Source organism: Heterodontus francisci, chromosome 13 (genome assembly GCF_036365525.1).
Source record: "Heterodontus francisci isolate sHetFra1 chromosome 13, sHetFra1.hap1, whole genome shotgun sequence".
NCBI classification, from domain to species: domain Eukaryota; kingdom Metazoa; phylum Chordata; class Chondrichthyes; order Heterodontiformes; family Heterodontidae; genus Heterodontus; species Heterodontus francisci.
Window position 1 is genome coordinate 56,733,962 of NC_090383.1, and position 144,179 is coordinate 56,878,140.

The 144,179-nt window shown below is 44.9% G+C and overlaps 1 protein-coding gene across 1 annotated transcript; it reads left to right on the forward strand.

The window, feature by feature from the left end:
* The first annotated feature begins 2,369 nt into the window (after positions 1-2,369).
* fam161a (FAM161 centrosomal protein A) lies at positions 2,370-114,129 on the forward strand. Its single transcript, XM_068045803.1, has 8 exons — positions 2,370-2,595; positions 18,423-18,679; positions 60,202-61,356; positions 86,300-86,467; positions 88,686-88,785; positions 89,675-89,844; positions 92,391-92,481; positions 113,827-114,129. The coding sequence occupies exons 1-8, from the start codon at positions 2,428-2,430 to the stop codon at positions 114,028-114,030; spliced, it is 2,313 nt and encodes a 770-aa protein (XP_067901904.1). The 5' UTR covers positions 2,370-2,427; the 3' UTR covers positions 114,031-114,129.
* Positions 114,130-144,179: the final 30,050 nt, after the last annotated feature.

Consider the following 144,179-nt stretch of genomic DNA (forward strand, 5'->3'; position numbering starts at 1 on the left):
CTGCAGAATTCCAAGGTGCAGAGGGATCTTGGTGTTCTAGTGCATGAGTCACAAAAAGTTAGTATGCAGGTACAGCAGGTAATAAAGAAGGCTAATGAAATGCTATCCTTTATTACGAGAGGAATTGAAAATAAAAGTAGGGATGTTATGCTTTAGTTATACAGGGCATTGGTGAGACCACATCTCGAATACTGTGTGCGGTTTTGGTCTCCCTATTTAAGGATGTAAATGCATTGGAGACGGTTCAGAGTAGGTTTACTAGATTGATACCTGGAATGGACATAAGTCCGAGTGTATCAGGCCTGTGTCCTCAGTACCTTGCTCTACGGCAGCGAGGCCTGGACAACGTATGCCAGCCAAGAGCGACGTCTCAATTCATTCCATCTTCGCTGCCTTCGGAGAATACTTGGCATCAGGTGGCAGGACTACATCTCCAACACAGAAGTCCTTGAAGCGGCCAACACCCCCAGCTTATACACACTACTGAGTCAGCAGCGCTTGAGATGGCTTGGCCATGTGAGCCGCATGGAAGATGGCAGGATCCCCAAAGACACATTGTACAGCGAGCTCGCCACTGGTATCAGACCCACCGGCCGTCCATGTCTCCGCTATAAAGACGTCTGCAAACGCGACATGAAATCGTGTGACATTGATCACAAGTCGTGGGAGTCAGTTGCCAGCATTCGCCAGAGCTGGCGGGCAGCCATAAAGACAGGGCTAAATTGTGGCGAGTCGAAGAGACTTAGTAGTTGGCAGGAAAAAAGACAGAGGTGCAAGGGGAGAGCCAACTGTGCAACAGCCCCGACAAACAAATTTCTCTGCAGCACCTGTGGAAGAGCCTGTCACTCCAGAATTGGCCTTTATAGCCACTCCAGGCGCTGCTTCACAAACCACTGACCACCTCCAGGCGCGTATCCATTGTCTCTCGAGATTAGGAGGCCCAAAAGAAAAGAACCTGGAATGAGCAGATTGTCTTATGAGGAAAGGTTGGACAGACTGGGCTTGTTTTCACTGGAGTTTAGAAGAGTGAGGGGAGACTTGATTGAAGTTTATAAGATCCTGAATGGTCTTGACAAGGTGGATGTGGAAAGAATGTTTCCTCTTGTGGATGAGTCCAGAACGAGGGGGCACTGTTTTAAAATCGGGTGTCGCCCTTTTAGGACAGAGATAAGGAGAATGTTTTTTTCTCTCAGAGAGTTGTGCGACTTTGGAACTCTGCCTCAGAAGGTAGTGGGGGGGGGGAGGGGTCATTGAATATTTTTAAAGCAGAGGTAGATAGATTCTTGTTAGGCAAGGGAATCAAGGGTTATCGGGGGTAGATGGGAGTGTGGAATTCGAAACACAAACAGATCTTATTGAATGATGGAGCAGGCTGGAGGGGCCGAATGGCCTACTTCTGCTCCTAATTTGTATGACCCCATCTCACTTTGACCATAACATTGTAAAGTGACACTTGCCAAACTTGTTGTTTGGGTGTCAATTTGAATTAGGATTCCAGATCTGTACGGGTAAAGGAAAAACTCCTGCTTGTGTCAATTTCACTTCACTTTTTTTAGACAGATTGTTTGTTTGCAATGAAGCTCCAATGTCTTTTTGTTGAATTTTTGATTGAGTATTGATTTACCAGCAAGTAACCAAATGTTGGTCATTACTTATATTTATATAGTGCCTTTAATGTAGTAAAATGTTCCAAACGGCTTCCAAGGAGCATTATCAAACAAAATTTGACACTGAGCCACATAATAAGATATTAGGGCCGATGACTAAAAGCCTAATCAAAGTGGTAGATTTTAAGGAGCGTCTTAAAGGAGTAAAGAGAGGCAGCGAGGTCTGGAAAGGGAATTTCAGACCTTAAGTATGGCTGCCAGTGATGGCGTGATTAAATGAGGATGCTCAACAGGTCAGAATCAGAGGAGCACAGATATTTCAGTAAACTGGAGGAGATTACAGAGCTAGAGACAGGTGAGATCATGGAGGAATTTGAAAAAAAGAATGAGAATTTTAAAATTGAAGTGTTGCTTAGCTGGGAGCCTATGTCGGTCAGAGAGAGCAGGAACGATGGGTAAACGGAACTTAGTGCGAGTTGGAACAAAAGCAGCAGAATTTAGATGACGTGATTCTGCGCTGATTGCTTGCGAAGGCTATGGAGGAGCAACTATACCTGACAGCAACTTGCCCTCGCCAGAAGTTGCTGTCAGTTTCACGGGTAATAACGGCGACACGGACAGTTTCGTCGTCGTTACAATTGCAAATTCCAAGCCAACGTCTTTTCTGCCTTTTTTTCTGTAGAGGAATGGAAAATAGGCAGCGTTCGAAAAATCGCGCTTTAAAGACTACGGTCTTGGCCCTGGGAGCGATCCGTAGTATTTATTCCCGTCCCGCAACCGTTATTCAGACTCGTGGTGGCGGTTTAACGGCACAGCCGGGATGCAGACGTCCTGTCCGCATAAAAACTCGATCCTCCTCACCTCCTGTATCAAAACCCCTGTTAACCCAAAGACCAGAATACCCATTACTCTGTACGAGAGAGAGGAGGCCCAAGCTCTCGTAATGACCGGCCGCCACCAGCTACCTGATAGCAGCACTGATGAGGAGGTAAACTGGGGGCGGGGCTGGTCCGAAACGCCTGTGTTGTAGTAACGACGCAGGGCGGCTGCGTTGTCAATGACAACGGATGCTTGGAGCTTGAGCTCGACAGCAGCATTGCCAAGTATCAGTATTTGTGGTAGTGTTAGAAATCCATTTACTTTTAAGAATGAAAATTGTTCAAGTAAGTTTTAAATTTTAAAGCAACGTATGCGAACGGCAGAGTTGGTTTGGAAAAGTTTTATCTAAATGTCTGGCTTGGCTGTGTCCCGTCGACAAAAATATTTGTTTTAATCCACCTTCCTTTCAAAGGAAGAGTTAGCACTCCATCTTTGCATTTTTTAAAATCCTGACAGTTGGGTCTTATGGAATTTCAATGCTTATTCTGACTTCAGTTGGCAGTAATCAAACGTAATTTGTATCCGTAATGGTGACGTTTTGATCAAGAATGTAGCTAGAAATTTTCACAATGATGCGTGTTCATTGAATGTGGCATTTCTTGCAGATTTGTTCCATGTAATTCTACTCACACGTCAAGGACGCTGAGTACTGCATCAGCACAAACGATAACCCAAAAAAGAGGCAGATATATACTTTACAAACAAATGCCAGTGAGTGATCTTAAGGCTTCCCTGAGATCATGGGAGGCAGTGGCCTAGTGGTAATGTCACTGGACTAGCAATCCAGAGGCCCCGGCTAATGCTCTGGCAATGGGGGCACGGGTTCAAATCTCACCATGGCAGCTGGTGGAATTTAAATTCAATTAATAAATAGAGTGAATAATAAATAAAAACTACCAAATGGCTAGAGACAAGTCTAAAATGAATGAAACTGAACAGACTACCCGACATCAACCTAGGCACCGGAAGCGACCCAGTCCTGTCAACCCTGCAAAGTCCTCCTTACTAAATTGGGAGAGCTGTCCCACAGACTAGTCAAGCAACAGCCTGACACAGTCATACTCACAGAATCATACCTTACAGACACTGTCACAGACACCACCATCACCACTGACAGATCTGACTCATCACAGGTGGCAGCACAGTGGTCAGGAGGGAGTTGCCCTGGGAATCCTCAACATTGCCTCTGGAGCCCACGATGTCTCATGGCGTCATGTCAAACATGGGCATGGAAACCTCCTGCTGATTACCACCTACTGCCCCCCCTCTGCTGATGAAACCATACTCCTCCATGTTGAACACCACTTGGGAAAAACACTGAGGTTGCCAAAGGCACAGAATATACTTTGGGGTACTTCAATGTCCATCACCAAGAGCGGCTCGGTAGCACCACTACCGACCAAGCAAGTCCCAAAGTATATAGCTGTGAGACTGGGCCGGCAGCTAAGAAGAGGGAAAAACCTACTTGACCTCGCCCTCACCAATCTACTTGTTGCAGCTGCATCTATCCATGACAGTATTGGTAGGAATGACCACCGCACAGTCCTTGTGGAGATGAAGTCCCGTCTTCACATTGAGGGTACTCATCATCATGCTGTGTGGCACTACCACTGTGTTAAATGAGATAGATTTCGAGTAGATCTAGCAACTCAAAACTGGGCATCCGTGAGGCGCTGTGGGTCATTCAGCAGCAGTAGAACTGTATTCAACCACAATCTATAATCTCATGGCCCAGCATATCCCCCACTCTACCATTACCATCAAGCTGGGGGATCAACCTGGTTCAGTGAAGAGTGCAGGAGGGCATGCCAGGAACAGCACCAGGCATTCCTAAAATGAGCTGTCAACCTGTGAAGCTACAATGCAGGAGTACAGGTAGAAGCATCATGCAATAGACAGAGCTAAGCAATCCCACAACCAACAGATTAGATCTAAGCTCTGCAGGCCTGCCACATCTAGTCGTGAATCGTGGTGGACAATTAAACACCTAACAGGAGGAGAAGGCTCCACAAATAACACCATCCTCAACAATGGGGGAGCCCAGCACATCAGTGCAAAAGAAAAGGCTGAAGTATTTGCAACCATTTTCAACCAGAAGTGCTGAGTGGATGATTCATCTCAGCCTCCTCCTGAGGTCCCCATAATCACAGATGCCAGTCTTCAGCCAATCCGGTTCACTTCACATGATATCAAGAAACAGCTGAAGGCACTGGATACCGCAAAGGCTACGGGCCCTGACAATATTCCAGCAATAGTACTGAGGACTTGTGCTCCAGAATTGGCCGTGCCACTAGCCAAGCTGTTGCAGTGCAGCTACAACACTAGTGGCATCTACCCGACCATGTGGAAAATTGTCCAGGCATGTCCTGTACACAAAAATCAGGACAAATCCAACCCGGTCAATTACTGCCCCATCAGTCTACTCTCGATCATCAGCAAAGTGATGGAAGGTGTCGTCGACAGTGCTACAAGCAGCATTTACTCAGCAATAACCTGCTTACTGATGCTCAGTTTGGGTTCTGCCAGGACCACTCGGCTCCTGACTTCTTTACAGCCTTGGTCCAAAAATGGATAAAAGAGCTGAACTTCAGAGGTGAGGTGAAAGTGATTGTCCTTGTCATCAAGCCAGCATTTGACTAAGTGTGACATCAAGGAGCCCGAGCAAATCTGGCGTCAATGGGAATAAAGAGGAAATTTCTCCACTGGTTGGAATCATACCTCGCACAAAGGAAGTTGGTTGTGATTTGTTGGAGGTCAATCATCTTAGTCCCAGGACATCACTGGGACACCATCACTTGCAAGTTCCTCTCTGAGCCACACACCATCCTGACTTGGAACTATATCGTCTTTCCTCACTGTCGCTAGATCAAAATCCTGGAACTCCCTTCCGAACACCACTGTGGGTGTACCTACAGCACATGGACTGCAGCAGGTCAAGAAGGCGGCTCACCACCACTTTCTCAAGGGCAATTAGGGATGTGCAATAAATGCTGTCCTAGCCAGTGATGCCCACATCCCGTGAAAAGAATAATAAAAAAGTGCTTGGTTGTGAAATGATTAATTGTGTCATTTAAGCCTTTGATTAGATGACTGCCAGATAAATTCCTGTTTGCTTAGTTCGGTGTATTATCCTCTGAGAAGATTGAGGATTTAAGCCAGGACAGTTGGGTTCAGTTACTGTGGGTTAAGGAGTGGGTAAAATCATCCGCAGTTCCCATTCATGTGTATGGGTTTTAGTTCAATCATTCCATTTTTTGGAATATTTTTGTTTAAGCATTGATGGCAATGAAGTGACATGAGTAGAAACGTAGCCATTGTGTCAGTATTCATACACAACTGCTGCTGAAAGATCACTTCCTTAAAGATTCAGCTTTAGTAGCCCTGACATTAGTACTCTAAATAAAAGTGGTTCAAAAATTGAGTGAAGCAAAATAATGTTGGAAATAATCAAAATTGTCTCCAAGTGACTTTTAAAATGTATTCTAACGGTATGATTTCTCCTATTTTAAACTCATTATCAAGAAACTAGTTAACTATCATATATGATAAATTGTTATTGAATAGTCATGCAACAACAACTTTATAAATCTTATAAACCTTTATAACTCACTGGCTAGAGCTCAGATAGAGGATTGTGTCCAATTTACAAGATCCAAGAACTGAAATGTTATAACAGGAAAATGTTTCTGCTTCTGGGGAGTCCAAAACTAGAACGCATAAATATAAGATAGTCACTAATAAATCTGAATTCAGGAGAAACTTATTTTCTAAGAGAGTGGTTAGAATGTGGAACTTGCTACCACCTGTAGTGGTTGAGGTGAATAACACAGATGCATTTAAGGAAAAGCTAGATACATACACGAGGGAGAAAGGAATAGAAGGTTATGTTGACAGGGTTCAATCAAGTAGAGTGGAGGAGGCTTGTGTGGAGCATAAACACTATCATTGACTAGTTGGGTGATATGGCCTGTTTCTGTGCTGTATATTCTATGTCATTCTTTACTTTTTACTTTACACTTTAGGAAAGATGTCGAGGCCTAGGAGAGGATGCAGAGAACATTTACCAGGGATGAGGGAATTCAGTTATGTGGAGAGGCTAGAGAAGTTGGGATTGTTTTCCTTTAGAGCAAAGAAGGTTAAGTGGAGATTTAACAGAGGTGTTCAAAATTATGAGGGGTTTTGATGGAATAGATAAGGATGAACTGTTTCCGCTGACAGGAGGGTCAGTGACTAGAGGACACAGATTAAGATAATTGCCAAAAAAAAAAGCCGGGGGGAAATGAGGAGAAAATTTTAACTCAGCAAGTTGTTATGATCTGGAATGTATTGCCTGAAAGGATGGTGGCGCAGATACAGTAGTGACTTTCAAAAGGGAATTAAATGTAGAATTGAAAAGAAAGTATTTGCAGGGCTATGGGGAAAAAGCAGGGGACTGGAACTAATTGGATAGCTCTTTCAGAGGGCTGGCACAAGCATGATGGGCTGAATGGCCTCCTTCTATGATATTATTCTATGATTATATGAACTTGCATTTATATAGCACATCCACCATGGTAAAACATTTCCAGATGTTTCACAGAAGCATGGTGAGACAAAAAATTAGCACTGAATCAATGAACAAGGAGATTCAGGCAGGTGACCAAAGGAGAGGGATTTGAAGGAGCTTATTGAAGGAGAGAGAAGCTTGGGGCCTAAATGGCTGAAGGCATGACCACCAATGGTGGTGTGAAAGAAGTGAAGGATGCACAAGAGGACAGAATTAGAAAACCATAGAGTTCTCAGAGGGTTGTAGGCAATGTTCCCTCGAAGCTGTGCAGTCACGCAGTAACCCGAAAGTTCCTGCGAAACTGCACACAGGTCAGCCCTTTAAGTTACCGCGTGTGAGTGTGTAAGTACATTTAAAGGGTCTGTGTAAGTACATTTAAAGGGTCTGCTCACTTAAAAGAATCAGCCACCTCTACAAAATAATTACAGGGTATGTTGGTCATAGGGCTGGAGAAGGTTACAAAGATAAAGGGGGTGATGAGGAGGGAGGTGAGGCCAGAGAAGATTTTAACATGAGGATGAGAATTTTAAAATCAAAGCGTTGGTTGATCGGAAGTCAATGTAGGTTGGAGAGCACGATAGGTGAACATAACATGCTGCAAGTTAGGACATGGGCAGTAGAGTTTCACATTGAGAAACGCAGACGACAGCTGCTACCAATTGTTATTGTTCAGACAGAATTTGTTAATCTTCTTAGTGTGGCTTTAACTAATAATAGAAATCGTGTTTGAGAAGGAGAGAATGAAAAATGGTTTGTAGTTTTTCTTAGTGAGTTACTCCTATTCATTTCACAACATATAGCATGTGGTTGAATTATCTAAATTTAATTTTGATTATAAATCCTGTACATTTACTCCGGTTACCACATGGTTGTTTTTTTATCGTTGTATTATCCAATTCTCAGTCAGGATTTCCCACTTTTTTAATAGGCTCTGCTAGGAGAAATGGTTGTGCGAATAGAAGCCAAAACAATGGAAATATGAATCGATATTTTACGAGCTGTTTCTACAAATAAATACTTCATTTTTTTCCATACTTTACAATATTGCTACTTTCAGTTCAAGCATTCCAGTAGGTGCAGTTCAGAAATTAATTCAAGGGTCAATTCCCCAAAGCATAATTTATTTGATCCCAGTGCTATGCTGTTTGCTTTTATTTGGTGCAATGTGCTCTTAAAGAGAAAAAAAATGATACTGCTGTAAGAGATCAACTATTCCACTCATTCCCCTGGATAAATTGGCTGCTGTCAAACCACAGACTAGGTTTGTAAAGCTTATTTTTGTTTTATTCATTCATGGGTTGTGGGCATCACTGGCTAGGATACTGCATTTATTGCCCATCCCTAATTGCCCTTGAGAAGGTGGTGGTGAGCTGTCTTCTTGAACCACTGCAGTCCATGTGAGGTAGGTACATCCACAGTGCTGTTAGGTAGGGAGTTCCAGATTTTGACCCAGCGACAGTGAAGGAACGGTGCTATAGTTCCAAGTCAGGATGGTGTGCGACTTGGAGGGGAACTTGCAGGTGGTGGTTTTCCCATGCATTTGCTGCCCTTGTCCTTCTTGTTAGTAGAGGTCGCGGGTTTGGAAGGTTCTGTCTAAGGAGCCTTGGTGCGTTGCTACAGTGCATCTTGTAGATGGTACACACTGCGGCCACTGTGCGTCGGTGGTGGAGGGAGTGAATGTTTGTGGATAGGGTGCCAATTAAGCGAGCTGCTTTGTCCTGGATGATGTTGAGCTTCTTGAGTGTTGTTGGAGCTGCACCCATCCAGGTGAGTGGAGGGTATTCCATCACACTCCTGACTTGTGCCTTGCAGATGGTGGACAGGCTTTGGGGAGTCAGGAGGTGAGTTACTCGCCGCAGAATTCCTAGCTTCTGACCTGTTCTTGTAGCCACAGTATTTATATGGCTACTCCAGTTCAGTTTATGGTCAATGGTAGCCCCTAGGATGTTGATAGTGGGGGATTCAGCGATGGTAATGCCATTGAATGTCAAGGGGAGACGGTTAAATTCTCTCTTGTTGGCGATGGTCGTTGCCTGGCACTTGTGTGGCACGAATGTTACTTGCCACTTATCAGCCCAAGCCTGGATATTGGCCAGATCTTGCTGCATTTCTACATGGACTGCTTCAGTATCTGAGGAGTCGCGAATTGTGCTGAACATTGTGCAATCATCAGCGAACATCCCCACTTCTGACCTTATGATTGAAGGAAGGTCATTGATGAAGCAGCTGAAGATGGTTGGGCCTAGGACACTACCCTGAGGAACTCCTGCAGGGATGTCCTGGAGCTGAGATGACCTCAGACAACCACAACCATCTTCCTTTTTGCACTAGGTATGATTCCAAGAGGCAGAGAGTTTTCCCCCGATTCCCATTGACTTCAGTTTTGCTAGAGCTCCTTGATGCCATACTCGGTCAAATGCTGCCTTGATGTCAAGGGCAGTCATTCTCACCTCACAAATCACATTCCTGCTCACATTTTAAGAATATCTGGTTCTTAATGGACTTGGGTATCGAGGGAATGTTTTCAAAGTTTGCAGATGACACAAATCTTGGAAAAATAACTCCAATTGTGTAAATGATATCAGTTTGCCTCAGGTGCAATACTAGTAATAGTATAAAAGCAAATTTACTACAAATGTTAGAAATCTGAAATAAAAACAAAAAATGCGAAAAAATACTCAGCAGGTCTGGCAGCATCTGTGGAGAGAGGAACAGAGTTAAAGTTTCAAGTCAATGACCTTCCATCAATATAATATACTGCATGAGTTAATTGTGTAATGCAATGGTGGGTTTCTGATTTCAACCTTCTCTTTAACTCTAGAAGGTGGGGAAGTCTATACCATGAACAACTTCATAGTTACTGTCGTTGTCGCTCTGAATTGGCATGGAAGAGTATTTGACGAGACAGGATATATCGCCTTACCACTTCTCTTGACTTGAAGTATTCCAAATATATGGAATGGACCATATTTTGGATTTTTTGGGAACCAATAAAACTTTGCCAGTAAGTTTTTAAATAGTTGTCTGGACTGGGATTTAGATCAGGTTACAGAAAATGAGAATCTAGTGCAGCACTTGCCACCTGTTAATTATATGTTTTGCTTTGTAATGCACTATCATCTGGTTTCTGTTCTTTCAGCTTTCTGCTGGAAGAGCAGATGGTGTGGACTGCTCGTGGCTATTGGATATCGGTCAACAGCAGGTGCACTCAAGAGGATAAATCCTGTTGATGACTTATGATCCTCCTCTAAAGCTGTTCATATGGAAATAGAAAAGTTCAAATCATAGTATCATGGAATGGTTACAACACAGAAGTAAGCCATTCAGCCCATCGAGTCTGTGCCAGCTCTCTGCAAGAGCAGTTCAGCTCGTCCCTTTCCCCGTAACCCTGCAGATTTTTTATGTTCAGATGCTTAACCAAATCCCTTTTGAAAGCCACAATTGAATCTATTCCCACCACCCTCTCGGGCAGTGCATTCCAGATTCTAACCACTGGCTGTGTAAAAATGTTTTCTTATGTTGCCTTTGGTTTTTTTGTCACCCACCTTAAATCTCTGTCCTCTGTTTCTCGACCCCACCACCAAAGGGAACAGTTTCTATCTGCTCTGTTTAGACTCCTCATGATTTTGAACACCTTTAACAAATCTCCACTTAACCTTCTCCTCTAAGGAGAACAACCCCAACTTCTCCAATCTATCCTTGTAACCTGGCTTCTTTTCTCTGCTGTAAACTATCTTCTTAAATTCCTCTCCCCTGTCTGCTCCATCTTTACCTCCAACAATAAGTGCAAAAAGCTCATGGACTTCTTTGTCACTAAGATCAAGACCATCCGATCAGCTGCGTCCCATCTTTCCACTAGCCCACCTGGCCAAACTTCCACTAATGCTCCTCCCTGCCCTAGCCCTGAACTCTTACTCTTGTTTCTCTCCTATCTTCCTTCATGCCCTGTTTGAGCTCATTTTATTCATGAGACCCACCTCCTGCTCCCTCGATCTTGTTCCCACTAAACTGTTGATCATTGACAAAGGTAAGCTTTCCCTTCTTGACCTGTCTGCAGCCTTTGACATGGTTGACCACACCTTCCTTCTCCAACGCCTCTCCACTGTCGTCCAGCTAGGTGGGACTGCTCTAACCTGATTCCATTCTTATCTGTCTAATTGGAGCCAGAGAATCACTTGCAATGGCTTCTCTTCCTGCTCCCGCACTATTACATCTGATGTGCTCCAAGGATCTATCCTTGGCTCCCTCCTATTTCTTATCTACATGCTGCCCCTTGGTGACATCATCCGAAAGAACAGTGTTAGTTTTCACATGTATGCTGACGACACCCAGCTCTGCCTCACCACCACCTCTCTTGAATCGTCTACTGTTGCTGAACTATCAGACTGCTTATCTGACATCCAGTACTGGATGAGCAGAAATTTCCTCCAATTAAATACTGGGAAGACTGAAGTCATCGTTTTCGGTCCCGGCTCTAAACTCGTATTCCCTCGCAACTGATTCCATCCCTCTCCCTGGCAACAATCTGAGATTAAGCCAGTCTGTTTGCAACCTTAGTGTCACATTTGACCCAGAGATGAACTTCAGACCTCATATTCATGCCATCACTAAGACTGCTTATTTCCACCTCTGTAACATCGCCCAACTTTATCCCTGTCTTAGATCATCTGTTGCTGAAACCCTCATTCTTGCCTTTGTTACCACTAGACTTGACTATTCCAATGCACTCCAGGCTGGTCTGCCACGTTCTACCCTCTGTAAACTTGAGATCATCCAAAACTCTGCTGCCCATGTCTTTACTCGCACCAAGTCCTGTTCACTTATCACCCCTATTTCGCTGACCTACATTGGCTGCTGGTCAAGCAATGTCTTGATTTTAAAATGCTCATCCTTGCTTTCAAATCCCTTCATGGCCACGCCCTCCCTATCCCTGTAATCTACTCCAGCCACACAACCCAATGAGTTATCTAAACTGTTCTAATTCTGGCCTCTTGAGCATCCCCAATTTTATTCGCTGTACCATTGGTGGCCGCGCCTTCAGTTGCCTATGCTCTAAGTTCTGGAATACTCTCCCTACATTCTCTCCATCTCTCTACCTCACTTTCCTCCTTTAAGAGACTTCTTAAAACCTACCTCTTTGACCAAGCTTTTGGTCATCTGACCTAATATCTCCTTATGTGGCTCGGTGTCATACTTTGTTTTATAATGCTCTTGTGAAGAGCCTTGGGATGTTTCTTCATGAATCAGTGCACCCTGAGTTGTCCCAGCACCTGCCATTTATGGTTCTTTCCTTCCATATTAAGTTACAGTCCACCTTTACCCTTTTGATTGGTCAGGTATGACCTCACCTTTTATACATTGTTTGTTACAGATTACTCCAGAAACGACCCTACCCTCTGTACATTGTCTCTGCAGACAGCTTGATGGCCCAAGTAATTGTCACACAATGGGGAATGTTCTTTAATAAAAACAATGGGGAATGTTCTTTGTCCACATCAACATTCCAGCCTTGAATGGTCTCTGAATATCTTTATTTACATTATCATCTTTGTGGGGCCTACAAATCTATCCCTTATTGTCACTGAGTCTGTCTTAATTGAAATGCAGAATGGGCAGTTATCAAGACATCCAGTCTCATAGCAAAGTTATTTCTGCTATTGTCGGGACAGTAAACACCGTCTCCCCACTAGAGTATACAAATGTACATTTCACCTTTAACATTTTGATTCTAAACACAAAATCTATAATTTAGTTTTAATCTAATACATTGATACATAAGAACATAAGAGTTAGGAGCAATTCATTTCCCTCGAGCCCCTTGAGCCTGCTCCGCCATTCAATACCTTCATGGCTGATCTCATCTTGGCCTCAACTCCACTTTCCTGCCCGTTCTCCATAACCCTTCAACCCATTTCTAATTAAAAATCTGTCTATCTCCTCCTTAAATTTACCCAGTGTCCTGGCATCCACCGCACTCTGGGGTGGTGAATTCCACAGATTCACGACCCTTTGAGAGAAGTAATTTCTCCTCATCTCTGTTTTAAATCTGCTACCCCTTATCCTAAAACTATGATCTCTCGTTCTAGATTGCCCCACAAGAGGAAACATCCTCTCTATGTCTACTTTGTCACTCCCCTTAATCATCTTGTATACCTCAATTAGATATCCTCTCATTCTTCTAAACCCCAGAGAGTAAAGGCCCAAACTGCTCAATCTCTCTTCATAAGACATGCGCCCCATCTCTGGAATCATATACAAAGTATAACTAATCCCGAGCATAATCACAACATCACTTAAAATTATTCTACTTACAACCTCACATGAGACGCTATGTTTTAATCAGGCCATAATTTACATTGATTCATCCAACAGATAAAACATGGCAGAGTGCCATACCAGGCCCCCATCTGCCAAGAATGAGACACATTAATTTTGTCATGAACATTGATTTTAAACTGTTACTGGAGTGAAGAAAGGATTTGTTAAACAGATCAGTCATGGCAGGAAAAGACATTTTCATATTAACAGCAGTGTTTGGAAGGAAAAAGCAGCCATTCCCTGACACATTTAACCCACAATGGATTTTTAATCACCAGACGTTGAAGGTGGGGGAGCTTGCATTCCAGGTTGACTGCTAAGATGGCCGAATACAGAAACAAAACTGCTGGGAAACCTGAGTTTTTTGAATTTGTACTAGCAGTTTGGGCAGAAAGCAGAATGCTCCTGGACTGAGAAGATCTCTCCTGTCTGCCTGCTCCCATCTCTTTCTCACAAGCCTCTGAATCCACAGAAGAAACATGAACCCCAAGAGAGAAAAGTCTGCTACAGCGAACAAGGTTAAAGAAGAGTACTGGGTCCCAACAAAAAGCAAGATCTACCTACAAGCAAGGACTCTACAGTGAGCTCGAGGACCCGTAACAAAAACTCTTCAGATATTGCCTCAAACTTTTTCCACGTTCTTTCTTCTGCTTTTTTCTGTCTCTATTTGCATGTGTGTATCACGTATGCATGCTAGCGTGGTTGTGTCGTGTATCCGTAGACGTCAACTGAATTAGAGGTTAAGTTTAATAAATTTCAACTTTTCTTCTTTAAACTTAAGAAAGCCTGTTTGGGCTGGTTTCTTTGCCTTATAATTGGAAAGCGGTGAACAAGGATTCACCAAGGAGGATTTAGAAACACGGTGTGTTTAAAATTAAATCCTGTTACGGTAAGACCAGGTGAAGGCTGAGAGGGACCCCTAGACATCTTTCTCACCTGGTCGTAACACAGAGGTTAACGCCTTAGTTCCTACATGGCCGAGGTAGTTCTGGGGACTGCCTCCTTTTCCTTGCCCCATAGTAATATCATGGCATAAGCCATGATTAGCAACCCACGGACAATGAGGACGCTACGTAGAAAGTGCATCAGTAATGGTGACCATGAAACTACTAGATTGCTGGAAAATCCCATCCGGTTCACTAATGTCCTTTAGGAAAGGAAATCTGTGGTCCTTACCAGTCTGTTCTATATGGGTCTCCAGACCCTCAACCACGTGGTTGACCCCAGCTGTCCTCTGAAATGGCCTAGCAAGTCGCTCAGTTGTATCAAACCACTACAAAAAAGTCTAATAATAAAACTGACCACCCAGCATCAGGCTAGGCACTGAACACGACAAAAGCGCACCCAGCACAGTCAAGCCTGCAAAGTCCTCCTCACTAACGGCTGGGGCATGTGCCAAAATGGGGAGAGCTGTCCCACAGCCTAGTCAAGCAACAGTCTGATATAGTCGGATTCACAAAATCATACCTTTCATCCAACGTACCAGACTTCTCCATCACATCCTTTGAGTATGTCCTGTTCCACCAGCAGGCCAAACCCACCGCCGATGGCAACACAGTAGCATACAGTCGGGAGGGAGTGGCCCTTGGAGTCATCAACATTGACTCTGGACACTACGAAGTCTCATGGCAAGAAAATGTCCTGCTGATTACCACCTACTGCCCTCCCACAGCTGAAGAATCAGTACCCCTCCATGTTGAACACCAATTGGAAGAAGCACTGAGGGTAGCAAGGGCACAGAATGTACTCTAGATGGGGGACTTCAACGTCCATCACCAAGAGTGGCTCAGTAACCCCACTATTGGCCGAGTCCTCAAGGACATAGCTGTCAGACTGGGTCAGCGAAAAGTAGTGAGGGAACTAACACAAGGGAAAAACCTATTTGAACTCATCCTCAGCAGTCTACCTGTGACGGATCCATCTGTTTATGACAGTATTGGTTGGAGTGACCAAACAAGACGAAGTCCCGTCTCCACACTGAGGATATCCTCCATTGTTTTTTTTGTGACACTACCACCATGCTAAATGGAATAAATTCATAACAGATCTAGCAGCTCAAAACTGGGCATCCATGAGGTGCTGTTGGCCATCAGCAGCTGCAGAATTGTATCCCACCACAATCTGTAATCTCATGGCCCTATATATATATATATATATATATATAATATATATATATATATATATATATATATATCTCACTCTACCATTACCATCAAGCCAGGGGATCAACCCTGCTTCAAATGAGAAGTATAGGAGAGCATGCTAAGAGAAGTACCAGGTGTACCTAAAATTATGGTGCCAGCCTGGTGAAGCTACAGTACAGGACCACATGCATGCTAAACAATGGATGCAACATGCAATGGACAGATCTAAGCAATCCCAAAACCAATGGATCAGATCAAAGCTCTGAAGTCCTGTGACATCCAGTGGTGAGTGATGTTGGGCAATTAAACAATTAATGGGAGAAGGAGGCTCCATGAACTTCCCCATCCTCAATTATGGCAGAGCCCAGCACATGACTGAAAATGGGTAGGCTGACCTATTTGTAACCATCTTCAATCAGAAATGCCGAGTAAATGATCCATCTCTGCCTCTTCCTGAGGTCCACACCATCACAGATGCTAGTTTTCAGCCAATTCGGTTCACTCTATGTGATAACAAGAAGCAGCTGTGCGCACTGGATACAGCAAAGGCTATGGACCCCAACAACGTCCCGGCTGTAGTGTTGTAAACCTGTGTTCCAAAACTGCTGCACCCCTAGACAATCTGTTCCAGTACAACCTGAAACACCAGCATCTACCTGACAAAATGGAAAATTGCCCAGGTATGTCATGTTCACAAAAAGCAGGAAAAATCCAATCCAGGCAATTATGGCCCCATCAGTCTACTCTCAATCATCAGCAAAGTGATGGATGGTGTTGTCGACTGTGCTATCAAGTGGCACTTACTCACCAATGACCTGCTCACTGATGCTCAGCTCAGATTCTGCCAGGACCACTTGGCTCCAGATCTCATTACAGATTTGGTCCAACCATGGGCAAAAGAGCTGAATTCCAGAGGTGAGGCGAGAATGACTGCCTTTGACATCAAGGCAGCTTTTGATCAAGTGTTGCATGAAGGAGCCCTAGTAAAATTGAAGTCAATGGGAATTGGGAGGAAAACTCTTCACTGGCTGGAGTCTTACCTAGCATAGCTGGAATCATACCTAGCACAAAGGAAGATGGTTGTAGTTGGTGGAAGCCAATCATCTCCACCCCAGGACATAGCTGCAGGAGTTCCTCAAGCCAGTGTCCTAGGCCCAACCATCTTCAGCTGCTTCATCCATGACCTTCCCTGTATCATAAGGACAGGAGTGGGAATATTTGCTGATGATTGCACAGCATTTGCAACTCTTCAGGTAATGAACTAGTCTGTGCCTAAATACAGCAAGACCTGATAACATTCATGCTTGAGCTGATAAGTGGCAAGTAACATATTTGGCACATAACATACATGCCATACAAGTGGCAGGCAGTGCAGAGGGTCTAGCCACCTCATTTTAACATTCAATGGCAATACCATCACTGATTCCCCCACCATTCCTGGGGATCACCATTAACCAGAAACTTAACTGGAACTGCTGCATAAATATTGTGGCTACAAGAGATCAGAGGCTAAGTATTCTGTGGCAAGTGACTGTCACTTCCTGACTCCCCAAGTCTTTCTACCATCTACAGGGCACAAGTCAGGAGTGTGATGGAATACAGTCCACTTGCCTGTATGAGTGCAGCTCCCACAATGCTCAAGAAGCTCAACAGCATCCAAGACAAAGCAGCCTGCTTGATTGGCACCCCATCCCCCACCTTAAACATCCACTCCCTCCACCACCAGCGCACAGTGGCAGCAGTGTGGACCATTTACAAGATGCATTGCCGAAGCTCGCCAAGGCTTCTTCAATGGCACATCCCAAATCCGCGACCTCCACCGGCTAGCAGGATAAGGGCAGCAGATGCATGGGAACACCACCACCTCCAAGGTCCCCTCCAAGTCACACACCATCCTGACTTCGAAATATATCACCGTTCTTTCATCATCGGTGGGTTAAAATCCTGGAAATCCCTCCCTAACAGCAATCAGGGAATACCTTCACCAAACACTGCAGCAGTTCTAAACGCAACGCAAGCTCGAGGAACAGCATCTCATTTACCGATTAGGCACACTACAGCCTGCCGGACTGAACATTGAGTTCAATAATTTCAGAGCATGACAGCCCCCCATTTTACTTTCATTTTTAGTTATTTTTTCTTCCTTTTTTTTTAACAATCTTTTTTACATTTTTTACAATCTTTTTTTTACATTTATTTCATTTCACCTTTGTTTGTTCAGTTTGCTTACCCACTGTTTTTTTTCAGGTTTGCACTTGCTGTTCAATATTCAGTGTATTTACACCTAATCTGTACTAATGCTTTGTCTTTCAACACACCATTAACATATTGTTTGCCTTTGCTCCGTGACCTTTTGGTCAGCTATGTGGCCTGGTCCAATCTAGATCTCCTTTGTTATCTCTTGCCCCACCCCCACCTCACTTGATTATAACCTGTGACTTTTCTAATATTTGTCAGTTCCGATGAAGGGTCACTGACCCGAAACGTTAACTCTGCTTCTCTTTCCACAGATGCTGCCAGACCTGCTGAGTGATTCCAGCATTTCTTGTTTTTATTATAGCAGTTCTAAAAGGCCCTCGCCATCGCCTTCTCAGGGGAATCAGGGCTGGGCAGTAAATGCTGGCCTTGCCAGCAATGCTGACATCCCATGAACGAGTTTTGATGCAGTTTTTGCAAAATAGAACTTATATTTACCACATTTTAAGCTATATGTTTGTGATTCATTCTTGTAGCTTGTTTTATGCTGCCTTTTCTCATATATTAACCCAGTGTTGTTTCCTTCTGTTCCATCTTTTTGCTTTTTTAATGTATCTTTAATTGTGCTTACCAACTTATTTGGCAATAATACATTAACAGCATATTATTTTTGTGAAATGGCAGGTGTACATTGTGAATAACAAACAGCTAACCAATTTTGTCTGTGTTTAGAATGAAAATGATTCTGATCCGAATACCAGTGAAACAGAGCAGCCCAGACAAATTCATTATATGGATGATGGGGATTCAATAATCCCCAGTAATTTATGTGGCATGTCTGATGAAGACTACTATAAGAAAGTCGAGGAACTGAAAAATGCACATGCGCATACTATGGCTATACTAGAGAAACTGTATGCGAGTAAACTCTGTGTCAGAGGCATGGTAGCTGCTTCAGAGGATCCCTATGAATCTTCAGTTTATTACAGGTAGGCATATTAAAACCTAAATATTATATATTCAAAGGCAAATTGGATTGATCCTGGCTATCTGCCACTATACAGAAGAATATAAGGGCAGTATGGTTCTCTTTATGGTGAAGATAAGCACACCATTAAAATTTAAATCCTTGAACTAGACATATACAATATGAGCAACTTATGACAAATGTGTCATTGACTCCTAGGTCTGGGAGCAACTACGATATAGATGGCACTCAAAATGTTACTTCAGTACTATTTTCAACTAAACAGCAGTATCTGTCAGTAGTGTGACAGAGGCAGATCCCTTGATTTTTGCACCCAAAAATAGGTACATGTAGTTTATCCTCCCAGTTTACTTCTGGCTGTCCAACACTAGTCCCAATTTTTGCCATTCATACACTTTTTCCAATGCCCTCTCAACCTTCTACTCCATCTATCATGACAACCAGGCTGACTTCCTATCCAATTACTGTGCTAGCTCCTTATTTCTCCTGGATAGGAACTACCTCTGATGATTGCCTCATCTCTTTGACAATGCAGTTCTCCTATTAATCCTTCCATTATCTCTCAGTTTTTCCAGGTGTGGAAAAAAAATCTTGAACTCTCATTAGCAACCTCTTAAACTCTCACCTTTCCTTCCTCAGGCCCATCTTCAGTGTCCTTATCACTACAAGATCCTGGATGGTTTCCCAACCCCATGCAAAGCCACCTGTCTGGTCTGTAATCCTTGGGTCAGGGACTAGAACACATGTGGAATGCAACCTGCTTTACTGTCTACTACTAGATCTGATTTGACCAGATAGTGGCCTTATCACTAGGGCCCTGCCAAATTCACAGTCATGAAAAATGCATCATGGGCCATGAAATCTCATGTCCTCTGTGAAATCTGCCATTTTGCAAACTTTGTGTGTTTTAGGGATTGACACAAGGTTCAGCTCGCTGATTGCTGGGCATATTACAAACATTGTGCATTTTAGTGATTGATACAAGGCTCAACTCACTGGTGGATGAGGGAGGGGTTCTGATTCAGGTTTGAGAGGTCTGAAGACAAATGAAAATGCCAGAATGAGCAAATCAAAAATGGCCACAACCGTTAGTGCAGCACATCGAGTGAAGGAATTTGGAAGCCAAATTCTGCATGCCAATGGTGGGATACTGTTTTCGACAAGCTGCAATGTTTCATTGAATCTCACACGGCAGGCAGCAGTTCAGTGCCACATAGAGTCCGAAAGCTACTGCAGCAAAAAGAGAGCATCTGACACCGCACTGCTGGAAAATGAACACGCAAAAAAACAAGCATTGATTTAATCTCTTTTGAAGAAGTCGACAGAGAGCTCAGAAAATTGTCAATTGGTTACTAATGGAACTTGTTAATGCTTTTGCAAGCGCCGCTGGCTCAGTAGGGTGTATATGCTGGGGATGTTGGCCGCCTCGAGGACGTCTGTGTTGGAGATACGGTCCTGCCACCTGATGCCAAGGATTCTCCGGAGGCAGAGAAGATGGAATGAATTGAGACGTCGCTCTTGGCTGACCTACGTTGTCCAGGCTTCACTGCCGTAGAGCAAGGTACTGAGGACACAGGCTTGATACGCTCGGACTTTTGTGTTCCGTGGCAGTGCGCCATTTTCCCACACTCTCTTGGCCAGTCTGGACATAGCAGTGGAAGCCTTTCCCATGCGCTTGTTGATTTCTGCATCTAGAGACAGGTTACTGGTGATAGTTGAGCCTAGGTAGGTGAACTCTTGAACCACTTCCAGAGCGTGGTTGCCGATATTGATGGATGAAGCGTTTCTGACGTCCTGTCCCATGATGTTCGTTTTCTTGAGACTGATGGTTAGGCCAAATTCGTTGCAGGCAGCAGCAAGCCTGTTGACGAGTCTCTGCAAACACTCTTCAGTGTGAGATGTTAATGCAGCATCGTCAGCAAAGAGGAGTTCCCTGATGAGGACTCTCCGTACTTTGGTCTTCGCTCTTAGACGGGCAAGGTTGAACAACCTGCTACCTGATCTTGTGTGGAGGAAAATTCCTTCTTCTGAAGACTTGAATGCATGTGAAAGCAGCAGGGAGAAGAAGATCCCAAACAGTGTAGGTGCAAGAACACAGCCCTGTTTCACGCCACTCAAGATAGGAAAGGGGTCTGATGAGGCGCCGCTATGCTGAATTGTGCCTTTCATATTGTCATGGAATGAGGTGATGATACTTAGTAGCTTTGGTGGACATCCGATCTTGATAGGATAGTAGTGGGAAGTTGTGTGCGGAATCAGAGGAGATAGGGGAAGCGTTAAATGAATATTTTTCGTCAGTATTTACAGTAGAGAAAGAAAATGTTGCCGAGGAGATTACTGAGATACAGCCTACTAGGCTAGATGGGATTGAGATTCACAAGGAGGAGGTGTTAGCAATTTTGGAAAGAGTGAAAATAGATAAGTCCCCTGGGCCAGATGGTATTTATCCTAGGATTCTCTGGGAAGCCAGGGAGGAGATTGCAGAGCTGTTGTTGTTGATCTTTATGTCGTCATTGTCGACAGGAGTAGTGCCGGAAGACTGGAGGATAGCAAATGTTGTCACCTTGTTCAAGAAGGGGAGTAGAGACAGCCCTGGTAATTATAGACCTGTGAGCCTTACTTCGGTTGTGGGTAAAATGTTGGAAAAGGTTATAAGAGATAGGATTTATAATCATCTTGAAAAGAATAAGTTCATTTGCGATAGTCAGCACGGTTTTGTGAAAGGTAGGTCGTGCCTCACAAACCTTATTGAGTTTTTCGAGAAGGTGACCAAACAGGTGGATGAGGGTAAAGCCGTGGATGTGGTGTATATGGATTTCAGTAAGGCGTTTGATCAGGTTCCCCATGGTAGGCTATTGCAGAAAATACGGAAGTATGGGGTTGAAGGTGATTTAGAGCTTTGGATCAGAAATTGGCTAGCTGAAAGAAGACAGAGGGTGGTGGTTGATGGCAAATGTTCATCCTGGAGTTTAGTTACTAGTGGTGTACCGCAAGGTTCTGTTTTGGGGCCACTGCTGTTTGTCATTTTTATAAATGACCTGGATGAGGGTGTAGAAGGGTGGGTTAGTAAATCTGCGGATGACACGAAGGTCGGTGGAGTTGTGGATAGTGTCGAAGGGTGTTGTAGGGTACAGAGGGACATAGATAGGCTGCAGAGCTGGGCTGAGAGATGGCAAATGGAGTTTAATGCGGAGAAGTGTGAGGTGATTCACTTTGGAAGGAGTAACAGCAATGCAGAGTACTGGGCTAATGGGAAGATGCTTGGTAGTGTAGATGAGCAGAGAGATCTTGGTGTCCAGGTACATAAATCCCTGAAAGTTGCTACCCAGGTTAATAGGGCTGTTAAGAAGGCATATGGTGTGTTAGCTTTTATTAGTAGGGGGATCGAGTTTCGGAGCCACGAGGTCATGATGCAGCTGTACAAAACTCTGGTGAGGCCGCACCTTGAGTATTGCGTGCAGTTCTGGTCACCGCATTATAGGAAGGATGTGGAAGGTTTGGAAAGGGTGCAGAGGAGATTTACTAGGATGTTGCCTGGTATGGAGGGAAGGTCTTACGAGGAAAGGCTGAGGGACTTGGGGTTGTTTTCGTTAGAGAGAAGGAGGAGGAGAGGTGACTTAATAGAGACATACAAGATAATCAGAGGGTTAGATAGGGTGGATAGTGAGAGTCTTTTTCCTCGGATGATGATGGCAAACACGAGGGGACGTAGCTTTAAGTTGAGGGGTGAAAGATATAGGACAGATGTCAGAGGTAGTTTCTTTACGCAGAGAGTAGTAGGGGCGTGGAACGCCCTGCCTGCAACAGTAGTAGACTCGCCAACTTTAAGGGCATTTAAGTGGTCATTGGATAGACATATGGATGAAAATGGAATAGTGTAGGTCAGATGGTCGGCACAACATCGAGGGCCGAAGGGCCTGTACTGCGCTGTAATGTTCTAATTCTAATTCTAATTTTCTAGTAGTCTGAAGAGACCACGTCTGCTGACGAGGTCAAAGACTTTGGTGAGATCAATAAAAGCAATATAGAGGGGCATCTGTTGTTCACGGCATTTCTCCTGTAGCTGGCGAAGGGAGAACAGCATGTCAATGGTGGATCTCTCTGCTCGAAAGCCACACTGTGCCTCAGGGTGGACATGCTCAGCCAGCTTCTGGAGCCTGGTTAAAGTGACTCAAGCGAAGACTTTCCCCACTATGCGGAGCAGGGAGATTCCACGGTAGTTGTTGCAGTCACCGAGGTCACCCTTGTTCTTATAGAGGGTGATGATATTGGCATCACGCATGTCCTGTCGTACTGCTCCCTCGTCCCAGCACAGGCAAAGCAGCTCGTAGAGTGCTGAAAGTATAGCAGGCTGGCACTCTTGATTATTTCAGGGGTAATGCCGTCCTTCCCAGGGGCTTTTCCGCTGGCTAGAGAATCAATGGCATCACTGAGTTCCGATTTTGTTGGCTGCACGTCCAGCTCATCCATGACTGGCAGAGACTGGGCTGCATTGAGGGCGGTCTCAGTGACAACATTTTCTCGAGTACAGTTCTAGGTCGTGCTGCACCCAGCAGAAGAGCTCACACTGACAGCAAAAGCACCAGTTTTAACAGAAAGACATTGTAACCCTTCTGAATGACACTCAGCTTAATGAGGAGGTTCAGATTGTTTCCAAGAATGCTACATGACTAATATATTTAATCACTTGGTCTGAATTTCAACGCATCACAATCCACAAAGCTGACAAAGTAATGGATGCACTGTTCTGGGCTGAAGCACAGTCAAACAAACAACACTCTGATGATGCTGAATTAAGTGTCTGTGCTTAACAGATGTTTTCTTGCATGGTTAGAAGCTCAAACAATATTACTGCTGCAGGGAAAAGTCAATTTATTTATTTTTATTTATTTATTTATTTAGAGATACAGCGCTGAAACAGGCCCTTCGGCCCACCAAGTCTGTGCCGACCATCAACCACCCATTTATACTAATCCTACATTAATCCCATATTCCTACCGTTCCCCTACCACCTACCTATACACTATACTGGGGCAATTATATAATGGCCAATTTACCTATCAACCTGCAAGTCTTTGGCTGTGGGAGGAAACCGGAGCACCCGGCGAAAACCCACGCGGTCACAGGGAGAACTTGCAAACTCCGCACAGGCAGTACCCAGAATCGAACCTGGGTCGCTGGAGCTGTAAGGCTGCGGTGCTAACCACTGCGCCACTGTGCCGCAATTGGTGAAGAAAAAGTCACTGAGAAGTTTCAACAACCTTCTGCACTGTTCCTGAAAGTTGTACGTATTTTTGACCCTGTACAAATTGTGGCGAAAACCACACCTGCCAAAAAAATGAGATATTAATTTGGTCATATGGAACATTATTTTTGACCTGTTACTGGACTTGAAATAACTTGTTTAAAAAGACTACAACAGTGGCTGAAAACATGGCTGCACATTTGTATTCTGAAAGACAGTTACAGGAAGAAGACAATGGGAGTGCCTCCCTGATTCAAGTAGCCAGATGGATTTTGATCAAGAGACATTGAATGTGCAAGAGCCAGTATTCCACCCCCCACCCCCCAACACTGAGAGAGTCTGGTAAACTTGGGGGAAATCCACAAACCTCGCAGCAGAAACTGTTCCAAATAAGGAGCTAGTCACATGACTAACCTGCTGGGCAACCTGGGGTTGTTTGAATTGTGCCACAGAGAAAGGAACAGACTGCAATTTGAAGACAAAAAGAAAAGGAAGGTCTCTCCTTGTCTCTCTCTCTCTCTCGCGCTCTCTCTCTCGCTCTCTCTCAAGCACAATTCCAGGGACCCACGGACGTAACTCATGCCTCAAGCCAGAAGACCAGCAAAACAAGTTTGAAAGTGTGCACGGGGCCCCAACAAGAACTGCAAGACTTAACTTCAATCAAAGACTTTACATCAAACCCAAAACCAGTAACTGAACTCCAGCTATTACTTCAAACCTTTCCCCTTTTTCTTCCTCTGTCTCTGTTTGCGTGTGTGTTTATTGCGTATGCATGCCAGTGTGGTCACGTCGCATATTTTTAGTAGTTTTAACTGAATTAGAGTTTTAAAGTTAATAAACTTACATCTTTCTTGTTTAAATCTGATAAAACCTGTCTGGTTGATTTCTTTGCAATTACCATGAGAGAGCACTGAGCAAGAACAGGGGGAGGCAGTGGCGTAGTGGTATTGTCACTGGACTAGTAACCCAGAGACCCAGGGTATTGCTCTGGGGACATGGGTTCAAATCCCACCACAGCAGAAAGTGGAATTTGAATTCAATTAATAAATCTGGAATTAAAAAGCTAGTCTAATGATGGCCATGAAACCATTGTCGATTGTTGTAAAAACCCATCTGATTCACTAATGTCCTTGAGGGAAGGAAATCTGCTGTCCTTACCTGGTCTGGCCTACATGTGACGCCAGACCACAGCAATGTGGTTGACTCTTACATGCCCTCTGAAATGGCCTAGCAAGCCACTCAGTTGTATCTAACCGCTACGAAGTCAATAAAATGGAATGAAACCGGACGGTCCACCTGGCATCGACCTAGGCACCGGAAATGACAACGGCAAACCCAGCCCTGTAGACCCTGCAAAGTCCTCCTTACTAACATCTGGGGGCTTGTGCCATAGTTGGGAGAGCTATCTCACAGACTAGTCAAGCAAAAGCCTGACATAGTCATACTCACGGAATCATACCTTACAGACAATGTCCCAGACACTGCCATCCCCATCCCCAGGTATGTCCTGTCCCACCAGCAGGACAGACCCACCAGAGGTGATGGCACAGTGGTATACAGTAGGGAGGGAGTTGCCCTGGGAGTCCTCAACATCGACTCTGGACCCCATGAAGTTTCATGGCATCAGATCAAACATGGACAACGAAACCTCCTGATTACCACCAACCGCCCTCCTCAGCTGATGAGTCAGTACTCCTCCATGTTGAACAGCACTTGGAGGAAGCACTGAGGGTGGCGAGGGCACAAAATGTACTCTGGGTGGGGGACTTCAATGTCCATCACCAAGAGTGGCTCAGTAGCACCACTACTGACCGAGCTGGCCGAGTCCTAAAGGACATATCTGCTAGACTGGGTATGCGGTAGGTGGTGAGGGAACCAACAAGAGGGGAAAACATACTTGACCTTGTCATCACCAATCTGCCTGCCGCAGATGCATCTGTCCATGACAGTATTGGTAGGAGTGACGACTGCACAGTCCTTGTGGAGACGAAGTCCCACCTTCACATTGAGGATACCCTCCATCGTGTTGTGTGGCACTGTGCTAAATGGGATAGATTTCGAACAGATCTAGCAATGCAAAACTGGACATCCATGAGGCCCTGTGGGCCATCAGCAGCAGCAGAATTGTACTCAACCACGATCTGTAACTTCATGGCCTGGCATATCCCCCACTGTAGCATTACCAACAAGCCAGGAGACCAACCCTGGTTCAATGAAGAGTGCAGGAGGGCATGCCAGGAGCAGCACCAGGCTTACCTCAAAATGAGGTGTCCACCTGGTGAAGCTACAACACAGGACTATCTGCGTGCCAAACTGCATATGCAGCATGTGATAGACAGAGCTAAGCGATCCCATAACCAACGGATCAGATCTAAGCTCTGCAGTCCTGCCACATCCAGCCGTGAATGGTGGTGGACAATTAAACAACTAACTGGAGGAGGTGACTCCACAAATATCCCCATCCTCAATGATGGGGGAGCCCAGCACATCAGTGAGAAAGATAAGGCTGAAGCATTTGCAACAATCTTCAGTCAGAAGTGCCGAGTTGATGATCCATCTCTGCCTCCTCCTGACGTCCCCAGCATCACAAATGCCAGACTTCAGCCAATTCGATTCACTCCGCGTGATATCAAGAAACGACTGAAGGCACTGGATACTGCAAAAGCTATGGGCCCTGACAATATTCTGGCAATAGTACTGAAGACCTGTGCTCCAGAACTTGCCGCGCCCCTAGCCAAGCTGTTTGAGTACAGCTACAGCACTGGCATCTACCCTGCAATGTGGAAAATTACCCAGGTATGTCCTGCACACAAAAAGCAGGACAAGTCCAACCAGGCCAATTCACGCCCCATCAGCCTACTCTCAATCATCAGTAAAGCGATGGAAGGTGTCATCAACAGTGCCATCAAGCGGCACTTGCTTAGCAATAACCTGCTCAGTGACGCTCAGTTTGGGTTCTGCCAGGGCCACTCAGCTCCTGACCTCATTACAGCCTTGGTTCAAACATGGACAAAAGAGCTGAACTCAAGAGGTGAGGTGAGAGTGACTGCCATTGACATCAAGGCAGCATTTGACCGAGTATGGCATCAAGGAGCTCTAGCAAAACTGAGATTAATAGGAATCGGGGAAAACCCTCAGCTGGCTGGAGTCATACTTAGCACAAAGGAAGATGGTTGTGGTTGTTGGAGGTCATCTGAGCTCCAGGACATCAGGAGTTCCTCAGGGTAGTGTCCTAGGCCCAACCATCTTCAGCTGCTTCATCAATGACCTTCCTTCAATCATAAGGTCAGAAGATGGGATGTTCGCTGATGATTGTGCAATGTTCAGCACCATTCGTGACTCCTCAGATACTGAAGCAGTCCATGTAGAAATGCAGCAAGACCTGGACAATATCCAGGCTTGGGCTGATAAGTGGCAAGTAACATTCGCGCCACACAAGTGCCAGGCAATGACCATTTCCAACAAGAGAGAAACTAACCATCTCCCCTTAACATTCAACGGCATTACCATCGCTGAATCCCCCACTATCAACATCCTCGGAGCTACCATTGACCAGAAAATGAACTGGAGTAGCCATATAAATATTGTGGCTACAAGAGCAGGTCAGAGGCTCGGAATCCTGAGGCGAGTAACTCACCTCCTGACTCCCCAAAGCCTATCCACCAACTACAAGGCACAAGTCAGGAGTGTGATAGAATACTCTCCACTTGCCTGGATGGGTGCAGCTCCAACAACACTCAAGAAGCTCAACACCATCCAGGACAAAGCAGCCCGCTTGATTGGCACCCCATCTACAAACATTCACTCCCTCCACCACTGACACACAGTGGCAGCAGTGTGTACCATCTGCAAGATGCACTGCAGCAATGCACCAAGGCTCCTTTGACAGCACCTTCCAAACCCGCGACCTCTACCAACTAGGAGGACAAGGGCAGCAAATGCATGGGAACACCACCACCTGCAAGTTCCCCTCCAAGTCACACACCATCCTGACTTGGAACTACATCGCCGTTCCTTCACTGTCGCTGGGTCAAAATCCTGGCACTCCCTTCCTAACAGCACTGTGGGTATACCTACCCCAAATGGATTGCAACGGTTCAAGAAGGCAGCTCACCACCACCTTCTCAAGGGCAATTAGGGATGGGCAATAAATGCTGGCCTAGCCAGCGACGCCCACATCCCATGAATTAATTTTTTAAAAACTCACTGAGGGGAAGCTAAAAACAGTGTTTAAAAAAATTAAACCCTGTTACAGCCAATCCGGTAAAAGGCTGAGGGGGGGGGGGGGGCGGGGAGCCCTCGACCTCTTCCTCACTAGGTCATAACAAAATGCACCTGTTGGTGTTGGATTTAAACTCATTTGATGCAATTCCTGGCTTTGACAAGAACCGTAAGCTGGAGTTTCCTGCTTATAAAAGCATTGCAGAAGAAGCAGATTGTACTTTGCCTGTGCTGCAGTTTTGGAATTCTGTGGAATGCAGAATTCCCCACCTTGCAAGGCTAGCACAGCACTTTCTGACAATTCCAACAAACTCTGGATGCAGAGAAAGCTGTGCCCAAACACAGGCAGGTGTTCACAGCGCAGTCTGGGAATGAAGAAAGAGACAGTTACAGGTTGCTATATGCTCACATTTAACTACTGACTTCAGTGAGTAAAGAATGTAACCTGTTGACTATTTTACAATAGCTTTTGAGTGGACAATAAATGCCATTTGAAACTCACTTGTGTTTTTTTCATTTTAAATAGATGGTTTGTTGCTACACTATGAAATTTACAATTTAAATATGTGAAATCGTGAAATTCACGATTCTGCACATGCTGTGACTGTGAAATTTGTTAAATTTGACTGTGAATTTGGTAGGCCCTACTTATCACTCTAAGGAACATCCTCCTATTGTTCCAGGGTCACCTTGGATGTCAAGGACAACCCAGAACTCTTTGCCTCCATAAACAACCTCCTCTAATATCCCCTCTCCATACCTTCCATCCAAGCATCTGATTCTAAATGTGAAGTGCTCATGGAATTCTTCGTTTCAATAGTCAAGGCTATTCACCGGGTTGCTTCTTACTTCTTGCATCCCTTCTCTTCCCCCACCTTGCAGCTTCTCTTTTCCCTGACCCCCTCCATGCCATTTGTTCTCTTAGTCCTTTTAGACTCAATTTTCCAGAAAGCACATCATGTGCTCCCTCAGTCACCTTCCAACACAGCTACTGACCCCACAACTTCTCCTTCTGAGCTTCATGTTTATTGACCGTGTCAATCTTTCCCTTTCTTCAGGATTTGTTTTCTTGATCCCTTTTTAAAATTCAAGTTACTGCTTATATCTTCAAAAGAAAATTGTTGACCCTTCTACCTTTGCATTAACCTACCCTTTCTATGGCTGCTCCATGAATGTGATATTGTCTCTGAGCCATTTTTTAACCACTGCTGCTGGAGTCCCTACAGTGTAATTTTCAATGAAATCACCAGTGTAATTACTTGTGACTTCTGCAGCTTGTTGCCTTTGTTCATCTTTGCCAACCCCTCTGTAACCTTTGACACGAGTTTTTATGATCCCCATGGAGACCACCAATAAACAAAAAGAATCAAATCCACCGACTGACCCCAATTTAGTCAACCTAAAACCAAACAGACAAGATTTCTCCTTTATAAATGTTACTGTAGCACTAGACAAAAACCAACAAAAATTAAACACAAACTAACAGTTAACTCCTGGTCGAGGGATTATATATATCTCTTAAAGGTTACACATTAATTAGCAGAAGCATCAAAGATAGTCCTTGCGGATCTTCAGAATAGCCTTCCCAGCAAGGTGGTGCTGAACAGTTCCAAAGTACAACAAAATCAGGATCTTCCTCAGGTAGTTCTTCAACTTCTGTCCTCCAGAAGCAAATATGGAAGTAATGAGGTACCGTCATTAGCAAGTGATGCGATCTCCCGTTAATGGTTCAGTCTTCTTGCCTCTCACACCACCTCGGCCTTGCCCACTACCATCCAGATGGCATGGTATCACTGAAGTCACCAAAGACAACTGCCGCAAGTTATTCACCAATGGTTATCCCTCAGTCCAGGCTTCTTTATACAACCACTGCAGAGTCTTCCGCAACTGTGGAAAACTTCTTTTAAAAACACACACAGCTTTTAGCTGTCCGTAAAGTTTTTTTGACAAACTGAAACTGAAACCTCCATGTCCTTGCTTAAAAAAAGATGTTTGTTTCTCCTCAGTCTGTTTCGTGATCTAACCTGGGTTTGCCGCCCCCCCCCCCCCCCCCCCCCACCCCGGCCCTGAACCTGGAAACCCCCAGCCTCAAATCAAGGACAGTCTCAAAAAAACAAACACAAGCTGTACACAACTCAATTTATACATGAAAACTCAATAACACTTTCAGACCTTGAAAAAAAGGCCTTAAAGTAGTAGGGATTTTTTTAAATAGTTCAACAAAAAAAGAAACATTCTTAACATCAGAAGCATTTTTAACAAATAGCTTACTGTATACTGTACGGGTAATATTTTCACATTTTAGAGCTTTCCTTCACTCTTACACTCTTAAACTCAGGACAGAGCATCAGCAATTGCATTGCTTTTAGGAATATAGGAACAGGAGTAGGCCATTCAGCCCTCCAAGCCTGCTATGCCATTTAACTAGATCATGGCTGATTATCTACTTCAACACCACCTCCCACGCTGTCCCCATATCCTTTGATGTCAGTAGTATCCAGAAATCTGTCGATTTCTGACTTGAACATGCTCAATGATTGAGCTTCTACAGCCCTCTGGGGTAGAGAATTCCAAAGATTTACCATCCTCAAAGTGAAGAAATTCCTTCTCTCAGTCTTAAATGGCCTACCCCCTATTCTGAGATTATGTCCCCTGGTTCTAGACTCACTAGCCAGGGGAAACATCCTATCTACAACCACCCTGTCACACCCTGTAAAAATTTAGTAAGTTTCAATGAGATCACTTCTCATTCTTTGAAACTCTAGAGAATACAGGCCCAGTTTCCTCATTCTCTCCTCATAAGACAATCCCACCATCCCAGGGATTAGTCTGGTGAACCTCCGTTGCATTCCTTCAATGGAAAGTATATCCTTCCTTAGATGAGGAGACCAAAACTGTACACAATGCTCCAGGTGTGGTATCACCAAAGTTCTATACAATTGCAGCAAGACTTCTTTACTTGTGTACTCAAAACCCCCTGCAATGAAGGCTGTTACGACTGAGGGGAAGAGTGCACTGTCTTTTCTAGTTCCACTTCTCCACAGGTCACAACATATATTTTAAATGTTTACCCAGTTACCAATACGGTCAATCATACACTCTACTCTTTATCCCAGAATAAAATACACCAACCAGCTTTCTTTAATAAACAACAAAATTATCAGTTTATTATAAAAACAAGACTTATCAAGTAACGAAGCAAAGCATTAACACACAGATTGAAATAAAAAAGTTACCTTTTTAAATGTCCCACACACAAACTCTCGTGCACACTGAGAAAAATAAAGAAATTCTCTCTGCAGAGGCCTTTAACAAAAAAAGAATACTTTGGCCCAAATACTTGCTAATTCTTAAAGAAAAAAGAGAAGATATGTAAGGATGTCAGTTGTCCCTTATGGTCTGGTGTCTGGGTACACGGAGACGGATCACTCAGATCTTTTCAGAAGCATTTCGTTCTGGAGATGTCGAGAATTAGTCTGGTAGGCTTTCCAGGAGAAATGTGGCATCAGGGGTTTCAGTTATCACACTCTGGATTCGCAGGGTTTTTTTTCAAAGAAGTAGAGAAAAAGAAGCTGACACTCTGGATTTCTCAGGGTATCTTACAGAGGTGCAGGAAAGATGAGCCAGGGGCTTCTTTTCAGCAGGCTACAAAACCAACTGCTTTTCAACACTGCCCACACCACAATTGAACCAAAACAATATCTCAGAAGCGAACCCAATTCCTGACCCTCATAAATCTTGACATGTCACTTCTCCGTAAACATCTTCCTCAAGTCACCAAGGTTTCTGTTGTCTATTGAGATTAAGGCATGTGACATCCAGTAAAGGTTTTGTTTTCAAACAAGACTTCTCAGTGTTCTTCCAGTGAGCTTTCAACAAAAAACAAAGCCCAGCATCTATGAAATCTTCAGCCTTCCAAAATGAATCCATTTCCACAATTTAGAGTCTTCAAAAAAATTTCACAAAAATTGGAAGCACTTTCATAAAACCTCCATCCTTGGAGGAATGAAATACCATTTTTAAATGCGTTTCATTACAAAGAGAGAGAAAGAAACAGAAGATGAAAAGTATTAAAACACATTAGGGCGGCGCAGTGGTTAGCACCTCACAGCTCCAGCGACCCGCATTCAGTTCTGGGTACTGCCTGTGCGGAGTTTGCAAGTTCTCTCTGTGACCGTGTGGGTTTCCGCTGGGTGCTCCGGTTTCCTCCCACAGCCAAAGACTTGCAGGTTGATAGGTAAATTGGCCATTGTAAATTGCCCCTAGTATAGGTAGGTGGTAGGAGAATTCAGGGAAGGTGGGGATGTGGTAGGGAATATGGGATTAATGTAGGATTAGTATAAATGGGTGGTTGATGGTCAGCACAGACTCAGTGGGCCGAAGGGCCTGTTTCAGTGCTGTATCTCTCTATGACATTTACACACTCAGTCTCATTCACTCTTGTAGCTCATACAGTTCTGCTTTGTACCATCTTTGCAGTCAGATTTCTCAAAGCCAGGTCAAATCCTAGGCAAAGCATCTGCAATTACATTATGTTGCCCCGCAATGTGGATATTCTTTAAGTGATAAGGTTGCAATAGTAAACTCCATCGGAATAGTCTGGCATTCTGGTTTTTGCATTTTTCCATAAAGGATTATGATCAGTATATACCAGTGACTCTCTGTAATTGTGGCGGACATGTACTTCAAAATGCTTAAGAGCTAGTAATAACCCTAGGGTTTCTTTTTCCACTGTTGAGCATCTTTTTTGGTGTCAACTTAGCTTTTTGGAAAAGTAACCCACTGCCTTTCTATGCATAATTCATCACCTTGTAACAGAACTGCACTGACCCCCAGGTCACTAACATCAATTGCTACCTTGAAGGGCTTAGTGAAATTTAAAGCAGCCAACACTGGTTCATTAATCAATTTGGCTTTCAGCCTCTCAAAAGTTGTTTGGCACTCCCCTGACCACACTACCTTGGTTTTCTTTTCTTGAAACAAATCTGTCAGTGGAGCAGTTATAGTACTAAAGTTTGGTACAAATTTGTGGTAGAAACCACACATCCCCTAAAAACCTCATGATTTCTCACTTAGTCTTAGGGGTAGGGAACTCCACCAATGCTTGTACATTTGCTGTTCTTGGCAACATTTGTCCTTGCCCTACTATATGCCCGAGATAGCTTACCCTCACTTTAGCAAATTCACTTTTGGGAAGGTTTATCATTAAATCAGCTGATTGTAATTTTCTAAACAGAATTTCTAGTAGTTCCAAGTGGTTCTTCCAAGTGTCACTGTATGCTAGCACTCTTCTTTGGCCTCCTTATCTCGAGAGACAATGGGTAAGCGCCAGGAGGTGTGGAGCAGCGCCTGGAGTGGCTATAAAGGCCAATTCTAGAGTGACAGGCTCTTCCACAGGTGCTGCAGAAAAATGTGTTTGTCGGGGCTGTTACACAGTTGGCTCTCCCCTTGCGCCTCTGTCTTTTTTCCTGCCAACTGCTAAGTCTCTTCGACTCGCCACACTTTAGCCCCGCCTTTATGGCTGCCCGCCAGCTCTGGCGAACGCTGGCAACTGACTCCCACGACTTGTGATCAATGTCACAGGACTTCATGTCGCGTTTGCAGACGTCTTTAAGACATGGACGGCCGGTGGGTCTGATACCAGTGGCGAGCTCGCTGTACAATGTGTCTTTGGGGATCCTGCCATCTTCCATGCGGTTCACATGGCAAAGCCATCTCAAGCGCCGCTGACTCAGTAGTGTGTATAAGCTGTTGGCCGCCTCGAGGACTTCTGTGTTGGAGATACGGTCCTGCCACCTGATGCTAGCACATTGTCAAGGTAAACCACACAGTTAGGAACATTGGCTACCACTTGATTCATTAATCTCTGAAAAGTGGCTGAGGCATTTTTTTAGCTCGAATGGCATCACTCAGCATTGGAAAAAACCGTCTGGTGTGACGAAGGCCGATATTTCTTTAGCTCGGGGTGTTAAAAGAACCTGCCAGAATCCCTTTAACAAATCTATCTTTGGAAGAAATGTGGCATTGCCCACTCTATCAATACAGTCTTCCAAGCAAGGAATTGGGTAGGAGTCTGCCTTTGTTACTGCATTAACCTTTCTGTAGTCTATGCAGAATTTAGTTGAACCATCAGGTTTATGCACTGACACCACTGGGGAACTCTAGCTGCTTTGACTGGGTTCAGTTGGATGGTTTTTCCAACATTGTTACAACCAAGGTGAGAGTAATGCACTGTTAATTTAGTCCCACTACTCCACAGGTCAAAGTACATTAGTAAAGTTTCCCACCTACTGAAAAGTAGCCAAATTAAACACTCTATTTGTCTCCCAGAATATAACACACCAAACCAGGTTTCTTAAAACAACAAAATTAATTATTTATTAATAAACTAAGTCTTAAACAATAATGAGATATTTATATATGAAAATTTTTATAACTCCTTATTCTTCCTAACCCTCATGCACACACACATACATTCAAAAACCGGTTAACTGGGGAAAAAAGCTTTTTTGGTTTGCAACTGTTTCTTAGGAATAATAAAATAATTAGGTTGTGACGTTATGGGAGGATATTTTGGGGTCTGTGAGGTGTCCCAGAGTCGAATGCCACTCAAAGTCACTCCAGGAGAGGTTGATAAACAGTCTGTGATGGGTAGGCATTCACGGCAATTCGCCTGCAGTAGGCGTCACACAGGTCTTTCAATAAAGGGTGTAGCGACAGGTCTGCTTGGATTTTGAAGTAGCAGTCTAGCAATAGAAGCTTTCTTGATGTTTCAGCATCTCCCAAAAACACAAGAGGCTACAGGAATCACTCTTGAGGCAGGGATTTTTCAGAGACTGGAGGTAATAGGAAGCTGCTACCTTAAAAATGCAGGGTTTCCTCTTTGCAAAGCGGTCTTCCTCCACAAAGAGCAGTAATTCCTCTTTTCCTGGGTCTTTTTTCTCTGTCAGGGGTCTTTTCCTCTCTCCAGGCAGATCATAGCCACACCATAAATGTAGAATTTCTTTTTCCAAGAGAGGCAAATCTTCTTTTACAGAGAGTAGGTCTTTTCTCTGGTCTGCAAAGAGGTCCCAGCCAGCTCACTGCATGCTACTGATCCAGCCCACACTTCTTTCACAATGCAAAGTGAAACTAAAACCCACAATCAAGTCATGTGACAGTCATAAATCTTCCTGTCATTTCCCTTTGCTGTTGTTTGGAACAGGTGTCTTGCAGTCTGTCCCACTCAGTTCAAACACCAAGTTTCAGCATTCAATGTTCAGAGAAAAATCCTTTTTTAGGAAAGGATTCCCTTACATCCACATTATCATTGGCTAAGGTTGTACATCCTAGCATGTCCCTACAGACTTCTTTAAATGCTGTGAGTAGCCTTGTTAGGTCTTCTCGTTGTTCTGCATCTAAATATAAAAACAATAGTGTCTAATCTGCCTAACAATTCAGTATTAGCTAACCGGATAGTAGGAGGTTCAATTTGAGTATTGACGAGGTTTCCTTCTGCTTCATCCTTACTATCCCTTTCATCCTTCACTATCCTTACTAACTGACATACCTTTGCTTGCTTATCCTCTTCTCGCGATGATATTGTTTCAACATATTGATATGACACAGACTATTCTTTTTCTGGCGATAGGGGTGTCAATCAAATAATTTACTTTACCAATTCTCTTAACCACTTTATATGGCCACTGAACCATGCTTTCAGCGGTTCACCCTGTAAAGGCAGTAATACGAGCACTTCATCCCCTGGTTGAAATGTTCGGGTCTTGGCATACTGTCTGCCCATTTCTTCATGGTTGTTTGGGAAGCTCTGAGGTGTTCATGAGCCACTTTGCAGGCTCTCGTGAACTGCTCTCAGAACACCTATGCATAATCTAACACAGAAGATTCGTCCTTTTGTTCTAAAAACTTTTCTTTAATTAGTTTTAATGGACCTCTTACCTCATGTCCATAAACTAATTCAAAAGGACTGAAACCGGTAGACGCATTAGGTGAATCCCCAGTGGCAAACAAAAGAAATTCTAGCCTTTTATCCCAATCAAGGAGATACTCATGACAGTATGCCCTGATCATCGTTTTGAGCGTCTAATGCCCTTGTGTCTGTGGGTGGTATGCTGAAGACTTTAACTGTGTTATACATAAATTACCCATAGCTTCCTGAAAAATTTTTGATGTAAAATTGGAACCTTGTTCCAATTTAGAAACTTCAGGCGGGATAGAGGGGGATGTAAAAGGGGTGGGGGAGTTGCATTACTGGTTAAGGAGAATATCACAACTGTACTGCGGGAGGACACCTCGGAGGGGTCATGCAGCGAGGCAATATGGGTGGAGCTCAGGAATAGGAAAGGTGCAGTCACGATGTTGGGGGTTTACTACAGGCCTCCCAAAAGCCAGCGGGAAGTAGCGGAGCAGATATGTAGACAGATTTTGGAAAGATGTAAAGGTAACAGGGTTGTAGTGGTGGGTGATTTTAACTTCCCCTATATTGACTGGGACTTACTTAGTGCTACGGGCTTGGATGGGGCAGAATTTGTAAGGAGCATCCAGGAGGGCTTCTTGAAACAATATGTAGATAGTCCAACTAGGGATGGGGCCATACTGGACCTGGTATTGGGGAATGAGCCCGGCCAGGTGGTCGAAGTTTTAGTAGGGGAGCATTTCGGGAACAGTGACCATAATTCCATAAGTTTTAAGGTACTTGTGGATAAGGATAAGAGTAGTCCTCGGGTGATGGTGCTAAATTGGGGGAAGGCTAATTATAACAATATTAGGCAGGAACTGAAGAATTTAGATTGGGGGCGGCTGTTTGAGGGTAAATCAACATCTGACATGTGGGAGTCTTTCAAACGTCAGTTGATTAGCATCCAGGACCAGCATGTTCCTGTGAGGAAGAAGGATAAGTTTGGCAAGTTTCGGGAATCTTGGATAACGCGGGATATTGTGAGCCTTGTCAAAAAGAAAAAGGAAGCATTTGTAAGGGCTGGAAGGCTAGGAACAGGCGAATCCCTTGAGGAATATAAAGACAGTAGGAAGGAACTTAAGCAAGGAGTCAGGAGGGCTAAAAGGGGTTATGAGAAGTCATTGGCAAACAGGATTAAGGAAAATCCCAAGGCTTTTTATACGTATATAAAGAGCAAGAAGGAAACCAGGGAAAGGGTTGGCCCACTCGAGGACAGAGAAGGGAATCTATGTGTGGAGCCAGAGGAAATGGGCGAGGTACTAAATGAGTACTTTGCATCAGTATTCACCAAGGAGAAGGACTTGGTGGATGATGAGCTTAGGGAAGGGAGTGTAGATAGTCTCTGTCATCTCATTATCAAAAAGGAGGAGGTGTTGGGTGTCTTGCAAAGCATTAAGGTAGATAAGTCCCCAGGGCCTGATGGGATCTACCCCAGAATACTGAGGGAGGCAAGGGAAGAAATTGCTGGGGCCTTGACAAAAATCTTTGCATCCTCATTGGCTACAGGTGAGGTCCCAGAGGACTGGAGAATAGCCATTACTGTTCCTTTGTTTAAGAAGGGTAGCAAGGATAATCCAGGAAATTAGAGGCCGGTGAGCCTTACGTCAGTGGTAGGGAAATTATTAGAGAGGATTCTTCGGGACAGGATTTATTCCCATTTGGAAACAAATGGACTTATTAGCGAGAGGCAGCATGGTTTTGTGAAGGGGAGGTTGTGTCTCACTAATTTGATTGAGTTTTTTGAGGAAGTGACGAAGATGATTGATGAAGGAAGGGCAGTGGATGTTATCTATATGGACTTCAGTAAAGCCTTTGACAAGGTCCCTCATGGCAGACTGATACAAAAGGTGAAGTCACATGGGATCAGAGGGGAGCTGGCAAGATGGATACAGAACTGGCTCGGTCATAGAAGACGGAGGGTAGCAGTGGAAGGGTGCTTTTCTGAATTGAGGGATGTGACTAGTGGTGTTCCGCAGGGATCAGTGCTGGGACCTTTGCTGTTTGTAGTATATATAAATGATTTGGACGAAAATGTAGCTGGTCCGATTAGTAAGTTTGCGGACGGCACAAAGGTTGGTGGAGTTGCGGACAGTGATGAGGATTGTCAGAGGATACAGCAGGATATAGATCGGTTGGAGACTTGGGCAGAGAAATGACAGATGGAGTTTAATCCGGACAAATGTGAGGTCATGCATTTTGGAAGGTCTAATGCAGGTGGGAAGTATACAGTAAATGGCAGAACCCTTAGGAGTATTGACAGGCAGAGAGATCTGGGCGTACAGGTCCACAGGTCACTGAAAGTGGCAACGCAGGTGGATAAGGTAGTCAAGAAGGCATACGGCATGCTTGCCTTCATCGGTTGGGGCATAGAGTATAAAAATTGGCAAGTCATGCTGCAGCTGTACAGAACTTTAGTTAGGCCACACTTAGAATATTGCGTGCAATTCTGGTCGCCACCCTACCAGAAGGACGTGGAGGCTTTGGAGAGGGTACAGAAGAGGTTTACCAGGATGTTGCCTGGTCTGGAGGGCATTAGCTATGAGGAGAGGTTGGATAAACTCGGATTGTTTTCACTGGAATGACGGAGGTGGAGGGGCGACATGATAGAGGATTACAAAGTTATGAGTGGCATGGACAGAGTGGATAGTCAGAAGCTTTTTCCCAGGGTGGAAGAGTCAGTTACTAGGGGACATAGGTTTAAGGTGAGAGGGGCAAAGTTTAGAGGGGATGTGCGAGGCAAGTTCTTTACACAGAGGGTGGTGAGTGCCTGGAACTTGTTTCCGGGGGAGGTGGTGGAAGCAGGTACCATAGAGATGTTTAAGAGGCATCTTGACAAATACATGAATAGGATGGGAATAGAGGGATACGGACCCTGTAAGTGCAGAAGGTTTTAGTTTAGGCAGGCATCAAGATCGGCGCAGGCTTGGAGGGCCGAATGGCGTGTTCCTGTGCTGTACTGTTCTTTGTTCTTTTGTATAGCACATTTTACAAAACTGAGGGCCGAAGGGCCTATACTGCGCTGTAATGTTCTAATGTTCTAATGCACCACATGTTTAGAAAGACCTGGCCAGCAGAAATGTTGACCTATATGTGATTGGGTCTTCCGGATCCCCACATGTCCCGCTATAGGAATTACATGGGCTATCCTTAATATTTCCTGGCAAAACCTGGTGAACAACTGCTCTTTCTTCATCTGCAGGTCTGTGAAGAGGTCTTCACTTCCTCATCAGAATCCTATTTTTAATATAGTAGCCTTCTAGAGCTCCCTTTGCCTCAGCTTCCGTTAGAGCCGATTGTGCTACTTTATTTAACTCTGGACCAGTTTGCTGAGCCTTGATCAGAGAAGACAGACTGAACATTTCATTCAGATTATCCAAATCCCCAAAGAAAGTTTCAGATATTCAGCTTTCTGTGGTGCCAATTTGATCTCCGACAATGGCCATTGCTCAGGTCACTACACACGAAGGAAAAGTTCCTGGAACCTTTTCCTGCAACTGTTCTGTCGCTTTGACTTCGCTTGGTCTTTCCGTGACTACTGGAGAAGCTACTACCTTTGCTCCAACCAAATTATTCCCTAGGAGTAGGTCAACTCCATCTACAGGCAAACTATGGACAACTCCTACAGTTACCATTCCAGACATTAGGTCATACTCTAGGTGCACCCAATACAAAGCTACTCCCTACCGATACCATTCACTAAAACCTTGGCATTCAGTACACTCTCTGGTGGAAAAGCTATGCCTTTCCCCAGCAAAAGAGTTTGGGTGGCTCCTGTATCCCTAAGTATAACTATAGATTTGCCTGCCTCACTTGAGGGATCGGGAGTCACTTTTCCTTTTGACAAGAATTCCCTATAACTCTTGGGTACCTTGTTCACGACCCCCACATTCACAGCGGTTTTTGTACTTGACCTTACAGCTGCAATCAGAGCTACAGCCTGATCTGTTGTACTCTTGGTCAGGGCTCCTTTCTATGCATTGGCCTTGTGCACAACAATAAGTTCTATGGGTTTACCCTGCAACTTGCAGCATTCTGCACGAAGGTGTCCCACCTTGTGACAGTGGTAACATTTCGGCTTTTGATCATCACTTCCATCCTCAGCATCTTCCTTTCTGGCCTGAGGAGGAGATCCTAGGGCATTCCCAGCTGTCCCTTCTTGTCCCCGGCTACTTGCCTTTCTTTCACCCTCCCACCTTCTATCCTTCTTGGGTTCATGGGGGTGAAGGACAAAGAGTTTCGGCTTGTAAACAAGCTTGTAATCATCAGCGATCTCAGCTGCGTGTCTGGCTGTTGAAACCCTCTGGTTCTCTACATGCATTCTTACTAACGGAGGGAGTGAATTTTAAAATTCTTCCAGGAGAATTATTTCCCAAAGATTCTCATATGTAGCCTTTACCTTTAGTGCCCGCATCCAACGATCAAAATTAATTTGCTTTATCCTCTCAAATTCGACATAAGTCTGCCCAGGCTTTCTCCGGAGGTTCCAAAATTTCTGCTATAAGCTTCAGGGACCAACTCATAAGCAGCGAGAATAGCCTTTTTTGCCATCTCATAATCTGCAGAAGCCTCCTCAGAAAGCATGGCATATTTTTCATGAGCTGTGCCCATCAACCTGCCTTGCATAAGCAGTGTCCAGCTTTCCTTCGGCCACTTCATCTGTCTAGCTATCTTTTCAAAAGAAATGAAAAATGCCTCTACGTCCCTTTCTTCAAATTTTGGGAGGGGTTGCACAAATTTAAACAGCTCCCCACTGAGTCCTGGGATGGAGTACGTTCTTTCCTTACCAAAATTTTTATCAGAGTCAAAGCCACCCCTTTGTCTTAGTTCCAGCTTTTTAAATTCAAATTACCTTCCTTCTCTTTCTCTTGCCCTTTCCTGTCTTTCAAGTTCAAGTTTCTTCATTGTCAATTCTCTTTCCTGTTCAAGCTTAAGTTTTTTCATCTCTTTTTCCTGTTCAAGATCAAGCTGCGTCATCTGTAACTGAATCCTAGCTAATTCAACTGAACTACCTTCTGGATTGCTGCCTTCTTCCAATTGCAAATGCTATGCTGTTACTGCAATAATGTCTGCTTTCTTAACTCCTGGTTTTAACTCTAACCCCAATTTTGCTGCCAAGCCTAATCTTGGTTAAATTTTTCAAATCACTCAGAGATAAGTCCTCCTTCTCCAGAAAGGTTGTAGCAACTGACAAATCCATTCCAGTAATGTAAACTTTAGTACACAAGAAACCTGTTTTTTTCCTTTTCCTCTTTTCAATTATTATTACCCCACTTACAATTGCACGTCATCGACTTTGGGTTATCCTGGACAAGCCCCTAATTCTTTGTTACGACTGAGGCGGGAGGAGTGCACTGTCTTTTCTTCTTCCACTTCTCCACAGGTCACAACATATATTTTAAATGTTTACCCAGTCACCAATACAGTCAATCATATACTCTACTCTTTATCCCAGAATAAAGAGGTTTCTTTAATAAACAACAAAGTTGTTAGTTTATTATAAAAACAAGACTTATCCAGTAATGAAGCAAAGCATTAACACACAGATTGAAATATGAAAGTTCCCTTTTTAAATACCCTACACACAAACTCTCGCGCACACTGACAAAGTAAAGAAATTCTCTCTGCAGAGGCTTTTTATAAAACAAAGGCGACAAAAAGAGTATACTTTGGCCCAAATACGTGCTGATTCTTGAAGAAAAAGGAGAAGATATGTAAGGATGCCTGTTGTCCCTTTTGGTCTGGTGTCTGGGTACAGGGAGACAGATCACTGGCATCTTTTCAGAAGCAGTTCATTCTGGAGATGGCGAGAATTAGTCTGGTAGGCTTTCCAGGAGAAATGTGGCATCAGGGGTTTCAGTTATCACACTCTGGATTCACAGGGTTTTTTCAAAGAGGTAGAGAAAGAGAAGCTGGCATTCTGGATTTCTCGGGGTCTCTTAGAGAGGTGAAAGATGAGCCGGGGTTTCTTCTCAGCAGGCTACAAACCAACTGCTTTTCAACACTGTCCACACCTCACCTGAACTAAAACAATATCTCAGAAGAGAAACTAATTCCTGACCCTCATAAATCCTGACATGTCAATTCTCTGTAAACATCTTCCCCAAGTCACCAAGGTTTCTGATGTTTATTGAGCTTAAGGCGTGTGATATCCAGTAAAGGTTTTGTTTTCAAACAAGACATCATCTATGAAATCTTCAGCCTTCCAAAATGAATCCATTTCCACAATTTAAATATGAGTCCTCAAAAAATATTTCACAAAAAATGGAAGCACTTTCATAACAAGGCCAACATACTATTTGCCACCTTAATTTCTTGCTGTACCTGCATGCTAGCTTTTAGTGACTGATGAACCAGGACACCCAGGTCCCTTTGGATATCAACACTTTCCAGCCTCTGACCATTTAAGAAATATTATGCATTTCTGTTTTCTCTACTAAAGTGGATAAGTTCACACATTTTCGCATTATATTCCATCTGTCATGTTCTTGCCCATTCACTTAGCCTGTTCAAGTCCCTTTGAAGCCTCCTTGCATCCTTCTCACAACTTGCAATCCTACCATTTTTGTGTCATTAGCAAATTTGGAAAATTACATTTGGTCCCCATATCCAAATCATTTATATAGATTGTGAACAGCTGTGGCCCCAGCACTGATCCTTGCAGTATCGCACTAGTAACAGCCTGCAATCCTGAGAATGATCCACTTATTCCTACTCTCTGTTTTCTGTTTGTTAACTGGTCTATACCAGTATACTACCCCCAATACCATGTGCTCTAATTTTGATTACTAACCTCCTGTGTGGGACCTCATCACAAGCCTTCTGAAAATCCAAATACACCACATCCACTGGTTCTCCTTTATCTATGCTACAAGTAACATCCACAAAAAAACTGCAACAGGTTTGGCAAGCATGATTTCCCTTTCATAAATTCATGTTGACCCTGTCCAATTATATCATTATTTTCTGTGTCCAGTTATCACATCCTTTATAATAGATTCTATCATTTTCCCTATGACTGACATCAAACTATCAGGTATGTAGTTCCCCATTTTCTCTCTCCCCGCAGGAACCCTTCCAAAGAACAAAGAACAGTACAGCACAGGAACAGGCCATTCGGCCCTCCAAGCCTGCGCCGACCTTGATGCCTGTCTAAATTAAAACCTTCTGCACTTCCGGGGACCGTATCCCTCTATTCCCATCCTATTCATGTATTTGTCAAGATGCCTCTTAAACGTCGCTATCGTACCTGCTTCCACCGCCTCCCCCAGCAGCAAGTTCCAGGCACTCACCACCCTCTGTGTAAAGAACTTGCCTCGCACATCCCCTCTAAACTTTGCTCCTCGCACCTTAAACCTATGTCCCCTAGTAACTGACTCTTCCACCCCGGGAAAAAGCTTCTGACTATCCACTCTGTCCATGCCACTCATAACTTTGCAAACCTCTATCATGTCTCCCCTCCACCTCCGTCGTTCCGGTGAAAACAATCCGAGTTTATCCAACCTCTCCTCATAGCTAATGCCCTCAAGACCAGGCAACATCCTGGTAAATCTCTTCTGTACCCTCTCCAAAGCCTCCACGTCCTTCTGGTAGTGTGGCGACCAGATTGCACGCGATTTTCTAAGTGTGGCCTAACTAAGGTTCTGTACAGCTGCAGCATGACTTGCCAATTTTTATACTCTATGCCCCGACCGATGAAGCAAGCATGCCGTATGCCTTCTTGACTACCTTATCCACCTGCGTTGCCACTTTCAGTGACCTGTGGACCTGTACGCCCAGATCTCTCTGCCTGTCAATACTCCTAAGGGTTCTGCCATTTACTGTATACTTCCCACCTGTATTAGATCTTGCAAAATGCATTACCTCACATTTGTCCAGATTAAACTCCATGTGCCATTTCTCCGCCCAAGTCTCCAACTGATCTATATCCTGCTGTATCCTCTGACAATCCTCATCACTATCTGCAACTCCACCAACCTTTATGTCGTCCGCAAACGTACAGATCAGACCAGCTACATTTTCCTCCAAATCATTTATATATGCTACAAACAGCAAAGGTCCCAGCACTGATCCCTGCGGAACACCACTAGTCACATCCCTCCATTCAGAAAAGCACCCTTCCACTGCTACCCTCCGTCTTCTATGACCGAGCCAGTTCTGTATCCATCTTGCCAGCTCCCCTCTGATCCCATGTGACTTCACCTTTTGTACCAGTCTGCCATGAGGGACCTTGTCAAAGGCTTTACTGAAAGTCCATATAGATAACATCCACTGCCCTTCCTTCATCAATCATCTTCGACACTTCCTCAAAAAACTCAATCAAGTTAGTGAGACACGACCTCCACTTCACAAAACCATGCTGCCTCTCACTAATAAGTTTGTTTGTTTCCAAATGGGAGTAAATCCTGTCCCGAAGAATCCTCTCTAATAATTTCCCTACCACTGACGTAAGGCTCACCGGCCTCTAATTTCCTGGATTATCCTTGCTACCCTTCTTAAACAGAGGAATAACATTGGCTATTCTCCAGTCCTCTGGGACCTCACCTGTAGCCAATGAGGACACAAAGATTTCTGTCAAGGCCCCAGCAATTTCTTCCCTTGCCTCCCTCAGTATTCTGGGGTAGATCCCATCAGGCCCTGGGGACTTATCTACCTTAATGCTTTGCAAGACACCCAACACCTCCTCCTTTTTGATAATGACATGACCCAAACTATCTACTCTCCCTTCCCTGGACTCATCATCCACCAAGTCCTTCTCTTTGGTGAATACTGATGCAAAGTACTCATTTAGTACCTCGCCCATTTCCTCTGGCTCCACACATAGATTCCCTTCTCTGTCCTTGAGTGAGCCAACCCTTTCCCTGGTTACTGTCTTGCTCTTTATATACGTATAAAAAGCCTTGGGATTTTCCTTAATCCTGTTTGCCAATGACTTTTCATGGCCCCTTTTAGCCCTCCTGACTCCTTGCTTAAGTTCCTTCCTACTTTCTTTATATTCCTCAAGGGCTTCGTCTGTTCCCAGCCTACTAGCCCTTACGAATGCTTCCTTTGGCTTTTTGACCAGGCTCACAATATCCCTCATTACCCAAGGTTCCTGAAACTTGCCAAATTTATCCTTCTTCCTCACAGGAATATGCTGGTCCTGGATGCTAATCAACTGACTCAGTAGAATTTTGGAAGATAACGACCGATGCATCTACTATCTCTATAGCCACCTCCTTCAATACTCTTCGATATAGATCATTTGGTCCAGGGGATTTATCAACCTCAATCCAGTTAATTTTTCAAGTACTACCTTTTTATTAATACTAATTTCTTTCAGTTCCTCATTTTCACAAGTCCCTTGGTTCCCTTGTAATTCTGGGAGATTTTCTGTATCTTGCTGCGTAAAAACAGACAAGTAATTGTTTAGTTTCTCTGCCATTTTCCTATTCTCCATTATAAATTCTCCTGTCTCCATCTAGAATGGGCCCACATATGTCCTTGCTAATCTTTTCCTTTTCACATACCTAAAGAAGCTTTTACAGTCCGCCTTGTGTTTCTCACTACGTTGCAATCATATTCTCTTTTCCTTTTCTTTATTTTCTAGCGGCTCCCCTAGCCAAGCTGTTCCAGTACAGCTACAACACTGGCATCTACCCGGCAATGTGAAAAATTGCCCAAGTATGCCCTGTACACAAAAAGCAGGACAAATCCAACCCAGCCAATTACTGCCCTAATCAGTCTACTCTCGATCATCAGCAAAGTGATAGAAGAGGTGGTCGTCAGTGCTGTCAAGCAGCACTTGCTCAGCAATAACCTGTCCACTGATGCTCAATTTGGGCTCCGCAGGGCCACTCAGCTCCTGACCTCATTACAGCGTTTGTCCAAACGTGGACTAAAGAGCTGAACTCCAGAGGTGAGATGAGAGCGACTTCCCTTGACATCAAGGCAGCATTTGACCGAGTACGGCATCAAGGAGCCCTAGCAAAACTGGACTCAATGGGAATCGGGGAAAACTCTCTGCTGGTTGGAGTCATACCTAGCACAAAGGAAGATGGTTGTGGTTGTTGGAGGTCAATCATCTCAGCTCCAGGACATCACTGCAGGAGTTCCTCAGGGTAGTGTTCTAGGCCCAACCATCTTCAGTTGCTTCATCAATGACCTTCCCTCCATCATTAAGTCAGAAGTGGGGATGTTCGCTGATGATTGCACAATGTTCAGCACCATTCGCAACTCTTCAGATACTGAAGCAGCCTGTGTCCAGATGCAGCAAGACCTGGACAACATCCAGGCTTGGACTAATAAGTGGCAAGTAACATTCATGCCACACAAGTGCCAATGACCAACTCAAACAAGAGACAATCTAACCATCTCCCCTTAATGTTCAGTGGCATTACCATCGCTGAATCCCCCACTATCAACATCCTGGGGGTTACCATTGACCAGAAACTGAACTGGACCAGCCACATAAAAACTGTGGCTACAAGAGCAGGTCAGAGGCTGGGAATTCTGCGGCAAGTAACTCACCTGCTGACTCCCCGATGCCTGTCCAGCATCTGCAAGGCACAAGTCAGGAGTGTGATGGAATATTCTCCACTTGCCTGGTTGGGTGCAGTTCCAACAACACTCAAGAAGCTTGACACCATCCAGGACAAAGCAACCCACTTGATTGGCATCACATCCACCACCTTCAACATTCACTCCTTTCACCACCGACACACAATGTCGCAGCAGTGTGTGTCATCTACAAGATGCAATGCAGCAACTCACCGAGGGTCCTTAGACAGCACCTTCAAAACCTGCGAGCTCTGCCACCTAGAAGGATAAGGGCAGCAGATGCATGGGAACACCACTACCTGCAAGTTCCCCTCCAAACCATACACCATCCTTACTTGGAACTATTTCGCCGTTCCTTCACTGTCGCTGGGTCAAAATCCTGGAATTCCCTTCCTAACAGCACTGTGGGTGTACCTACCCCACATGGACTGCAGTGATTCAAGAAGGCAGCTTACCATCACCTTCTCAAGGGCAATTAGGGATGGGCAACAATTGCTGGCCCTCCCAGTGATGCCCACATCCCATGAATGAATAAGTTTCTTGGTCATCCTTTGCTGGATTCTAAATTTTCCCTGCAACATATACAATTTTCAGTGTAAATGGCTATAACATTAAATCCAGCAGAACAACGTGAGGTTTTTTGTTCTGAACTTTTCCAGAAACACAAGTGGATTGTGATCTGTATAAACCAATATTTTTCTCTGACTATTGGTTCGATATACTTCAAACTGTTGTAAAGTCAGTGCAAGACTTAAAGCTTCTTTATCGATGGTCGAGTACTTTGATGTTTAATAAGCTTCCTAGAGAAGTAGCTAACAGGCCGTTCCATAGCAGCAGCATCATCTTGGAGCAGCACCACTCCTACCCCTGCATCACTGGTGTCAATAGCCACTTTGAATGGTTTATTAAATGGGGCTGCAAGAACAGGTTCTTTTATTAAAATAGTCTTTAACTTCTCTGTTGCTGTTTGGCATGACTCTGACCATTCAAACTTCATGTTTTTCTTTAACAGATTAGTCAATGGGGTGACTACTGTGCTGAAATTAGGAACAAATTTCCTGTAGAACCCATACATACCCAGAAATCGTAACACTCCTTTCTTTGTCTTGGGTACAGGAATATCTATTATCACCTGAACCTTGGCCTCTTGTGTTAATACTTGACCTTGACCCACAATATATCCTAAATAAGTGACCTTGGCCTTGGCAAACCCGCTCTTTGCCAGGTTTATAACAAGGCTAGCTTTGGTCAGCCTGTCAAACGGAGCTCTTAAATGTCAGACATGATCACTCCATGTGTTGCTGTATACCAAAAGGTCATCGATGTACACAACACAATTACTCATTTCGGCAATCAACTTATTGGTCAATCTTTGAAATGTGGCTGGTGCATTTTTCATACCAAATGGCTTAACCTTACACTGGAACAGACCATCTGGTGTCACAAAGGCATGTATTTCCTTAGCTTGGTCAGACAAGGGGACTTGTTAATATCCTTTAAGCAAATCAATCTTGCTAACAAAGGGCAAATTTCCCAACCTATCAATACAATCTTCGAGCCTTGGGATCGGAAAGGAATCTGTCTTAGTTACCATATTAACCTTTTGGTACTCTATACAGAATCTTTGAGAACTGTCTGGTTTTGACACTAAAACAACAGGAGAACTCCAATTACTTTGACTAGGTTCAATTATGTCATTATTTAACATGTATTGCACCTCATCCCTGACTTTAGCCATTTTACTGAGTCTGTAGTGATTTTGTTCAATTGGTTAAGCTTTCCCTACATCAACCTCATGAATCACTGAGAAGTATTACCTGGCTTATTTGCATGTACCAGCTTATACTCCCTCAATATGTCACCTATGTCATTCTTTTGGTGCTCAGGTAGATGTTGCAGCACCTCATCCAGACACTCTGACACCTCTGTGTTCGCCAGCTTCACTGCAGGAGGCTCAGTTGGGGAACATTCAGTCTCAGACTCATCCTCTGGTTCATCAAGTGCACCACTATTACCATCTACATTCTCTACCACCTGTACTACACCTACTGACTGACTATGCTCACGGTCTCAGTACCTGTTCAACATATTCACATGGCACATCCTTTGCTTTTCCATCTGTCTGGGATACTAACTACATAGTTCACCTCACTGAGTTTCCTTTGATACAGCAAGATCCACTAAAGCTAGCTGTCAGTGGTTCCCCAGGAAAAGGCAACAAAACTCGCACCTTATCTCCGGGTTGAAAACTATGTGCATTAGCTGTTCTATTTGCTTGGGCTTTCATCACGAGTTGAGAAAACTTAAGACATTCTCTTGCCATCTCACAAGCTTTTGAGAGTCTCTCTCGAAACTCTGATACATAATCCAGGAGTGTAGTTTCCTCCTCCTGTGCCAAAAATCTCTCCTTAATGAATTTAAGGGACCTCTAACTTCATGCTCATAAACCAATTCAAAGGGACTGAAACCAATCGACTCATTTGGTGTGCCCTTGGTTGCAAATAACAAAAATGATATCCCCTTACCCCAATCATGGGGATACTCAAAACAATAGGCCTTAATCATACTCTTTAGGATTTAGTGATGTCTTTCCAAAGCACCTTGTGACTGTGGGTGATAAGCAGGCAATTTGAGCTGCTTCACTCCCAAACTACACATGAGCTCCTGAAATACACATGACATGAAATTTGACCCCTGGCCAGACTGACTTTCTTTTGGCAACCCATACTGAGTGAAAAACTAAATCAACCTCTCAATCACAACTTTTGCTGTGACCTTTTTCAAGGGTATTGCCTCTGGAAATCGAGTGGACAAACCCATGGTAGGCAAGAGATACCTGTGACCTGACTTAGTCATGGGTAAGGGTCCAACATATTCCACAAGAACCCTACTAAACAGTTTGTCAAATGCAGGTATCGGTATTAATGGAGCTGGCTTATTTGAAGGCTGTGGCTTCCCAATCATTTGACATGTGTGACGTATCTTACAGAAGTCAACCACATCCCTGTGCAGCTTCGGCTAGTAAAAGTACATCATTACCCTAGCCTGTGTCTTCCGAATACCCAAATGACCTGCAACTGGAATCTCATGGGCAATTCTCAAAATGTCATTGCAGTAGCAAGGACGGCAACAGTTTGAACTACAGCCCAATGCTCATCAGTAGGCCTCTGGGGAGATCTCCACTTCCTCACCAAAATATCGTTCTTATCATAATAACATTCAGGGACCTTTTCAGCCTCTGCCTCAGGACACACCATCTGAGACAAGGGCCGGAATTTTACATTGGGTGGGAGGCTCCGCTGACCGGCCGAAAAGTTAGGGGCGAGCCCGCCTCTGCCAGGCCTGGGGAGCAGGAAGTCCCACCTAAAAGAGCTGCCAGCCAATCAGTGGGCCGGCAGCACTTAGTTCCAGCAGTACCACCAGGGGCGGTGGCCATTGCTGGGACTACACCCAGCCATCAGAAGATAAAGGACAGTCAGCCCTGGAGCAACAGTAAGTTTTGGGGCCTCGCCGGGGATAATTGTGTGGTGGGGCTGTTGGGGCTTCAGGGAAGTCCCTCCGTGGGGCACAGAGTTCCCGATCAGGTGGACCCCCTCACCCCCCCCCAGCCCGCAAGGAGGCCACTAGGTTTCCAGGTTTTACCTGGTGGTGTTCTTGGGGCCTTTGCCATCGCCTGCCGCGGGTAAAATACCCGCGGTGGCTGGAGGAGGCCCTTAACTGGCAGTCAATTGGCCACTTAAGGGCCTTGATTGGCCTGGGGCGGGCAGGCCATTTGTCGCCGCCACCACTCAGTGTAAAATTGCAGCGGGGGCAGAAAGGCTTCGAGAATGCCCCACCCCTACCACCCTCACCTCCCACTCAATTTTACAACCGCCCCCCCCCCGCCACCAGCCCACTCATTGGGGGACTGTAAAATTCTGGTCAAGCTTCTCAATTCAGGGTCTGCCCGTTGTGCTTCAGTAAGGGAGGATCTGAAGAACAATTCGACATTGTTAGCCGTGGAGCTTTTACCACCAACATCCCCATCCAAATCTTTGAAAAAAGTCTCAGCCAACCAAATACCTGAATTGTCCTTCACAACTACTAAATCCATCTCATCCTGTTTAACTCTATGAGCCTGGGATCTAGTTACAACACAATCTGGGAATATTCCAGGAAATTCTTTCTGCAAAACCTCAGTTTCAGCTGGCTTGTCCAAAACCTTATCCCCAGCCAAGTCATTTCCTAGCAGAAAATCTACCCCCTCAATGGGAAAACTTAGAACGACACCGACAGTAACAGGGCCAGTGACCAAGTCACATTTTAAATTAACCCTATATAAAGGAGCATCTGTTGTTCACGGCATTTCTCCTGCAGCTGGTGAAGGGAGAACAGCATGTCAATGGTGGATCTCTCCACTCGAAAGCCACACTGTGCCTCAGGGCAGATTCGCCCAGCCAGCCTTGAAGACGTCTGCAAACGCGACATGAAGACCTGTGACATTGATCACAAGTCGTGGGGGTCGGTTACCGGTGATTGCCAGAGCTGGCGGGCAGCCATAAAGGCGGGGCTGAAGTGTGGCGAGTCGAAGAGACTTAGCAGTTGGCAGGAAAAAAGACAGAAGCGCAAGGGGAGAGCCAACCGTGTAACAGCCCCGACAACCAATTTTATCTGCAGCACCTGTGGAAGAGTCTGTCACTCTAGAATTGGCCTTTATAGCCACTCCAGGCGCTACTTCACAAACCACTGACCACCTCTAGGCGCTTACCCATTGTCTCTCGAGACAAGGAGGCCAAAGAAGAAGAAGAATATAAAGGAACAGATAAATAGCTTCCATCTATCCTTTAAATGAACACCTTTGCATTCAGCAAACTACCAGTGAAAAAATTCATTTCACCTGTCAACATCAGTGACTATGTCATCTCTGTATCTCTAAGAATAATAACTGGCTTGCCTGCCTCATCAGATGACAGTGGAGATACTTCACCCTTAAACAGAAAACTTCAGTAGCCTTCTGCAACCTGATTCAGTATCAGTGAATGTGGGAGTAACTACCTGCTTGACGAGAACATTACCCATTTAGACAGTGCCTCCTGGGAGAACACCCTTTGACTCTACACATTCAATGGGCTTGTTTCTTCACTTCAATACACAACCTTCACATGACCTTTCTTATGACAGAAATAGCATGTCGGTCCCCTTGAACCAAACTTCTCCTCCTGGCTTTTCTTTTTCTAACCTGATGTGTGTCTGTCTTTTTACCTTTGTCATCTTTCTCAATAGAACCAGATCTTTTTTCATTATCAACCTTCCTATCTCTCCAACTTCTCTGAAAATTTCCAAACTGGGGCTTGTAACTACTGCTTTTGTTGATTAACTCGTAATCATCTGCAATTACTGCGGCATCCCTTATTATAACAACTTTATGTTCTTCCAGGTGGGACCTTATCCCTGAAAGGACACTATTCTTGAATTCTTCCATAAGAATTACTTCCCTAAAGTTATCAAAATCTTGCACAATCTTCATTGATCTATACCACCTATCAAATACCGGGCTGCATTTTAAGAGCCCGCTGCTGAAGTAGGTAGCATACGTCAAAAAATGCACCACGCCCGCACAGGCACCGTGTCACGGAGCTGCTGCGATTTCAAATGCAGTGGCTCATTTGCATGGTCACGACACCCGCACCCCCCCCCCCCCCTCCGCGATGGCGTGGAGGGGGCGGGCGATCCATCGCAGGTGCCGGAGCCATTTTTAAAGGGCTTACAGCCCTTAATGGGCATTTAAAACTTAAAGGGCTAGGTAAGTTACATTGCAACAAAACAGAATTACGTGAACTTTGAATGCATTTCCCCCCCCCACCCATGGCAATTCCGGCCATTCGTGCCCTTTGCCCCCAGAATGCGAATACTGAGAATTTGCCCTTCCCCCCCTCCAATGTTCGGCAACTTTGCCCTTTACCCCTTCCCATCACCCCCACTCCCCCGACCAATCCGCATTGTCTTAACCTCGCCCCCGCGCAGAGAAAAATGCTCCTCCCCCTCCCCACAGGTGTCGCGCCACATTTCCCCAAACGGGAATTCAAAGGCGCGGTATTATCAGCCGCCTGGATGAAGATCAGTGCGGTGATTCTTAAGGCAACGGGACCGTCATTAAATCAGGTATGTAAATTAGTTTACATATTTAAATTTGGATCCCGTTGCCGAGCGGTGGGGCAGCCGCCATGAGACCTCGCCGCCGCCACCAAGATCGGCGCGAGGCCTGTTGACTTTGGGATCGGTGGTGGGCCTCCGCCGCACGAATCTTCATTGCCCCCCCACCAACGTTCCCGACAGCGGAAGGGCTTTAAAATACAGCCCACCATTTCCTTCACTCTAGTAAATTCCATATTTGTCTGGCCCTGTTTCTTTTTTAAATTCCTAACTTTTTGTCTGTAGGCATCTGGTACCAACTCATAGACATGTTGAGAACAGCAGTATTTACTCTGTCATAGTCTTGTGATTGTTCATCTGAAAGAGATGAGTACACCTCCAAAGCTTTCCCTAAAAAAACTCTGTAGGAGCATTGGCTAAAATGATTTAGGCCAATCCAGATTCATGGCAATTTTCTCAAATGACACAAAGTACATTTCTGCTCCCTCTTCAGTAAATTTAGATACCAGCAGTATATTCTTTGTCAAATCAATGCTACAAGGAGTTTCATCTGGGTCATCCTCAATTTTTATCCCTGATGGACGCCTACTGGCCTTTCCATTTTCATTTTGTGGTCTAATTCTAATTTTTGCATTTTCTGTTCTCTTTTTCTTTCTCTGCCCTTTCCAGTTTTATTCTCTCTAGTTCTAATTCAAGTTTCTCACTTCAAATTGTCTTTGTCTTTCTCCTTTTTCCCTTTCCTTTCTTTCCAATCTCAGCTTCTCTAATTCAAATTGCCTCTCCCTTTTTTTGTCTGATTCAGTTTTGGCAAGTTCTACTTGAATACTAGCAGAAACATCCGTTTTTTCCTCAAGCTTCGGGCAAGGAACCAATTCTTAGATTACCTCCGCTTTCCTAGCCCCTGGGCCGACACTAACCCGATATCACAACCAAATTGACCTTTTTCAACTGCTGCAATGGCCCTCCTGCCTTGGGCGCTATGGCGTTGGAAGGATGAATGAGAACGGGCAGAGACTGCTTGAGTTGTGTACCTATCATAACCTCTGCATCACCAACTCGTTCTTTCACACTAAACCCTGTCACCAGGTTTCATGGAGGCACCCAAGATCACGTCGTTGGCACCAGCTAGACCTCATTGTCACAAGGCGAGCCGCCTTAAACAGTGTTCAAATCACACGCAGCTTCCACAGTGCGGACTGCGACACCGACCACTCCCTGGTGTGCAGCAAGGTTAGACTCAGACCAAAGAAGTTGCATCATTCCAAGCAGAAGGGCCACCCGCGCATCAACACGAGCAGAATTTCTCACCCACAGCTGTTACAAAAATTTCTAAATTCACTTGTAACAGCCCTTCAAAACACTCCCACAGGGGATGCTGAGACCAAGTGGGCCCACATCAGAGACGCCATCTATGAGTCAGCTTTGACCACCTACGGCAAAAGTGCGAAGAGAAATGCAGACTGGTTTCAATCTCATAATGAAGAGCTGGAACCTGTCATAGCCGCTAAGCGCATTGCACTTTTGAACTACAAGAAAGCCCCCAGCGATTTAACATCCGCAGCACTTAAAGCAGCCAGAAGTACTGCACAAAGAACAGCTAGGCGTTGCGCAAACGACTACTGGCAACACCTATGCAGTCATATTCAGCTGGCCTCAGACACCGGAAACATCAGAGGAATGTATGATGGCATGAAGAGAGCTCTTGGGCCAACCATCAAGAAGATCACCCCCCTCAAATCTAAATCGGGGGACATAATCACTGACCAACGCAAACAGATGGACCGCTGGGTTGAGCACTACCTAGAACTGTACTCCAGGGAGAATGCTGTCACTGAGACTGCCCTCAATGCAGCCCAGCTTCTACCAGTCATGGATGAGCTGGACATACAGCCAACCAAATCGGAACTCAGTGATGCCATTGATTCCCTAGCCAGCGGAAAAGCCCCTGGGAAGGACAGCATTACCCCTGAAATAATCAAGAGTGCCAAGCCTGCTATACTCTCAGCACTACATGAACTGCTATGCCTGTGCTGGGACGAGTGAGCAGTACCCCAGGACATGCGCGATGCCAACATCATCACCCTCTATAAAAACAAAGGTGACCGCGGTGACTGCAACAACTACCGTGGAATCTCCCTGCTCAGCATAGTGGGGAAAGTCTTTGCTCGAGTCGCTCTGAACAGGCTCCAGAAGCTGGCCGAGCGCGTCTACCCTGAGGCACAGTGTGGCTTTCGTGCAGAGAGATCGACTATTGACATGCTGTTCTCCCTTTGTCAGATACAGGAGAAATGCCGTGAACAACAGATGCCCCTCTACATTGCTTTCATTGATCTCACCAAAGCCTTTGACCTCGTCAGCAGACGTGGTCTCTTCAGACTACTAGAAAAGATCGGATGTCCACCAAAGCTACTAAGTATCATCACCTCATTCCATGACAATATGAAAGGCACAATTCAACATGGTGGCTCCTCATCAGAGCCCTTTCCTATCCTGAGTGGTGTGAAACAGGGCTGTGTTCTCGCACCCACACTTTTTGGGATTTTCTTCTCCCTGCTGCTTTCACATGCGTTCAAATCCTCTGAAGAAGGAATTTTCCTCCACACAAGATCAGGGGGCAGGTTGTTCAACCTTGCCCGTCTAAGAGTGAAGTCCAAAGTACGGAAAGTCCTCATCAGAGAACTCCTCTTTGCTGACGATGCTGCTTTAACATCTCACACTGAAGAATGCCTGCAGAGTCTCATCGACAGGTTTGCGTCTGCCTGCAATGAATTTGGCCTAACCATCAGCCTCAAGAAAACGAACATCATGGGGCAGGATGTCAGAAATGCTCCATCCATCAATATTGGCGACCACGCTCTGGAAGTGGTTCAAGAGTTCACCTACCTAGGCTCAACTATCACCAGTAACCTGTCTCTAGATGCAGAAATCATCAAGCGCATGGGTAAGGCTTCCACTGCTATGTCCAGACTGGCCAAGAGAGTGTGGGAAAATGGCGCACTGACACGGAACACAAAAGTCCGAGTGTATCAGGCCTGTGTCCTCAGTACCTTGCTCTACGGCAGCGAGGCCTGGACAACGTATGCCAGCCAAGAGCGACGTCTCAATTCATTCCATCTTCGCTGCCTTCGGAGAATACTTGGCATCAGGTGGCAGGACTATATCTCCAACACAGAAGTCCTTGAAGCGGCCAACACCCCCAGCTTATACACACTACTGAGTCAGCGGCGCTTGAGATGGCTTGGCCATGTGAGCCGCATGGAAGATGGCAGGATCCCCAAAGACACATTGTACAGCGAGCTCGCCACTGGTATCAGACCCACCGGCCGTCCATGTCTCCGTTATAAAGACGTCTGCAAAAGCGACATGAAATCGTGTGACATTGATCACAAGTCGTGGGAGTCAGTTGCCAGCATTCGCCAGAGCTGGCGGGCAGCCATAAAGACAGGGCTAAATTGTGGCGAGTCGAAGAGACTTAGTAGTTGGCAGGAAAAAAGACAGAGGCGCAAGGGGAGAGCCAACTGTGCAACAGCCCCAACAAACAAATTTCTCTGCAGCACCTGTGGAAGAGCCTGTCACTCCAGAATTGGCCTTTATAGCCACTCCAGGCGCTGCTTCACAAACCACTGACCACCTCCAGGCGCGTATCCATTGTCTCTCGAGATAAGGAGGCCCAAAAGAAAGAAAGAAAGAAAGAATATCCCGAGAGTCAAATTTTCCCTCTTAACAAATTCCTGTACATTGATGGCACTCATGTTGATTTCCCACTGAACACAGCCAAAGTAAATATGAAATCTTGTTCGTTTAAATTCTGGAAAATTCCGGCGAACCCATTTCACAGCCTAATCATGAACAATCCGATCCCAGATGAGCCCCCAATTTTGTTGTGATCCCTATGGAGACTACCTACAAACAAAAAGAATCGAATCCACTGACTGACCGCAATTTAGTAAACCAAAAATCAGACAAGATTTTACCTTTATAAATATTACTGTAACACTCAAACCAAAACCAACATAAATTAAACACAAACTAACAGTTAACTCCTGGTCAATATATAAATCTAATTAGCAGAAGTATCTAAGATAGTCATTACAGATCTTCAGAATAGTCTTGTCAGCAAGATGGCATTGAACAGTCCGACAGTACAATTAAATCAGGATCTTCCTCAGGTAGTTCTTCAAGTTCTGTCCTCCAGGATGCCAGTGCGGAAGTCATGAGATCCCATCGAAGGCGAGCAACGCAATCTTCCTTTTAACAGTTCGGTCATGTCGCCTCTCGAACCACTTTGGCCTTGCCACTATGGCCTGATGGTACGGTATCACTGATACCTTCTTAGTCACCGAAGACTACTGCCATAAGTTATTCACCAATGGTTAGCCCTCAGTCCAGGCTTCTTTAAACTATCACTGCAGAGTCCTCCACAATTCTGGAAGCCTTTTAAAAACACAACTTTTATCTGGCTTAACAATCTGTAGAATTTTATTTACTAACTGAAACTAAAACCTACAGTCACAGTTTCTTGGTTAAAAAAATGGTTTTTCCTCAGTCACAGGACTGTTTGATTATCCAACCTGGATCTGACCCCCAGAACCTGAAACCCTGGGCTGGATTTTAAGAGCCCGCCGCCAATTTTGACGGCAATGTCAAAAAATGGTGGACCACCCACACGGGCCACATGCCAAAGAGCTGCCATGATCTTGAGCAAGACGGCTCATTTAAATAGCCAGGGCAGGCCATCCCCCCAATCCTGGGGAGGGGGCGGGCTGTCCCTCCCCGGCAATGTAGTTAGCTGCCTGTGCGCAGGCGCTAGCGCATTTTTATAGGGCAGCCAGCCCTGCCACCTAATTAAAAATTTTTAAGACAGACCCCCCCCAAAATTCAATAGATAAATTTCTTATGCCCCTTTCCCACCCCCCCATAACAATTACATTAACTATTGCCCTTCCCCCCCAAAACACTTACCTTTAACATCTGACCTTTACCCCCCCCCCCAAACTGCCCAAATATTACAGTTCAAACCTTCCCACAAACCCCTGCACCCAGTCCGTTTATTTGACCCCATTTCCCCCCCTCCATTCTGAAAATCTTACCTCCTCCCCCTCCCCCACTGGTATGGCGCTGCATTTCTCCAGACAGAGATTTAAAAGCGTGTGAGTGCCGGCCTCCACGCCGAAGATCGCGACGGGCCCTCAAGATTTCAGGTAGGTATATGTTAATTAATTCATTTTATTGATTTGAATAGTTTAATTGTGGTCCTGTCACCCAGCAGCAGAGGGGGCCCCACGGAGTCTCATGTTGAGGTCCGTGGCGGGCCTCATCAGGATCCATCTTCAGCCCTCCCCACCCACCCCACCCCCCCCCAAACCCGTCACGGAACCCAACACCTGGGGGAAGAACAAGATCCAGTCTGCCCAGCCTCAAATCAGGAACTGTCTCAAAAACACAAATGCAAGCTGTACAAATCTCAGTTTACACACGGAGGGCTGAATTTTGTTCACCTGCTGCCAGGAGCAGCGGTGGAGTGTGGGCCGCGCACTGCCATGCCGCCGCGATCTAGCGCGCGGCAGCCCATCTGCATACACTGGACGGCCGCCCCCTCCACCCCCCCCCCAATCATGTGGTGGTGGTGGGCTCTGCGACGTCGGCAACGCGTTAGCTGCTGCTGCACAGCCACTGGTGCCATTTTTAAGGGCTGCCAGGCCTGCGTGACAGATGAAATTTGTCTCTGTTCCCCCCCCCCAACTGCAACAAAAAATAAAGTTTGACCCACCCGCCCCCCCAACTACACCCTAAAAGCCCAGATTAACACTTTTCCATCCCAACTGCACTAAGTGCAGAGTTGAGCCCTTCCACCCCCCCAACTGACCTAAGTGCCTTCTCTCCACCCCCCCCCCCCACAAACTACACTGAAAATGCAGAGTTAACCCCACCCTCCCCACCTGACTACAATGCAGAGTTCTCCCCTTCCCTACCTCAGTGGCGCCAGCTTTCCCTGAACGGGAAAGTAAAGGCGCAGGAATGTCGGCCATTGCTCGGAAGATTGTGGACAGCTGGCAAGAGCGCGGTGAAAGGTATGTAAATATATGAATTTCCTTTATTGAAATATGTAAAATTGGATCCCGTCACCGAGCGGCATGTGGGGGCTGCCATGGAGCCTCGCTGCCACCACCAGGAAGATTGGGCCCAGCAATCCTGGCTTCGGGCTCCGTGGCAGGCCACTGTGCAATCTTCCAGCCGCTCCCGCCACGGAGCCCGACATCAAGACCTCAACAAAATGCTAGCCGAAGTCTCCATAACACTATTGATCACTCAGTTTTTCTCTGTATCCATTGTTCACCTCCATGGCACTGTGCACATGGTCTTATTTCTATGTACATTCCATTGCTATCCTTAAATATTTTCTTCTTTCATGCCCACACATTATCCATCTGGTATGACTCAGTTCCATCCTTGGTCCTTTCCTATTCATCATCTACATATCAATTTTTTGTAAGCACATAATCAGCTTCCATGTGTTAACCGATGGCACATAACTCTATCTCTTTGGCATTACCACTCAGTCCAAGATAGACATTCCACTATCCAGCTACCCATCCAAATTAATTTCCTAGATGATATATATAAGTTAATATCATCAAGACTGAACCATCCTGTTGTGCTTCTGATCCTGACCCCACCAACCTCCCAGACTGCACTCTTGGGCTGAGCCAGGTGGTGGACAATTTCAGTTTTTTTTTCTTTCTTTCTTTAGAGATACAGCACTGAAACAGGCCCTTCGGCCCACCGAATCTATGCCAACCAACAACCACCCATTTATACTAACCCTACAGTAATCTCATATTCCCTACCACCTACCTACACTAGCGGCAATTTACAATGGCCAATTTACCTGCAAGTCTTTGGCTGTGGGAGGAAACCGGAGCACCCGGCGAAAACCCACACGGTCACAGGTGCAAACTCCACACAGGCAGTACCCAGAATTGAACCTGGGTCGCTGGAGCTGTGAGGCTGCGGTGCTAACCACTGCGCCACTGTGCCGCCCTGAGCTGGGCTTTCTGTTATCCAGTTATGCTGATACCTCAGTTTGTTGTTGAAATCCTGAGACCTGTATCCTTTAAAGCATAAGTTCTATTTACCCATTACTCCTGCATCAGATTACTGCTTATCCCCACTCCCTTCACTCTGTCATTGGAATCTGATCTTCCATTTTCTCTGGAATGCTCTTCCAAACCAACTTTACCTTGCAGCCCTTCTCGCTGTTACTGAAAGCAATCTGCTAAATTCTTTTACTTCCTTTCTGCATCATCTTCCCCCCCCCCACATTTAGCATTCTTGAGATGTTCTTTTGGAAGAATGGATTGTGTAAGTTGTTTAAATGAACATTTCATAATATTGTTAATAAAAACAAACTTGCTTTTGTAAATTTTTGCAGTTCCGATATGAAAAATGATCATCTATCTTACTCGACAACTGAGGTAGACAGTACTGCATACTCAAGCTTATCAGAAACGTCCACTGAAGATCAGGAAAAAGGTGGGGAAAACCTCATGTCCTGTGGAAGGGATCGAATTCAGGGAATGTGGGATGGATTTTCAGTGCAGGAGTATACTTCAGATGAAAAACCTTGGAAGCCCGGAAGCTCAAATTTACCAAAAATGAAAACAATAAAGAAAGAGCAAAAGCAGTGGTCACCAAAGATCACAATACCACACCCTTTCCAGATGACCCTCAGAGAGGCAGAGAAAACGAAGCACAAGATCAAATCAAGGTCTGAAAATGAAATAGAGAATCATAAGCTAAGAAAACAATTAGAGGAAGAAACAGAATGCCAGAAAAAATTCCGTGCTAACCCTGTACCAGCCCATACCTATATCCCGTTGTTGGAGGAAATAATGGAACGGAATGAAGAAAGAAGGAGGTTTGTAAAGATGAGGAACAAAGAAATTTTACTGGCGATGCAAAAACCATTTGGCTTTCTTAAAAGAGAGGAGAAGAAGAAAGAAATCAGAAAAATGCAAATAAAGGACCTGGATATTTCAGCAAAGAAACCAAAGAAATTTAAAGCAAAACCAGTTCCCAGATATCTTCATGATGAAACAATCAGTGACAGGATTAAGGAGGAAGAACTCTACAGAGTAATTAGGATGAAGGTGAGAGCTCAAGAGATACTACACAATGCATCCCTTCCAAAAAGTATGCTTCATAATACCTTGGAAAAGAAGAAAGCAATATGTTGGGACCCAGATAGAGAACTGAAATTCAAACCCCAGATTAATGCAAAAGTACCAGATTTTGAGATGTTGCACAGAAGGTTTCAGAGGCAGCTCATGAGAAAGAAGAACATGAAATTGACAACTGCATGTGAACCCTTTCAACTGCTCACTTCTCACATTCCTTCTAAAAAAGAAAAGATTTTGGATGATATAGTGGCCGATGAAAACCAGTTGAAAGAGACCCGTTGGCCTTATATGTCTTGCAGAAACCAGTGGAAATCACATGACAGCACAGATTTATCTCAATCAGGATCTTTGGACTTGGAAATTATAAAGATCACGGAGTCTGCAAAGAAGAGGAAAGAAGCTGTTAGGTAAGAACAATTTTCATCTTTCAAGTGATTCATACAATCAGGTGAAGGTGATCCATGCTGTCCAATTTTCTGAAAGCAGCATTTTAGTGAAAAGCTTGAATCTCAATGTAAAGCTATCTTGCCCAATAGCCTTTACAAGTTAAATCTTACCAACTCTCTACCTTTTCATTCAGAATTTTGTGCATTAAAGTAGATAAGTAATTTAATTAATAATTAAAGTTACTTTGACTTGGGGAAGAAAGGTCAAATGTAAAAAGCATTCTGATATTTCTGTGAGAAAACATCAATTCAATGTGAACATTAGATTGTGTTAGCCTACCCATAAGGAATACACTGGTGTCCTCATTTTAAAGTAACATTGCGAAAAAGTACAAAGGACATGATCCAGATGTAAAATTTGAGTTGCATCATACCCAAATGTTCCACAGCATTAATTCGTTCAGAATACTTATTATTTTACATTCTCTCTCTCCCCACCTCCTTGGAATTGCTGTTATGAACTTTCAGGTGTCAAATGCAATATTAAATATTTAGGATTACAATAAAATTCTTGGGATGCTTGAGATAGCAAGAAATCCAAAGCCTGCCATAAGAATTTCATGGTAACTTACTCAGGTATACTATATGGTACAAAACAAAGTCCCTTTGTTTACTGCAGTGTTATAGATTACTGCTTTACCTTACAGTTTCCCATGTGAGCTAATGATCAGAATAATATAGTAGCGGAATCCGTAGGGACTAATCACCATAATGTGAGTGCATTTACGATTATCTGGTAGTTGGTGCTGGTCAGAACAAGGGCAAAAGTAGCAGGTTAAATTTTGCTATAGCAGGGGATCTAATAGCATTGTTCATTAGTTAGACTTATCCTTGCATATTTAGGTTTTAAAGTTTTTTGCGTGGCAAATTTCTGAAAATGCGAGCTGATAACAGCACAGCAAATGAAACCATGCATCTGGGATTTGAGTCAACAGGGCAAGCACATGTGTATCTCCTTAACCAATCAGATTGCAGGATTGTGAAATTCACAGCACAAGGACAGAGAAGGAAGTGTAAAACAGTATGGGTGAATTCAATGTCAAATCTGGCGCAAAAAGAGAAATAAAGGGAATGAAAAAAAGATTGAATTAAGAGAGCATGAGAGAAAAGAGACAGAAAATGTTTTTTTTTAAATGTTAAATTTTACATTTTTAAATTGCCAACAGCAATTAAAATCCAAAGGAGCACTTCTAAAAGTTGATTTTCAATACCAGCAAGATTCTTTGGCAGTAATTAACACTTACAACATTGTTAAATGGGTACTTAGACTGGAATGGACAAGGCTTAACTTTCTGTGTTAAATGCAGAAAATGCTGGAAATACTCAGCAGGTCAGGCACTATCTATGGAGAGAGAAACAGAGTTAACGTTTTAGCTCAATGGCCTGTCATTAGAATCTTTCTGTGATGAATTTAGATTGTTTCTATGACACAGGGCGGCACAGTGGCGCAGTGGTTAGCACCACAGCCTCACAGCTCCAGCGACCCAGGTTCGGTTCTGGGTACTGCCTGTGCAGAGTTTGCAAGCTCACCCTGTGACCATGTGGGTTTCCGCCAGGTGCTCTGGTTTCCTCCCACAGCCAAAGAATTGCAGGTTGATAGGTAAATTGACCGTTGTAAATTGCCCCTAGTATAGGTAGATGGTAGGAGAATTGTGGGGATGTGGTAGGGAATATGTGATTAATGTAGGATTAGTATAAATGGTTGGTTGATGGTCGGCACAGACTCGGTGGGCCAAAGGCCCTGTTTCAGTGCTGTATCTCTCTATGACAAAAGCAGCTACTTCACGCCATTCAAGGCATTTCAGTGGTGAAGCAGACAGTGAGATGTCTTTTTCGCAAAGCAACCTGGACAGCAACTTTTGTATATTTGAGTTTAACTGCACATCTGCCCCATGCCTGAAGTTGCTGGACCATTTGTGCGTAAATAACAGTGAATGCCTTTAGCCTCGCCATTATTCTGACAGAAAAATCTGAACCATACTATTTCAAAAAGGCAAACTTCAGGTGAATGAGAAAGGCATTGAAATCCTGCTGGAAAATATTTCAGTTGAGAAAAACAGGATCCATTGTAAAATTGTCATTGAAATTGCAAGATAAATATCTTTACATTTAACTAGGTGAGTGATCTCGATTCCAGGTAATGTACACTACAGCCCGCTTGACAAATAGCAGAAAAAGTGCCCCAAGTCAGCACTGTTTGATACCTACCCAACTGACCATGAATTGCAATCACCCCAAAGAACATACATTACCATCTCCAAACCCACATTGCAAATTGCAACCCTCAAACCCCTAATGATTATCAATTGCAACCCTCTTCCCTTCCTCCCTTGACCTTCTTGCCTGTCCTCTAATCTTCATGCAGTTATCTGCATGACTGGTGTATCCAAAAAAAATGTGCTTTACACTTAGTTTCCTGGACTGATGACTAGGTCAATGAAAATGGGAATGACCAGGAAAACCATATTATATGAAGGAAGGGGGAGGGGAACTTCCTAAAGGAAGTTAAGGGAGAAGCTAGAAAATTAAAAAGACCCCTTGGGTCTGTAAGTGTTCAGCACAAAACTAAAACAATATCATGCAGTAAAAAATGTAGAAGGGATACTAAAAAATATAATAGTTGAAATATTAAATAAATACTTTCTACAGGTATTCACCAGGTAGATACTGCTAATTTGCTGTACAATTTCTGGAGTATACCCTACATCTTAGGTGATTTTGAAGTTGGTGCTTCAAAGTTAATTGATAAATTAGGGGATTTAAGGTTGACAAATAACCCACATTAAGTGTTCTATAGTCTTGCTTCACTCAATAAGATTAGGGAGTAATACCTGAGGCACTATTTATCATCATTGAGCAATCATTGGGCATTAGTGAGGCTCTGTAGGACAGGGCCAAGAAACCATTATCTCTCTGTTTTAAAGCGTGTCACCGACCTGTAATTATTTTTCTCCTCGGATTAAAAACAGTGTGTCTGCCTTTAAGACTCTGTTAAAAACAGTGCACCTTTAAGGGGGAGACGGTTCTGGAGACACAGTGTGCCACAGCTGCATTTTTGTTAACCAGGGCAACAGCAGGAGAGAGAGAGTTCACATGGTAATATTTCCACTTGGCTGTGTGTGGAACTGGCAGATACCAGCTGAAACCAGTTCATTCTGAGAGATTTTCCAGTGAAGCCTACTGAAGAGAAGAAAGCTGTCTATTTCCTCTCAGCAAAAATTCTAGAGGGAGCTACAAGCCAAGTTAATTCCCTGAGTAAAGAAGAACTGCCTTTTTCAAGAAACCGTTATTATTGCTGTGCTCATCGTTCAAAGAACTGTTTAATGCTTGCTGCAGCTGAAGAGTTGAATGCCTATCTACTGAAGGACTATTTTCATCAAATCCACTTGAAGACTTCAAGTGACCTTTGATTATTTTTCACATTAGAAGACCTCATCCATCAGGAATGTAACCAACAAAAACTTACTTATTTTGTTTATTCTAAAGAGACAGCTAATTTTTAAAAACTCCACTTTTAGAACCAGTTAACTGTTAGTTTTTGAGTGTATGTGTGTGAATGCAGGAGTTAGGTTAATATACGTAGTTATAATGTCTTTAGACATAGGTTTATCTTAATAGTGTTTAGGATTTAGGTTTTTTTTAAATAAATAGTTAATTTGTTGTTGTCTAAAGTTACCTGATTTGGTCTGTTTCAATCTGGGATTACTAGAGTGTTAATTTGGCTGTTTTCCAATTGGTGTGAAAGCTTAATAATATGCTGCGACCTGTGGAGTGACGGGACTGAATTGACAGTGCATCGCTCCTGCCGCGGTCGTAACATATTTAACTGGGGGCTCGTCTGGGATCAGAATCAGATTAATTGGGGGGCTCACATTTGGAATCATATTAATTACTCATCTCTGGGAGGACACATAAATTAGGGTCTTGCGTCTGCCATCATATTAGCCAGGTTTCTTGTATAATAAGGTACAGTCTAAACCTTTGTAATGGCATTAGTAGTTGCAACAGAGTTTCTGGGTAAGGAGAATGTTTCCCTCAGTGACTTGATAACTTTAACGAAGAATAAACTAAAAGAATTGGCAGCAAAATTGGGGTTAGAATTGAAATCAGGTGCCAAAAAAGCAGTGATAATTGACCTAATAGCCCAACATCCGGAATTAGAGGAAGAAGAAGATAGTAAGTCAGAGAATGATGCAGTGGACTTGGCTAGAATTCAGTTGAAAATGGAAAAACTTGAGCAGGAACAAGAAATGAAAAAACGTAGGCTTCAACAGGAAACAGAAAAAGAAATGCAATAAGAAAACTTGAATTGGAAGAACAGGAAAGGGAGAAAGAGAGAGCATTTCAGAGAGAAAGTGAAAGAGAAGAGAGGGAATTTAGACTAAAAGAGATGGAACTAAGACAAAGGGGTGATCTTGATTCCAGGGAAAATTCAGGCCAGGAAGAATCTGCATTCAGCTCAGGACCCAGTGAAAAGCTGTTTAGATTTATACAAGCTCTTCCTAGGTTTGAGGAAAGGGATGTAGGGGCATTTTTCATATCTTTTACAAAATTAGTCAAACAGATGAAATGGCCAAGGGAAAGCTAGACACTGCTTATGCAAAGCAGGTTGGTAGGCAGAGCTCATGAAGTTTATGCCATGCTTCCTGAAGAGGCTTCTGCAGATTATGAGATGGCAAAAATGGCTATTCTCACTGTGTATGAGTTAGTCCCTGAAGCTTACCGTCAGAAATTCCAGAACTTACAGAGATTGGCTGGCAGACATATGTAGAATTTGAGAGGGTGAAGCAAATTAATTTTGACCGTTGGATGCAGGCATTAAAGATGGAAACCACATATGAGAACCTTTGAGAATTAATTCTCAGAAGAGTTTAAAAATTCCATTCCTTCAGTAGTGAGAATTCATGTAGATAGCCTGAAAGTTTTGAAAACTAGGCAAGCAGTGTAAACTACTGATGATTTTGAGCTTGTGAGTAAGGCAAAACATTTTGTCTGTCATCCCCATAAACCCGAGAAGGATAGAAAGTGGGACAGTTAAAGGAAAGCAAGTAGCCGAGGACAAGAAGGAACAGCTGGGAATGCCCCAGGATCACCCCCTCAGGCCAGAAAGGAAGGTGCTGAGGGTAGAAGTGAGGTTTGCAAGCTGAGGTGTTATCATTGCCACAAAACGGGTCAGCTTCGTTCCGAATTCTGGAAATTGCGAGGTAAACCCATAGGACTTGTTGGGATACGCAAAGCTAATGCAGAGGAAAAGACCATGACTGATAGCAGATCAGGCTATAGCTTTAATAGCAGCTGTAAAACCAGATACAAAAAATAAAGAGAGTGTAGAGGTTAAGATTAAAATACCCAAAAGTTATAATGAATTTTTGTCAAAGGGGAAAGTAACTCCATATCCTATAAGTGAGGCAGGAAACCTATCATTATACTCAGGGGTACAGGAGCAACCCAAACACTCTTGCTGGGGAAAGATATAACGTTTCCACCAGAAAGTGCCTTGAACACTAAGGTTTTAGTTAATGGAATTGGTGGGGAGTATATACCCTTATCTTTATATAAAGTATGCCTAGAGAGTGGCTTAATATCTGGGATAGTAACTGTAGAAGTTGTCCACAGTTTGCCATAGAGGGAATTGACCTATTCCTAGGAAATGATTGGGCCGGATCAAAAATATCAGTTTCTTCTATAATTACAGAGGAACCAAGTGAAGTTAGGGAAACGGAGCAATTACAGGAATATTTCCTGCGTGTGTAGTTACCTGAGCAATGGCTAAACAGGATCCATTGTCGGAGGTAATAGTGACACCGCAAACAGATAGCCAGGTATCTGAAAACTTTTTGGGGATTTAGAGAATCCAGATGAGATGTTTAACAGATTGTCATTGCAGCTGATCCAGAGATATACTGAGTAGCACGGACGGTTCTGACAGAAGCTGAGGCGAAAGGAGTTCCTGAAGGCTATTATATAGCAAACGGGGTTTTGAGGAGGAAATGGATGCTCCTCATAGACCTGCAGACGAAGATTGGACAGTTGTTGAACGGATAGTGGTACCACCTAAACATCGCCGGGGATTATTAAGGTTAGCATATGACATTCCTTTTGCAGGACATAGGGGAATTCGGAAGACCAAATCATGTATAAGCCGACATTATTATTAGCCAGGTCTTACAAAGGATGTGAGACAATTTTGTAGGACATGCCAGACATGTCAAATGGTGGGAAAAGTGCAACCTACCATAAAACCGGCACCACTAGTTCCCATACTAGTGATTGAGGAACCATTTAGTAGGGTATTGGTAGACTGTGTAGGACCCTTGCCAAAAGCAAAAGCGAGACATCAATACATACTTACTATCATGGATATGGCTACTCGATTTCCAGAGGCCATTCCTTTAAGGACAATTTACTGAAAAAATAGTAGTAGAAAAATTAACCCAATTCTTTACGAGATATGGGTTACCACTTGAAGTTCAATTGGATCAAGGTTCTAATTTCCTGTCTAAGATATTTCAAGAAGTCAAGGGCAGTTTGGGGATTAGACTGTTGAAATCTTCAAAGTATCACCCACAATCACAGAGAGCTTTAGAGAGATACCATCAGACAAAAGGCTAGGGTTGTTTTCCTTAGAGCAGAGAAGGTTAAGGGGGGACCTGATTGAGGTATACAAAATTATGAGGAGCATTGAGGAAGTATTTAGATGAGCACTTGAAACGCCATAGCATACAAGACTACGGGCCAAATGCTGGAATATGGGATTAGAATAGTTAGGTGCTTGATGGTCGGCACGGACATGATGGGCCGAAGGGCCTGTTTCTGTGCTGTATAACTCTATGACTCTCAAAACAGTGTTTAGAACATACTATCGCGAATATCTGAGTGACTGGGATAAAGGACTAGACTTTCTTTTATTTGCCACCAGAGACTCACCGAATGAGTTGACAGGCTTCAGTCCTTTCGAACTGGTTTATGGATATGAAGTAAGAGGTCCTCTAAAACTCATAAAAGACAGATTCTTGGAACAAAAGAATGAAACTTCGATACTGGAATATATATCTCTGCTCCTGGAAAGGCTCACAAAAGCTTGTGGTGTGGCTCTGGAACACCTGAAAGCATCCCAAGCCAATATGAAATAATGGGCAGATAAGAATGCAAAAGCTTGTGATTTTCAAGCAGGTGATGAAGTATTGGTGTTGTTACCGTTACAGGGTGAACCATTAAAAGCACGGTTCAGTGGCCCATGTAGCGTGATCAAAAGAGTGGGTAAGGTAGATTACTTGATTGACATCCCTGATCGCCGAAAGAAGAACCGGTTGTGTCACATCAATATGTTAGAGCAATATTATTGCAGGGAGGAGGATAAGCTAGTACTGGTATGTCAGGTAATCGAGACTGTTGAGAAGGAAAATGGATAGTGAGGATAAGCCACGCTAGAATGCATATGCGATACACACATGCAGGTAGAGACAGAAAAGAGCAGAAGAAAATAAAGTGGAAAAGTTTGAGGCAATCTCTGAAGAGGGTTTTTGTTACGGTTCTTCAGGTTCACTGTAGAGTCCTTGATTGTAGGCAGATCTTGCTCTTCGTTGTAGCCCAGTATTCTTCTTAAACCTTGTTCGCTGCAGGAGACCTTTCTCCGTTGGGGTTCATGTGTCTTCAGTGGATTTGGAGTTCTGTGAGAAAGAGATGGGAGCACCAGACCCGCGAGGTCTTCTTCAGTCCAGGAGCATAATGCAGTCTCTCTGTTAAAACCTCTATGTACAATTCAGAAAAAACAGGTTGCCAAGCAGGCTAGTCAAATGACCAGCTGGTCTGACCATGTCTGTTTGTGGATTCAGCCATCCCAGCAGTCATCCTGAAATTTGAGCTCCCTCACCTTCAATGTCTGGTGCTCAAAGTCCATTGTGGGTTAAATTGGATAAGGGAAGTAACCCTTTTGTCTCCACAAGCACTGTTGTTAATATGTAACTGTCTTTCCAGCCAAGGGCCTGATGATTTTAACAAGTCCTTTCTTCACTTCAGCAACAGTTTTCAAATCAATGTTCATAACAAAATTATGTGCCTCATTCTTGGAAGGTGGGGGTCTGCATGAAACCTCCACACCCAGCAGAATGAAATGCAATTTGAGAAAAGCGCATTTCAATTAAAGCGTCAAGAGAAAATATAAGATGCAGAAAAAAAACATGCATTTCTCTTATTAGTTCACAAATCCTAAAAGTTATTAAAATTGCCCATTTCCAATACTGCTGAGGATCTTTGTTCCTGCTGAGGTCTGCAAAGGTGGTGGGGAGCGGGGGCAGTGGTTAGATTTAATTAGCCCTAAGTTGGAATTTCTTTTTTCTCAGGAGAGTCAGTAGTGGGTGGGTCTATCCTGAACTCTCTTTCAGTGCTTTGCTGAGTCATGCAAAGGCTTTTGACTTCAGGGGATGGGTGGTTATCTTTTTTCTGACTCTGGGGGGGAGGATTCTTTACTAATCTCCCCTTTGTCCTCTGAGACACTTCTGCCTGCAGGTATTTGTGCAGACTCTACTGTACTCCCTTGTGGTACTTCGACTAGGTGAGGCATCACCCTCACAGTCTCTCTGCCCCCTAGACGTCTTTCTTTGTCTCTGCAGATTCCTTTAAATGCTGTTAGCAACTCTGGTGGGGTGCTTCTAGTGTCTGCATTTACATAGGAGGAAGTGGGGTCTAACTTTTCATAGAAACATAGAAAATAGGAGCAGGAGTAAGCTATTTGGCCCTTCAGGCCTGCTCCGCCATTCAAAAAAGATCATGGCTGATCGTCTAATTGAGTTACCCTGTTCCCGCTTTCTCCCCTTATCCCTCGATCTCTTTGGTATCAAGAAATATATCTATCTCCTTCTTGAATATATTTATTGACTTGGCCTCCACTGCCTTCTGCAGTAGAGAATTCCACAGGTTCACCACCCTCTGAGTGAAGAAATTTCTCCTCATCTCAGTTCTAAATGGCATACCCCGTATCCTGAGACTGTGACCCCTGGTTCTGGACTCCCCAGCCATCAGGAACATCCTCCCTGCATCTAGCCTTTCTAGTCCTGTTAGAATTTTATAGGTTTCTATGAGATCCCCTTTCATTCTTTTAAACTCTAGAGAATATAGGCCTAGTCGACCCAATCTTTCGTCATACGTCAATCCTGCCATCCCAGGAATCAGCCTAGTAAATCTTTTTGCACTCCCTCCATGGTAAGAACATCCTTCCTCAGATAAGGAGACCAAAACTGCACACAATACTGCAGATGTGGTCTCACCAAGGCCCTGTATAACTGCAGTAAGAAATCTTTGCTCCTGTACTCAAATCCTCTTGCAGTGAAGGCCACTATACCATTCGCCTTCCTAACTGCTTGCTACACCTGAATGCTTGCTTTCAGCGGCTGGTGTACAAGGACAACCAGGTCTCGTTGCACCTCCCACTTTCCCAATCTATCACCATTCAGATAATCTGCCTTTCTGTTTTTACAACCAAAGTGGATAACCTGACATTTATCCACGTTATACTGCATCTGCCATGCATTTGCCCACTCACCCAACTTGTCCAAATCAAATTGGAGCCTTTTTGCATCCTCCTCACAGCTCACATTCCCCCCTAGCTTTATGTTGTCTGAAAGCTTGGAAATGTTAAATTTAGTTCCCTCACCCAAGTCATTAATATATATTATGAATAGCTGGGCCCAATCACTGATCCCTGCGGTACCCCACTAGTCACTGCCTGCCACCTGGAAAAAGACCCGTTTATTCCTACTCTCTGTTTCCTGTCTGTCAACCAATTCTCAATCCATGCCAGTATATTAGCTCCAATCAAATGTGCTTTAATTTTGCACACTAACCTCTTATGTGGGACCTTATCAAAAGCCTTCTGAAAATCCAAATACACCATATCAACTGCATCTCCTTTATCCTACTAGTTACATCCTCAAAAAACTCCAGTAGATTTGTTAAGCATGATTTCCCTTTCGTAAACCCATGCTGACTTTGTCCAATCCCGTTTATGCTTTCCAGGTGTTCTGCTATCACATCCTTTATAATAGACTCTAGCATTCTCCCCACTACTGTTGTAAGGCTAACATGTCTGTAATTCCCTGTTTTTTCTGTCTCTCCTTTTTTAAATAGTGAGGTTACATTTGCCACCCTCCAATCTGTAGGAACTGCTCCAGAGTCTATAGGACTTTGGAAGATGACCACCAATGCATCCACTATTTCCACGGCCACTTCCTTTAGTACTCTGGGATGTAGATTATCAGGCCCTGGGGATTTGTCAGCCTTTAACCCCATTAATTTCCCTAGCACTATTTTTTTTACTAATACTGATTTCCTTGAGTTCCTCCCTCTCATTAGACCCTTGGTTCCCTAACATTTCTGGGAGGTTATTTGTGTCCTCCTTTGTGAAGATAGAACCAAAGTATGTGTTTAATTGTTCTGCCATTTCCCCCGTTTCTGACTGTAAGGGACCTACATTTGTCTTCACTAATCTTTTTCTCTTCACATATTTAGAGAAGCTTTTACAGTCAGTTTTTATGTTCCCCGCAAGTTTAGAAATTTTTTAGAACATTACAGCGCAGTACAGGCCCTTCGGCCCTCGATGTTGCGCCGACCTGTGAAACCATCTGACCTACACTATTCCATTTTCATCCATATGTCTATCCAATACTCTCATACTCTATTTTTCCCGCTTAATCAACCTCTTTGACCTCCTTTAGTGAATTCTAAATTGCTCCCAATCCTCAGACTTGCTGCCTTTACTGGCAATTTTATATGCCTCCTCTTTGGATCTAATACTATCCCTAATTTCTTTTGTAAGCCACGTTTGAGCCACCTTTCTGGTTTTATTTTTGTGCCAGACAGGAATGAATAATTGTTGTAATTCATGCACAGGTTCTTTAAATATTATCCATTGCCTATCCACCGTCAACCCTTTTGGTAAAGTTCCTCAATCTGCCAAAGCCAACTTGCGCCACATACCTTCATAGTTTCCTTTGATTCACTCCCTAACTTAATGAAGAATTCTGTCATGTTATGGTCGCTATTCCCGAAGGGACCCCGCACAACAAGATGGTTAATTAATCTTTTCTCATTGCGCAATACCCAGTCTAGGATAGCCTGTTCTCTAGTTGGTTCCTCAACGTATTGGTCTAAAAAACCGTCACGTACACACTCCAGGAAATCCTCCTCCACAGTATTATTACTAATTTGGTTTGACCAATCTATATGTAGATTAAAGTCACCCATGAATACAGTTGTATGTTTATTGCATGCGTCTCTAATATCCTGTTTAATGCCATCCCTTACATCCCCACTACTGTTTGGGGGCCTATAGACAACCCCCATCAATGTTTTCTGCCCCTTGGTGTTTCTTAGCTCCACCCATACATATTCCACATCATGATTTTCCGAGCCAATATCCTTCCTCACTATTGCATTGATTTCCTCCTTTACTAACAATGCTACCCCACCTCCTTTCCTTTTTGTCTGTCCTTCCTAAATATTGAATACCGCTGGATGTTCAGTTCCCATCCTTGGTCACCTGCAGCCATGTCTCTGTAATCGCAACTATATCATAACCGTTTATATCTATTTGCGCTGTTAATTCATCTACCTTATTGCGAATGCTCCGCACATTAAAACACAATGCCTTTAGACTTATCTTTTTAACATTGTTAGTCATTTTAGTTTTATTTTGCACCATGCTTCCATTTGTTTCCCCCCCTTGTTTTCTCTGCCTTCCACTTTTGCTTCTTACCTTTCTGGCTTTCATTTCTATCCTTGTTTCCCCCTCCTCTGCCTCCCTGCTAAGATTCCCATCCCCCTGCCATTCTAGTTTAATTCCTCCCTGACAGCACTAGCAAACACCCCTCCGAGGAAATTGGTCCCGGTCCTGCTCAGATGCAACCCGTCCAGCTTGTACTGGTCCCACATTCCCCAGAACCGATCCCAATTTCCCAGGAATCTGAATCCCTCCCCCCGACACCATTTCTAAAGCCTCGTATTCATCTGATATATCCTGCTATTTCTGCTGTCGCTAGAAGTTCATTTTCAAATTTTTCGGGTTTGGCTGAAAGTAGGGGTTTTCATCCGGAATTCCTCCCGGACTTCCTTTAGCATGCCCTCTTGGTTGCTTTGTCCCCTTCCCTCTCTAACCTGTTGCCAGCCTTGTACCTGCCTGTCCACTTTTGTCCTCTGTGAGGGTCTCTTAAAGTTCACTAGCCCTCTGCTGGATAGTCTTCCTAACACCGGGTACAGGACTTAGGGGTGCAGGTTTCACTGTAGATTGGAGTTTCCCCTCAACCAGGCACTTGTGGCAACTCCTACAGTCAAACTACTGTCTTATGTGGGCTTTGGTCTTTCGTATGTACAGCCACTGTAGTTTCGTGTGCCCATCTTACTATTTCTCTCCGGTACCTCTGCGGCACCATTAACTGGTGAACCACTGTCCACTCCTTTCTCTCAGGTCTGTGAGGAGAACTCCATTTCCTCATCAATATCTCATTCTTTAAATAGTAACAATCAGGGACTCCATCTGCTTCAGTTTCAGACTGGGGAGCCCGTGCTAACTCTCGCAATACTGGGTCGACTCGCTGAGCCTCAGCTAGGGAAGATTTATTTAACTCATTCCCTGGTTCTTCTAACTTTCCAAAGAAAGTCTCGGACAGGCAGACTGCCTGCAGTCCCAATGCAGTCTCCTCTGGGGTAGCTGGTTTGATCATGGCCTGATCCACTGCACATTCAGGGAAACTGCAGGGGTCCATCTGCTGCCACTGCCCTGTCTTACCTCCTTCAGTCTTTGTTTCACTACTCGGGGGAGGGGTGGGGCTACCACCTTCGCCTCTGCCAGATCATTACCTAGGAGCTGGTCAACGCGCCCACAGGCAAACTAGGGGCAATCCCTATGGCCACTGGGTCCCAAAACTAGGTCGCACTCCAGGTGCACCTGGTGTACAGGTACAGGCATACATTGCCCTCCAATACCATTCATCGCCATTTTGGTGTTCACTGCACTCTCTGAGGGAAAGATCAGGCCTTTTCCCAGTAAAAGGGATCTAGTGGCCACTGTGTCCCTGAGAATTACTCTGGGTTGGCTTGCCCCACAAGAGTGGCATGGGGTTACTTCCCCTTCAAACACAAAACCCTGATAACCTTCAGGAATCCTATTGAATTTTCCTGCACTTGCAGCCGTAAGCTTCCTGGGTCTCGTTCTTACTGCAGTTAAAGCCACAGCTTGTTCTGTTGTGCTTTCCATCAGGTTCCATTTTTCACTGAGCAGATGTGCCCTGATTAACCTTACCGGTTTTCCTTTTAGTTTCCAGCAGTCAGCTTTTAAATGCCCTGCTTTATTACAATGGAAGCACACAGGTCTCCGGGTCTCACTCCGGCTCAAAGTACCTTCCTTTTTGGCTGGAGGAGGGCCCCCTGTGTTTCCTGCTTTTCTTTCTAACCCAGGACTGCTTGGGCTCTAACACTTTCCCACCCTTTGTCCTTTTCAGATTTGTGGGGGTGATTAGGAAAGGTTCTCCCCTGGGAAACCGACTTATAAATTAAAGCAAACTCATCGGCCAGAATGGCTGCTTGCTGGGCTCTCTGAACCCGCTGCTCCTATACATGGGTCTTTATTGAGAGTGGGAGAGACTGTTTAAATTCCTCTAAATTCTCTAAGATTCTCATAGCTGAGCTGTACTTTAAGAGCACTCAGCCACTGGTCAAAAGCCAGCTGCTTACTTCTTTCAAACTCCAGATAAGTTTGATTAGCTTGCTTCTTGAGTGTTCTAAACTTTTGGTGATAGGCTTCGGGTATTAATTCATATGCCCTGAAGATAGCACTTTTTGTCAGTTCATAATTTGATGAACTCTCATCTGGCAACAGGGAATAAATCTCACGGGTTTTTCCAGTTAGCTTGCTTTGCAGTAAAATAGGCCATATCTCAGCTGCCCATTTTAGCTGCCTTGCCAGTTTCTCAAAGGACACAAAAATACTTCTACATCTTCCTCATTGAATTTTGGAAATAGTTGAGCTAGTTTTAACAATTTTGTACCCAGCCCTGAATTATGCTCCTCCAAATTGGCTATGCTTTCACTGGGGTTACTCTGTTGCCCCCTAGTTAACTCAAGCCGCTTCAGCTCTTTTTCTTCATATTCCTTCCGGAATATTCTTTCTCTCTCCCTCTCCTGCCTTTCAGTTTCTTCACATTACTTCTGGAAGGCTCTCTCTTTCTCCCTCTCCTGCCTTTCTCTTTCCCTGTCTTCTAATTCAAGTTTCCTTTGTTCCAATTGTATCTTTACTAACAATACCCTGTCAGAGTCTGCTTCTAACCTTGTTTCTGCTTCTTCAGATTCAAGGGAAAATGGTTAGTCACTAGCCTTAGGACTTCAGACTTCCTAGCCTTGCAATGTATAGTGATCCCACACTGCTTAGCCATTTTCCTCAACTCCTCCATTGACAGTGCTTTTAACTTATCCCAGGTTACTTCACCCTGGCTTGGGGAGCTAATATCTTCAGTCACAGACATGTTAGTATTCAAGTTCACACAACCACAAGAAAACCTGTATTGAAATCTTGCTCTTTTTTGATTGCAAACAGTTTGCCTTACCACTTCCAATTTCTCTCGTTTTTCTGTGGGTAAAATCCAGGATGGTAGCCCCCAAATATCTGTTATGACCAGGTGAGAAAGGGGTCTAGGGTTCCCTCTCAGTCTTCACCTGGTCTTACTGTAACAGGGTTTAACTTTAAACACACCGTGTTTTGAACTCCCCCTTGGTGAATCCTTGTTCACTGCTTTACAATTATAAGAAACCAGCACAAACAGGTTTTCTTAGTTTTAAAGGAGAAAGGTTGAAATTTATTAAACTTAAACTCTAATTCGGTTAACGTCTACGGGTACACGATGCGCCCACGCTAGCATGCATACGCGATACACACATGCAGATAGAGACAGAAAAGAGCGGCAGAAAATAAAGTGGAAAAGTTTGAGGCAATCTCTGAAGAGGGTTTTTGTTATGGTTCTTCGAGCTCACTGTAGAGTCCTTGATTGTAGGTAGATCTTGCTGTTCGTTGAGGCTCAGTATTCTTGTTAAACCTTATTCGCTGTAGGAGACCTTTCTCCGTTGGGGTTCATGTGTCTTCAGTGGATTTGGAGTTCTGTGAGAAAGAGATAGGAGCACCAGACCCAAGAGGTCTTCTTCAGTCCAGGAGCATACTGCAGTCTCTCTGTTCAAAACTCTTTGTGCAATTCAGAAAAACCAGGATGCCAAGCAGGCTAGTCACATGACGAGCTGGTCTGACCACATCAGTTTGTGGATTCAGCCATCCCAGCAGTCATCCTGAAATTTGAGCTCCCTCACCTTCAATGTCTGGTGCTCAAAGTCCATTGTGGGTTAAATTGGATAAGGGAAGTAACCCTTTTGTCTCCACAAGCACTGTTGTTAATATGCAACTGTCTTTCCAGCCAAGGGCCTGGTGATTTCTTTTTTAAGCAAGCCCTTTCTTCACTTCAGCAACAGTTTTCCAATCAATGTTCATGACAAAATTATGTGCCTCATTCTTGGCAGGTGGGGGGGTCTGCATGACAGTCACAAATGTAACTATGTTAACTCATATGGATGGTGATGGTATAAAGAAAATGCTGTAACTTATTAGTAGATTGAATGGTGCATGAATGTAAAAAATATTTTTGTTTTTCCCAGTTTATATATTTTTTCACATTGTAATGAAACATATTTCGGGAATGGTGTTTCGTTTTGCCAAGGGTGGAGGTGTCATGGACCTGTAATTATTTTGCTCCTCAGATTAAAAACCATGTGTATGCCTTTAAAACTCTGTTAAAAACAATGCATCTTTAAGAAAGAGAAGGTTCTGGAGACACAGTGTGCCACAGCTGCATTTTTGTTACTCTGGGCAACAGCAGGAGAGAGAGAGGTCACGTGGTAATGTTTCCATTTGGCTGTGTGTGGATCTGGCAGAAACTGGCTGAAACTAGTTTGTTCTGAGAGACTTTCCAGCGAAGCATACTGAAGAGAAGAAAGCTATCTATTTCCTCTCAGCAAAAATTCTAGAGGGAGCTACAAGCCAAGTTAATTCCCTGAGTAAAGAAGAAAAGCCTTTTTCAAGAAACCATTTGTATTGTTGTGCTCATCATTCAAATAACTGTTTAATGCTTGCTGCAGCTGAAGAGTTGAATGCCTATCTACTGAAGGACTATTTTCATCAAATCCATGTGAAGACTTCAACCTTTGATTATTTTTCACATTAGAAGACCTCATCCATCAGGAACGTAACCTACAAAAACTTACATATTTTATCCTTAAAAGACAGTTCATTTTTAAAAACTCCACTTTTAAAACCGGTTTACAGTTAGTTTTTGAGTATATGTGTGTGAATGCAGGAGTTAGGTTAAAATAAGAAGTTATAAGATCTTTAGACATAGGTTTATTTTAATAGTGTTTAAGATTTAGTTTTTTTAAAAATAAATTGTTAATTTGTTGTTGTCTAAAGATACCTGGTTTGGTCTGTTTCATTCTGGGGTTACGAGTGTGTTTAATTTTGCTGTTTTCCAATTGGTTGTGAAAGCTTAATAATATGCTGTGACCTGTGGAGTGACGGGACTGAATTGACAGTGCATTGCTCCCACCACGGTCATAACAAGAGTGATAAATTTGATCCAAGCAACTAGACAAACAACAGCAGTAAAAAGTAAAATAATGTTTAATGTTTAAAGAGAATGCTGGAGTACTACCTATTTAGCAATAATATATTACGAAACAGCTAACATTGATTTTAAAGGGTAAGATCCTAGCTGACAGACAGCGATTTTTTAAGACTGTTTATAGGTAAAATAGTGGACCTTGCTATGATTATGGTTTATTTGATTTTCAGAAACTTTGTAAATATTTCACATGAAAGATTTGTGTGGCTTTTAGTTTGATGAGAATCGCAGGATAGAACTGCAAAAGGATGCATATCGTACTTCTGAGAGGAGTAATATTCAACTTGGGGAAGTGGTGAGTGGAGTCTGAGAGATGTGGTAGTTGGAACCCTGTTGTTTCTAATTTACATAAATTAACCTAATACTAAACCAACTATAATCTCACTATAATGCCTGCAACACAAATATTGAGAGCGGTAAAGACAAATGATGCAGGTAAAATAATTGCCAGAAGCATTGATTGTTTATACAATTAAAGTGAATGGCAAATTAAATGTACTGTTAGGTCTGCCTAATGTCATACTTTTGTCCAACAGAAAATAACATTATATGTACTGTAATAATTAGGAAACTTGCCTTATAAACACATTCAAATACTCCCAGGCTGCTTTGAAGGCATATACAATTACAAGGATTTTAAAAAAAAATTTTGGTAGTTTACTTTAACTCTCTGTAATAACGTTTTTTTTATCTGTTATTTTCAACAATTTTATCTTCAAAATTGAATCACAAGCGATTGCTTCTTCAGTTTTGCTAGATTGAGTCAAACAAATCACTAGATGAGCACTGTATATAATGAATGTCAGAAAGAAGCTACTGGAGCCAGATGATCAGAAGCAAAGTCAGCATCTTCAAAATTCTCACTATTTTTACAACCTTAGTGAGACCGTTAATGTTAAAACAAGAGATATAACAGACCAATTTAAAGAAGTACACAGCAAGATTTCATGTTTTGAGACTTTTACTTTAACAAATAAACTAAAAATCAATATTAACTAAACAGTACTTTGTAAGTAGCTAATACACTAAATTACAGAGAAAGGTATTTCCCTTTAACTTATTAAAACACTTGAAAACCCCACACCCCATTGATACGTTACACAGTGTCCTCATTGAAGTGATATGTTTGCAGTTAAAAGTCCCAAAACCCTCCCAGTTGCAATGGTTGGATCTCCCAGTCCTTCTCAAAGTCAATGCCCTCTTCGATCACTTCTTCCAAGCTCGTTCGTCCTGGACTTCCATGAATAAGGCAGTCTCTGGTGATCCCATTGGTCTTCCTTCCTCCACAAACCTCAGCTTTCGAATTAGGTTCAAGTCTTAGCTGCCTTTCGCTGTATCAGTGTTCTGAGAACAGATGTTTTCTCTCTCTGTTCTGAGGCTGTCACTGCTGGTCTTTCTGTCTTACAGTCTTCCTCACAGCCACCAGAGCTCTGAAAGCCTGATGAATTTATCCAGAATCAAAAGTCAATAATCATTTGCCTTTTTCAATTATGCAGAGTCCACAAGTCTAGCCACAGCAGAATCACCCGGGCCTTCCTTTATTTCCAGGTGTTAAAAATTTCAACTCGAGTTTGCACTTTCAGAGCCCCTGGCTCACTGTTTAAACAATCTGAAAGTCTGAGAGAATGAAACCCATTGTTTTCCAGCTGTTACAAGCTTGCATTCTGCTTTCAAAAGATCTGGGTTCCTTGTTCACATAGTAACTAGGATCCCCATCTTATCTGCAGGTAGAGTTGGTGTGAGGTCACATGTCTCCTCCAAATCCTTCTTACAGTACACTAAAAATCACAAGTTCTTAAAAACATAATCACAACTACAAAGTCCAGCGGTCATAGCGCTATTCGCTCAAGTTTAATTCTGGCTAGCGTTGGTTCAAAGCTTTGATACAGGTTCATTAAATTAGAGTTATCAACTACGTTATAGCAAGACTGGGGTACATTAGCAGGGATCAATTCAACTTGCTGAAACCACTCCCAAATGCTCTGCAGCTCATGGTCAGCTTCAGTTTCTTCGACTTGCACCATATTCACCTCCTCTGACTGACCATACCTGCATAGCAAAAGCAGTTTGCAATGCTGCTTTGAGTCACAAGATCCAAATGTCCAGCATAAAATTCATGGCATCCAGCAAACTAATCGAGAAACCTGTCTTGGCTTTTTCTACAAAAGCTAACTACTGTGGATGCTGTAAATCATCACAAGGCTGGCACTTCTAAAGTAATGTAGGCAGTGTTGATAACTATCTGCTTGTCATGTCAGGCAGAGGATATTTCATTGACTTCTCCAACCATTTTATAGAGTCACAGAGTTATACAGCACAGAAACAGGCCCTTTGGCCCACCGTATCTGCGCCGGCCATCAAGCACCTATCTATTCTAATCCCATTTTCCAGCACTTGGCCCATAGCCTTTATACTATGGTGTTTCAAGTGCTCATCTAGATACTTCTTAAATGTTGTGAGGGTTCCTGCCTCTACCACCCTTAAGGCAGTGTGTTCCAGATTCCAACCACCCTCTGGGTGAAATTTCTTTTCCCTCAAATCCCTCTACACCTCCTGCCCCTAATGTTAAATCTATGCCCCCTGGTTATTGGCCTCTCCGCTAAGGGAAAAAGTTTCTTCCTATCTAGCTTATCTATGCCCCTCATAAATTTGTATACCTCTAACAGGTCTCCCCTCGGCCTTCTCTGCTCTGAGGAAAACAACCCTAGCCTATCCAGTCTCTCTTCATAACTGAAATGCTCCAGGCCAAGCAACATCCTGGTGAATGTCCTCTGTACCCTCTCCAGGGCAATCATATCCTTCTTATAGTGTGGCGACCAGAACTGTACACAGTACTCCAGCTGTGGCCTAACCAGCGTTTTATACATCTCCATCATAACCTCCCTGCTCTTATATTCTATGCCTTGGATAATAAAGACAGGTATCCCATGTGCCTTCCTAACCCCCTTATCTACCTGTGCTGCTGCTCTCTGATCTATGGACAAGTGCACCAAGGTTCCTCTGACCCTCTGTACTTCCTAGGGTCCTACCATCCATTGTATATTCCCTTGTCTTGTTAGTCCTCCCAAAATGCATCACCTCACACTTCTCAGGATTAAATTGTATTTGCCACTGTTCTGCCCATCTATATCGTCCTGTAATCTAAGGCATTCCTCCTCACTATTTACGACACCACCAATTTTCGTGTCATCTGCAAACTTACTGATCATACCTCCTATATTCACGTCTAAATGATTAATGTACAGTACAAACAGCAAGGGTCCCAGCACCGATCCCTGCAGTACACCACTGGTCACAGGCTTCCAAGCGCAAATACAACCCTCGACCATCACCCTCTGCATCCTGCCACTAAGCCAATTTTGGATCCAATTTGCCAAATTGCCCGGAGTTATGGCATGAATCTTTTTTTCATCTCTTGATCCATCTTATGTTGACTTTAGACAAAGCTAAACCCAACTTTGATGACTTTTTCAAATAAGATTTTCTACACAAGGAAAATACTGTAGATGCAGGAAATCTGAAATATAAACAGAAAATGCTAGAAATACTTAGCAGGTCAGGCAGCATCTGTGGAGAGGGAAACGCAATTACTGTTTCAGGTCTTTGACCTTGCATCGGAACTGGGGTTTTATTCCCTGAGGGAATGTACATTTGTTGACAGTTATGAATTATTTATTTAAATATGTGTCATTGTTTATCTACTGTCATATCTTTTAATCTAATTCCCCAATTTACTTTTGCCAAATTTCCCCTCATACCTTCATAATTGTATTTGCTTAAATTTAAGGCCCAAGCTTTGTACTTAACTACATCACTCTCAAATTCAAAATGAAATCCATCATATTATGATCATTCTTCTCCAGAGGATCTTTTACTATAAGATTACTGTTTAACCCTGTCTCATTACACAATACTAGATCTAAGTAGCCTGTTCGCTAGTTAGCTCCTCAACTATTGTTCTAGCAAACTGTCTCAAATGCATTCCACAAATTCGCCCTCCAAACTACTTTTGCCAATTTGGTTTGCTCAGTCAATATGAAGATTAAAATCCCCCATGATTATTGCATTAGCCTTGTTATATGCTCCTCTAATTACAGTCTGTCCAACACTATGACCACTTCCAGGGATCTATAAACTACTCCCATCAATGTTTTCTGCTCTTTGTTATTTGTTAACTCCACCCATACTGATTCTACATCCTGATTTTCAGGCCTAAGATTCTTTCTTACTGCTGTCTTTATCTCATCCTTTATTATCAGGGCTATCCAGTCCCCCACCCTTTTTTTTATTTTTCCTAGCTTTTCTAAAAGTCAAGTGCAGTGGAATATTTAGTTCCTAATCTTGGTCACCCGACAAGCACGTCTCAGTGACAGCTACTAGGTCAAACTTATTTATCTCTATCTGTGCCATTAATTCATCTATTTTATTACAAATGCTATGTGCATTCAGATATAGTGCCTTCAATTTTAACTTCATAGTGTTTTCCCAGAATCTGATCTCAGTTACACTCTCTTTCTTGTGGCTGATGTATAAGAACAGCTATAATTTTACATTCGGGTGTTAAGCCAGATAAATGCAACAGCAGTATTGCTGTGATGCCCCCTTCGTATTTGTGAATCAGGCATTGTTCCGTTGTCTGTTCTGGGTCTCCACAGTTGTACACTGGGGAGTTTTTAATTTTCCATTTGTGCATCAAGTATTTGCATGGTTTCTGCAAATGTGGGTTAGGGTTAGCCATAAGTTCTATGGAAGATTGAAGCCAGGAATCTTCTGGATTAGGTCTTTCACTAGGTGTTTGTTTGTGTCTTCTTGTGAACTCCATTTGGCTTTCTAAGCTTCATTGCATTGTTAAAGGTTAAATGTGTGGATCCAAAAGAGCTTGCGTGACTTCAATTGGTGTTGCAGTCCTGGTGGATGGGGAGAGGTTCATTTTCCTTGACTCTCTGGACATCCCGGAGAGTTTCGGCATTGTAGCGACTAGGTGGGAGAGCAATGTGCAACAGCATGGGCTGCCAGGGTATTGGTCGACTTGAGGCTTCCAGTGATGAGCCACATTGCAGCATTCAGTTGGATATCCACAAGCTGAGTGTGGCTACTTCTGGTCCATACCAATGCACAGTACTCAGCTATTGGGTTCATAAGGGCTATCGCTGATGTCTAAAGCACTGATGATGATGCTCCCCAGCTTGTGCTTGTTAGTTTCTGGACCGGGTCACTATGCCCTATTACCTTAGTTAAATTCTGTGTCCCCCTCCTGAGATACCCAAATCGGTACTCTGCTTTATATCCTTAATTTTTCTCTTTAGATATAAATTTACCCTTGCCTGAACTCTTCCTCCTCCTCCCTTTATTAGTTTAAAACCTTATCTACTGCCTGAGTTATACCACTCACTGGGACAATAGGCCCATCCCAGTGGAGCAGCTTTCTCTTTCCCCAGTATTGGTACCAATGCCCCATATATTGAAACCCCTGCCTCCCACTCTATCATACTTGTATACAATAAATGAAATTGATTAGCACGGAGATTCTTGGGAAGGAACACAAACTAATGTTAGATTTACCACTTTCAATGTGCAGACAATGTGGTAAAGCAATTAAAGAATCTAATAAAATCCTGGGATATAAAGTCAAAGCAATAGAGTACAAGTGTACAGAAGTTTTGTTAAAGCTTTACAATGCACTAGTTAGACAGCACTAGTACCAATACTGGATGCTACATGACAAAAAGCATATGCATGTAGTAGAAACAGTACAGAAAAGAGCTATAAGATTGATCCCAGGCATAAATGCGTTGAACTGATGAAATATTAGACAGGATCAAGCTTCACAGTGTAAAAAGAAAGCAGGTAAGAGGAACCTCTTCAAGGTGTATCAAATGTAAATTGACTTATGTCAAGTAAACCTTTTATTGAGTATTCATTTCAAAGTAATCCAGGAAGATAAAGAGTAATTAAAGAAAAGTCCATTCAAAACAGATGTTGAGGAAAAACGTTTTATTTCTAAGAGTAGTAAAGGTTTGAAATAGTGTGCCAGTAATTTAACAAAAATATTGGCAATATTCAAAATACAATTGGGTGTGAAGATGAGAGAGTTAGGTACTAGAGGACGGAACTTCAATGGATTGAATGATTTTTACTTGTTCCTGACCTTTCCTCTTTAACGTTGGCCAAATCAATTGAGATGAAATACCTGAAGGAGTTGATCCATAGCATTTGTACACTACAGATCACAGCTCCACAATAAAACAACAAAAGGCAAGGTTTTGCAGAATTTAGTTTTATAAACATGATGGGAAAATAGTGCTTGAAAATTGGATCCAAGGCCAAGTATCATACAGATAAGGTGCAGTTGAGACAATATATGGAATGGGTTCACTGAACATTTGGATTTTATAACCAACAGCCCTATATTATTTTTAAAATCTAAACTCTGGAATTCTCCAGAGGAAATTCAGTTGTTAATTCGATATAGCATGGATAATTATTAGATTGTGCCCAACAATAACTATTAGCTGAATAGACTACAAAAGGAAGACTGCTGCTGTAGTTGCAGTAGTATAGAGACTTTGACAGTAGAGTGATGAGTTTTTTCTCCTATTTCTATAAACCAATAAATTTTTATTTAAACATTTAAAGCTAAAACAATAAATTCTGTGTCTGTGGTACAGTATTTAACTGCTTTTGATTGCATTAATATATTGAGGCTCAAAATTTGTAAGTATTTTGTTAATTTAAAAAAGGCACGTGGGAGAACATTTGATAGTGTTCAACAATAATGATTGCAAAGGAGGGTTTTTTTTTTAAGAGTCTTTTACAGGAAAGCATTTTTAACCTGTGGATTGTCAAGTATGTATAAGTTTTCTTGCCTCAATTTTCTGTTTAAACTTACATTTGGAAAGTTATATTGCCTCAACCGTAGAAATATGTCACGCTCACGAAGAGATAAAATATGAAATGAACTGGAAGAATTATGAAATAAAAATCAACAGTTAAACTGAACTACAAAAAATGGGTACATTTGTGCCATAAACAAAATGGTGTAGAGGTCAGGTGACCTCTCCTGTACTGTCAATAAACATGTTTGTCTGTTGAAGATGAAACCCATTATCCACATCTGAATTAACTTTGGGGAAAACACATTGAAATGGAAAACAGCCCATTCCATACTAATAAGTCCTATCTGCAAGAATGGAGCTAACAAAGACTTTTACAGACAGATTCACTCTGAAGCCAAGGCCAAAGTAATAGGTGTAAATAACACCTATTTATCAGAATGGACCACATTCGGAAGCCATCAGGTAACAATAATTTCCAAATCCTGGAGAGAGCCCTTAGTCTCCTGACTGACACCCCAACCTGATAGGTTTCTACCTTAAAAAGTATCTCCCTGGAGAGAGATGGGGAGAAGACAGCAGAATAGCCAGAGAAGGTCTTTTCCAGCCAAAACAGCTGGGAGACAGTTCCAGCTAAGCAGGAGTCCTGCTGACAACATCTTTTAACTACTACAGCAGAGAAATTGCAAGGTGACTTTGGATTTCCACCATCGACTTCAGATTGAGGTTTAACCACAAGGATCCTGCGACCCTTCATCCGTTTCAAGACAAAGAACATTCAGGCCTGCACTACTGAAAGATTTTCTCCCAAAAAGCTTCTAAAGGTTTTCTTAAAACATCGAGCTCTTTTACAACAATTGGACTCTAATTTCACGCTACCACTCTACTCTCTATCTTTTCTTGTATGTGTGTGTGTTAATGCATGAGTGGGTGAAGTCGCAAATATTTTACAGTTATTGGGTAAAAATAAATATGTATATTTCTTTTTAACCTACGAGAAAACCTGTCGTTTGTCTGTTTATTTGACCCTTAAAGCACTTGGTGCCTAAAACACTATTTAAAAAGACTAATTGCGGTCAGTTGAGAGGTGAAAAGTGAAAGTCACCCACACCACCTCCCACCTGTCCGTAACAAATATTTTTGAAACCTGTCAAATCAGAAACACAGAAGTTGCAGCATAAAAAAATGAGTGAAACCCTGTTTATTTTATACCTACTTTGAAGTAGACATGAAGTTATCGAATGCTGCCAATATGTGAATTTTCAAAATTAAAATTGATTCAAACTTGTAATTCTTAACAATTTCTAAATTGTTAAACATTTCTGTAGGTATCTATACTAAATTTTCTACTTTATCACTCTATAGGAAATCTCTGGAAGAGAAAAAGAAGAAAGAAGAACAGGAAGAAAATTGGAAACGAGAGCAGAAACTAAGGGAGAGAAAATTGAAAAAATTCATATCCACCCGTGCCCAGGCCAACGATCCACACCAGTGCCTGGCTGAAGTGTCAAGATCAAAAGTAAAGCAATACAGGTGTGTTTTTGGTGAACAGCCGTGTGATGTCCTCATTTGTGGACCAGAGTTTTAGCATGTACACAGTGTATAGTGAATTAACTCACTGTGCTCTGTGTTTGTTTTCAGTGGTAGTAATAGCCTTTGAGTTGGTTAGGAGGCAGGTCACAATGGTATCACACTGTCCTTTGGCGCCTCATGTCGAGGCAGTGAGGCAGCGCCAAGCCGTCAAAGCAAGTTTCAGGGTTTCCTGCTAGAATGTTTGAAATCCAGGTTTCAGTTATTTCTCACCATTACGCTAATCTGCCTTTGTCTAGGGAATCCATGAGTGCTGTTGCTGTATCTGGGTCTTGATTGGCATTAAACCCTGCCAGCAATCTCTCACTCTCCTGCGACCAGCATGTTAAGTATTCTTTCCTGTAGCCATGCAGGATACTCCGGTGGTCCCCACTTTCAGCAATCGAACATAAGGTTCATTGTTGTTTGGGGACGGCAGTTTTGCTGCTGCTGCTTAAGCGTCTCTGCAAAAAGTTGCTTCACACATCACCTTTTTGGTTGCCTTCACCACTGAAGGGGTGGATACAGCACTGACAGCCACCAAGCCTGAAAAAGCTGTCAGGATCAATGACATCTACCCAGAATTCCTCAAGAACCAGAGCCCAAATTGACTGATGTGGCTTGCCAAACTGACCTCCAACATTCTTGATACTGAGATAATCTCAGCAGTTTGGCACCATTCCAAAGTCCACAATCCGCCCACAATCCCAACGTTATCATTCTATCACCCTTCTGCCAAGATCTACAAGGTGGTCAAACAGCTTGTCCTTTACTGGATAAAACCGGTTTGAGAAGCAGTCCTTCCAAACAAGCAGACAGACTTCAAAGAAGGAAAAGGCTGCTCTGATCAAGTCCTTGCGCTCACTATCATTGAGGTAGGGGTCCAGAAGCAACTTAAGGCTGGAGCTCCCTTCATAGACTTGTCATTGGTATACAACGACATCTGGAACAATGGCCTGCTACTGAAGCTTTCAACAAACATTCAATGTCACAAAAGTTTTAGGCTTATCAACACCCTAACGAGCCACTGTAAGTTCCTTATTTATCTTAGTCGCAAGATCAGCTGAATATGGATGCTCAACAATGGTCTGCCATGGGTTGGCACTCTCACTTTTTCAACATCTAACATCTATACAGTAAATATACCCTGCATCAAATCTCGGAAATATGTTTATATCAACGTCATAGCACTGCTGAATCAGGCATCAGTACTTGAGGAAGCAAGTACGATGTTCACCAGCAGCCTGGACCTACTGGAATTCTACTTCCGGGCGTGGTGTCTCTTGCCAATCCAGAGAAGACAGTAACGCCGCAGGAAAATCGCTCAACATTTCCTTCTGCGGAAGGCAATATACCCATAACCCCCATCCAAAATGCCTGGGTATCACCTGGGAAAGGACTTTCACCTATGGGCCTCGTCTCATCAACACCAATCAAAAAACAAAAACCAGGGCGAACCTGGTCCGGAAACTCGCTGGAACATTGTGGGGGAAGTACAACCAGAACACTTCACAGCTCAACAGTGGCCTTAATCTATTCTGCTGCAGAATATTGCTCTACCTCATGGTCCTGCAGCTGCCACATGAAGATTGTGGATGTGCAGGTTTGAGATATGGATGCAAGGCTTGCAACAGTGCTAAGTGTGAGAGGGTCAGGAAAAGTATATGAATGTTAGGTATGAGTCCTGATTGATAGAGATTGTTGGTAGGCAAGAGATGGGGGTGTAGGGAATTGAGCAGGGGATGAGCTGGTGGTGTAGCTGGGACGATAGGGCATTTTAATATGCACTCACTCTGCTTGACAACTTGTGGGAGATGGATAAACTTTTTTCACTTGATCCAGGTCCAGGGGGTCACATTCCTGACATTGACTTCCTCTGCCATCTCTTGCCAGTCCCTTCTGAGCATGTGTCAAGAGGAGCTTTTCCCCCCCCCCCCCCCCTCCAAGTGTGCAGGACATCTCTCCTTTTTACCTCTTTGACCAAGACTCCCAGTGCCCCCAGCTGATATAAACAATGAACAGCATGGGGAGTGCTGGCTGCATACACAAATGCAAATGCACAGGCAGCATGAAGTTGACGTCCTGCCTGTGTTTCAATCGAGAGCGCAGGTTCATCATGCATTGCAGACCTTGCGCCCATTTTCGAGTGTTATCCAATTTAAGCCTCATTGTGTCTTAGCAGGAATCACCAAAGAAAAAGGACAAAAGAGTACCTTGTGGAGCTTGAGGAGATGCAGGAGAGAGTAAGCAGGAGGCCTCTGCTCTTAGAAGAGCTCACACAGGTGTGTTCTTAAAACAGTTTAAACTGCATAAGTGTTTCTCAATACGAACTTTAACATTGCTCTGGTTGATTTCCAGCCATTTTAATACTTATTTAAAAGGAGGTTAATTAGCCTCGTTCTTGTGAATTATATTGTTTCAGCTAATGCCTTTTTGCTTGTGTTAAAGGGATGCTATTTTGCTAACTGGCTTCTGAATTTCAATGAAGAATGAGGAATTGATGTTGGACATAAATGTGTCTTTGTGTTTTTTTAATCAATAAGAACCAGACTGTATATTTGAAAATAACCAGGGAAAATATAAATGTGAAAGCAGCTAAGATTCCAGATAATGTGTACTTCTGCTAGCCTATTGACATGCAATACAAACTTGCTTCTCAACCTGATGGATTCATTTGTTTTTTCACTTGACAATCTTATCCTGCATTGGGATATAGAAAGATGTGAAAATTTATCAAGAGAAAAGTATTAAAGGATGAAAGACACATGGAATATACATAACATTTATAAATTGCAATCCATTCTTCAAAACCTTTATTTGTGTGAAAGAGTTATGACTAATTATAATTTTATTTAATCTTGGTACTCTGTGGGAATTTAGGTTACCTTGCTAATGAAATGGTAGTACAGAGGATCTCTTAATGTAGGCAGTAAACATGTTACTACCTTAATTTAATATGCAGCTGTCGAAATTATAGACCTACAATAATTTCTGATCTATCACAATTTTAAGTGTATAGAAAGAAAGAATATGATACCTCAATAGGCAATGTCTTGTTCAGATATTACCTTGGCTGCCAACTGTACAATCCTTAGTATGAAGCTGCAAGGCCAGTTTAGTAAAATGTTAAAAAGAAAATGAAACTAAGCTGTTAAATGTTATTGTATGCAGAGGAATGCCAGAAGAACAGCAGAGAGATATTTCGCTGCAGCACTAAAAGAGCAGGGATTAAGTGAAGATTTTGTTTCCAGAAAAGGTCACTCTGTTCCTGGCTTCATTTTACATTCCAGTGATGAAGAGTCTGAAAAGAATGAAGACAATAACTGGATAAATGAGGAAAGGTAATTCTTTTCTGTACTATGAACTGATTTTTATTTTTAATGTTTGAGAGGTTTTCAGTTACCCAGTTTAAAAAAAAGCTATTTATCTTGTTACATTTCAACATTTGATGGGTAATTATGAATTTGGGATCTAGCTTCCTTAAATATTAGTTTTTAAAAAACTAAGAATTCTAGTGGCTAGGGTTGTTCAGGGTTTTTTTTATTCATTCATGGGATGTGGGCGTTGGTGGCTAGGCCACCATTTATTGCCTATCGCTATTTGCCTTTGAGAAGGTGGTGATGAGCTGCCTTCTTGAACTGCTGCAGTCTATGTGGTGTAGGTACACCCACAGTGCTGTTAGGAAGGGAGTTCCAGGATTTTGACCCAGCGACAGTGAAGGAACAGCGATATAGTTCCAAGTCAGGATGGTGTGTGACTTGGAGGGGAACTTGCAGGTGGTGGTGTTCCCATGCATTTGCTGTCCTTGTCCTTCTAGTTGGTAGACGTCGCAGGTTTGGAAGGTGCTGTCTAAGGAGCCTTAGTGCGTTGCTGCAGTGCATCTTGTAGATGGTACACACTGCTGCCACTGTGCGTCAGTGGTAAAGGGAGTGAATGTTTGTGGATGGGGTGCCAAAGGGCTGCTTTGTCCTGGATGGTGTTGAGCTTCTTGAGTGTTGTTGGAGCTGCACCCATCCAGGCAAGTGGAGAGTATTCCATCACACCCCTGACTTGTGCCTTGCAGATGGTGAACAGGCTTTGGGGAGTCAGGAGATGAGTCACTTTCATCGTCTGATGAAAGGTCATTGACCTAAAGCGTTAACTCTGCTTCTCTGTCCACATATGCTGCCAGACCTGCTGTGTATTTCCAGCACTTTCTATTTTTATTTACTGTCATTTAGCTTTTGTTGTACATTTATAAAATTCCAACATACAGGGTAATGCTGTAAACCAATACCAATTGCAGAATAATTTACATTTTATCATCCACACACACTGTTTAACACCAAATTGACTATACCACATTATTTAAACAAAAATAGACAAAATACATTGCTACTTTCGTTGGGCCAATGTTAGGAGTTAAATAAACAAATCTTCAGGACCCTACAGATCAGGTAAAAAGAAATATGTTGCAGCTCATCCAGCTAACACATTCAGTTGAAGATTTGGTGAGATTGGCATCTTGTAACTAAAAGTCAAATTTGCTCAATTGTGAACATTTTTAAGCAACTTCAAGGTTTTCACTCGGAAGTACTGTCATGGTCCTGCAGTTTTTTTTCTCCGGGGAATATGCTGTTTGCCTTTAAGGCTGGCAAAGGACCAGTACTGCTTTAAGAACCAGCAAGCCTCAGGAGTTAGAGAAAATGCATTTTCGGTTGCCGTTGGATACAACCATTCGGAGACTGTGATTCAAAGGGTGCATTCTCGATACCATGGATACAGCCACTTGGACTGAGCTACACGCGATACAATTGTTACAATTCAATTTTGAATTGGCTTTTTAGTTGAAGACAATCTGTTCGAACAGAGAACACAAACAGACAGCTGTGGTGTTGGCACCTGAAAACAGAGCTCTCAGCCATTTAAACTGAAGGAAGAGAAATTTAGTCTGTTTAATTATTCTTATCTCAAAATTCTAAAAAAAGTCAAGCCAAAACACAGTGGTGCAGTGGTTAGCACCGCAGCCTCATAGCTCCAGTGACCCGGGTTCAATTCTGGGTACTGCCTGTGCGGAGTTTGCAAGTTCTCCCTGTGACTGTGGGTTTTCGCCGGGTGCTCCGGTTTCCTCAAAGACTTGCAGGTTAATAGGTAAATTGGCCATTATAAATTGCCCCTAGTATAGGTAGGTGGTAGGGGAATTGTGGGGATCTGGTAGGAATATGGGATTAATGTAGGATTAGTATAAATGGGTGGTTGATGGTCGGCACAGACTCGGTGGGCCGAAGGGCATGTTTCAGTGCTGTATCTCTAAAAAAAAAACGGAGATCTCTGATAATTTGAACTGAAGAAAGGGAAGTTAGACTGTGACAATCTTTTATCCCTCAAACTCGAAAGTCAGATTGATTCTGTTGTAAGTGTTTGCAAGTTGTTAATTGTTGAAATTCATCGCTGAAGAAGGAAGCATCACTTACTGACAATGGACTGTTCTACTGTGGATGAACCTTTTTCCCCATTGGACGGCAGTGAGGACTTCAAGCAACACTGGACAGTAAATTTGCAAGGACTCTAATTTTTTCTATTTTAAATGTTGTTTATATCTTCATGGTGTTTAAGAATTTAGTTTTTTTTAAATTAAACAGTTAATTTGTTGATTTAAAGACACCTGGTTTGGTTAGCCTCATTCGGGGGTTAATAGATAGTACAATTTGGCTGGGTCTTTCTTTAATTTGGAAAGTTTAAAATGATATGTTAGGCGATCTGTGGAGCAACAGGATGAATTAACAGTGCGTTTCTCCCACCACAATCAGAGTCATATATTTTAATTGGGGGCTTTGACTGGAGTGGTCAGTCGTGACAGTACTAACAGTGGAGGCTGTATGTATTGATCTAAAACTTGTTTCTCTAGTTCTCAAGAAGAAGCTGATGGATTTGAATGTGATGACTACCAAGATGAGCACATTGAGGAATTGAGGGACATGGAAGAAAAGGAGTTTAAAGTATGTGAAGATAAGTGACTACAAAGAAAGTGGCAAGGAATGTGAAGAATTTGATATAAATGATTTACTGTATAAGATTTATTTAATATTAATAATGTTTACTTATTTTTTCTAGTGGTTACTATTTTTATGAAGTTAAAAGATTAACTTTTTTTAATATGATCAAAGACTGGTAAATTCTGGCATTCATGACAAAACGATTTGTTTGTTAATGAAACTGATTCATTTATATTACTAAAGTTAATTACTTTTTAGTAACTGTCTGACAACTTTGTGTTGTGCATTCTCAACCATATAACAGAAATCCAACAGATACAAATGTCAATTCTTTTTACTATTGTGAAAATGCTTCAAGCATTTTCCCATTAAAAGTCCGGAATTTTTATGCCCCCCAAAGAGCGGGAAGATGGCGGAGGTGGGGGGTGCGTAAAATGGAGCAGGAGGCTCGGGGGGCACTTCCCGACCTGCTCCTGCCTCCGCCACCACTTTACGCAGGGCGGTGGCGGCGAAAAACGGCCTGCCTGTGCTAGGCCAATCAAGGCCCTCAAGTGGCCACTTACCCGATTTTACCCGTGACTGGTCGGGCAGTCCAGGCCCGAGAGAAGCCACCTGACAAAAGCAGGTGGCTTTATGACAGCCTGGTAGGGCACCCTATTGATCAGGTTCCCTGTGCCCGACGGAGCGCCGCCCCCACTGCCCCATCCACCCCAACACCCAACAGGCCCCCCCACCCCAGTCCCCCCAATCAACTACTCTTGCCTCGCTGGAGCCCGACTAATCACCCCCCAGCAAGGCATCAAAAACATAATCTTCGTTCCAGGACTCCCCAACATCTTTTTTCCAATGGCTGGTGTAGTTCTGGCAGTAACCACCACTCCCAGTGTCACTGCTGGGACTAAGAGCTGCCAGCCCGCTGATTGGCCAGCAGCTCCATTAGGTGGGACTTGCTGCCTCAATGAGGTGGAAGTCCTGCCTCAGACCAATTAAAGACCTGGCGACCGCAAAATGCGGTCCGGATCCCCAGGCCAGGTGGAGGCGGGTTGGTCACCAACTTTTCAGTCGTTGGACTGCTCCCGTCCGCCGAGGGAAAAATTCCGTTCAATTACTTTTTTGCTGCATATTAACAGGGCATTAACATTTAAACGATTTCCTAAATCCTTTGGCCAAATATTCAGCCTGTAAAAATTGAAAATGGCAATGAAGGTATTCTCAGAACATGCACTAGTGCATCAATTTCCAGGGGTAAATGTATATACATTTAAAAAAGCTAGCCTATATTACGAAACAGCCCTGATGAACTGCAAAAGTTAAAATGTTGATTGCACTTATGAGCTCCAAGTTTAGAAATTAATCAGATTCAGGTCTTTTACGCTTAATTCTGATTAAAATCCAAGGGGCTGAATTTTACGCCGCCCCAGCTGGTCGGATGGTGGCGTGGGGGTGGCGTAAAATTGAGCAGGAGGCTCCAGGAGGCCTGCCCTCCCCGCTGCCGGAAACTTTACAGCGTCGGGTGGGGTGGGGGAATGGCCCACCCGCCTGAGGCCAATCAAGGCCCTTAGGTGGCCAATTAACGGCCACTTAAGGGCCCTCGCCCGCCTCCATGGGTATTTAACTTGTGACAAGCAGGCATGCTGGGGACATGAAAGGCCGCCCAGCAATAGCTGCTGGCCTTTCCATGTGCCACGGGGGCAGTGGCATTCGGGCACAAGGTGCCCGATTGAGGGACGCCCCCTCCTCCCAGCCCACCCCCGGGACCCAAGACACCCCCTCCCCCGAAACAACCACTCCAGTCTCACCAGGGAAGGGCCGATCTCACTGGTGAGGCAAGCTCAACTTACCTGGACTCCTGCCTCCATCAGGTCAACTGGGCTGCAATCCCAGCAGTGGCCATCGCTCCCAGTGGCACTGCTGGGACTAAGAGCTGCCAGCCCGCTGATTGGCCAGCAGCTCAATGAGGCGGGACTTCCTCCCTCAAGCAGGTGGAAGTCCCACCTCAGGACAATTAAAGCCTGGGGACCTGTAAAATGCGGGACGGATACCCGGGCTAGGCGGAAGTGGGTTCGCCACCATTGGTGGCAAATTCCCATCCACCTTAGGTAAAATCCAGCCCAAGATTTCAAAAAGCGAAATAGAAAATAAGTATCACCTTCTATAGTAACAGAAAATTTATTGATAATGATATTGCTGGCATGCTGTCAACCACTACAAGTAAATTGGTTCATTATGCATCTGGGACTGCTCATTAGTATTTCATGATGTGAATGGACCCTGAAATATAATTTTTAAAAATCAGTTTTTCTTTTTGAAAAACGATGAACAACAGACATGCATAATATAGTGTTCAACAAAGAGAGTAAACAGTTCTGCCAAATGGGGAGGGAGATACAGGAGAAAATTAGGAATTGGCAATAAATGCTGGCCTAGCCAGCAATGCCCACATCCCATGAATATATAAAAAATTCTGCCCTGCAGCCCTTTAATGGTCGAATCCAACAACTAAATGAGTTATCATAAGATATATCCACAAACCAAAAGTAATATCAATAAAAAACATTTTTTTTTGAATAAAGGGAAGTTAGTTCAGTCGGACCCAAATCAACACATGCTGGTGTGCTTGCTTCACTTAGCCTTGCCTCCTAAGATGAGCAATCAGGGATCATCTAAGAACATAGAAACAGAATAAGACATACAGCCTCTCAAGCCTGCTTTGCCATTCAGTTAGAGCATGACTGATTTGTACCACAACCCATTTACCTGCCTTGGCTCCATATCCCATGATACCCATAATAAGATCCTATTAAGCTCAGTCTTGAAAGCTCTCATTATCTTAGCAAGCTCCAATTGTGTTAGCATCCACAGTCTTTTGGGGAGAGAGTTTCAGATTTCTACTACATTTTGTGAGGAACTCTTCCCCAAAACCTCCTCATGGACATTCTTGATTGGAGGGAACCAATCTGTCTGCCTCAGATATTTACCTTCACTCAAAAAGATCATTCTCCACATCAATTGTATCCAGTAACTCCTCTAGCCAGTCATCAAGAGTTGAACTCTCAGGGTCCGTCAGTTCAAAGAATGGTGATCTGGCAATTAAATAACCATATAGAACTGACTTATGCTCATACACAGGCTCTGATATCAAGCCCAGCTCATACAGAATTGCTAGATTTGAAGATAACTTCTCAAATAGAGGTGATTTTGAAATAAGGGACTGAATTTTATCAGCACGCCATGCTCCACAGTGGCACGCTGTGGAAGTGGCAAACTTCCGATACGGAAGTGCTGCCGCACAGCCCCCATGATATTACGTGTGGGGGCTGATTTAAATGGAGGGGGCAGTGCAGCCGCTCCTGATGATGCAGAGGGGGTGGCTGCCGCGTCCCCGGCAACAGCATCGGGCACCACCGTGCAGGTGCAGGCGCCATTTTTAAGAGTCATAGAGCTATACAGAACAGAAACAGGCCCTTCAGCCCATCGTATCTGCCAGCCATCAAGCACCTATCTATTCTAATTCCATTTTCCAGCATTTGGCCCGTAGCCTTGTATGTTATGGCATTTCAAGTGCTCATCTAAATACTTCTTAAATGTTGTGAGGGTTCCAACCACCCTCTGGGTGAAAACATTTTTCCTCAAATCCCCTCTAAACCTCCTGTCCCTTACCTTAAATCTATGCCCCCTGGTTATTGACCCCTCTGCTAAGGAAAAATGTTTCTTCCTATCTATCCTATCAATGCCCCTCATATTTTGTATACCTCAATCAGGTCCCCTCAGCCTTCTCTGCTCTAAGGAAAACAACCCTAGCCTATCCAGTCTCTCTTCAAAGCTGAAATGCTCCAGCCCAGGCAACATCCTGGTGAATCTCCTCTGCACCCTCTCCAGTGCAATCACATCCTTCCTATAGTGTGGTGCCCAGAACTGTACACAGTACTCCAGCTGTGGCCTAACTAGCGTTTTATACAGTTCCATCGTAACCTCCCTGCTCTTATATTCTATGCCTCAGCTAATAAAGGAAAGTATCCCATATGCCTTCCTAACCACCTTATCTACCTGTGCTGCTGCCTTCAGTGATCTATGGACAAGTACACCAAGGTCCCTCTGTACTTTTTAGGGTCCTACCATCCCTTGTATATTCCCTTGCCTTGTTAGTCTGCCCAAAATGCATCACCTCACACTTCTCAGGATTAAATTCCATTTGCCACTGTTCCGCCCATCTTAACAGCCCATCTATATCGTCCTGTAATCTAAGGTATTCCTCCTCACTATTTACCACACCACCAATTTTCCTGTCATCTGCAAACTTACTGATCATACCTCCTATATTCACATCTAAATCATTAATGTACACTACAAACAGTAAGGGTCCCAGTACCGATCCCTGCAGTACACCACTGGTCACAGGCTTCCAATCGCAAAAACAACCCTCGACCATCACCCTCTGTCTCCTGCCACTAAGCCAATTTTGGATCCAATTTGCCAAATTGCCCTGGATCCAATGAGCTCTTACCTTCTTAACCAATCTCCCATGTGGGACCTTATCAAAAGCCTTACTGAAGTCAATGTAGAGTACATCAACTGCTTTACCCTCATCTACACATCTCGTCCTCAAAAAATTCAATCAAGTTTGTTAGACACGATCTCCTTTTGACAAAGCTATGCTGACTATCCCTGATTAATCACTGCCTCTCCAAGTGGAGATTATTCCTGTCCCTCAAAATTTTTTCCAATCGTTTCCCTACCACTGATGTTCAACTCACTGGCCTGTAATTACCTAGTTTATTCCTGCTACGCTTCTTGAATAATGGTACCACATTCTCTGTCCTCCAGTCCTCTGGTACCTCTCCTGTGGCCAGAGAGGATTTGAAAATTTGTGTCAGTGCCCCTGCTATCTCCTCCCTTGCCTCACATAACAGCCTGGGATACATCTCATCTGGGCCTGGGGATTTATCCACTTTTCAGCCTGCTGAAACAGCCAATACTTCCTCCCTTTCAGTGCTAATTTGTTCAAGTATATCACAATCCCTCTCCCTGATCTCTACACCTACATCATCCTTCTCCATAATGAACACAGATGAAAAGTAATAATTTAAAACCTCACCTATGTCCTCCGACTCCACACACACATTGCCACTTTGGTCCCTAATGGGCCCTACTCTTTCCCTGATTGTCCTCTTGCCCTTAATATTACTTACAAAATGCCTTTGGATTTTCCTTTATCTTGCCCGCCAGTGTTTTTTCATGTCCCCTCTTCGCTCTAATTACTTTTTTAAGTACCCCCCCCCCTATACTTTCTATACTCCTCGAGGGCCTCCGCTGTTTTCAGCACTATGAATCTGCCATAAGCCTTTTTTTTCCTTATCCAGTCACAGAATCACAGAATAATACAGTGCAGAAGAGGCCCTTCGGCCCATCAAGTCTGCACCGATGCCTTAAAGACACCTGACCTGTCTACCTAATCCCATTTGCCAGCACTTGGCCCATAGCCTTGAATGTTATGACGTGCCAAGTGCTCATCCAGGTACTTTTTAAAGGATGTGAGGCAACCTGCCTCTACCACCCTCCCAGGCAGGGCATTCCAGACTGTAACCACCCTCTGGGTAAAAAAGTTCTTCCTCAAATCCCCCTTAAACCTCCCGCCCCTCACCTTAAATTTGTGACCCCTCGTAACTGACCCTTCAACTAAGGGGAACAGCTGCTTCCTATCCACCCTGTCCATGGCCCTCATAATCTTGTACACCTCGATCAGGTCACCCCTCAGTCTTCTCTGCTCCAGCGAAAACAACCCAAGCCTATCCAACTTCTCTTCCTAGCTTAAATGTTCCATCCCAGGCAACATCCTGGTGAATCGCCTCTGCACCCCCTCCAATGCAATCACATCCTTCCTATAATGTGGCGACCAGAATTGCACACAGTACTCCAGCTGTGGCCTTACCAAAGTTCTGTACAACTCCAACATGACCTCCCTGCTTTTGTAATCTTTGCCTCGATTGATAAAGGCAAGTGTCCCATATGCCTTTTTCACCACCCTATTAACCTGCCCTTCTGCCTTCAGAGATCTGTGGACAAACATGCCAAGGTCCCTTTGTTCCTCGGAACTTCCCAGTGTCAGGCCATTCACTTCCGTTTCACATTACTCCTTCCAAAGTGTATGACCTCACACTTTTCAGCGTTAAATTCCATCTGCCACTTTTCTGCCCATTTGACCATCCCGTCTATATCTTCCTGTAACCTAAGACACTCCACCTCACTGTTAACCACTCGGCCAATCTTTGTGTCATCCGCGAACTTACTGATCCTACCCCCCACATAGTCATCTATGTCGTTTATATAAATGACAAACAATAGGAGACCCAGCACAGATCCCTGTGGTACGCCACTGAACACTGATCACTAAAACAGCCGTCTGTCATCATTCTCTGTCTCCTACAGTTAAGCCAATTTTGAATCCACCTTATCAAGTTACCCTGTATCCCATGTGCAATTGGTTTCTTGATAAGTCTCCCATGTGGGACCTTGTCAAAGGCTTTGCTGAAATCCATGTAAACTACATCAACTGCACAACCCTCATCTACACACCTGGTCACATGCTCAAAAAATTCAATCAAATTTGTTAGGCATGACCTCCCTCTGACAAAGCCATGCTGACTATTCCTAATCAAATTTTGCCTCTCCAAGTGGAGATAGATTCTCTCCTTCAGAATTTTCTCCAATAGTTTCCCTACCACTGACGTGAGACTCACTGGTCTGTAGTTCCCTGGCTTATCTCTACAACCCTTTTTAAATAGTGGGACCACATTAGCTGTTCTCCAGTCCTCTGGCACCTCCCCCGTGGTGAGAGAGGAATTAAAAAATTAGGGTCAGAGACCCTGCAATCTCCACCCTCGCCTCCCACAGCATCCTGGGACACAAATTGTCCGGACCTGGAGATTTGTCCACTTTTAGCCTTCCAAAACCTCCAATACCTTGTCACTCCCTATGAGAATTTGCTCAAGAACCTCAAAGTCTCTCTCTAAGTTCCATATCTACATCCTCATTCTCTTTAGGTGAAGACAGATGTGAAGTATTCGTTCAACACCCTACCAATGTCCTCTGGCTCTACCCACAAATTTCCCCCTTGGTCCCTAATGGGTCCTACTCTTTCCCTGGTTATTCTCTTCCCATTGATATACTCAAAGAATATCTTGGGATTTTCCTTACTTTTACCAGCCAGAGCTTTCTCATATTCCCTCTTTGCTCTCCTAATTGCTTTCTTAAGCTCCATCCTACACTTTCTGTACTCCACTAATGCTTCCATTGATTTCGCTAAAAGCCTCTCTTTTCCTTCTCATCGTACCCTGAATGTTTCTGGTCATCCATGGTTCTCTGGGCTTGTTGCTCCTACCTATTACCCTAGAGGGAACATGTTGGGCCTGTACCCTCACCATTTCCTTTTTGAATGCCCCCCCACTGCTCTTCTGTAGATTTCCCGACAAGTAACTCTTTCCAGTCTACCTTGCTCAGATCCTGCCTTATTTTACTAAAATTCACTCTCCCCCAATCCAAAACCTTTTTTTGCAACCTGTCTATTTCTTTCTCCATAACAAGCTTAAATTGTACCATGTTGTGGTCGCTATCACCAAAATGCTCCCCCACCAACACATCAACCACCTGTCTGGCTTCATTCCCCAGAATTAGGTCCAGCACTGCACCCTCCCTTGTTGGATCCTCTGCATATTGAGCTAAAAAGTTCTCCTGTATACATTTTAAGAACTCCACTCCATCTAAGCCCTAACACGATGACTATCCCAATTAATGTTGGGAAAGTTGAAATCACCTAGTATAATTACCCTATTCTTTTTACACACCTTTGCAAATTGCGCACATATTTGCTCCTCAATTTCCCGCTGACTATCTTGGGGTCTATAATAAACATCCAGCAATGTGGCTGTCTTTTTTTATTCCTAAACTTTACCCATAAAACTTCATTTGATGCCCCCTCCAAGATATCATCTCTCCTTACTGCATTAACTGACTCCTTAACTAATATTGCAATGCCCCCTCCTCTTTTACCCCCTCCTCTGTCCCGCCTGAAGATTCTATATCCAGGGATATTGAGCTGCCAATCCTGCCCCTCCCTCAACCATGTCTCCGTGATGGCTACTATATCACAATTCCACGTGTCAGTCCTTGCCCTTAACTCATCCGTTTTATCTGCAATACTCCTGGCATTACAGTAGAGGCCTTCCATCCTGGTCTTACTCCCTTGAAACTTACTTCCGCTGTATTCCCTCTGAGCTGTTCGCTCTCCTGTGTTTAGCTGTGTCCCTATTCTGCTAGGAGTCTGCATCCCCTCCCCCTGCCAAATTAGTTTAAACTCCTCCCAACAGCACTAGCAAACCCACCAGCAAGGATGTTAGTGCCCCTCTGGTTCAGATGTAGACCGTCCCCCTTGTACAGCTCCCACCTTCCCCAGAAACAGTCCCAGTGGTCCAGGGATCTAAAACCCTCCGTCCTGCACCAACTCTTAAGCCACACGTTCATCTGTGCTATTTCTTCCCCTATTTCTATACTCGCTAGCACGTGGCACTGGGAGTAATCCAGAGATTACAACCTGAGAGGTCCTGCTTTTTAGTCTCCTGCCTAACTCCCTGAATTCTTGATGCAAGACCTCATCCCTCTTTCTACCTATGTCATTGGTACCAACATGTACCATGACCTCTGCCTCATTACCCTCCCCATTCAGGATGCCCTGCAGCCGTTCAGCGACATCCCAGACCCTGGCACCAGGGAGGCAACACACCATCCTGGAGTCACGTTGACGACCACAGTAGCGCCTATCTATTCCCCTGACTATAGAATCCCCTATTACTATTGCTCTTCCTCTCTTTCCCCCTTCCTGTGCAGACAGGCTGCTTGTGGTGCCAGAAGCTTGGCTCTGTCCGCACTCCCTGGAGGAACCAGCCTCATCAGCCTCCAAAATGGAATACCGATTTGCAAGCGGGACCCCAGGGGACGACTGAACTACCTGCCTGTTTCTCTTGGACTGCCTGGTGGTCACCTGTTCCCTTCAGCTGCGGTGTGACCACCTCTTTATACGTGCTATCCACAATGCTCTGACTCGCAGATGCTCCACAGTGTTTCTAGCCGCCGTTCCAGCTCTGAAACCCGAGCTTCCAGGAGCTGCAGCTGGACACACTTCCTGCACACATGCTGGTCCCGGGGACTGGAAATGTTTCCGGATTCCCACATGCTGCAAGAGGAGCAAACCACGGCTTTAAGCTCTCCTGCCATGACTAAACCCTTTAAATTTAAAACTTTAGAAGACTATTATAATTTTTTAAAAACAATTAAGTCTTGCTAAAACAATGACTTACAATTCAACCCAGTTTGAAAAATACCCACCAGGACTTACTCACCAGTCAACTGTGCTGTTTGGAAACTCCCAGCTCCCCTCACTCTGAGGACAGGGAAGAAATGAAAGGAGCTCCTCGCTCCCTCCTCACCGAACTTCCTCAGTCACCGAACTTCCTCAGTCACCGAACTTCCACTTTAGCACTCTACTGCAACCCAAGTCAGCACTCCAGTGCAAACAAGGTCAGCATTGTAAGAAGGCCCACTTTTATACTGACTGACTCTAGCCCCTGAAAATTGGTTTAAACCAATTCTCCAATTAACAAGGTGCAGCTGCAAGCAGAGCCTGAGTGAACCCTGTTTAAAGCTGGTCTAAAACTCACCTTCTCCAACCCAAACAGCAACTGTTAAGTTAATCTGCTCAATAAAAGACAGATAAAATTAACCCTTAATTACCCTCAGTCACCAAACTTCCACTTTAGCACTCTAATGCAACCCAAGTCAGCACTCCAGTGCAAACAAAACATCCTCTATATCCCTTAAAGGGCTTCAAGCGCTTCAGGGTATATTTAAATATTTAAAGGTGTCGATGAGCGTAAAAACAAGAACAAACCTTTAATGTAACATTAAATCCCCTATTCCCACCCCTCTTCCCCCCCCCCCCCACTGAGTTCTAAACACATAAATAGACCTATTCCCCCAAAAATACACTTTTGGAAATTCTGAACTTTCCCCCCTGAACTTCAGTGTCTTTGACCCTCGACCTCTTCCCACCATCCCCACAACCAATAGGATTAGTTTTCTCCCCTCCCCTCCCCTCCCACCCTGATAATTTTATACCTCCCCCCTCCCCACCAGTGTCTCACTTCGGAACTCTAACAGAATTCCAAAGGCATGCGAGTCGCTCCCACTAGCATTTTACGGGCCTCCCCGCCACGACCCACGGCGTCAAGGGGCTGGTAAAATTCAGCCCAAGGACTTTCAGAATTTCCATGTAGCTCCAAACCGTATGGACCAGAGTGTCCTCCTATGTTTTACATTTCCAGCATAACCCATTACATGGAATTTCAAACCTATTCAATCAGATGACTTGTCCATATTTGTAGTTGTAGTTTGTGACTGATGAACACCAAAGTGCACTGCCTACTCATTTAACCCTACACTTAGAGGGGCTATTGTAAGCTGGAACCAGTCCTAGTCAAGTAAAGAAAAAATCTTTAATCACTTCAGATTTGCTAAATTGAAAGCTCTGCATAAAAAAACCTTGTATATTTCCTTGCTAATGTATTTTTCAATTCAGCTGCGATGATTGACCATTCACTAAAAATATCCAATCATATATGAAGCAACTATTAACGAGGCTAATCTAATCTATCGCAAGGTCATTTGACTATAAATTGGAACAGATTATTTCTTACACTTCTTTCTTCATTGATAAGAACAGGTATTTCTTTTGAAATATAGAGTATTAATTATAAGGAAATATGCAGTGGTTTTCGGTGAGTTAGAACTGCCTGGAAAAATGCTTTGAGTGAATTTGATGGCTATTTGTCTTGTGCTGATGCTGAAGTCTATCTCCAAGGTGGCATTGCTATCACAGCTATGCGCTTCAAATATTGAACTTGCAGATCCTTGGGGCTGAATTTCATGAGTGCACTGCATGAGTGCATCAGGCACGCCCTGATCTCGCCACACCGCTCACGCAGAGAGGCCGTCGCTGAGCCCCCGCAATATTTCCCACAGGGCCTCATTTAAATGCAGGGAGCGAAGCGGCTGCCCCTGATGACGTGGAGGGGGCGGCCGCTCCCTCCCCGACAAGAACATACGGCACCACCGCGCAGGCAGCGGCGCCATTTTTAAAGGGCTTCAAGCCCTGACAGATGATTTCAAATTTTAAAAGGAACATCACCTTTTATTTCAATAAAAAACTTAATTAAACATCAAAGCCCCTCCTCCAACCCCCAAAGATCAAATATATATCCTCTCCCCGCCCCACCCCAAAAAACGATTTTTGCCAGTGCCGATCTTTCACCCCCAAACTGCGTAATACGAAAACATGAATTAGGAGCTGGAGTAGGCTTAGCCCCTCGGCCTGCTCCGCCATTCAATAGGTTCATGGCTGAACTGATCACTCCACATCTCCCCTGATAACCTTTCACCCCTTGCTTATCAAGAATCTATCTATCTCTGCCTTAAAAATATTCAAAGGCTCTGCTTCCACCGCCTTTTGAGGAAGAAAATTCCAAAGATTCACGACCCTCTGAGAGAAAAAATTTCTCCTCATCTCTGTCTTAAATAGGCGACCCCTTATTTTTAAATAGTGACCCCTACTTCTAGATTCTCCCACAAGGGGAAACATCCTTTCCACATCCACCCTGTCAAGACCCCTCAGGATGTTTCAATCAAGTCGCCCCTTACTCTTCTACATTCCAGCAGATACAAGCCTAGTCTGTCCAATCTTTCCTCATAAGACAGCCCGCCCATTCCAGGTATTTGTCTGGTAAACCTTCTCTAAACTGCCTCCTATGCATTTACATCCTTCCTAAAGTAAGGAGACCAGTACGTACACAGTACTCCAGATGTGGTCTCACCAATGCCCTGTACAGCTGAAGCATAACCTCACTACTTTTGTATTCAATTCCCCTCACGATAAACAATAACATTCTGTTAGCTTTCCTAATTACATGCTGTACCTGCATACTAACCTTTTGCAATTCATGCACTAGGACACCCAGATCCCTCTGCATCTCAGAGCTCTGCCATCTCTCACCATTTAGATAATATGCTCCTTTTTTATTCTTCCTGCCAAAATGGACAATTTCATATTTTCCCACATTATACTCCATTTGCCAGGTTTTTGCCCACTCACTTAACCTATCTATATCCCTTTGCAACCTCCTTATGTCCTCTTCATAACTTACTTTCCTACCTGTCTTTGTATCATCAGCAAATTTAGCAACCATACCTTCGGTCCTTTCATCTAAGTCATTTATATAAATTGTAAAAAGTTGAGGCCCCAGCACAGACCCCTGTGGCACGCCACTCATTACATCTTGTCAACCAGAAAATGGCCCATTTATGCCTACTGTCAGTTTCCTGTTAGCTAGCCAATCTTCTATGCATGCCAATATGTTGCCCCCTACACCATGAGCTTTTATTTTCTGCAATAACCTTTGATGTGGTACCTTATCAAATGCCTTCTGGAAATCTAGGTGCAATACATCCACCGGTTCCCCTTCACCATAGCACATGTAACTCCCTCAAATAACTCCAATAAATTGGTTAAATATGATTTCCCTTTCACAAAACCATATTGACTCTGCCTGATTATCTTCGATTTTTCTAAGTGCCCTGCTATAACATCTTTAATAATAGCTTCTAACATTTTCCCTAAGACAGATGTTAAGCCTGTAGTTTCCTGCTTTCTGTCTCCCTCCCTTTCCAATCTAACGGAACCTTTCCCGAATCTAGGGAATTTTGGAAAATTAAAACTAACCAACTATCTCACTAGCCACTTCTTTTAACACCCTAGGGTGAAGTCCATCAGGACCCGGGGACTTGTCAGCCCACAGCTCCAACAATTTGCTCAGTACCACGTCCCTGGTGATTGTAATTTGTTGAGTTCCTCCCTCCCTTCCATTTCCTGACTTACAGCTTATTCTGGGATGTTACTTGTACCCTCCATAGTGAAGACCGATGCAAAATACCTGTTCAATTCATCTGCCATCTCCTTATTATCCATTATTAATTCCCCAGACTCACTTTCTATAGGACCAACGCTCCCTTTGTTAACTTTCTTTTGAAAATATTTTTATTTTATTTATTATTTAGTGGTACAATCTGAAACAGGCCCTTCAGCCCACTGAGTCTGTGCCGACCAAGAACCACCCATTTATACTAACCCTACAGTAATCCCATATTCCCTACCACCTACCTACACTAGGGGCAATTTACAATGGCCAATTTACCTATCACCTGCAAGTTTTTGGCAGTGGGAGGAAACCAGAGCACCCGGCGAAAACCCACGTGGTCACAGGGAGAACTTGCAAACTCCGCACAGGCAGTACCCAGAATTGAACTCGGGTCCGTGGAGCTGTGAGGCTGCGGTGCTAACCACTGCACCACTGTGCCACCCGAACCACTTAAATAACAATCTTACTGTCTGTCTTTATATCTCTAGCTAGCTTTCTGTCGTACTCTAGTTTTACCTTCCTTTTCAATCTTTTGGTTATTCTTTGCTGTTTTTTATATTCTGTCTGATGTTCTGACCTGCCTCCCATCTTTTTCAATTATAGGCTTTTTCTTTAAGTTTGATATTATCTTTAACTGTTTTAGTTAACCACGGATGGCGGGTCCTACCCTTGGAATTTTTCTTTCTCGTTGAAATGTATCTATTCTGTGTATTCTGAAATATCGCTTTAAATGTCTGCCACTGCATTTCTATTGACCTATCCCTTAATCTAATTTACCAGTTCACTTTAGCTAGCTCTGCTTTCCTGCCCTCATAATTGCCCTTATTTAAGTTTAAAACGCTAGCCTTGGACCCACTCTTCTCACCCTCAAACTGAATGTAAAGTTCAAACATATTATGATCGCTGCTACCTAGAGGCGCCTTAACTATGAAGACATTAATTAATCCTATCTCGTTGCACAATACCAGGTCTAGTATAGCCTGCTCTCTAGTTGGCTCCAAAATGTACTGTTCCAAGAAATTATCCTGAAAGCATTCTATATACTCCTCATTGAGGCTACCTCTGCCCATCTGCTTTTTCCAGTCTATATGTAGGTTAAAATAATTATTGCTGTACCTTTCTGACAAGTTACCATTATTTCTTCCTTTATACCCCGTCCTACAGTGTGATTAATGTTAGGTGGTCTGTACGCCACTCCCACAAGTGACTTCTTGACTTTATGATTTCTCATCTCGACCCAAACTGCTTCTACATCCTGGTTTCCTGAACTTAGGTCATCCCTCTCTATTGCGCTAATGCCATCATTAATTAACGGAGCTACCCCTCCACCTTTTCCTAGCTTCCTGTTTTTCCTAATTGCCATGTAACCTTCAATATTCAGGTCCCAAGCTATGCCATCCTGCAGCTATATCTCTGTAATGGCTATCAGATCATACTTATTTATTTCTATTTGCGCTCTCAGTTCATCTGTTTTGTTTTGAATGCTACCTGCATTCAGATACAGGGACTTTTATTATTGTTGTAACCTCTAGCCTTATCTGTTGATTTACTCTTAGATTAGTAAGCTCTGACCCTTCCTGTCACAGTCTGTTTTTCATTTCCCATATTAATACCTTTCTCTCTTGCCTTGATTTACTATATCTTCCCAAATTTGATCCCTTGCCCCCACTATTCAGTTTAAAACCCTCTCTACTTCCCTAGTTATGTGACTCGCTAGAACACCAGCCCCAGCATGGTTCAGGTGTAGACCGTCCCAATGGTACAGACACCACTGTCCCCATTACTGGTGCCAGTGCCCCATGGACTGGAACCCACTCCTGCCACACCAGTCTTTGAACCATGCATTAATTTTTCTAATCTTATTTGCCTGATGCCAATTTGCACGTTGTTCAGAGATTATTACCTTTGAGGTTTTGCTTCTTAATTTGGTGCCTAGATCCTCATACTGACTATGCAAAACTTCTTTCCTTATCCTGCCTATGTCGTTGGTACCTACATGGACCACGATGACTGGAACCTCCCCCTCCCACTGTTATTTTCTCTCCAGCCCTGAGCAGATGTCCCGAACCCTGGCATTGGGCAGGCAACACAGCCGTCTGGACTCTCGCTCTTTGATGCAGAGAACAGTGTGAATCCCCCTAACTATACTGTCCCCTACTACCACTACATTCCTTTTTTCTCCCTCTACTTGAATGGCTTCCTGTACCATGGTATCATGGTCAGGTTCCTCATCCACCCTGCAGCCCCCACTCATCCAAGCAAGCTGAAAGAACCTCAAACCTGTTGGACAATCACAAAGGCTGAGGCTCCTGCCCTCTGGGTCTCCTTACCTGCCTCAGCTCCAGCCACACTCTCCTGTCCCTGACCACGGACCAAATCAGAAGACCCTATCCGAAGGGGTGTGACCAGCAATCATAATATGATATAATTTTACATTCAGTTTGAGGGTGAGAAGAGTGGGTCCAAGACTAGAATTTTCCAGGCCCCCACCACGACCCCCGATGCCAGAGGGCTCATAACAAGCACCAAGATGTAGCTTGGCTGGTGGTGAGAAGAGCCCTCCCTGTCAGATCCTTCCTGCATGCCCCCTCTCACCCCCTCTGCACAATGCCCTCGAGGTGGCTGTGGTGGGGAAGGGTCAGTTGCCCACCTCCTTCTGGTATGTGTCTTTGCAAAGCAGGTGTGGAAAGAGATGCAGTGGTTTTTGTCGAGGTTCATCCCAAGCAGCTCTGTAACACAGGAGTCTGTGCTCTACGGGCTGTTCCCAGGAACACACACCGAGATAAACATCAACTGCTGCTGGAGGACTATCAATTTGGTGAAAGACGCTCTTTGGTCTGCCTGAAACTTGCTGGTCTTCCAGTGCAAAGAGATGTCCACGACCGAGTGTTGCAGACTGGTACATTCCAAGGTCCAGGAATACGTGCTGAGGGACGCACTAAAGCTTGGGGCAGCCACGGCAAAGGCTCAATGGGGAAAGACCACGATGTAAGGTCTCCCCACCAAGCTGAACTGAGGGGCTGGATCCATGGAAAACCCCTCAGGCTGTAGCCAGAAAATATGGGTTTGCTGCAAAATGTACATGGCATGTAAAATGAAATGGAAGGGTTGTGAGGCAACTCACTCCTGTATTGAAGGAAACTGATCTCCTTTGCACTCTTTGTATTGTCGACTTGGTACTGTTTTGTAATGTATTTTTTTACAGATTTTTATGAATAAAGTATATTTTGGGAAAAAAAAGCTCATAAAATTCAGCCTTGTTGAAAGCTGAGTTTAGAACAGGCTGTATGATCCTGAAAATCTGAAGGGTCGAAAGCATAAATGTACGTTGTGTACTATTAGTGAAAAGGATCTGTGATATTTAATACAATTTTCAAAACTGGGAACTAGCATTAACCAGAGACAAAGGCTAACTTTGCTGGCAATGTACCAACTGTAAGATGCCTTAACAGGCTTATGTCAAGCTGCAACAGGTGTTGGCTGTGGGAAAATAGTCCAGGTGATTAACAAGTTTCAACTATGAAATGTACTGAACTATTTAGAACTGTGGAAAACTGAAACACACCTAAATAATTGATTAATGGCAAGAAGATAATTTTCTGGTATGTGAGACAATGATTAAGATTGCTGTCAATCATGGAAGAAAAAGAATGAAGAGTGCGATTTAGAATAAGACTTCAGTTTGAATGGAATGCAGATCGAATTAATCAGTGTGATTGTGCATAGCACAACGTTCTTAAATGGGTACAGATGAGGCAAATTCTTAATTGAACAAATGAATAAGAATTCTTTATTTTGCATACTGCAGTGTTGCCATGAATTTGCCTCTAGTCAATGCAACCTTGAAATAGCTTTAAAAGATAGAATGAGCAAGAAAGATATTAGTAATGAGGTTGTATTACATTAACACTAGAGTTAAGTTGCTGTATATTAAACTAAATTCTCACCTCAAATCACTGTAAAATGCAAACTAATTCTAATTGGATTTGTCTGTCATATAATGATAACCTGCTCATTTTGCACAAACACACATAGGTTGGGGGGAGGAATGCATCAGTGATTTTTTTAAAATGTTTTTTTACACTGCATTACAATGTAAGTAAATTTGTGTCTTATTAAAACATTTTTAACAAAGGAAATTGACAAGTAAGGAATTAATAATGGTCAAGTTGCTTTGAAACAAGTTAAATCACTGTACATTGAAAAGGCATTTGGTAAAGTACCTAAATGATGTTCACAAAACAAACTTTCAGATGGTTCCTGTTAATTCACTTAAATATTCTATGTGAAACATTGAACCTTTTAAACTAATGCATCTGCAAAATAAAGCCATTTATTGTGGTGCAACAATTGGAAAGGGTTATTTTATGTTTGGATTTGTGCCATGTAGTCTTTTAATAATGGATTAATCCTCAAGTACACAACCATACACACTTTTGATAAGCTATATTGCTTTATACTGTTAGAAATTATTAATATTTTCACTGACACTGCTAACACCAATCTAAAGCTACCTAAAAAGCTTGTTTAATCTCTATCACAAAAAATGTATTTTTATCAGCTTGAATTATTATGTTCCATATCCATTTTCCATTTCTTGTTTTCACATTTTTCCCACAACCCACCTCCATTTAAATCACAAAAGACTAACCTGCAATATCCCCATAACAAATGATTAAACAGTGTCAAATTTGGATTTATCATGCATCCGATAACATAAAAAATAGCTGATGTTTGACATACAGTCCTTGATGTTGAAAAGTACTTCTGCTTTGTAGAAAAATAAGGCAGCCATCCTACACCATGCACAGCAGTGAGATAAATGTTCAGTTAATTTGCACTGTTTATTTTACTTTGCTTTTGAATTAGCATGAAGAAAATATAAATTACTTGGCAGTGTACAACAATGCAAAGCTTTGCTTTTTTGACCAAAACCTTCCACCAATTTGTATTATAACAATTTTTAAGGAAAAATGTACAGATCTAACTGGTTTATTTCTCTAGACACTAGCTCAGTTGGACAAATCTACAAAATAATTCTGCTTTCAATCTCTTAATAGATATTAAACAAATGGTATACTTTAATGTAGTGTATTTTGAAATTCTCTGACAATGCATTTTTAACAAAATGTGTAGAAAGGTATTTGCTTTGTATCTTGAAATTTGTATTTTAATTTGATAGTTTGATCTCTTAAAATGTTTATTTTATGTTGCTTTCTTTAAAATGTGTTCACAATGTTCTGATAGTATTCAGTTTAGCCTATGAATTGTAAGGTGATAATGTGTGAAATCTGCTTTAAAACCACTGATAAGAACAATAAAAATAGACTAAAAGTAAGCACAACACAAAACTTAATTCAGTTCCCCAGTATCAGAAATTAGAACACCAAATAATGCAAATGTTTGCATCTGCACAAAAGATAGGAATCCCTGTTGTTAAAATGGCCTGCTCAAAGGTGTCTTCCGTGTGGTTTCATCTAAATGCCCTTATTTTATTTTCTCTAGTCCAATTACATAATTAATTCATGGGCTTTATAACCTTTGCACTTTCAGTTCAATAAGCTGCTACAATTTTAATAGTTATCTGTTTCACACTGAGACTGGTTCAGTGATGTTGGAGAATGAATTGTGCAGAATCAGCCCATGAGCAAAGTACTGATTTTGTAGGTATTCCCCTCTTAATACTCAGTCCATATCCTCTGATTTTATACCACATTTTGTTAGTGTTCTTTTGATATAGGGAATGGCTTCTTCAACAAACCACCTGCGAGTGTACATAATCATCATGACATCAAGGAGCAGGTTACGCTCTCTTTTCCTGAAAAAAATCAAAATATCAGGAAGATAAGAATTTCTGCTTTGGCCAAAATCAGAAAATTGCATACAAAATGCACTTTAAATTGCGCGAGTTAAGATACCGTTCAAGTTTCTGCTAAAATTAATTTGCATAAACACAAACTTAAAATCTTCCGTGAACCAGTGCAATCGAGCAGCGTAAGAGCATGTAATTGTTTTTTTTCATTAAAGTGTATTCCTTGGTGTATGTACCTGGTAAAGCGTTAATACTGTAAAAATGGATTAATCAGCAAAAATAAGCATTTGTAATAACTTGTGAGTAACCAGATTTAAAATCAGTGGAACTGACTTAAATAAAAACTACACTGAACCATTTCATAGCTTCATTGGTGTACATTAATTAGCTTCGGAAGGATGCGAGCATAAGAGGGGTGACAATCCCAGGCAGCGGAGGCACTCAGGTCAAAACCTCCCTGTACATGGATGACGTCGCCGTCTTCTGCTCAGATCCGCTGTCTGTGCGCAGACTGATGAGCATCTGCGACCAGTTTGAACTGGCCTCGGGAGCCAAAGTTAACCACGGCAAGAGCAAGGCCATGTTCTTTGGGAACTAGGCTGACCGATCCTTTGTCCCCTTCACCGTCAGGTCAGACTACCTGAAGGTGCTGGGGATATGGTTCGGAAGGGCCGGGGCGTGCAGCAAAACCTGGGAGGAGCGAGTAGCTAAGGTACAACACAAGTTGAGCGTGTGGGGGCAGCGATCTCTCTCCATTGTGGGTAAGAACCTGGTCATCAGGTGCGAGGCGCTCACGTTGTTGCTGTACGTGTCGCAGGTCTGGCCCATACCCCACTCCTGCGCTATGGCAATCACCCGAGCCATTTTCCGCTTCATCTGGGGATCCGGAGGGACACGATGTTCAAACCTTTGGATAAGGGCGGGAAAAATGTACCCAACGTGGCCCTCATCCTGATGACCACCTTCGTGTGCGGCTGCATCAAGCTGTGTGTAGACCTCCAGTACACAAACTCCAAGTGTCACCACGTGCTGAGGTTCTATCTGTCCCCGGTGTTGCGAAGGATGGGCCTGGTCACATTGCCGCGGAACGCTCCATGCAGTTGGACTGTGCCGTACCACCTATCCTTTGTGGAGCATTTTCTGCGGGAAAACACCTTTGACCACTGATCCATCAGGCAGTGGTCAGCACAGAATGTCCTCAAGGCCCTACGGGAAAAGGAGACGGTGGATCCTGTCGGATGGTTCCCCGAGCAGACCGCCAAAGTCATTTGGCGGAATGTCTCATCACCAGAACTTTCAAACAAGCACCAAGATGTAGATTAGCTGGTGGTGAGAAGAGCCCTCCCCGTCAGATCCTTCATGCATGCCCGAAGTCTCGCCCCCTCCGCACAATGCCCCCGCGGTGGCTGTGGTGGGGAAGAAACAGTTGCCCACTTCCTTCTGGAATGTGTCTTTGCAAAGCAGGTGTGGAAAGAGATGCAAGTGGTTTTTGTCGAGGTTCATCCCAAGCAGCTCGGTAACACAGGAGTCTGTGCTCTACGGGCTGTTCCCAGGGACGCACACCGAGACAAACACCAACTGCTGCTGGAGGACTATCAATTCGGTGAAAGACGCCCTTTGATCTGCCCGAAACTTGCTGGTCTTCCAGCGCAAAGAGTTGTCCACGACCAAATGTTGCAGACTGGCACATTCCAAGGTCCAGGACTACGTGCTGAGGGACGCACTAAAGCTTGGGGCAGCCGCAGCAAAGGCTCAATGGGGAAAGACCACAGTGTAAAGTCCCCCCACCAAGCTGAACCGAGGGGCTGGATCCATGGGAAACCCCTCGAACTGTATCGGGAAAATTTTCATTTGCTGTAAAATGTAAAAATGTAATTGGCATGACAAATGTGAAATGGAAGGGTTGTGAGGCAACTCATGATTGTAATGAAGCAAATGGACCTCCTTTGCACTGTGTATTTTTTGACTTGGTGCTGTTTGAAACTGGTAATGTAATTTTTACAGATTTTTATGAATAAAGTATATTTTGGAAATAAATTTTTAAAAATCAGCTTCGTAGTAAATTAATTACTTTTTGGTTTGAAAACACTTTTAAAACATGTCTGTGCACGTAAGAAAATGAGCACAATTTGAAAAGCCATCTCTAACCAGCACAATCAACAGGATCTCCTAATTTTGACCTCAGCGCGTGGCCAGTTCTGTGGGTGGGGCCTGATCCAATTGAATTGAATTTTGAACCAGTGTAAAAGATCGCGGAAAATATGACGCAAGTGGTTTTGTGTGTAACTCGCATTTAAAATACCCCGATTATTTTGTGCTGATTTAGCCGATACCACTGATATTAGCATAAAAAGCAGAGCCTCAACCCACAGTTTATTTTGAAGGCAGTTATGAAAATATTAAATATTATGTGGGATAAATGGTGGTTTGGTTCAGTTTGCAATTTCCGTTAATACTGAAGTTTTAAAGCTTTCAAATAATTTATAATAAATATGCATTTAATGTCTATAAATGCAGTTATCTGTCGAGTGGTCTGAACCGTGTGCTAATTCAAGACAAGCAAAGACACGAGCTACAAAGAAATTGCAAAGACGTATCGGGGAAACATTTTTCAAGATCAACGTCTTCCATAATAAGCTAGTGGAGGTGAAAACCTTCGGTGCATTCCAGATACAGTTACAAGATGTGATAAAGGAACCCATAAGATTTTATTTTGAATGAATGTAATAAAACCTATATTTATTTTGTGAGCCCATCTTTATCAACACTAATGTATGCATACTTCCAGTAGAGGTCAGAAGATAGCAACCAGGAATAAGAACCCCCAATTTAAATCAACTAATTTGGTATAGACTTCGCCAGTGTATAAAAATAAAAACACTTAAAAATGAGTTTCCCCATTTAGACTGAATACTTTCATCTAATTCTCAATGTTACTACTGTAAATTTGCAGGCAGATATCTTACAGTTGTTTGTACATTTCTTTAACTTTACTGATGTCCTCAGTATATTCTTTGGCATCATCCATTCTCAAATTTGCTATTGTGGAATGTTGTCTAGCGACCGTATTTGAAGAAGGGGTTGTAACGTCAGAGTCTTCAAAGAAACAATGTCTATAATCTGGAAATAGAAAGAAGTGTATTTTTTTAAGTAATATATCCTTCTGTTCTTTTCATGTATTACAACAATAGCATTGCCATTTTTCAGTAAAAAGAATGCTCTTTCAGTGGTTTCAGAAAATTATACAATATTGCAGTATTGTTTCAATATTTAGACATCTATTATTTCATTGTATAAGATATAAAATTATGGACAAAAATGGAAAATTCATAAAATTTAACCATGGGGTCATTGGTCACAATTGCTTCATTCCACATTCATGACATCTGAACTGCAACTTTATAGTATATACTAATTAATATTAACTGATAGGCTAAATATTTTACCTCTTTGTCTGCAATCAATATTCATTTTAAGTATTATTACAAGTGCATCCTTTTTTTTGGTAAATTTTGAAGATTTGTGTTTCAAAACTGAAAAGATTCCATAGATGCTGGAACTTTGTGTGTTTTTTAAGGGAGGTCACCAGAAGGTTTTTGGACTGAGCTTGAAAATGAACAATTACTGGAAGGCACCTGTCTGCAGATCATTTCCAAGCAGGGACTGTTTTTGACTTGGGGAGATGTTTATAAAGAAGTGACAGGTCAAGATTTATATAGGTTAGGAGGCTTGACTTCTGGAATGTTTTTGGTTTCACTTTGAATTGTTAGAAAAGGCAGTTGGAGATGAACAGTGGTTTGAAAAGGAGTTAAAGAGTCACCTTGCCAAGAACAAGCCACCCAACTCGGTCTGTTCCAACAGTTTGAAAAAAAGCCTGCCAGTTTTCCAGCTCTCGAGGAGCTGAAAAGCAAGTGTAAGAATTAGACTGAAATTGTGGCTGCATTCCTCTTGAAAGGCCTGTGTCTGAAACCACTGTTGCTGCATTTCCTGGAGCCTACCCAAACTGATCTTTAACATGGCCTGAACTGTTCTAGGAAGATCCCAGTGACAGCCATCTATACACATTTGGGATGCCAAACCAAAACAAAGGACATCTTTCCATTTCTTCTCTTTCTTCTTCAAGAATTAGCAAATATTTAACCAAAGTGTTTTTTTTGGGGGGGGTCTTTTTTTTGTAATAGAGCTCTAAAATGCAAATCCCTTTTATTTTTCCAGTTAACCAATGTCTGTGTGTAAAAGTGTGAGGGACTAAGGTAAAAAGGGAACTTTAATATTTCAATCTGTGTGTTTATGCTTTACTTCATTACTGTTTAAGACTTGTTTTATAATAAACTGATAATTTTGTTGTTTATTAAAGAAACCTGGTTGGTGTGTTTTATTCTGGGATAAAAATAGAGTCGATGATTGACTGTATCGGTTAGTGAGAAAAAAATTATATATATGTTGTGGCCCCTGGAGAAGTGGAACTAGAATAAACAGTGTACTCCTCCCACCTCAGTCATAACAGCATAAAACTGGTTCATATCATATGTAACAAATTTTCATGTTTAATTAACTTTCTTACAGTCACTGTTTTCCAGCATTGGTAAAGCCATACCACCTATAGCTCACTTCCTCTTGGATCCTTTGACAGATCAAATTCTTAGGAGCAAATTTTTCTTTGCTGAAACAAAGTTGGTATTATTAGGTGCTTCAGTTCAACCTTAGTTTTATTCCTTGGTCAAAACAAATGTTAATTGAAAGTAAGTTGGTGTTATTTTCTAAAAGATTGTCAGGTATTGTTGGAAACTAGCCCATCATCTTTTTCTGTTGCTGTACTAAGTTGACTGTTCTGCAGATACTAAGAATTTTTCTTTCAACTGATAAATTATGAAAACAATGCAAATTATGAATGATTATGGTACTACATTCTGCCTTAACATTTGCAATATATTTCTAGGAATATACAAAAGAGCATAAAATCTCATGATAACATTCAAGAATTCATGATAACGTTCAAGAATTCATGAAGATGAAGCATATTATGCTGCATTTTCATTCCTTTTAAATAAATTATTCCCTGTTTACCATCATTTGTTAGGTACTGGATGACCACAATATTCTGCGATTAAGATTCCTCAATGATCATTGTCAACAGATGGTGAATTTTTATAGTATGCAATAGGAACCCTGCAGCTGGACTATTTAGTGATCAGAAATTTCCCATCTAACAGTCCCAACAACTTTCTTATTCATGACTTTCAATATCATTCAACACTGACAGTCAATGTGCATCAATACTCTACCAAGACCACTGGGCCAGGATACCAAGTTCCAAAACTTTATAACAATGTCAATGGTTTTAAAACTGAATTCCAGACATTCAGGTGACTAAGAGTTTTACATCAATAATGGATGTTTGGAAATGCTTGCATTGCAGTAATGTCATTGTATTCAGAAGTAATCTATAGCTGATTGCTTGGAGAAGTCCTCGGAGATTAAAAATGTTAGAAAAATCTGAACAGATTTTATTATTTGACACTGTAAATATGTGTCTCAGTTATATGAGATACCATATTAATTTATTTTATTTCAACATTCAAAAAGAGCCTACCTCCATTTAGACCTACTGTACTGTGTGGTAAGATCTGGTGAGAAATCGTCAGCATTTCTGTACTTGAGGTCATCGTAAGTGTGTAAAAACTGGTCTGGGGTTTAAGGTCCTGCTCTTTTTGGAAAGATTCAGTTTTCTCTTGGAGTAAACCATTTTTTGCTTTCATCTGTCAAAACATGATGTAATAAAAAAAATCACAAATGACAATAGGAATGTTTTCTGCTCAGCTTGCACAAGATTTCATTACCAATGGAAATTAGTCAATATTCTTCCAAACTAATTGTTATTGGTTAGTATGAGCCATCTATTATACATTTGTCTATGATATAAAGACTTTACGTATGTGCGCTCTTTCTGTCCATTACATTTCACAGACTGTATAATGCAAATTTCTTTGCTTTTTTTAAAGTGTGGTAAGGAAGTAAAGGTGCGAATTTGGAATGTATAGAACATTCCTACAGGAACAGAAAATATGAAAACGTTGGGGGGTGAAATTAGTCTAGGATGGTAAACAGGAAACACACGATAGTGAACCAAGAGCCTGTTTTACACTTTGACCGATTTCTTTTCCATGAATAAATGGAAAAGAACAACGAAGCAGAGGGTAAAACTCACTGCTGATTCACTAATACTGCCTGAGACCAATTTCACCCCAATGATGTCTGCAAACTTTTAATTGCCCTTATCATAAAGAAAAGAAAGTTATGTTCTCCAGGCTGAATATCAAATGAACTTACTCTGTTATTCACCACCTTTAATTTATAACCTCCTGACATACACATCTATATCTACATCAACATATAGACAAACACACACATGTAGGGCTGGATTTTGTTCCCACCCTGATGTTGGGTTTCCGGGGTGGTGAGGGAGGGTGGAGGGTGGCATTGGTGCCGGAGAATTGGAGTGGCAGCAGCCGCCACAGAACCTGACACCAGGATGGCTGGGCCCGCACTTGCCAGCCGCAGGGGCGCTTCATGGCGTCCACTCCGTGCTCTGTGACGGGGCCCAAGTTAACGTATTTAAATTATATATTTGCATGAATGTAAAGGTAAACCAAAGCGATCTAACCTTCAGTTCCCGATCTTCAGCACGACGTGTGGCGCTCACGCACCTTCACTTTCCTGTCCAGGAAAAGTTAGCGCCACCGAGGAGGGAAAGGGTGAACTCTGTACTCTGATGTGTATGGGGGGTAAGGGGTGAACTCTGCACTCTGATGTGTAAGGGGGTAAGGGGTGAAATCCGCACTCTGATGATTTTGGGGTGGGTAAGGGGTGAACCCTGCACTCTAATGAGGATGGTGGGGTGAGGGGTGAACTCTGCACTCTGATGTGTATGGGGGGTAAGGGGTGAACTCTGTACTCTGATGATTTTGGGGAGGGTAAGGGGTGAACCCTGCACTCTAATGAGGATGGTGGGGTGAGGGGTGAACTCTGCACTCTGATGTGTATGGGGAGTAAGGGGTGAACTCTGCACTCTGATGTGTAAGGGGGTAAGGGGTGAACTCTGCACTCTGATGTGTAAGGGGGTAAGGGGTGAACTCTGCACTCTGATGAGTATGTGGGGGTAAGGGGTGAACTCTGCACTCTGACGAGTTAGGGGGGATAAGGGGTGAAATCTGCACTCTGATGATTTTGGGGAGGGTAAGGGCTGAAGTCTGCACTCTGATGAGTATGGGGGGTAAGGGTGAACTCTGCACTCTGATGAGTATGGGGGGTAAAGGTGAACTCTGCACTCTGATGAGTATGGGGGAATAAGGGGTGAACTCTGCACTCTGATGAGTATGGGGGGTAAGGGTGAACTCTGCACCCTGATGAGTATGGGGGGGAGGGGGTGGTAAAGGGTGAATTCTGCCCTCTGATGAGTTTGTGGGGGGAAGGGTGAACTCTGCACTCTGATGAGTCTGGGAGGGGGTGGTAAGGGGTGAACTCTGCACTGATGAGTATGGGGGAATAAGGGGAGAACTCTGCACTCTGATGTGTATGGTGGGTAAGGGGTGAACTCTGCACACTGATGTGTAAGGGGGGTAAGGGGTGAACTCTGCACTCTGATGTGTATGGGGGAGTAAGGGGTGAACTCTGCACTCCGATGAGTATGGGGGGGCAGGGGTGAACTCTGCACTCTGATGTGTATGGGGGGTAAGGGGTGAACTCTGCACTCCGATGTGTATGGGGGGTAAGGGGTGAACTCTGCACTCTGATGTGTAAGGGGGTGAGGGGTGAACTCTGCACTCTGATGTGTAAGGGGGGTAAGGGGTGAACTTTGCACTCTGATGTGTAAGGGGGGTAAGGGGTGAACTCTGCACTCTGATGTGTATGGGGGGTAAGGGGTGAACTCTGCACTCTGATGACTATGGAGGTGAGGGGTGAACTATGCACTCTGATGAGTTTGTGGGTGTAAGGGGTGATCACTGCACTCTGATGAGTATGGGGTGATAAAGGGTGATCTCTGCACTCTGATGAGTATGGGGGGATAAGGGGTGAAATCTGCACTCTGATGATTTTGGGGAGGGGAAGGGGTGAACTCTGCACTCTAATGAGGATGGTGGGGTGAGGGGTGAACTCTGCACTCTGATGTGTATGGGGGGTAAGGGGTGAACTCTGCACTCTGATGTGTAAGGGGGGTAAGGGGTGAACTCTGCACTCTGATGAGTATGTGGGGGTAAGGGGTGAACTCTGCACTCTGACAAGTTAGGGGGGATAAGGGGTGAAATCTGCACTCTGATGATTTTGGGGAGGGTAAGGGCTGAAGTCTGCACTCTGATGAGTATGGGGGGTAAAGGTGAACTCTGCACTCTGATGAGTATGGGGGAATGAGGGGTGAACTCTGCACTCTGATGAGTATGGGGGGTAAGGGTGAACCCTGCACTCTGATGTGTACGGTGGGTAAGGGTGAACTCTGCACTCTGATGAGTCTGGGGGGGGAGGTGGTAAGGGGTGAACTCTGCACTGATGAGTATGGGGGAATAAGGGGAGAACTCTGCACTCTGATGAATATGGAGGGGAAAGGGGTGAACTCTGCACTCTGATGAGTATGTGGGGGTAAGGGATGAATTCTGCACTCTGATGAGTATGTGGGGGTAAGGGGTGAACTCTGCACTCTGATGAGTATGGGGGGGTAAGAGTGAAGTCTGCACTCTGATGAGTATGGGGGGTAAAGGTGAACTCTGCACTCTGATGAGTATGGGGGAATAAGGGGTGAACTCTGCACTCTGATGAGTATGGGGGGGTAAGAGTGAAGTCTGCACTCTGATGAGTATGGGGGGATAAGGGGTGAAATCTGCACTCTGATGATTTTGGGGAGGGGAAGGGGTGAACTCTGCACTCTAATGAGGATGGTGGGGTGAGGGGTGAACTCTGCACTCTGATGTGTATGGGGGGTAAGGGGTGAACTCTGCACTCTGATGTGTAAGGGGGGTAAGGGGTGAACTCTGCACTCTGATGAGTATGTGGGGGTAAGGGGTGAACTCTGCACTCTGACAAGTTAGGGGGGATAAGGGGTGAAATCTGCACTCTGATGATTTTGGGGAGGGTAAGGGCTGAAGTCTGCACTCTGATGAGTATGGGGGGTAAAGGTGAACTCTGCACTCTGATGAGTATGGGGGAATGAGGGGTGAACTCTGCACTCTGATGAGTATGGGGGGTAAGGGTGAACCCTGCACTCTGATGTGTACGGTGGGTAAGGGTGAACTCTGCACTCTGATGAGTCTGGGGGGGGAGGTGGTAAGGGGTGAACTCTGCACTGATGAGTATGGGGGAATAAGGGGAGAACTCTGCACTCTGATGAATATGGAGGGGAAAGGGGTGAACTCTGCACTCTGATGAGTATGTGGGGGTAAGGGATGAATTCTGCACTCTGATGAGTATGTGGGGGTAAGGGGTGAACTCTGCACTCTGATGAGTATGGGGGGGTAAGAGTGAAGTCTGCACTCTGATGAGTATGGGGGGTAAAGGTGAACTCTGCACTCTGATGAGTATGGGGGAATAAGGGGTGAACTCTGCACTCTGATGAGTATGGGGGGGTAAGAGTGAAGTCTGCACTCTGATGAGTATGGGGGGTAAGGGTGAACTCTGCACTCTGATGTGTACGGTGGGTAAGGGTGAACTCTGCACTCTGATGAGTCTGGGGCGGGGAGGGTAAGGGTGAACTCTGCACTCTGATGAGTATGTGGTTGTAAGGCGTGAACTCTGCACTCTGATGAGTACGGGGGGTAATTGGTGAACTTTGCACTCTGATGAGTCTGGGGGATAAGGGATGAACTCTGCACTCTGATGAGTATGGGGGGGGAGGGGTGAACTCTGCACTCTGATGAGTATGTGGGGGTATGGGGTGAACTCTGCACTCTGATGAGTACGGGGGGATAAGGGGTGAACTCTGCACTCTAATGAGTATGGGGGGGTGGGGTAAAGGGTGAATTCTGCACTCTGATGAGTTTGTGGGGGGAAGGGTGAACTCTGCACTCTGATGAGTCTGGGAGGGGGTGGTAAGGGGTGAACTCTGCACCCTGATGAGTATGGGGGAGGAGTGGGTGGTAAAGGGTGAATTCTGCCCTCTGATGAGTTTGTGGGGGGAAGGGTGAACTCTGCACTCTGATGAGTCTGGGAGGGGGTGGTAAGGGGTGAACTCTGCACTGATGAGTATGGGGGAGTAAGGGGAGAACTCTGCACTCTGATGAGTATGTGGGGGTAAGGGGTGAACTCTGCACTCTGATGGGTATGGGGGGGAGGGGTGAACTCTGCTCTCTGATGATTTTGGAGAGGGGAAGAGGTGAACTCTGCACTCTGATGAGTATGTGGGGGTAAGGGGTGAACTCTGCACTGATGATTATGGGGGGATAAGGAGTGAACTCTGCACTCTGATGAGTATGGGGGGGGGTGGGGTGAAGGGTGAATTCTGCACTCTGATGAGTATGGGGTGGTAAGGGGTGAACTCTGCACTCTGATGAGTACAGGGGGATAAGGGGTGAACTCTGCACTCTGATGAGTATGGGGGGGGTGGGGTAAAGGGGTGAACTCTGCACCCTGATGAGTATGGCGGGGGAGGGGGTGGTAAAGGGTGAATTCTGCCCTCTGATGAGTTTGTGGGGGGAAGGGTGAACTCTGCACTCTGATGAGTCTGGGAGGGGGTGGTAAGGGGTGAACTCTGCACTGATGAGTATGGGGGAATAAGGGGAGAACTCTGCACTCTGATGAATATGGAGGGGTAAGGGGTGAACTCTGCACTCTGATGAGTATGTGGGGGTAAGGGGTGAACTCTGCACTCTGATGTGTAAGGGGGGTAAGGGGTGAACTTTGCACTCCGATGGGTATGGGGCGGGGAGGGGTGAACTCTGCACTCTGATAATTTTGGAGTGGGGAAGTGGTGAACTCTGCACTCTGATGAGTATGGGGGGATAAGGGGTGAACTCTGCACTCTGATGTGTAAGGGGGTAAGGGGTGAACTCTGCACTCTGATGAGTTTGTGTGTGTAACGGGTCATCTCTGCACTCTGATGAGTATGGGGTGATAACGGGTGATCGCTGCACTCTGATGAGTATGGGGGGATAAGGGGCGAAATCTGCACTCTGATGATTTTGTGGAGGGTAATGGGAGAACTCTGCACTCTAATGTGGATGGTGGGGTGAGGGGTGAACTCTGCACTCTGATGTGTATGGGGGGTAAGGGGTGAACTCTGCACTCTGATGAATATGGAGGGGTAAGGGGTGAACTCTGCACTCTGATGAGTATGTGGGGGAAGGGGTGAAATCTGCACTCTGATGTGTAAGGGGGGTAAGGGGTGAACTTTGCACTCTGATGGGTATGGGGGGGTAAGGGTGAACTCTGCACTCTGATGAGTATGGGGGGGAGGGGTGAACTCTGCACTCTGATGAGTATGTGGGGGTAAGGGGTGAACTCTGCACTCTGATGAGTATGGGGAGATAAGGGGTGAAATCTGCACTCTGATGATTTTGGGGAGGGTAAGGGGTGAAGTCTGCACTCTGATGAGTATGGGGGGTAAGGGTGAACTCTGCACTCTGATGAGTATGGGGGGTAAAGCTGAACTCTGCACTCTGATGAGTATGGGGGAATAAGGGGTGAACTCTGCACTCTGATGAGTATGGGGGTAAAGGTGAACTCTGCACTCTGATGTGTACGGTGGGTAAGGGTGAACTCTGCACTCTGATGAGTCTGGGGGGGGTGGTGGTAAGGGGTGAACTCTGCACTGATGAGTATGGGGGAATAAGGGGAGAACTCTGCACTCTGATGAATATGGAGGGGTAAGGGGTGAACTCTGCACTCTGATGAGTATGTGGGGGTAAGGGGTGAACTCTGCACTCTGATGAGTATGTGGGGGTAAGGGGTGAACTCTGCACTCTGATGAGTATGGGGAGTAAGGGTGAACTCTGCACTCTGATGAGTATGGGGGGTAAAGGTGAACTCTGCACTCTGATGAGTCTGGGGGGGGAGGGTAAGGGTGAACTATGCACTCTGATGAGTATGTGGTTGTAAGGGGTGAACTCTGCACTCTGATGAGTATGGGGTGGGAAGGGGTGAACTCTGCACCCTGATGAGTCTGGGAGGGGGTGGTAAGGGGTGAACTCTGCACTGATGAGTATGGGGGAATAAGGGGAGAACTCTGCACTCTGCTGAGTATGTGGGGGTAAGGGGTGAACTCTGCACTCTGATGTGTAAGGGGGGATAAGGGGTGAACTCTGCACTGATGAATATGGGGCGGGGAGGGGTGAACTCTGCACTCTGATGACTCTGGATGTGAGGGGTGAACTCTGCACTCTGATGAGTCTGGGGGGGATAAGGGGTGAAATCTGCATTCTGATGATTTTGGGGAGGGTAAGGGGTGAACTCTGCACTCGATTGAGGATGGTGGGTTGAGGGGTGAACTCAGCACACTGATCTGTATGGGGGGTAAGGGGTGAACTCTGCACTCTGATGAGTATGTGGGGGTAAGGGATGATCTCTGCACTCTGATGAGTATGGGGGGATAAGGGGTGAACTCTGCACTCTGATGTGTAAGCGGGTAAGGGGTGAACTCTGCACTCTGATGACTATGGAGGTGAGGGGTGAACTCTGCACTCTGATGAGTTTGTGGGTGTAAGGGGTGATCTCTGCACTCTGATGAGTATGGGGTGATAAGGGGTGATCTCTGCACTCTGATGAGTATGGGGGGGATAAGGGGTGAAATCTGCACTCTGATGATTTTGGGGAGGGTAAGGGGTGAACTCTGCACTCTGATGTGTATGGGGGGTAAGGGGTGAACTCTGCACTCTGATGAGTATGTGGGGGTAAGGGGTGAACTCTGCACTCTGACGAGTTAGGGAGATAAGGGGTGAAATCTGCACTCTGATGATTTTGGGGAGGGTAAGGGGTGAAGTCTGCACTCTGATGAGTATGGGGGGTAAGGGTGAACTCTGCACTCTGATCAGTATGGGGGGTTAAGAGTGAAGTCTGCACTCTGATGAGTATGGGGGGTAAGGGTGAACTCTGCACTCTGATGAGTATGGGGGGTAAAGGTGAACTCTGCACTCTGATGAGTATGGGGGAATAAGGGGTGAACTCTTCACTCTGATGAGTATGGGGGGTAAGGGTGAACTCTGCACTCTGATGTGTAGGGTGGGTAAGGGGTGAACTCTGCACTCTGATGAGTCTGGGGGGGGTGGTGGTAAGGGGTGAACTCTGCACTGATGAGTATGGGGGAATAAGGGGAGAACTCTGCACTCTGATGAATATGGAGGGGTAAGGGGTGAACTCTGCACTCTGATGAGTATGTGGGGGTAAGGGGTGAACTCTGCACTCTGATGAGTATGTGGGGGTAAGGGGTGAACTCTGCACTCTGATGAGTATGGGGAGTAAGGGTGAACTCTGCACTCTGATGAGTATGGGGGGTAAAGGTGAACTCTGCACTCTGATGAGTCTGGGGGGGGAGGGTAAGGGTGAACTATGCACTCTGATGAGTATGTGGTTGTAAGGGGTGAACTCTGCACTCTGATGAGTATGGGGTGGGAAGGGGTGAACTCTGCACCCTGATGAGTCTGGGAGGGGGTGGTAAGGGGTGAACTCTGCACTGATGAGTATGGGGGAATAAGGGGAGAACTCTGCACTCTGCTGAGTATGTGGGGGTAAGGGGTGAACTCTGCACTCTGATGTGTAAGGGGGGATAAGGGGTGAACTCTGCACTGATGAATATGGGGCGGGGAGGGGTGAACTCTGCACTCTGATGACTCTGGATGTGAGGGGTGAACTCTGCACTCTGATGAGTCTGGGGGGGATAAGGGGTGAAATCTGCATTCTGATGATTTTGGGGAGGGTAAGGGGTGAACTCTGCACTCGATTGAGGATGGTGGGTTGAGGGGTGAACTCAGCACACTGATCTGTATGGGGGGTAAGGGGTGAACTCTGCACTCTGATGAGTATGTGGGGGTAAGGGATGATCTCTGCACTCTGATGAGTATGGGGGGATAAGGGGTGAACTCTGCACTCTGATGTGTAAGCGGGTAAGGGGTGAACTCTGCACTCTGATGACTATGGAGGTGAGGGGTGAACTCTGCACTCTGATGAGTTTGTGGGTGTAAGGGGTGATCTCTGCACTCTGATGAGTATGGGGTGATAAGGGGTGATCTCTGCACTCTGATGAGTATGGGGGGGATAAGGGGTGAAATCTGCACTCTGATGATTTTGGGGAGGGTAAGGGGTGAACTCTGCACTCTGATGTGTATGGGGGGTAAGGGGTGAACTCTGCACTCTGATGAGTATGTGGGGGTAAGGGGTGAACTCTGCACTCTGACGAGTTAGGGAGATAAGGGGTGAAATCTGCACTCTGATGATTTTGGGGAGGGTAAGGGGTGAAGTCTGCACTCTGATGAGTATGGGGGGTAAGGGTGAACTCTGCACTCTGATCAGTATGGGGGGTTAAGAGTGAAGTCTGCACTCTGATGAGTATGGGGAGTAAGGGTGAACTCTGCACTCTGATGAGTATGGGGGGTAAAGGTGAACTCTGCACTCTGATGAGTATGGGGGAATAAGGGGTGAACTCTTCACTCTGATGAGTATGGGGGGTAAGGGTGAACTCTGCACTCTGATGTGTAGGGTGGGTAAGGGGTGAACTCTGCACTCTGATGAGTATGTGGGGGTAAGGGGTGAACTCTGCACTCTGATGTGTAAGGGGGGTAAGGGGTGAACTTTGCACTCTGATGGGTATGGGGCGGGGAGGGGTGAACTCTGCACTCTGATGATTTTGGAGTGGGGAAGTGGTGAACTCTGCACTCTGATGTGTAAGGGGGTAAGGGGTGAACTCTGCACTCTGATGACTATGGAGGTGAGGGGTGATCGCTGCACTCTGATGAGTATGGGGGGATAAGGGGTGATCGCTGCACTCTGATGAGTATGGGGGGATAAGGGGCGAAATCTGCACTCTGATGATTTTGTGGAGGGTAAGGGGAGAACTCTGCACTTTAATGTGGATGGTGGGGTGAGGGGTGAACTCTGTACTCTGATGTGTATGGGGGGTAAGGGGTGAACGCTGCACCCTGATGTGTAAGGGGGGTAAGGGGTGAACTCTGCACTCTGATGAGTATGTGGGGGTAAGGGGTGAACGCTGCACTCTGATGAGTATGGGGAGATAAGGGGTGAAATCAGCACTCTGATGATTTTGGGAAGGGTCAGGGGTGAAGTCTGCACTCTGATGAGTATGGGGGGTAAAGGTGAACTCTGCACTCTGATGAGTATGGGGGGTAAAGGTGAACTCTGCACTCTGATGAGTCTGGGGGGGGAGGGTAAGGGTGAACTATGCACTCTGATGAGTATGTGGTTGTAAGGGGTGAACTCTGCACTCTGATGAGTCTGGGAGGGGGTGGTAAGGGGTGAACTCTGCACTGATGAGTATGGGGGAATAAGGGGAGAACTCTGCACTCTGCTGAGTATGTGGGGGTAAGGGGTGAACTCTGCACTCTGATGTGTAAGGGGGGATAAGGGGTGAACTCTGCACTGATGAATATGGGGCGGGGAGGGGTGAACTCTGCACTCTGATGACTCTGGATGTGAGGGGTGAACTCTGCACTCTGATGAGTCTGGGGGGGATAAGGGGTGAAATCTGCATTCTGATGATTTTGGGGAGGGTAAGGGGTGAACTCTGCACTCGATTGAGGATGGTGGGTTGAGGGGTGAACTCAGCACACTGATCTGTATGGGGGGTAAGGGGTGAACTCTGCACTCTGATGAGTATGTGGGGGTAAGGGATGATCTCTGCACTCTGATGAGTATGGGGGGATAAGGGGTGAACTCTGCACTCTGATGTGTAAGCGGGTAAGGGGTGAACTCTGCACTCTGATGACTATGGAGGTGAGGGGTGAACTCTGCACTCTGATGAGTTTGTGGGTGTAAGGGGTGATCTCTGCACTCTGATGAGTATGGGGTGATAAGGGGTGATCTCTGCACTCTGATGAGTATGGGGGGGATAAGGGGTGAAATCTGCACTCTGATGATTTTGGGGAGGGTAAGGGGTGAACTCTGCACTCTGATGTGTATGGGGGGTAAGGGGTGAACTCTGCACTCTGATGAGTATGTGGGGGTAAGGGGTGAACTCTGCACTCTGACGAGTTAGGGAGATAAGGGGTGAAATCTGCACTCTGATGATTTTGGGGAGGGTAAGGGGTGAAGTCTGCACTCTGATGAGTATGGGGGGTAAGGGTGAACTCTGCACTCTGATCAGTATGGGGGGTTAAGAGTGAAGTCTGCACTCTGATGAGTATGGGGGGTAAGGGTGAACTCTGCACTCTGATGAGTATGGGGGGTAAAGGTGAACTCTGCACTCTGATGAGTATGGGGGAATAAGGGGTGAACTCTTCACTCTGATGAGTATGGGGGGTAAGGGTGAACTCTGCACTCTGATGTGTAGGGTGGGTAAGGGGTGAACTCTGCACTCTGATGAGTCTGGGGGGGGTGGTGGTAAGGGGTGAACTCTGCACTGATGAGTATGGGGGAATAAGGGGAGAACTCTGCACTCTGATGAATATGGAGGGGTAAGGGGTGAACTCTGCACTCTGATGAGTATGTGGGGGTAAGGGGTGAACTCTGCACTCTGATGAGTATGTGGGGGTAAGGGGTGAACTCTGCACTCTGATGAGTATGGGGAGTAAGGGTGAACTCTGCACTCTGATGAGTATGGGGGGTAAAGGTGAACTCTGCACTCTGATGAGTCTGGGGGGGGAGGGTAAGGGTGAACTATGCACTCTGATGAGTATGTGGTTGTAAGGGGTGAACTCTGCACTCTGATGAGTATGGGGTGGGAAGGGGTGAACTCTGCACCCTGATGAGTCTGGGAGGGGGTGGTAAGGGGTGAACTCTGCACTGATGAGTATGGGGGAATAAGGGGAGAACTCTGCACTCTGCTGAGTATGTGGGGGTAAGGGGTGAACTCTGCACTCTGATGTGTAAGGGGGGATAAGGGGTGAACTCTGCACTGATGAATATGGGGCGGGGAGGGGTGAACTCTGCACTCTGATGACTCTGGATGTGAGGGGTGAACTCTGCACTCTGATGAGTCTGGGGGGGATAAGGGGTGAAATCTGCATTCTGATGATTTTGGGGAGGGTAAGGGGTGAACTCTGCACTCGATTGAGGATGGTGGGTTGAGGGGTGAACTCAGCACACTGATCTGTATGGGGGGTAAGGGGTGAACTCTGCACTCTGATGAGTATGTGGGGGTAAGGGATGATCTCTGCACTCTGATGAGTATGGGGGGATAAGGGGTGAACTCTGCACTCTGATGTGTAAGCGGGTAAGGGGTGAACTCTGCACTCTGATGACTATGGAGGTGAGGGGTGAACTCTGCAGTCTGATGAGTTTGTGGGTGTAAGGGGTGATCTCTGCACTCTGATGAGTATGGGGTGATAAGGGGTGATCTCTGCACTCTGATGAGTATGGGGGGGATAAGGGGTGAAATCTGCACTCTGATGATTTTGGGGAGGGTAAGGGGTGAACTCTGCACTCTGATGTGTATGGGGGGGTAAGGGGTGAACTCTGCACTCTGATGAGTATGTGGGGGTAAGGGGTGAACTCTGCACTCTGACGAGTTAGGGAGATAAGGGGTGAAATCTGCACTCTGATGATTTTGGGGAGGGTAAGGGGTGAAGTCTGCACTCTGATGAGTATGGGGGGTAAGGGTGAACTCTGCACTCTGATCAGTATGGGGGGTTAAGAGTGAAGTCTGCACTCTGATGAGTATGGGGGGTAAGGGTGAACTCTGCACTCTGATGAGTATGGGGGGTAAAGGTGAACTCTGCACTCTGATGAGTATGGGGGAATAAGGGGTGAACTCTTCACTCTGATGAGTATGGGGGGTAAGGGTGAACTCTGCACTCTGATGTGTAGGGTGGGTAAGGGGTGAACTCTGCACTCTGATGAGTATGTGGGGGTAAGGGGTGAACTCTGCACTCTGACGAGTTAGGGAGATAAGGGGTGAAATCTGCACTCTGATGATTTTGGGGAGGGTAAGGGGTGAAGTCTGCACTCTGATGAGTATGGGGGGTAAGGGTGAACTCTGCACTCTGATCAGTATGGGGGGTTAAGAGTGAAGTCTGCACTCTGATGAGTATGGGGGGTAAGGGTGAACTCTGCACTCTGATGAGTATGGGGGGTAAAGGTGAACTCTGCACTCTGATGAGTATGGGGGAATAAGGGGTGAACTCTTCACTCTGATGAGTATGGGGGGTAAGGGTGAACTCTGCACTCTGATGTGTAGGGTGGGTAAGGGGTGAACTCTGCACTCTGATGAGTATGTGGGGGTAAGGGGTGAACTCTGCACTCTGATGTGTAAGGGGGGTAAGGGGTGAACTTTGCACTCTGATGGGTATGGGGCGGGGAGGGGTGAACTCTGCACTCTGATGATTTTGGAGTGGGGAAGTGGTGAACTCTGCACTCTGATGTGTAAGGGGGTAAGGGGTGAACTCTGCACTCTGATGACTATGGAGGTGAGGGGTGATCGCTGCACTCTGATGAGTATGGGGGGATAAGGGGTGATCGCTGCACTCTGATGAGTATGGGGGGATAAGGGGCGAAATCTGCACTCTGATGATTTTGTGGAGGGTAAGGGGAGAACTCTGCACTTTAATGTGGATGGTGGGGTGAGGGGTGAACTCTGTACTCTGATGTGTATGGGGGGTAAGGGGTGAACGCTGCACCCTGATGTGTAAGGGGGGTAAGGGGTGAACTCTGCACTCTGATGAGTATGTGGGGGTAAGGGGTGAACGCTGCACTCTGATGAGTATGGGGAGATAAGGGGTGAAATCAGCACTCTGATGATTTTGGGAAGGGTCAGGGGTGAAGTCTGCACTCTGATGAGTATGGGGGGTAAAGGTGAACTCTGCACTCTGATGAGTATGGGGGGTAAAGGTGAACTCTGCACTCTGATGAGTATGGGGGAATAAGGGGTGAACTCTGCACTCTGATGAGTATGGGGGGTAAGGGTGAACTCTGCACTCTGATGTGTACGGTGGGTAAGGGTGAACTCTGCACTCTGATGAGTCTGGGGGGGTTGGTGGTAAGGGGTGAACTCTGCACTGATGAGTATGGGGGAATAAGGGGAGAACTCTGCACTCTGATGAGTACGTGGGGGTAAGGGATGAATTCTGCACTCTGATGAGTATGTGGGGGTAAGGGGTGAACTCTGCACTCTGATGAGTATGGGGGAGTAAGAGTGAAGTCTGCACTCTGATGAGTATGGGGGGTAAGGGTGAACTCTGCACTCTGATGAGTATGGGGGGTAAAGGTGAACTCTGCACTCTGATGAGTATGGGGGAATAAGGGGTGAAATCTTCACTCTGATGAGTATGGGGGGTAAGGGTGAACTCTGCACTCTGATGAGTCTGGGGGGGGGAGGGTAAGGGTGAACTCTGCACTCTGATGAGTACGGGGGGGGTAAGGGGTGAACTCTGCACTCTGATGAGTACGGGGGGATAAGGTGTGAACTCTGCACTCTGATGAGTCTGGGATGGGGTGGTAAGTGGTGAACTCTGCACTGATGAGTATTGGGGAATAAGGGGAGAACTCTGCACTGATGATTATGGAGGGGTAAGGGGTGAAAACTGCACTCTGATGTGTAAGGGGGGTAAGGGGTGAACTTTGCACTCTGATAGGTATGGGGGGGGGAGGGGTGAACTCTGCTCTCTGATGATTTTGGAGAGGGCAAGAGGTGAACTCTGCACTCTGATGAGTATGTGGGGGTAAGGGGTGAACTCTGCACTGATGAGTATGGGGGGATAAGGTGTGAACTCTGCACTGATGAGTATGGGGGGGTAAGGGGTGAACTCTGCACTCTGATGAGTATGGGGGGGAGGGGTGAACTCTGCACTCTGATGAGTATGTGGGGGTAAGGGGTGAACTCAGCACTCTGATGAGTACGGGGGGATAAGGGGTGAACGCTGCACTCTGATGAGTATGGGGGGGTGGGGTAAAGGGTGAATTCTGCACTCTGATGAGTATGGGGTGGTAAGGGGTGAACTCTGCACCCTGATGAGTATGGCGGGGGAGGGGGTGGTGAAGGGTGAATTCTGCCCTCTGATGAGTTTGTGGGGGGAAGGGTGAACTCTGCACTCTGATGAGTCTGGGAGGGGGTGGTAAGGGGTGAACTCTGCACTGATGAGTATGGGGGAATAAGGGGAGAACTCTGCACTCTGATGAATATGGAGGGGTAAGGGGTGAACTCTGCACTCTGATGAGTATGTGGGGGTGAGGGGTGAACTCTGCACTCTGATTTGTAAGGGGGGTAAGGGGTGAACTTTGCACTCTGATGGGTATGGGGGGAGGGGTGAACTCTGCTCTCTGATGATTTTGGAGAGGGGAAGAGGTGAACTCTGCACTCTGATGAGTATGTGGGGGTAAGGGGTGAACTCTGCACTGATGAGTATGGGGCGATAAGGGGTGAACTCTGCACTCTGATGAATTTGGAGAGGGGAAGGGGTGAACTCTGCATTCTGATGAGTATGTGGGGGTAAGGGATGATCTCTGCACTCTGATGAGTATGGCGGGATAAGGGGTGAACTCTGCACTCTGATGTGTAAGCGGGTAAGGGGTGAACTCTGCACTCTGATGACTATGGAGGTGAGGGGTGAACTCTGCACTCTGATGAGTATGGGGGGGATAAGGGGTGAAATCTGCACTCTGATGATTTTGGGGAGGGTAAGGGGTGAACTCTGCACTCTGATGTGTATGGGGGGTAAGGGGTGAACTCTGCACTCTGATGAGTATGGGGGGGATAAGGGGTGAAATCTGCACTCTGATGATTTTGGGGAGGGTAAGGGGTGAACTCTGCACTCTGATGTGTATGGGGGGTAAGGGGTGAACTCTGCACTCTGATGAGTATGTGGGGGTAAGGGGTGAACTCTGCACTCTGACGAGTTAGGGAGATAAGGGGTGAAATCTGCACTCTGATGATTTTGGGGAGGGTAAGGGGTGAAGTCTGCACTCTGATGAGTATGGGGGGTAAGGGTGAACTCTGCACTCTGATCAGTATGGGGGGTAAAGGTGAACTCTGCACTCTGATGAGTATGGGGGAATAAGGGGTGAACTCTGCACTCTGATGAGTATGAGGGGTAAGGGTGAACTCTGCACTCTGATGTGTACGGTGGGTAAGGGTGAACTCTGCACTCTGATGTGTACGGTGGGTAAGGGTGAACTCTGCACTCTGATGAGTCTGGGGGGGAGGTGGTAAGGGGTGAACTCTGCACTGATGAGTATGGGGGAATAAGGGGAGAAATCTGCACTCTGATGAATATGGAGGGGTAAGGGATGAATTCTGCACTCTGATGAGTATGGGGGATAAGGGGTGAACTCTACACTCTGATGAGTATGGGGGGATAAGAGTGAAGTCTGCACTCTGATGAGTATGGGGGGTAAAGGTGTACTCTGCACTCTGATGTGTAGGGTGGGTAAGGGGTGAACTCTGCACTCTGATGAGTATGTGGGGGTAAGGGGTGAACTCTGCACTCTGATGTGTAAGGGGGGTAAGGGGTGAACTTTGCACTCTGATGGGTATGGGGCAGGGAGGGGTGAACTCTGCACTCTGATGATTTTGGAGTGGGGAAGTGGTGAACTCTGCACTCTGTGTGTAAGGGGGTAAGGGGTGAACTCTGCACTCTGATGACTATGGAGGTGAGGGGTGAACTCTGCACTCTGATGAGTATGTGGGGGTAAGGGATGAATTCTGCACTCTGATGAGTATGTGGGGGTAAGGGTGAACTCTGCACTCTGATGAGTATGGGGGTTAAGGGGTGAACTCTGCACTCTGATGAGTATGGGGGATTAAGAGTGAAGTCTGCACTCTGATGAGTATGGGGGGTAAGGGTGAACTCTGCACTCTGATGAGTATGGGGGGTAAAGGTGAACTCTACACTCTGATGAGTATGGGGGAATAAGGGGTGAACTCTTCACTCTGATGAGTATGGGGGGTAAGGGTGAACTCTGCACTCTGATGTGTAGGGTGGGTAAGGGGTGAACTCTGCACTCTGATGAGTATGTGGGGGTAAGGGGTGAACTCTGCACTCTGATGTGTAAGGGGGGTAAGGGGTGAACTTTGCACTCTGATGGGTATGGGGCGGGGAGGGGTGAACTCTGCACTCTGATGATTTTGTGGAGGGTAAGGGGAGAACTCTGCACTCCAATGTGGATGGTGGGGTGAGGGGTGAACTCTGCACTCTAATGTGTATGGGGGGTAAGGGGTGAACTCTGCACCCTGATGTGTAAGGGGGTTAAGGGGTGAACTCTGCACTCTGATGAGTATGTGGGGGTAAGGGGTGAACTCTGCACTCTGATGAGTATGGGGGGATAAGGGGTGAAATCTGCACTCTGATGATTTTGGGGAGGGTAAGGGGTGAAGTCAGCACTCTGATGAGTATGGGGGGTAAGGGTGAACTCTGCACTCTGATGAGTCTGGGGGGTGTGGTGGTAAGGGGTGAACTCTGCACTGATGAGTATGGGGGAATAAGGGGTGAACTCTGCACTCTGATGAGTATGTGGGGGTAAGGGATGAATTCTGCACTCTGATGAGTATGTGGGGGTAAGGGTGAACTCTGCACTCTGATGAGTATGGGGGTTAAGGGGTGAACTCTGCACTCTGATGAATATGGGGGATTAAGAGTGAAGTCTGCACTCTGATGAGTATGGGGGGTAAGGGTGAACTCTGCACTCTGATGAGTATGGGGGGTAAAGGTGAACTCTGCACTCTGATGTGTAGGGTGGGTAAGGGGTGAACTCTGCACTCTGATGAGTATGTGGGGGTAAGGGGTGAACTCTGCACTCTGATGTGTAAGGGGGGTAAGGGGTGAACTTTGCACTCTGATGGGTATGGGGCGGGGAGGGGTGAACTCTGCACTCTGATGATTTTGGAGTGGGGAAGTGGTGAACTCTGCACTCTGATGTGTAAGGGGGTAAGGGGTGAACTCTGCACTCTGATGACTATGGAGGTGAGGGGTGAACTCTGCACTCTGATGAGTATGTGGGGGGAAGGGATGAATTCTGCACTCTGATGAGTATGTGGGGGTAAGGGTGAACTCTGCACTCTGATGAGTATGGGGGTTAAGGGGTGAACTCTGCACTCTGATGAGTATGGGGGATTAAGAGTGAAGTCTGCACTCTGATGAGTATGGGGGGTAAGGGTGAACTCTGCACTCTGATGAGTATGGGGGGTAAAGGTGAACTCGGCACTCTGATGAGTATGGGGGAATAAGGGGTGAACTCTTCACTCTGATGAGTATGGGGGGTAAGGGTGAACTCTGCACTCTGATGTGTAGGGTGGGTAAGAGGTGAACTCTGCACTCTGATGAGTATGTGGGGGGAAGGGGTGAACTCTGCACTCTGATGTGTAAGGGGGGTAAGGGGTGAACTTTGCACTCTGATGGGTATGGGGCGGGGAGGGGTGAACTCTGCACTCTGATGATTTTGGAGTGGGTAAGGGGAGAACTCTGCACTTTAATGTGGATGGTGGGGTGAGGGGTGAACTCTGTACTCTGAAGTGTATGGGGGGTAAGGGGTGAACGCTGCACCCTGATGTGTAAGGGGGGTAAGGGGTGAACTCTGCACTCTGATGAGTATGTGGGGGTAAGGGGTGAACTCTGCACTCTGATGAGTATGGGGGGGAGGGGTGAACTCTGCACTCTGATGAGTATGTGGGGGTAAGGGGTGAACTCAGCACTCTGATGAGTACGGGGGGATAAGGGGTGAACGCTGCACTCTGATGAGTATGGGGGGGTGGGGTAAAGGGTGAATTCTGCACTCTGATGAGTATGGGGTGGTAAGGGGTGAACTCTGCACCCTGATGAGTATGGCGGGGGAGGGGGTGGTGAAGGGTGAATTCTGCCCTCTGATGAGTTTGTGGGGGGAAGGGTGAACTCTGCACTCTGATGAGTCTGGGAGGGGGTGGTAAGGGGTGAACTCTGCACTGATGAGTATGGGGGAATAAGGGGAGAACTCTGCACTCTGATGAATATGGAGGGGTAAGGGGTGAACTCTGCACTCTGATGAGTATGTGGGGGTGAGGGGTGAACTCTGCACTCTGATTTGTAAGGGGGGTAAGGGGTGAACTTTGCACTCTGATGGGTATGGGGGGAGGGGTGAACTCTGCTCTCTGATGATTTTGGAGAGGGGAAGAGGTGAACTCTGCACTCTGATGAGTATGTGGGGGTAAGGGGTGAACTCTGCACTGATGAGTATGGGGCGATAAGGGGTGAACTCTGCACTCTGATGAATTTGGAGAGGGGAAGGGGTGAACTCTGCATTCTGATGAGTATGTGGGGGTAAGGGATGATCTCTGCACTCTGATGAGTATGGCGGGATAAGGGGTGAACTCTGCACTCTGATGTGTAAGCGGGTAAGGGGTGAACTCTGCACTCTGATGACTATGGAGGTGAGGGGTGAACTCTGCACTCTGATGAGTATGGGGGGGATAAGGGGTGAAATCTGCACTCTGATGATTTTGGGGAGGGTAAGGGGTGAACTCTGCACTCTGATGTGTATGGGGGGTAAGGGGTGAACTCTGCACTCTGATGAGTATGGGGGGGATAAGGGGTGAAATCTGCACTCTGATGATTTTGGGGAGGGTAAGGGGTGAACTCTGCACTCTGATGTGTATGGGGGGTAAGGGGTGAACTCTGCACTCTGATGAGTATGTGGGGGTAAGGGGTGAACTCTGCACTCTGACGAGTTAGGGAGATAAGGGGTGAAATCTGCACTCTGATGATTTTGGGGAGGGTAAGGGGTGAAGTCTGCACTCTGATGAGTATGGGGGGTAAGGGTGAACTCTGCACTCTGATCAGTATGGGGGGTAAAGGTGAACTCTGCACTCTGATGAGTATGGGGGAATAAGGGGTGAACTCTGCACTCTGATGAGTATGAGGGGTAAGGGTGAACTCTGCACTCTGATGTGTACGGTGGGTAAGGGTGAACTCTGCACTCTGATGTGTACGGTGGGTAAGGGTGAACTCTGCACTCTGATGAGTCTGGGGGGGAGGTGGTAAGGGGTGAACTCTGCACTGATGAGTATGGGGGAATAAGGGGAGAAATCTGCACTCTGATGAATATGGAGGGGTAAGGGATGAATTCTGCACTCTGATGAGTATGGGGGATAAGGGGTGAACTCTACACTCTGATGAGTATGGGGGGATAAGAGTGAAGTCTGCACTCTGATGAGTATGGGGGGTAAAGGTGTACTCTGCACTCTGATGTGTAGGGTGGGTAAGGGGTGAACTCTGCACTCTGATGAGTATGTGGGGGTAAGGGGTGAACTCTGCACTCTGATGTGTAAGGGGGGTAAGGGGTGAACTTTGCACTCTGATGGGTATGGGGCAGGGAGGGGTGAACTCTGCACTCTGATGATTTTGGAGTGGGGAAGTGGTGAACTCTGCACTCTGTGTGTAAGGGGGTAAGGGGTGAACTCTGCACTCTGATGACTATGGAGGTGAGGGGTGAACTCTGCACTCTGATGAGTATGTGGGGGTAAGGGATGAATTCTGCACTCTGATGAGTATGTGGGGGTAAGGGTGAACTCTGCACTCTGATGAGTATGGGGGTTAAGGGGTGAACTCTGCACTCTGATGAGTATGGGGGATTAAGAGTGAAGTCTGCACTCTGATGAGTATGGGGGGTAAGGGTGAACTCTGCACTCTGATGAGTATGGGGGGTAAAGGTGAACTCTACACTCTGATGAGTATGGGGGAATAAGGGGTGAACTCTTCACTCTGATGAGTATGGGGGGTAAGGGTGAACTCTGCACTCTGATGTGTAGGGTGGGTAAGGGGTGAACTCTGCACTCTGATGAGTATGTGGGGGTAAGGGGTGAACTCTGCACTCTGATGTGTAAGGGGGGTAAGGGGTGAACTTTGCACTCTGATGGGTATGGGGCGGGGAGGGGTGAACTCTGCACTCTGATGATTTTGTGGAGGGTAAGGGGAGAACTCTGCACTCCAATGTGGATGGTGGGGTGAGGGGTGAACTCTGCACTCTAATGTGTATGGGGGGTAAGGGGTGAACTCTGCACCCTGATGTGTAAGGGGGTTAAGGGGTGAACTCTGCACTCTGATGAGTATGTGGGGGTAAGGGGTGAACTCTGCACTCTGATGAGTATGGGGGGATAAGGGGTGAAATCTGCACTCTGATGATTTTGGGGAGGGTAAGGGGTGAAGTCAGCACTCTGATGAGTATGGGGGGTAAGGGTGAACTCTGCACTCTGATGAGTCTGGGGGGTGTGGTGGTAAGGGGTGAACTCTGCACTGATGAGTATGGGGGAATAAGGGGTGAACTCTGCACTCTGATGAGTATGTGGGGGTAAGGGATGAATTCTGCACTCTGATGAGTATGTGGGGGTAAGGGTGAACTCTGCACTCTGATGAGTATGGGGGTTAAGGGGTGAACTCTGCACTCTGATGAATATGGGGGATTAAGAGTGAAGTCTGCACTCTGATGAGTATGGGGGGTAAGGGTGAACTCTGCACTCTGATGAGTATGGGGGGTAAAGGTGAACTCTGCACTCTGATGTGTAGGGTGGGTAAGGGGTGAACTCTGCACTCTGATGAGTATGTGGGGGTAAGGGGTGAACTCTGCACTCTGATGTGTAAGGGGGGTAAGGGGTGAACTTTGCACTCTGATGGGTATGGGGCGGGGAGGGGTGAACTCTGCACTCTGATGATTTTGGAGTGGGGAAGTGGTGAACTCTGCACTCTGATGTGTAAGGGGGTAAGGGGTGAACTCTGCACTCTGATGACTATGGAGGTGAGGGGTGAACTCTGCACTCTGATGAGTATGTGGGGGGAAGGGATGAATTCTGCACTCTGATGAGTATGTGGGGGTAAGGGTGAACTCTGCACTCTGATGAGTATGGGGGTTAAGGGGTGAACTCTGCACTCTGATGAGTATGGGGGATTAAGAGTGAAGTCTGCACTCTGATGAGTATGGGGGGTAAGGGTGAACTCTGCACTCTGATGAGTATGGGGGGTAAAGGTGAACTCGGCACTCTGATGAGTATGGGGGAATAAGGGGTGAACTCTTCACTCTGATGAGTATGGGGGGTAAGGGTGAACTCTGCACTCTGATGTGTAGGGTGGGTAAGAGGTGAACTCTGCACTCTGATGAGTATGTGGGGGGAAGGGGTGAACTCTGCACTCTGATGTGTAAGGGGGGTAAGGGGTGAACTTTGCACTCTGATGGGTATGGGGCGGGGAGGGGTGAACTCTGCACTCTGATGATTTTGGAGTGGGTAAGGGGAGAACTCTGCACTTTAATGTGGATGGTGGGGTGAGGGGTGAACTCTGTACTCTGAAGTGTATGGGGGGTAAGGGGTGAACGCTGCACCCTGATGTGTAAGGGGGGTAAGGGGTGAACTCTGCACTCTGATGAGTATGTGGGGGTAAGGGGTGAACTCTGCACTCTGATGAGTATGGGGAGATAAGGGGTGAAATCAGCACTCTGATGATTTTGGGAAGGGTAAGGGGTGAAGTCTGCACTCTGATGAGTATGGGGGGTAAAGGTGAACTCTGCACTCTGATGAGTATGGGGGGTAAAGGTGAACTCTGCACTCTGATGTGTACGGTGGGTAAGGGTGAACTCTGCACTCTGATGAGTCTGGGGGGGTTGGTGGTAAGGGGTGAACTCTGCACTGATGAGTATGGGGGAATAAGGGGAGAACTCTGCACTCTGATGAATATGGAGGGGTAAGGGGTGAACTCTGCACTCTGATGAGTATGTGGGGGTAAGGGATGAATTCTGCACTCTGATGAGTATGTGGGGGTAAGGGGTGAACTCTGCACTCTGATGAGTATGGGGGAGTAAGAGTGAAGTCTGCACTCTGATGAGTATGGGGGGTAAGGGTGAACTCTGCACTCTGATGAGTATGGGGGAATAAGGGGTGAAATCTTCACTGATGAGTATGGGGGGTAAGGGTGAACTCTGCACTCTGATGAGTCTGGGGGGGGGGAGGGTAAGGGTGAACTCTGCACTCTGATGAGTACGGGGGGGATAAGGGGTGAACTCTGCACTCTGATGAGTACGGGGGGATAAGGTGTGAACTCTGCACTCTGATGAGTCTGGGATGGGGTGGTAAGTGGTGAACTCTGCACTGATGAGTATTGGGGAATAAGGGGAGAACTCTGCACTGATGATTATGGAGGGGTAAGGGGTGAAAACTGCACTCTGATGTGTAAGGGGGGTAAGGGGTGAACTTTGCACTCTGATAGGTATGGGGGGGAGGGGTGAACTCTGCTCTCTGATGATTTTGGAGAGGGCAAGAGGTGAACTCTGCACTCTGATGAGTATGTGGGGGTAAGGGGTGAACTCTGCACTGATGAGTATGGGGGGATAAGGAGTGAACTCTGCACTGATGAGTATGGGGGGGTAAGGGGTGAACTCTGCACTCTGATGAGTATGGGGGGGAGGGGTGAACTCTGCACTCTGATGAGTATGTGGGGGTAAGGGGTGAACTCAGCACTCTGATGAGTACGGGGGGATAAGGGGTGAACGCTGCACTCTGATGAGTATGGGGGGGTGGGGTAAAGGGTGAATTCTGCACTCTGATGAGTATGGGGTGGTAAGGGGTGAACTCTGCACCCTGATGAGTATGGCGGGGGAGGGGGTGGTGAAGGGTGAATTCTGCCCTCTGATGAGTTTGTGGGGGGAAGGGTGAACTCTGCACTCTGATGAGTCTGGGAGGGGGTGGTAAGGGGTGAACTCTGCACTGATGAGTATGGGGGAATAAGGGGAGAACTCTGCACTCTGATGAATATGGAGGGGTAAGGGGTGAACTCTGCACTCTGATGAGTATGTGGGGGTCAGGGGTGAACTCTGCACTCTGATTTGTAAGGGGGGTAAGGGGTGAACTTTGCACTCTGATGGGTATGGGGGGAGGGGTGAACTCTGCTCTGATGATTTTGGAGAGGGGAAGAGGTGAACTCTGCACTCTGATGAGTATGTGGGGGTAAGGGGTGAACTCTGCACTGATGAGTGTGGGGGTAAGGGGTGAACTCTGCACTGATGAGTATGGGGCGATAAGGGGTGAACTCTGCACTCTGATGAATTTGGAGAGGGGAAGGGGTGAACTCTGCATTCTGATGAGTATGTGGGGGTAAGGGATGATCTCTGCACTCTGATGAGTATGGGGGGATAAGGGGTGAACTCTGCACTCTGATGTGTAAGCGGGTAAGGGGTGAACTCTGCACTCTGATGACAATGGAGGTGAGGGGTGAACTATGCACTCTGATGAGTATGTGGGGGTAAGGGATGAAATCTGCACTCTGATGATTTTGGGGAGGGTAAGGGGTGAACTCTGCACTCTGATGAGTATGGGGGGGATAAGGGGTGAAATCTGCACTCTGATGATTTTGGGGAGGGTAAGGGGTGAACTCTGCACTCTGATGTGTATGGGGGGTAAGGGGTGAACTCTGCACTCTGATGAGTATGTGGGGGTCAGGGGTGAACTCTGCACTCTGACGAGTTAGGGAGATAAGGGGTGAAATCTGCACTCTGATGATTTTGGCGAGGGTAAGGGGTGAAGTCTGCACTCTGATGAGTATGGGGGGTAAGGGTGAACTCTGCACTCTGATCAGTATGGGGGGTAAAGGTGAACTCTGCACTCTGATGAGTATGGGGGAATAAGGGGTGAACTCTGCACTCTGATGAGTATGGGGGGTAAGGGTGAACTCTGCACTCTGATGTGTACGGTGGGTAAGGGTGAACTCTGCACTCTGATGTGTACGGTGGGTAAGGGTGAACTCTGCACTCTGATGAGTCTGGGGGGGAGGTGGTAAGGGGTGAACTCTGCACTGATGAGTATGGGGGAATAAGGGGAGAAATCTGCACTCTGATGAATATGGAGGGGTAAGGGATGAATTCTGCACTCTGATGAGTATGGGGGATAAGGGGTGAACTCTACACTCTGATGAGTATGGGGGGATAAGAGTGAAGTCTGCACTCTGATGAGTATGGGGGGTAAAGGTGTACTCTGCACTCTGATGTGTAGGGTGGGTAAGGGGTGAACTCTGCACTCTGATGAGTATGTGGGGGTAAGGGGTGAACTCTGCACTCTGATGTGTAAGGGGGGTAAGGGGTGAACTTTGCACTCTGATGGGTATGGGGCGGGGAGGGGTGAACTCTGCACTCTGATGATTTTGGAGTGGGGAAGTGGTGAACTCTGCACTCTGATGTGTAAGGGGGTAAGGGGTGAACTCTGCACTCTGATGACTATGGAGGTGAGGGGTGAACTCTGCACTCTGATGAGTATGTGGGGGGAAGGGATGAATTCTGCACTCTGATGAGTATGTGGGGGTAAGGGTGAACTCTGCACTCTGATGAGTATGGGGGTTAAGGGGTGAACTCTGCACTCTGATGAGTATGGGGGATTAAGAGTGAAGTCTGCACTCTGATGAGTATGGGGGGTAAAGGTGAACTCTGCACTCTGATGAGTATGGGGGAATAAGGGGTGAACTCTTCACTCTGATGAGTATGGGGGGTAAGGGTGAACTCTGCACTCTGATGTGTAGGGTGGGTAAGGGGTGAACTCTGCACTCTGATGAGTATGTGGGGGTAAGGGGTGAACTCTGCACTCTGATGTGTAAAGGGGGTAAGGGGTGAACTTTGCACTCTGATGGGTATGGGGCGGGGAGGGGTGAACTCTGCACTCTGATGATTTCGGAGTGGGGAAGTGGTGAACTCTGCACTCTGATGTGTAAGGGGGTAAGGGGCGAACTCTGCACTCTGATGACTATGGAGGTGAGGGGTGAACTATGCACTCTGATGAGTTTGTGTGTGTAAGGGGTCATCTCTGCACTCTCATGAGTATGGGGTGATAAGGGGTGATCGCTGCACTCTGATGAGTATGGGGGGATAAGGGGCGAAATCTGCACTCTGATGATTTTGTGGAGGGTAAGGGGAGAACTCTGCACTTTAATGTGGATGGTGGGGTGAGGGGTGAACTCTGTACTCTGATGTGTATGGGGGGTAAGGGGTGAACGCTGCACCCTGATGTGTAAGGGGGGTAAGGGGTGAACTCTGCACTCTGATGAGTATGTGGGGGTAAGGGGTGAACTCTGCACTCTGATGAGTATGGGGGAATAAGGGGTGAACTCTGCACTCTGATGAGTATGGGGGGTAAGGGTGAACTCTGCACTCTGATGTGTACGGTGGGTAAGGGTGAACTCTGCACTCTGATGAGTCTGGGGGGGTTGGTGGTAAGGGGAGAACTCTGCACTGATGAGTATGGGGGAATAAGGGGAGAACTCTGCACTCTGATGAATATGGAGGGGTAAGGGGTGAACTCTGCACTCTGATGAGTATGTGGGGGTAAGGGATGAATTCTGCACTCTGATGAGTATGTGGGGGTAAGGGGTGAACTCTGCACTCTGATGAGTATGGGGCGTAAAGGTGAACTCTGCACTCTCATGAGTATGGGGGAATAAGGGGTGAAATCTTCACTCTGATGAGTATGGGGGGTAAGGGTGAACTCAGCACTCTGATGTGTATGGGGGAGTAAGGGGTGAAATCTTCACTCTGATGAGTATGGGGGGTAAGGGTGAACTCTGCACTCTGATGAGTATGGGGGAATAAGGGGTGAAATCTTCACTCTGATGAGTATGGGGGAGTAAGAGTGAAGTCTGCACTCTGATGAGTATGGGGGGTAAGGGTGAACTCTGCACTCTGATGAGTATGGGGGGTAAAGGTGAACTCTGCACTCTCATGAGTATGGGGGAATAAGGGGTGAAATCTTCACTCTGATGAGTATGGGGGGTAAGGGTGAACTCTGCACTCTGATGTGTAGGGTGGGTAAGGGTGAACTCTGCACTCTGATGAGTCTGGGGGGGGAGGGTAAGGGTGAACTCTGCACTCTGATGAGTATGGGGGGGGGGTAAGGGGTGAACTCTGCACTCTGATGAGTACGGGGGGATAAGGTGTGAACTCTGCACTCTGATGAGTCTGGGATGGGGTGGTAAGTGGTGAACTCTGCACTGATGAGTATTGGGGAATAAGGGGAGAACTCTGCACTGATGATTATGGAGGGGTAAGGGGTGAAAACTGCACTCTGATGTGTAAGGGGGGTAAGGGGTGAACTTTGCACTCTGATAGGTATGGGGGGGGAGGGGTGAACTCTGCTCTCTGATGATTTTGGAGAGGGCAAGAGGTGAACTCTGCACTCTGATGAGTATGGGGGGGTAAGGGGTGAACTCTGCACTCTGATGAGTATGGGGGGGAGGGGTGAACTCTGCACTCTGATGAGTATGTGGGGGTAAGGGGTGAACTCTGCACTCTGATGAGTACGGGGGGATAAGGGGTGAACGCTGCACTCTGATGAGTATGGGGGGGTGGGGTAAAGGGTGAATTCTGCACTCTGATGAGTATGGGGTGGTAAGGGGTGAACTCTGCACCCTGATGAGTATGGGGGGGGGGCGGGGGAGGGGGTGGTGAAGGGTGAATTCTGCCCTCTGATGAGTTTGTGGGGGGAAGGGTGAACTCTGCACTCTGATGAGTCTGGGAGGGGGTGGTAAGGGGTGAACTCTGCACTGATGAGTATGGGGGAATAAGGGGAGAACTCTGCACTCTGATGAGTATGTGGGGGTGAGGGGTGAACTCTGCACTCTGATTTGTAAGGGGGGTAAGGGGTGAACTTTGCACTCTGATGGGTATGGGGGGAGGGGTGAACTCTGCTCTCTGATGATTTTGGAGAGGGGAAGAGGTGAACTCTGCACTCTGATGAGTATGTGGGGGTAAGGGGTGAACTCTGCACTGATGAGTGTGGGGGGATAAGGGGTGAACTCTGC

Coding starts and splice junctions, on each gene's coding strand:
- fam161a (XM_068045803.1), top strand. CDS start 2,428: ATGCAGACGTCCTGTCCGCATAAAAACTCGATCCTCCTCACCTCCTGT. Junction 2,596..18,422: donor ATAGCAGCACTGATGAGGAG/GTAAACTGGGGG, acceptor GTCTGTGTTTAG/AATGAAAATGATTCTGATCC. Junction 86,468..88,685: donor TCAAAAGTAAAGCAATACAG/GTGTGTTTTTGG, acceptor GTGTCTTAGCAG/GAATCACCAAAGAAAAAGGA.